Source organism: Triturus cristatus, chromosome 10, assembly GCF_964204655.1.
Source record: "Triturus cristatus chromosome 10, aTriCri1.1, whole genome shotgun sequence".
Classification (NCBI taxonomy): Eukaryota; Metazoa; Chordata; class Amphibia; order Caudata; family Salamandridae; genus Triturus; species Triturus cristatus.
Genome location: NC_140593.1, coordinates 964,947,698 through 965,069,593, shown reverse-complemented (window position 1 = coordinate 965,069,593; position 121,896 = coordinate 964,947,698). Strand labels below are relative to the sequence as shown.

At 44.8% G+C, this 121,896-nt stretch overlaps 1 protein-coding gene across 3 annotated transcripts; it reads right to left on the bottom strand.

The window, feature by feature from the left end:
* Positions 1–2,169: 2,169 nt before the first annotated feature.
* LOC146796333 (xin actin-binding repeat-containing protein 1-like) lies at positions 2,170–97,232 on the bottom strand. 3 transcript variants are annotated; one of them, XM_085628857.1, is made up of 5 exons: positions 96,964–97,232; positions 83,681–83,768; positions 23,389–23,540; positions 18,072–18,125; positions 2,170–11,568 (listed from the first exon to the last, which is right to left on the bottom strand). In XM_085628857.1, the coding sequence occupies exon 5, from the start codon at positions 11,556–11,558 to the stop codon at positions 3,840–3,842; it is 7,719 nt and encodes a 2,572-aa protein (XP_085484983.1). In that variant the 5' UTR covers positions 11,559–11,568; positions 18,072–18,125; positions 23,389–23,540; positions 83,681–83,768; positions 96,964–97,232; the 3' UTR covers positions 2,170–3,839. The 3 variants fall into 3 exon arrangements, with proteins under 3 accessions (XP_085484983.1, XP_085484982.1, XP_085484984.1); XM_085628856.1 differs by lacking the exons at positions 83,681–83,768; positions 96,964–97,232 and adding an exon at positions 65,051–65,641; XM_085628858.1 differs by lacking the exons at positions 83,681–83,768; positions 96,964–97,232 and having other exon boundaries at positions 2,170–11,563; positions 23,389–23,439.
* Positions 97,233–121,896: the final 24,664 nt, after the last annotated feature.

Sequence of the window (121,896 nt, the reverse complement as noted above, 5' to 3'; positions counted from 1 at the left end):
TGTCGACCGGGCGGAAAAGCAGCAGACGGTCTTCCCGTCCGCCGTGGTCCCCCCGCCATACTAATATGGCGGGAGGGAAATGGGTGGCGGGCGGGGAAGGATGTAGGGTGGATCACCATCGCCATGCGGACGGTGGCAATCCACCCTACATCCTAATGATGCCCGAAGAGTGTATGTACCTAGGTTGAAAACTAAATACTGACTATGAACATATGAGGAGCAGGATCAATTAAAGTAATTGGGAATGCTACTACAGAGTATTATTTTGTTCAGGATACCAACAAACAAAATTAAATGTGAAAAAATCTCAGGATGCCAGATTTTGGTGTCCAAAACCCAGGACTGACTGATCACACATGACATAGGGGTCTCTTGCAGCTAGGCATGCACGGTTATACCCTCACAAACATTCAAATCACAAACTGACAGCTCATTGAACATGAAACAGCCTCCCAGCAAACTCAGGCTAGACCACAATACACAGAATACATCCCACCAGATTCACCCAGACCTCAGTTATGAATTCCCCAAAATTGAATGCAGAGGTATTTCTACACCAGAAAAATCTGATTTTTGGCCAACCTAAGGGTTACATATTCATTTAAAAAGACTGTTGCAGTGAAATTCTGGGCCCACCTCTTTACAAGTAAATGGTTCCTGAGTGGATATTGACTTAAGAAGGTCAATGCGGTCTATTTTCAGAGTATGTTCCTAACTGGGAGGGAACACTGGGTTTCATATGTAAATTGCCAGTGTATGAGAGCGCTGGGCACAGCACATACAGTAATACAATCCAATACATAAAAAGAGTTAAAACTCAACTGCCAATACAATGTGATTCTACCTCAGGTAGTTTTTTCCGATTGCTCTTTCTAGAGCATACTTTGGGGGACGGGGCAAATTGGCTACAGGTTTTACTAATCTCAGATGTCTGCTTGATAAGTTGGGGGGATGGTATTTATTTCTAAAATTAAAGAAATACCATCCCAATATCTGCAATTTGTTGCAAACATGGCTTTTGGTGCTTAAAAGTAGATATGGCAGTGAACCTAAACGTGAAAAGTTTTTTAAATCAGTATTCTCTGATTCATCAGGCGTCCTTAGAAAATTTTATAGCAGCTAAAATATTTTGCCCTCTTATGATGCCTGTTTAGTCAGGGGTTTCATGCTTTACTTTACTACTTTAAGGCAGCTGAATAAGGTATTTCTGCAGGTGAAGGTACTCTCAAAAGTCCAATTAGGAAAGAGCTCTTAAAATTTGGATTGAAAGGGATGCTACGAACGAAAGAGATCAAAGATTTATCAAAATGGTGTTCTCTTACAAACGACTACCTTTTGAGTTGGCATAGTTCTAAGCTCCAAATCCTCCAGTGTGTCCCCACCACGTTCGTTTCCAAAGGGGCCACAAACCCCAGAGTGCACAGTCCTAGTCAGGGGTAGACAATTGGACACTGACCTGAACAGCCAGGCTGCCAACCTGGAGTTAGGCCTAGGGCTCCGGTAGCCTAGGTCTAGTTGATGTTGCATAGAAGAGTGTCAATGCCTCTCCCTCAACATTCCAGGAAAGGTTTCATTCTCTGCACTTTGATCTCAATCTTCCCAGTCCACAAGCTACGAATAAGGCAATAAATTATGTTTTTGTGCCTCAGTTAGCTTTCAAGATCCTCTTTGGATCTCACCTCCAGCTGTGGCTGCTGCCGCTGTTTACATTAGAGACAGGAGAATGAAGGGCTTAGCTTGTTTCTGTACCCATATTCCGGGCTTTCATTCTTTACTTCCAATCATAACCCTTCTCTCTTCTGCTCTGCTCTCTAGGTTTATGAGAACCGCTCTCTGCCTTTATTCCCATCTTGGCCCTTCACCCACACACTCGCTAGTATTGTTTTGATCGGGAATGGTGGAAGGATTTTCAATGCACAGGGCAAAATATAATTTTAGTGAGTGCTCTCAATACTATGATTAAATAGAGCATTATTTGAGCCCCTTAAACTTCCAAACGTCGCTTATCGCCCATGCTCCTGTGATCCCTATGTTTTGTCTTGAGTCTTTCTACCTCTTTATGGTCTCAAAGCGCTCTTGGGTAGCTGAAAGGTAAAACTAAAAACAAAAGACCCAATATACAAAAAATTAACCACCTCATGAGGTAAAATCAAACGTCCAAACAATAGATTTTAAAGATAATGTTTTGCTTTTAATGTACAACAATATTTTATTAAAGTTATCATTTTCCAAAACTGTTTAGTCTAGTACGTACAAAACAGTGATATATTAAAACAAAACGTGAATTTACAATGGTCTCAAACACATCCAGAAAAGTAGCACATAAAAAAAACATATAAACTTAAATATCTGAAATGTACTAATATAAAAATTAAAGCTTGAAATAGCCTTGAGTTCAGCCTCACTAAATGGGTGGACTTCTTACTAGAGCAGACAGTGGTAAACAAAACTCTGTTTCATCCAAGGATATGAAAGACATCTTTTTAAGTTAAAACTGTTCTAGTAGAATGTGTAGAATGCAGCATAGATATTCCGAAGGAGCTACAGCAGGATCGAAAGTTATATCCAGTCAATGGGGAAATGTTAAATAGCAGAGCGTTGAGATGAAGAGCGGAGATTGAGGAAATTTGATATGTTTTTATGCTCAAGATAGTGGTAATCTGGATAAAGCAGGAATCAGGCAGTATGTAAGATCAGATAAGAGAACTCATTCAAGATCACAGGACAGATTGTTAAACTATATTAGAACGTATACAAATGCTCTAGTGGTTAACTGTAGGCTGCGGATCATGGAAACCCGAGTTCTAATCCTGGCTTTCCTGGCTGCCCAAATTGAATCATTTTGTCAAAATGCTTCCTCTCCTTGTGTCTTTGATTTCTTATCTGCCCAAAGAAGTAATGCCTATGGTTAAGGTGATCCCAGGATTAAGAATTATATAAATAAAAAGATGAACATTTTCAGACACCTCTGAACATAATAAATTTGCATTTTGGAAAAAACAACTGGGAAAAATAGCTACGTGTTTCCAGTAAAATCGAAAATAACTTTACAACTTGGACAGAAGACAGTTTGTATGATTCCTGTACTCATTTTAATATATATTTTCAAAAATTCTATTTATTTTTACAAGATGGCCAAATAAACTTGCAGTGGTGTGTGATCACCATTTCCTTTGCTACATGAAAATTAATTCCAAAAATTCTAAATCGGCTAGTTCTCAGCTTGTTACTGGTCATACAGAAGCTCTAACTAGGAACAATGTCAACAATAAGGGATTTAAATGCTTTGGGAGCACATTTTTCTTCAATTTTCCCCTTCAGTCACAGTATAACAGGTGTAATCCTCAAAGTTGGAGGTGTTTTCATGTTCAGTAAATTTAGCAAACATAGCAAATTAAATGGAAAGAAGAACTTCATAATTGCTAAGGTTTGTGATGGTGTGTACAAGCTTTTGGTGGAATTATCCCAACTTTTGCTGAATGAGCAGTTATTTCACTGATATAACACTTAGTTAGTTTTCAATTGGTTGTACTGATCATCTGATCAGCGTTAATTACCATTACCATTTATTTTGATTGGGCTAATGAAAAACATTATTATGACCCTGCCATTTTCCATAATTTTGCAAAAATCCAAACTATTTGTTTGAGAACAGTAAGCAAAGTTTGAAAATAATGTTGACAAACATTGGCGTTTAATGTTGGAGATGATATTCAATGCCTATTCATGTACACATTACACTTGTTCGCAAACACTAAACTAATATTCTTTAACTTTTGAAATAAATAAAGACATTACTTTGCTGTGTTATGCTTTACATTGACTACATGTGCAAAACATTACTTTTTTACAGGACTTGAGTTTCCGAAAGTGACAAACACAACACCAGCTTCGTTTGCACTGCCATTGGAGTGATAGTCTTCCCCAATGTTGTGCAAATGTCTCCTTAGAAGGGGGGAAGCAGTTACACTGTACTTCGTTGGAGCAGAGACTGCTTCATAAGTAGAGGTTGATTTAGAATCAGATTTTTTTGTAACAGTTTTTGAGGATTTTGATGTGACTATTTGGTTTCCGAATTGATCATATTCTTCATATTCCTCTGTCACAATCGTTGTCCCAATGACTTTGGGCAACTCAGGAATTGTCTTGAGTTCCAGGACACTTTTCTGGCGCCTTTGATTAAGTGGACTGCTGGGCATATTGGGTTTATATTCACATGAGACATCTCTTTTGTTGTTAGCAGGACAACCCTGTGAAGCATCAGTCGAAGAGCCTGTGCCACATCTGGTAGTGCAGGAGCTGAGTTGTGTTGAAGTTTCAGTCATGCACTGGGTAGCATTCTCTCTTTGTTTCAACTTTGTATATTCTTCATGCTCCCCAACAATGGGAACATACTTGCTCCTGTCACATTCCGCATAATGATATGGCACAACATTTGCATTGTCCTTGTTGTGTTGTTCACTTTTCACAGTCTTTTTCTCAAGATTGAATGGGTATTGGGTAGAGTCTGGTACATCTGCAGGCTTCCTGGCCGCAGATTCAATCGAAATATATGAAGGGGACACTGGCGAATTCCCTCGCTGTGGAACACTGTATACTTCCAACTCTTGTTTCGTTATCTCATGCTTTTCTGTCAACTTCTCACCATCTCCACGTTTACCCTCAGTAACTTGCACTCCTCTCTCTGGTTTTGCTTTGCTAGACACTATGCTGATTTTGCGGATGTTATTGCTGGCTGAGGGATTTGGAGAACACCCAAGAGATTCCTTGAAAAGGCCCGAAAGACCAGCAATGTCAGATTCAGATTTCAAATTTGAGACTGAATAAAGGGCTTTTTTGATTGCCTCCTCAATGTCAAGCAGCCTGGCCAATGTCTGCTCTTTCAAGTGGATAATCTCAGTGCTGGCCTTCTCAAGGTCCCCAAATGCAAGTTCAACAGAGGACAGACTTTCAGCACCATCCTTTGATCTTCCTTCAGAAAGTGTGCCCTTGCCTTGATTTTTGGTATCTGTCTGGCGGACTGTATCCTGGCCACTCACCATCCAATTAGGCACATTTTCAAAGAGACCTTTCAGCGACTTGACATCCACCTTAGAAGTCTCCTCTTCAAATTCCTCCACCTTGGACAAAATTTTCTGTAGCTCTTCCTGTTTTCGCAGATTTTCGTAAATATCCATTGCTGCCTTCACGTTGCCCCTCACAATTTCGTCTTTGTGAACTGACAGTCGCTTACGGCGTTCATCTTCTGACTCCCTACATGGTTTCTGTCTCATTATCACCACCTGCTTTTTAGCCTCTTCCTGACACATATGAACAGTCTCTTGTGTCATAGATTTCTTAACACTGTCCATCAAGCTTTGCTGTCCAAGATTCTGTAGAGTTTGATGGTCACATTCCTGTGACTGCTTTAAACAAGAAACAGAGTCTGTAAACAGCCCATCTTGCTTTTCGTGGTTTGGTGTCTGTGAGGTTTCCTGGGCACCCTTATATTTGGAAGTCTCTGTAACATGCACATTTGCTTTACCAGACATCACATTTGTGCCTGGTGTCATCATGATACCTTTCTTCATTGCACAGACTTGACTGGTTTGAGAAGAGCTTTGACCTTCAAAATGGCTGAAAGTGGCATGCAAATTGTGCTGAACTTCATCCCTCGGAACACTGTCCTCCAGGCCTGACTGTATATTGTCCTTACATTCCTGAGCCGGACAGAGTGCTTTAGGGAAAAATATGTTGTCTTTATCAGAAGCTTTTACTACATTTTCAACTTTTTTTTGATTTTTGTAATTTGTGAGATCCTGTGGCTCTTTCTCTTGGCATAATACTGGCTTGTTCTCTTCCTCTTTTCTTTTTTTATATTTTTCTTCTGCAATTTGGAGTGGTGTCTTATCTTTCTCTCTTTTTGATTCTGTGGCTTGATTTTCTTTGACGTCCAATGGAGAGCAGGAGGAGTTAAGGTTTCTGGACTGCCCTTCCGTTTGCTTGGATTGCAGTGCAGAAACACAAGGTTTTGACTCGCTTAAAGGCATTACTGAGTTGGTATCACTTATGGCTGCTTGCTCAGAAGAGGAAAGAGAGGCAACTGGTGATGACATTTTAACTCTGTTGTCCGCAAATGGTCCCCGCCCTGCATTTCCTGTAAGATGTGCCGGCTTCGGAGGAATCGCAGGCTTTTTGTTTGGCAGTACTCTTGTTGGAGTCGCAAGAGTCTGGTCTGGCCTTCCCAATGTTCCACTTGCCTTTGAAAAACTGGAATTTGGGGTTTGAATAGTCAATGTGGGTGTATTTGGCGAGTATCCTTGAGTTCCTTTTCCGTCGCTTGCTTGCTCAGTACAGTTTTCTCTTGCCTTTGCCTGTTGCAGACTGCATTGATTTTCCATCACAGAAGCTGAAGAAGGAGGAAAGCCATTATCAGACGGTGACATGGGCATTGAAAGCGCCTGTTTTCTAAGTGCCTGATCATTAGAGCTTTGCTTGCAATTTGAATAGGATCTCCCTGCATTTTTGTAAATCATAGCGGCTTTAAAATCTCCCTTGGAAACATTTATGTTTGACTTTTCCAGAGACTGGAGCGCAGCCTGCAAGTTACCCCGAACGACATCCTCTTTTTCTACTTCTTTCTGTTCTGATGTCGCACTCTGCAGTGCTCTAATAGCTGCCTTTACATCTCCTCTTACAACTTCCTCTGGTTCTACCTCTTCAGCCACTGACATCTCATTATAATCAGCTTCAATAAATGGATTATAAAAATTTCTCACAGGTTTGGCTGTATACACACCATCATTAATTCTACTATTTGCGCCAGGCGCTATTTTACTTTCCTGGCAAGCGTCGCATAGCAGTTGCACCTGCTCTGTCTCAAAAGCACTAACCTTTTTTGAGGACATCATCGTCTTCTTCAGACTGGAAGAAGACTTGTGCATTTCTTGGTGGGTGGCCACACTTTTGGTCTGTTGCCTCAAGACTGCACCTCCTTGGTGTGAAGATGGCACGGACATCTTAGAATCCTTCACTTGACTCCCTGTGGCTTGTTTCGTGGAAAGATGTATTTCTTCAGTGCTCTTGTGCAACTTATTTTTGACTTGCTGTTGTATGCTCTCGGCTTCTGCTGTAGCTTGTCTGAGACTCTGAAGTGCTGCTTGTAGTTCACTCCCAACTGGGTCATCTATCACCGGCATTATGTGACTTGCATCCAAAATTTGGCACGGTGGGTTCTTGGATTCGAAACCTTTAGATATTGTGCTTTTGGCAGGTACGGTACCTGTGTACTTATCTTGTATGTTTTCTATATTTCTTGAGGTAATTACTTCTGTGTCCACCTTTGTATTTACTTTTGTTGATATCTGGCATGTCTGCGTCCCTTCTTTCTTTCCACTTGACAAATTATCCTCTTTTGAGTTGACAAGCCCAGGTTGGCCAAGAAATTGTGTAGTACAACTTGAATGGGTGTTGTCAAATATACCTTTACTTGTTGAAGGACATTTTGCTAGCTTGTCAGTTGTGACAAGTCTTTTAATTCCTCTGCTTTCAGTAGTTACCACATCTGGAACTGTGATTTTGGATTGCTCCATGTCATGTTCATTGTGTTTTAAAATTTGTTCCTCATCTCTACAGGTTCTTTCCTGGATTTCATCTTGAGAAAAATCAATCAAATTAATTTCAGACTCCTCCTGTAGACTTTTGAGATACCCCAGGTTCCCTTTTTCAATGCAGGTTGCATAGAGTTGCACATTTCCTTTTTCATTGTCCTCACGCCTAACAGTTGTGGTAAGTTTTTGTTCTTGCGTGGATGCAAGCAAACTTCCTATTGTTGATTTTACATCGCCTTTGACAACTTCTTCTTGAGCAATTGTGTGTGTATGTTGCTGTACGAGAGAGTAGATGGCAATTTTGATCATTCCTAATTCAGTCTCTTGCAATACAATTCCCTTTTTGATAGAGGAATTTTGGTTGAGAAGAATATTGAGAACCCTTGACATGTCGTTCCTTGCCTCCTCCTTCTGTAAGTCAGATTCAGTTTGAGTGAATAGATGTAGGGAACTTACTTGAAGGATTCCGTTCTCGTTCTCTTCAGCTAAGGTTGCCTGGTTCTCCACATTGGACCTGTGAAGTATTTGCTGCATAATCCGCCTTAGAGTTCCCCCCACAATCTCTTCTTTTAGAATTTCTGGAACTTTTTGGTTTTTGAGTTGGTATTTTGCCATTTTGACGTTTTCGATTTCATTCCCTTCAATAATAATCCCATCATATTGAATAGCACTGCAAGCACACAGTGCTTCTAAGGTTTCCTTTACATTTCTTTCTATTATCTCTGTTTCTGTACTGTGTTTAGAGCCAAATTTATCTAGTGGTGTGCTCTCAAATAACCAGGTTGTGCTTTTGACATCAGCTTGAGGCACTAACTCTGGAGCTCCTTGGCTTGGACAACCTTCGCAGTCTTTCAAACTATCTATGGGCTGAGTCTCAAATAACCATGTACATCTCTTCACATCACCCTTTTGGATATCCTCTCTCTGAACTGTTGTTAGGTTAGATGCTTCTTCAGGGTCACCTTTTAGAGAATCGATTGGCTGATTCTCAAACAACCAACTAGAGGTTCTAACATTTCCCTGCTGAACATCGCTCACACTCACCATGCGTACATACTTCTTTTGGCTCACCTGCTCGGATTCAAAGAGGTGCTTATTGGATTGTACATCTCCTTTTTGAACATCCTCAATGGTCCTAGCCACTGGGGTTCCCTTTTCGGAAAGCGAATCAATGGGTTCAGTCTCAAACCTCCAGCGAGCAGCTCTGACATCCCCTTTATGAATATCTTCCTGCGTAACAGCTCTGATCACAAAGACCTCCTCTCCAGTCTTGATGCAATCAAGAGGTTTGGTTTCAAATAGCCACTTGGCACCTCTTACATCACCTTTCATGATTTCCTCTTTCTTGACTGAGGTCACTTCATGATAGTCCCCTTCCTTGTCTTGTATGGCATATAGGGGCATAGTTTCAAATAGCATCGTACTAGATTTAACAGTCCCTTTAATCACTGTCTCTTCATGAATATCCTTACTCTCAGTCTCTTCAGCACCTTCATGGATCTGATCTAAGGAATATGTCTCAAAAACAAACTTTTTACCACTGACATCTCCTGCCTGGACATCTTTATCAGGGAGTACTTCCTGAACACCTTCTGCATTGTTTCCCATGGAATCCATTGGACAGTTCTCAAACAGCCATGTAAATTTGTTCACTGACCCTGCTTGAATGCTTTCCTTGGCAGCTGTGTCCTTCAAAGTGAAATTAGATGCATTACCTGCAGTGCCCAAGGGCTTGGTTTCAAAAATCTCTTTCACCCTGGAGACTTCCCCTGACGGCATTTCTACTCGACTTGAGTATCTGATTATTCTTTTGGATTCTGCAGTGCTCTGGCTGTTGATAAGGGGTTCAGTCTCAAACAGATGCTTGGTGGTTTTCACGTCAACCCCGCAGAAGTCTTCTTGGTTTGCAGCACTAACTTTCAAATACTGATCTTCGCTTTCTTTCAGTGTGTCCAGTGGCTGGGTCTCAAACAGCCAAGTGCATGATTTGACATCAGCTCGAGGTAATTGCTCTTCCTCCTGCTTTGTGTCTGTCTTATCATACAGCATGTCCATTGGCTGTGTCTCAAATAACCACCTGCATTTCTTCACGTCCCCTTTTTCAGAGACCTCCGTTTTCTCTGATGTATCTTTTTCAGTTTTGTTCATTTGGTGATGGATAACATCAATAGGTTGTGTCTCGAAGAGCCATTTTGCTGTTCCCACATTTCCAGCCATGACCTCCTGTTTGGTGATGCCTCTGATGAGGTCCACTTTGGTGGCACTCTCATCAAACTGATCCAAAGGCTTGGTTTCAAACATCCACTTGTAATTTTTTACGTCACCACTCATGATTTGCTCTCGGCTAACAGATGTCACTTTGTGGAAGTTTCCCAGACTATCCTTTATAGCATACAAGGGTGTGGTTTCGAACAAATGCTGGTTGGCCTTAACATTTCCAGCTATTATCTCTTCCTGTTGTATGGATACATCCTTATCAGAAGATGGAATGCTATCCAGTGGAAGGGTTTCAAACAGATGTTTGAAACATTTCACATCACCCTTCACAATATCCTGCATCTCATTGGCTTTGGTGTGATCATCAGAGAAGGTCTTTGCAATATTTGCCAGGGAATAGGTTTCAAAAACGTGTTTTCTTTTCTTCACGTCTCCCTTTTCTTCTTCCAGCGTTTCAACTTTCTGTAAACGTCCCACTTCCAAGTGATTTTTGGCATCCTTTGTAGGCTGGGTTTCAAATAACCAAAGCGTAGACTTGACATCTCCACCAACCACATCTTCTTTGATTGCTGTATCTTCAGTTTCATTTCCTTTTAATGAGTCTAGAGCTTGAGTCTCAAATAGGAGACGATGCTTGGTCACATCAGCCCCCTCTATGCTGTCTGTGGAGGCCTGGAAATCAGCTTCATCTATTTGCTCTTTAATAGTATCCAATGGCTGTGTTTCAAACATCCATTTTGCTGCCTTAACTCCACCTTTTTGGGCCTCTTCTAGAGAAATTCCTCGAATTAGCTGCATTGTGGAAGTGTCCTTACTGATGGTATCAAGGGGTTGAGTTTCAAATAACCAGCGCACACTTTTCACGGCATTGCTCTGTATATCTTCACGGCAAATGGATTTAATTTCATGTATTTTTCCCATTTTGTCTCTAATTGCACAAAGAGGATCTGTCTGGAAGAGCCTGACAGTTTTCTCAACATCCCCTTTGGATTCTTGTATTTCAGATTTGAGCTGAAGGAGGCTCTTTTCCTCAACTGATGTGCATCGGCCAATTTCATCCAAGGAATATGTCTCAAAGAGGACTTTGGTCCCTCCCACATCTCCCCTTGCCACTGGCTCTCTCAGAACTGCTTTTTGCACATCAATATCTTGTTGGTACATTTTATTTAAAGAGTCCAATGGCTGAGTTTCAAACAGCCACAGGGCTGTGTGCACATCTCCCTTGGCTCGGTCCCTGTCGCACTCAGCAGTAGATTGAGATGTCAAGTCTCCAATGGGCGGCTGGTTTTGAAATTGCAGAGATGTGCTTTTGACATTTCCACTGAGAATATTTTCTTCCTCTGTCAGCTTTTTGACACCCTGGTGCTCCCCAATGGAGTCAAGTGACCAGTTTTCAAAAATCCAGCGCATGGATTGAACATCGCCAGGTACCACTGGGTCTGAGTCGACTGATGTTTGCTGGTTCCCATCATCAGGAGTTAGGATTTCAGCAAGGTCGTGGGACACAGCCTCCTCTAAATTCTTCCTCAATTCAGGGTGCATGTGCCGATAAAGTCTCTTCAGTTCGTTAACTTGGCGCTGCTCATAAAACTTTGAAAATGATTCTTTTGGAGGAGGCAAAGGCAAAACACTTGCATCTTGACTTCCAGACAACTCAGCCAAAGGCTGCAAGGAGTCTGGAGGGGGTGGTGGTGGGGGCAGATCCTCCTCTACTCCCTTTCCGGCCACAGAAGAAGACATCTGGATCTCCATCTCTGCTGTCCTTAGAATAAAATTCAAAATGTCAATATCATTCCTTACTGATGCCCCACACAGATGTTAGTAAACACACGATGTGGTGGTGGAGGAATGAGGGCAACTACAGTCAAACCTGATCCTTCTGTATCCAATAAATCAAGTTACATACAATTTGTGGTGATCTTTAGACATGATTTCATGCTCCAGGAGAATTTTAATCCAGGACAACAATTTTGTTTACCAAGACTATCTGTGTCCAAGTCAGACTGTAATTGCACAAAATTAACATAATAACAAGCAAGCTACGGTAAATATTAGTAGGAAGTCCATATATTTACCTTCGATACACAAATCAAACCTTGCATCACTCCACAGCAAAGCATTTTCTGACCAGATGATGTTAAATTGTTAGATCCACACAATGCAGTGTTAAAGAAAGGTCATTAACTCAAGCTGTTCCAAACCTAAAATTCTGAAATAATGCTTTCCATAAAATGATTCCAAAGCATGCTTTCAATGACAAGAATAAGTTTAGGATTTAGAGCACCACACCAATTTTGCAGATTGCCCTTATATCCATCCCGGTTTTCCTGGTTTTATGCCTTGGGATGTGCCCTCAGTGCAGCACTTCCCATATTGCAAAATTACCACTTTTTAACTCTTTCTTCAATACTTAAGGAATTTCTAAAAGTGGACTTCCTAAAAAAGCGGGAGACTGATCTACTGTAAATCACCAATGAATAGCATAAAATAAAGCTGAATCAATCCTCCATAGTCTAGGGTAGCAATTTTATTAGAAATCGTTTTTTGTTGATTTTATGTACACACATTGTTTATAGTGGGATTCTAGTCTTAAGCATTGATTTTGATTTATGTGTATGAAAGAGGTCATGAGCACCTCCATGAACATGAGCATAAGTGGCATTCTTTACAGATGGATATTTAATTTAGAGAGGGAGATAACAGAGAATTAAATTAATAAGAGGACAGAGATAGCTACAGGGTGAAAGAGAGACGGCGAGAGATAGGGGGAAAGAGAAAGAGGCAGAGAGAGTGTGACAGTGAATGAGAGAGAGACAGAGAAAGAAAAAAAGGGAAAGAAGTAGGCATTAAAATCAAGGTATTGAAAACTATGGGCCTGATTACGATTTGGGACTGCTTGCCTACAAGGCAGCAGTCCCACAGTAGGAATTACGATGCGATCGCCACCGAGGCGGTTGTATTGCCAATTTTTTATATTGCAGCATGTGCTGCTGGATGCAGCACACGCTGCAAGACAAAAAGGGCTCACCACACATCTCCCTGCACTACATGGCAGGCACCATGCGGTGCCTGCCACAAGGTGCAGGGACATGTAGGGGGCACCATAGGTGCCTCCGAGTGCCCACAGCTTAGGGCCAGGGGGGAAGAGGGCCCGGCTACAGGCCCCCAATGTCACTATCTGCCAGATTTTCCATGGCGGATGAACCGCCATGGAAAGGCTGGCGGGAAGGGACATCGTAATCTCTACCGCGGTGCCTGCAAGGCACCGCCACCAATGCAGGGATTGCAAGGCCCTCTGCCGTGGAAGCATGGCGGCTAGTGTTTCCGACCACCATCACACTGCCCACCATCCTAATGTGGCGGGCAGTGAAGGTGGTCGCAATGGCGGTGAGACTGCCACCGACAGCCTGTCGGTGGCGGTCTCACCCCCATAGTAATGACCCCCTATGTACCGCAGTACACTGGGAGGCTTCACGTTTACCGGTTTTCTTTGGCCTCTCTGTGAATAGAGCCATGTAACTGAAGTCGCCGAGTTTATTGGGCAGCCATAGCCTTTACAATATAAAACTCATCTGCATTCACATAAATATTCACACATTGACCTGACCTCTGATATTATTCACACACTAATATTATTCACACAATTATTATAAGTAACTGAATGAATATTATTACTGCAAGTCTTAGATCCTCCTTACGAGTTGCGTGTGAATGTGGCAGATTTACCACATGTACCGTACAGTTACAAGTTAAACCCCATGGAAGAGGGAATTGCTGTGCAAAACCAATTTTTCTAGTCGGTAATACCAAACAGAATTTCAAGATCCGTGGGGTTTAATGCATACATTTCCCACCAAGTCTGAGTAGGTGATAAATGTATATGCGGTGACCACTGGGTGGGGTGGAGGGGAAGGGAGCGGGGGATGGAGAGTAGGGGAAGTAAGGGTAGGGTTATTTCTGGCAGGGGGCGCATTCAATGCTCGCCCCTGTCAGTAAAACAATGAAGAATGAGGTTTGGCTACCACTGCATTGAAAACCTTGGGCAAGTTCATCATGTGAAATTGATGTATGGTAAAATCGTGTCTCGTTCTCTCACACCCAGAAAAATACGGAAGTGGGAAAACCAACTCACTTAAAAGCAGGCCGAGCGGAATTCCAGGAGGTAATTTTGCTCCTGCTGGCTCGAAATCCGGGACTAAATACATTTTATATAAAAATGGCACAGCTGCAACAAAACAGTTTTGACTGACTCTCAGGGCCGGACTGGAAACCCAAAGCAGTCCAGGCAATTTTGTTGGACTAGCCCCCCAGGGATTGTAAGTGAGAAGCACTGTTGCTTTTGCAACAAGCATTTTGCAATGCAATAGGACTCGTTTTTTTGAAACTTTGACCTATTGGTATTGTAAATGACAATGCCTTTTATTATTGCAGGTTTTTTAAACCCATACAAGGCATTGTCATTTACAATGCCAATAACTCAAAATCTCGCAATTACGAGACCTATTGCACTGTAAAGCTGAAACAGAGAGAGCGGTGACCCTGAAGTGGGCACCGCGCTCAGCATTAAGGTTTTATTTAAAAGAGCTGAAAGAATGTGCCCGGTGTCCCTGAAGTGGGTGCAGCGCTCAGCATTAAAGTTTTAATAAAAGCTGAAACAGAGAGCGTGGTGCCACTGAAGAGGGTGCTGCGCTCAGCATTAAAGTTTTTTAAAAAGCTGAAACGGCAAGCGCAATGTCCCTGAAGTGGGCGCTGCGATCAGCTTTAAAGTAAAAATAAATAAAACAGAAAGCGCGGTTTCCCTAAAGTGGGCATCGCTCTGAGCATTACAGCAGCAGAGATTTTCCTTTCAGTGTGATCCCACGCCCTATCGACGACATGACAAGGATCGGTTTGTCTATGCAATAAACCTCCGTGCGTTGCATTAATGAGAAACCGCTATGTGCATTAGAGACAGCCCCTCGCCCAAGGGCAGCTTCCCATTGCAGGATTTAAGCACCTCCGCGGTCGGGAGGAGGCGATGATTAAAGAAATAGCGCTCACCGACTTAAAAAGCAGAAAGTGTAATGACACAAGTAAAAGGTCCAGTTGTTATGGGAGGTTACAAATGCAGACAAGGAGGGACTACTAAGCCTATTCACAAATGAAAAGCAACGATTTTGCAAGGACAGTAACAGAAGCCAATTAGAAAGAGGGGCGGGAAATGGGCGGTGCTTCTATTCCGTCCCTCAATACAGCATGCCTCTGAGAGCAGCGCATGCGCTGCCCAGGCTCGACCTAACTAGGGGCTGATATTGTAGCACCGCTGCAAAACCAGCCCCCTCTGCTGCAAAACCGTCCGCCACCCTTCCATCCTCCCGGGGAATAGCTTGATGCCTGCTACTGCCAGTCCAGCCCTTCTGACTCCAATTAAATTCTAAACCCAATCAAATAGAGAGCCCCACATCTGCTATATGTTTCAATATGCTATGAACAATGCCCCATAGCATGAGAACTCACTAAAAGAGTATGTCACAATAATGTCTGAGTGCGTGTATGCATGCACTCACGCAGCGCACACGTACATTCTTCTGACATACTCTTTTAGTGAGTTCTCAAACTCTTGATCGATTATTTTAAATTTGTACTACGCTCATTCCAGACACACAGACAACCAAAGTTAATCAGAGGGAAATGGAACTGCCTACATTTCCACAAACTTAAAAATCTAAAAAAAACTAAAATGTTGAATTTGAATCAGAACACGAGTTGCTGATCAATGTAATGCTATCTGGGGCAATCCGTTTTATTTCTAACACTCGGAGTTCCTAAGTTTAACATTCTCTATGTAAAATGGCAATGAAATAAATCAAACCTTTTGCTTGCCCCTGATCACTTTGCCTGGTATTTATTTAAGAGAATTATTAAACAATAAAGCCGGTCATCTTTCCGTATTCAGTGGCATCATTAAAGGTTAGTTTGTGATTATCAATAATTAAATCCAATTTGGAAATTGCTTGAGATAACCTTGACGATTTCAATAGTCATACCATGTTAAAAAACAACAACTTCGTATCACAGCAAACAAAAAACGCCTATTTTCATTTGTTATCCTATTGATTTTAACTCTGAACAAACGTGTTAGTAAAACAAATTAAATCACACACTTGAAAAAACGCTTGTGAAGAACGTCATGCTTGATGTACTGGGCAGTCTACTGTAGGACGTATTCCCACATATGAATATTAATGCTGTATAACCAAATGACCGTGAGCTTCTGTGGACCCCAGTCCTTTTCCGTTTAAGAAGTCCTGCAGACTCCATTGAGCATTTGAATATATAACTGGTGACACCCTTCGGAGGAATGTGGTATTTGAAAACGCTCACAGGAGTTTCGCTTACATTTGTGCAGAAGGTGCAGTGACACCGGGGCCCAGAGGCCTGAAGGCCCCACTGAGAACTGATTCTTGCTGTATTTTAAAATTCAAAAGGCAGCCGGGGGGGGGGGGGGGGGTTCCTTCCTTGCACTAGGGCCAATTACACACTGAACGCTCGAGCCAGACCTCCGGGTGCCACCCTATTTGGGAGGCGTCACTTCCTGTCTGACATAACAGGGGAATGAGGAGGAGCTGATCAAGCCCCTCACATGAACAACATGAAAGGGCACCAGCAAATCTGCCGCAGCAGAGACCGTGCTGCATCAGAATCAAATTCAATTTAGGATCTCATGGGCAGTTTGTGGCTTGAGGCACCAAGCCTTCCGCTGAGCTTGTAAAAGGGCTTTCTAGAAGACACAGAAGGAAGGAATCCAGATCAAAATAATTCAAATATTTGGGCGGTACCGCCCCATTTAGAGGGTTCTGGTTAACATTATCTTTCGCAAACAGCCACTGTCCGTGCAGGTAACAGCGATGGGGCAGAGTAAGGGGGGATTTCGAGGGACGATGCAGATGGAAAATTAAATAAATCATTAATTTTCCCTTTGCATCGTCCCTCTTAATCCCCCTTTACTCCGCCCCACCGCTGTTACCTGCACGGACCGTGGCTGTTAATCGCAAAGTATAATTCCTTTAATGCAGCTGGAGTTTTCTTTTTTGGGTGTTTGACTTGTCCACAGCTTCTGAGTATCCCAGTTTACCTAAGCTGCATGACTACAAGGCCATCTGCACTGGAGCAGAAACCAAGCAGGAAGAGGTATCCGCTCACACCTGCCACTTGCCCCTTGGAGTAGGGGGGCATGCCCCTCAGAGGGTGCCGCCAGCCCTGCCAGCTTGCTCTGCCGACTTCTCTGGCGTTAGGGGTATTTAACACCTCCTTTACATTCATCAGGATTGTGATGATTGAATCTCGATTTTACAAACAGCACTGCAAGTTGCAGTGAGTAGCTCACATTCAAGTGAATACTTCACTAAATAGGCCATGTAAAAAGGGGAAGAAGCCTCTTTTTAATCACATTTTCGGATCTTAGTCATAACCCTCCTTGTTGTGTAAATAATATTCATCATAGGCTAAGCACAATGCCTTAGGGGTTCACAGCTGCCACGATGGGGCATATTATATCTATTTATTTATTTATTTATTTCTCACATTTTTATAGCGCACTGTTACCCGGAGGTGTCCTGGCGCTGATTGGCAGAAGTGTGTATGGGCAGAGGGATTAGTGTGTGAAGAGCCACGTCTTCAACGCTCTCCTAAAGGAAAGGAGGTCCGGCATTTGTCTGAGGTTCAGCGGCAGCGCGTTCCATGCCTTTGCTGCACCCAGGGGAAAGCTCCTTCCCCCCCCAACGAGCTTTTCTGACTCTGGGGACAACTGCCAGTCCCTGCTCAGCTGACCTCAGCGATCTTGTCGGTCTGTGCCATTGGAAAAATCGGGTCATACGATGGGGCCCTAGGCCATTCAGAGCCTTAAAGGTTACGCATAGAGATTTAAAAGTGATTCTTTTACGAACTGGTAGCCAGTGTAGCTTCACCAGGTCCCATGATACCGAGGCAAATTTAGGTGTACCTGTGATCAAGCGGGCTGCTGCGTTCTGCAGAATTTGGAGCTAAATATTAATCTAAATATTAAAGTAGAGCATCTGAATTGTACAGGTTTTAATACAACATGCTCTATTTCCACCCAAATAAATAAATACGTCTTCTTGTTTTGAATCATAGCTGACAAAGCTATAGTTTCACGCTTGAGTACACTTTCTCAGAAGCCAATCTGCATTTTAAAAAGTGCTCAGTGACACAACAATGAAAATTGTTTAGGTTTACAAAAAAAGATGCATTGGAAACATGTCCTACCTTCTTTAATTGTGAATTATTGTTAGTGGAAGCAGTGTCCTCTGTTGTCCTTTGCTGGAAAACACACAATATACACAATGGGCATCAGTACTTTAAAAACACAATGGTCAGCAATGACTGTTACATAGCAGCAAATGCTTGCAATTTTTTCGAAAACCTGAAGACGCCACGGCGCATGTGCAATTACAATTACTTAGTGTTGGCCACGTTCCAAGAATTTGAGGAAAACGCATAGATGCACTTCTTGAAAAATCCTAAGCCACTGGCAATTCCATTCCACAGTTTTTTACCAATAAGGTCACGTTAGACAGAGACCAGTCCTATGCAAAGCAATCCTGGTCCTGCTCTGTGTTTCCCCAGAATGTGATATAAATGTATACATTGGGAAGGCAAAAGTAGAGAAGGTACATCCTCACCACCTCACCCGCATTACATCGACCTGCCACTACATATCCTCCACTACACTCGCCTGCCATTATGTTGCTCAAGGTAAGTTATGTGTAATAAGTTAAAGGCAAGGGTTATTTAATTAAAATATGATTAGGGTAATTAAAATAATCAAAACGGGTTCTGGTGAACCCTCCCGGGTGTGATGTAATTGTTGCATTGTAGTGAATGTAGTGGTTGAAGTGCATAGAAAAGAATGGGAACTCTGATCTTTGGCGCAACGAGGGCCGGGTCAGCGAGTCCTGGGGTGGGGTCAATGACAAGCTAAAAAAGAACAAAATATTATGTAACTAGTTTGTTGGTTTCACCTTCAGGTAATTGCATTAAAATAATGCATCAAAATATTGCATACACCTTTAATACAAAACAAGTGAACGGTAAACTATTAGGTGGGAAACGCACTCTTTTACATTATTGAATCTCAGTTGGTTAATGCAACAACTGCAGATGTTTGTGTGTTTAACGAGTGAGTCACAGATTTGAAACCTGGTGGCCAAACACTGGAATAGTGAATAGTGAAAACCATGTGTGCCAAACTGACTGTTCACCCCCTCTGCTTAGAGTTGGACGTGCTGTCATGTTTGTGCTGGCGGGGAACCCGCTGGGTTTACTGGAGCAACATTACACTGATGGACTTGGGGTGTCGAAGTAAGTACATCAGACCGTCTGCCTTATTTAAGGGCCCATTATGATGGCGGGCGGACTTGGTCCACCCGCCACCATAGCGGTGTTTGGGGCCGCCCGCCAGACATGTGGGGGTCCCACCACTGGTATTATGATGCGCCCGCCATACTGGCGGGCGCATCCTGGGCCTTTCACATTGCGGGTGGAGCTGCTGGCTGAAAGGTGTGTGCACAGCATTTCCATGCACTACGTGGCAGGCACCACACGGTGCCTGCCACTTGGTGCATGGAAATGAGGGATGGTACCATGGGTACCCCCCAAGTGCACCCCCCATCCCCCAAAACCCTGGCAGCCCGCAACGGGCCCCCAATGCCAAAGACCGCCTGCCTTTCCATGGTGGCATCGCCGGCATGGAAAGGCCTTTTTCCGCATATATCATAATATGGATGGCGGTGCCTGCAAGGCACCGCCACCATATTATCTGCCTTATCTGCCCGGCCGGCAATCCGACTGGCGTAAAAGCGGCGGACGGTCTTTCCGTCCACAGCGGTGCCCCCTGCCATACTAATATGGCAGGGGGTGTCACAAGGAAATTTGGCGATCCGCCCGTGATCATAATAGGCCCCTTAGAGTGGATGTTCTAATGTACTTTCTTTTCTGTTTGGAACCACCTGGGAAAGCCTGATGGTTCCGAAAGGAAAAATAACCTACGCACCCTAGGAGTTTCGGGTCCACACCATAGGAGGAAACTTTCAGTGTGTCAGGTTCATTACTATTTTGTTTTTTTACAAAAATAAACTCTCGCTTTGGGAGTTTCGTTTTGAAGAACAAAAACGTTTGATGAGAAGCTGAATTAAACATGAGGGCTGCTTAGCAAACTTTTAGTTCCTATAGAGAAGCTGCCCTGACATTGGTTCCTTTGAAGGCACGTAGATCTCTGTCAGGCCGACAAAGGGGCATATCAACAAGGGCTTTATCTCTGCTTTTTTGGCTTTAAAAGCCAAAAAAGGAGAGATAAAACTAGCGCCCTATCAACAACAGGGTGCTAACATGCAAATTTGCATGTTAGCACCCTTTTACTCTACGCTTCCCCTTGCATCTCTAATGAGATGCAAAGGGGGCGTTCCAGAGTAAAATAATAGGAGAAATGTCGCTAAGCGACATTTCTCCTATTATCAAGAATGTCGCTAACCCTGTTAGAGACAAAAAAAGCAGCGCTAACCGCGGTTAACGCTGCTTTTTTACGTCTGGTATTTTTCTGACTTAGCCATGATATCCTATGGAAGGAGGATATCATGGCTAAGTTTGCCTGTCCCTATCAACAAGGTAACGTGAGATTATCGCTGGGTTTCCAGCGATAATCTCACGTTAGCCTGTTAGCGTGAGAATTTTTATCGCTATTGAGATAAGCGTTGCTAATAGCACGCTATCTCAGCGATAAAAAATCACGCTAGCCGGCGATAATTATCCTAGCGCTAAGTGCGCTTAGAGATAATTATCGCCGGTTGTTGTTGATATGCTCCTATGATCTTTAAGTATGGCGGGTGGTAGTCCACCACGGTGACAGAGGTAATGACGTCCACTATCCTGATAGATGGTGGGCCACCCACCAATCTCTAAATGAGTCCCTTAGGGGATTAATTGCAAGGCTTGCAACACTTTTATGCTGCGGTTACATCACTTTTTGTGACACAGCGGCAGCATAAATAATGTGCCACATTGCGCCATATTTACACAGAGATGCATCTAAGAAGATGCGTCACTTTTTAAATGCCTGTGCTACAATATGCCTGCATCAGGTATAATGTATGCAGGATGGGCGTTACAATGTGAAAAAGCCTCGTAGAAATGGCGTAGTAAAATCTATCAGATTTCACTGCAGCACTTCTAGGTCACAACCTCACACCTGCCTCACAGCAGGCGTAAGGGTGATGCAGTGCAATGAGAATAGGGCTCCCCATGCATTGCTGGAGCTGCGTCATGCTTGCGACACAACTCCAGCAATGCGTAACTTTTACGCGGGCAGATACAACAGGATTACTGACGTATCTGTCATTCCTTGTGTCATGGAGCACCGTACATTAAATATGGCGCATCTCTTGTGTTGCATGGCGGGCACAGTGAAAACTTTTGCATTGCTGTTTTATAGCAGTGATGTGACAGTTTTCATAAATGCTATCCTTAGTGTTTAAGGGCAAACAGGTGCTTTCAACTTATATATTTTGTAACAAACAATTCCACTGTACCTATGCAAAAATAAATCGAAAGAGTCCATTTTAAGGACGCAGGTCCATTAGAAGGACTCATCTGGTACCACACTTACATTAACTCTCAAAAATAACAGACGTTTGTCATCATGAAGCTTCCAGTAACTTCATAATTAGAGCTTAGGACATCCTTTTTTCGCTGTTAGCCAGAGGCACCTGTCCTGAAGGTGTGCATTAACCTTTCAGAAGGCAGTTGTTCTGCTAACAAAAACTATAGGAATTGTTTTTGTAAAAATGTAAAAAACATAGCCAGGTCGTTCCCCCTAGAGCCAGCCCACTTCGACCTCTGAGAAGAGGTGATGTGGAAGTAGGTGAATGAAGTGAAATTGATGTAATAAAATACAACTGTAAAGAAGGCAGAAATTATAGGAATCAGGGTTTAGAGGGAAAAAGAGTGGCTCATGTGCAATATTATAAAAGATATGGTCACCTCATTGTTTTGTCTAGGTTTCCGTCACAAAGGTAATTTCATGATGGGGCAGATACCAGGTACATTTAACTCCTCACCAGGTTATACTAACGTAAAGGAAGCCTGTGTGAAGGGAAATATTGTTTTTTTGGTTCAGATAATTAAATGTAAGAAATACCTAAAGAATTATCAAACAGTGTGGGTTCACTTGGAACTGTAGTCGTACACTGACATCTATATATAGGGAACTTTTACAGGGGATTGGGAATCGGAAGAGAAGAGAGGTTTTGGAAATTCCCTCCTCTTTTTACTACCTCAATGATGCACCAGTGCCATCTTAACGCATGGGCACATTGGGCAATAGCCCGGGGGCCCCACGAGCATAGGGGCCCATGCAGACTAGAATTTAACACTAATTTTCCGTTAAACATTTTTATTCCTGTGAGTGGTTGTGTAGACAGGGCCCAGTGCACTGCTTTGCCCGAGGGCCTATCATGCTGTTAAGACGGCCCTTTGTTGCACTGGTTCTTTGTGGTCTCATCGGAGTGATATGTCACGTGCAAATAATTTCGTCTATATCTGTGTTTCTATTGATATACTTGAACACGTGCGTGTGTCGCGGCGCAAAATAAGGCGTGCTGGACATAGTGCAGGAGGGAGGGTGAGTGTGTACGTGTCCTCTTGACAATCTGACAGGGTTGATATCACTGTTATGACTGGAATCCTGGTCAGGTCTTGCTCTGGCGCTGTGTATTAGGAGGAGCTCTTCCCCCAAAAGAGCCCTGAGGGGTGACCTAAGGTCCCTGGCCTCCACCCCTCACCTTTGAAGAAGGGGTCTTATTCAGTGACTCCTATCAAATCCTCCCCGCACATTTCTCACCCCAGAAACAGGGTGTAATAGTTAAGGTCCCTTTGAGGGCAATCTTCAACTTGTGGCTTTTATAGGTGGCCGCGAGTTTGGGTCACACTACAAACTCTACTACAGGACAAAAAGCGTGCCACTGCATGCCAAAGGCGCTAATGTACAGACGCCCACCCTACTCTCTAGTGCTCCTCATCTGTTCAATATGTATTTTCAACATTTTGTCGCAGACTTTGCATCGGACCCACCAAAGAAGATGTGGGGAAAAGTGACTCTTTGCTGCAAAAGGGGATTGTACAAACTTACCCTCAACTCCACAGTGTCATAGAAAACGACTGGAGCTTTATTGGTAATTGTGGGTGAAAGATAAGTATGTTTTTCGAATCATAAAAGGAAATGGGCTTCTCCTCCCAATCACCCCCTTTTTACCAGAGGATATAACTGAAGTGATGATGGACAAATGAGAAGTCAATGCTTCACACTGAGCCCTTTGTGATTTCATACACTCTTGTATGTTACAATACTGACATGGTATAACAAAAGAGCTTTGGGACCTATAGGATAGACGAGCCTCAGCCATTGTCAAACCAATCACATGTTCTGCCCTGCCTCAAAGAGACTAATGACTAGAGGACATTTGTGGATGAATGTTCTAGGTGGCTACCAAGGCAATATACGGGGTTGGTGTGCACAGTATGACATTCTTACCGACTCCTTTAGCCTGCCTTTGGAGGTAGCGGCTGCTTTCGACAGGTAGAGAGCTGATCGCTCTTTCACAGATGGGACGGCTCTCGTCAGCCCTTTTAGATGGACTGGTTGAGTTTCTTCTAAGTGTTCTAAATGCGGCAAAGCCTTCCTATCTGAAACAAATGTAGAAAAGCAAAAAGTTTAATTTTTTCAACAAACTTTATTACATTTTTCTGTATCAGCACCCCCTTAGTATGCATCCATATTAAAGAACTGTCACATTGATGCACAGTTAATGTCATCGTCCGTCAATGATATCAGAGATATAATGTTTTGACCCGTCCGTTATACTTTTCATGGAACACCAGGTTTTTTGTCATCCTATTTCTACTTCCCCAACTCTCGCTGGTTGAAATACTCTCATCTTGAATACTTATCCAATTGAGAAATTCCCAGGCGAAAAGACTTAACCATCGTCCCCACACCTACTCTACTTCCTGGAGGTTTCCCCTTCGTGTATAGGTTTAATTGTTTCCACTGCCTTACACCAATCTATGTTAGCATATCATGATTCAATTGACAGAGGTACAGGGCTTCCAGATGTGCACACAATGGCTTTGTGTTCAGCAGTGCACACTACATCATCATATATCCTACCTAGAGATTTTAGCACCATACCAAAATCTTAAAACCACCAAATTCACAAGCAGCTCGGCAAATGCAAGATCTTAGCACGTTAGCCTAAAATGACAGTAGCTTTAAACATACAAAGCAAATGTATATGTGCACCTTCCTGTCCCTAACCTCAGAGGCACTTCTCTGTGGAAACCAATTCAAACATTTTGTCCTGCACCTTGGTGTAGTAAACCCTATGAACACTGGTCAAAAGTCTGATCTCATAACTGCATCCCTTGGATATGTCAGTGCTTTCATCGAATCGTCCTCATCTAGGTGGCCCGCATCAATTCCCCATTTCAGCTTTAATTTGTGAAACGGAGAAGGTGCCTTACACGCCAATGTATCATATATGACGAAATAGAACTTTTGAGTATCCTTCTTGATAATAACAGGAACCACCATAGGGGGGTCTTCAATAGGGTCCCGCATATACCTACGTATTTCCCTATATCAGGCATTTTAAGAGATATTCAAATATTGTGTATTGGACATGGCATCTATTTCTTTCAATTTCTTTCAATTTCTTTCAATTGCTCAGATTGCATCATACAACCATGGACCACATACGCCTTCTGGATCCTTTACTTGTTATAATGGAGCTTTTGGCTCCTATGAAGCCTTTGGCAAGACAGGTCCTTCATGGTTTAACCTTTGCATGATTTTGATTGACAGTGAGCATGAGCTGGGCGTTTTTACGACAATCGTGGCATTTCTATGCGTTTTAGATACCCGGTGTTGCTATTTCCAAATGTAATGGCACTGACCTCGGAAAGATGAAAGGCTAATTGCCTTGCTGCGATTCAGATTTGAGCGCTGTAGGTCATGCATTTACCAGCAGTGAGGGTTCCACTCACTGAGCCATAACCCAGGGATAGGATGCTGCTGAGTGTGGGGCAATGGGGTCATCCCTGTGATGTCATCAGTTTTCAATTAGGACTGGCATTTTGGTGAACTGATGCGTAAGCACCCAAATTCCACCTGTGCGTTGCATACAGGATAGATGATGTGGTATGAAGCACAAGGTTTCTTTATCACCTTGCGCCACATTTGTCGAAATGAGCACACATAGAGTTGAGCTCTAGATGATATCCAAGTATCCGCCCATCCCTCGGTCCACCCACCAATCCAAGCATCAACCCAGCCACCTATCTGCACGCTTAGACCATGTGTGCTTCTGTTCATTCATTCATACGACCTATCCAACTGTTGTCTATCCATCCATCCACAATAATATACCTGGGATAGAAACCACTTGATAAAATAGGAGAACTAAGACACACATAAACATACCTGTAATGCAAAACTACTTGCAAACGCAATCCCGGGCGTACAAAACCCCATGCCTGAGATACACAAAGCTAAAACGAGCAGCCCATAAAGGCAACTGTTCTCAAGTAATGATCAGTATTTTGGGGCCCAACCTATCACATGACAAAATAATCATCACCTACGTCTATTCAATGGCTAATTATGGGCATGCGCCAACCGAAGAAGCAGCAGACAGTTATTCTCGTAAACCGATAACCAGAGCACAAACAGTGGTGTGACATCAACTGAAACCAGTGGACTTATCCTATGCATACCACTGGATTTGTTCCCAGCTATGTCCTATGTTTCACACTGGGTCCATCTGATACATGGCTTAGAAGGAGCTGGTGATCCTGCTCTATTTATGTTATGCGCTTTTATATGGCGCTAAAACAAGACAAGGCAAACCAGTTGCTTGTTGAAGCTGGGTTTAGAGTTTCTGTGTTTTTATAATGTGAAGATTGAGCCTTGAGTTGTTCACTGAAAATTATTAGCAGTGTTTAAACTTTTAAAAAAAACATAAGTGTAGGGACCCAAAGTTTTTCTTAGCAGCCCACTGCCTTCACAGCAGTACCAAGGCTGCTCAGTCTTGATTCCACCTCATGCCTCTTCCTCCCAACACCACCATACACTTCATGTCTCTTTCTCTCACTCTCCCAGGCTCTTTTTCATCCCTGATTCCCCCCTTTGCCACTGTTTTTCTATCTTTCTTTCCCCTTATTTCTCCGCTTCTGTCTTCTCTCTCTTGCTCTGTGTCAAAGTCTCATGATGAATAATACGTTTTGGTCGCAAAGAATAAGTGCTGATGCCCATCACCTGAATCTAGCTGCACTATTTAAGCACTGGTTATTAAAATCATGGATTTCAAGTCAACACAATGTCAGGGACAGCAGCGGTAATATCATGCACCCTTTGACTCTGATAAAATACTAGAGCTGGCCTCTTGTCTCACAGTTAGCGCATTAAACGTCCACTATTTGCTGATGATGATAAGCTGGGAGCATTGACAAAAAGTAAATATGTATTTTTAAGCCCTGCTTATTTTTTGCCCATGTTGCTCTCTTCATGGCTGCTGACATCACCAGCGGCAGAGCCAGTGGAAGGAGAGCCAGAGGACTTGCCACATTAGGATGGGTTGCTTGCAGAGCTCTGGAAAGCAGTGGGGTAGCTAGCCTTCTGGCTGCCCATGGTGGACCCTGCATTTGACTCCCCGCGGCAGCCACAGTGAAGTGCGGAGGGGTTGCTGGTGAGTTTTCTCCGTTTGCTGCCCCATGGCCGTAGCAGAAGCTATTGCCGCCCGAGACGGCAGGTAGGAGCAGGGGGAGGCCACCGCACCCAAAATTCGTGGTTGCCCCCCCCCCCCCCCCAGCTACGCCACTGCTCGAAAGTCCGGTTCAGGTGGGAAGTTAGAAAGAAAGGGCTATTAAGGAGTACTCTGAGCCAATTTGAAGTTGGGTTCAATTCTTTGTATACATTTTTTTTTTTTTTGCAATTGTATATAGCGCAAACTCGACCCGAAGGTATCAGAGAACTTTACATCAACAGCTGCCTGTGCAGGTAAGAGGGTGGGGCCAGGTTGGGGAGGGATTCGACAGAAGTCCAAGAGGGAAAATTAAATAAATAATTAATTTCCCTCGTCGTCTGTCAAAATCCCCCCCCCCCCCTCCACCTGGTGCCACCGCTCTTACCTGCACGGGCCGCTTCTGCTTTACATGAGCACCAGTTCAGGCAGTATCCCAGGTAGAATGCGCTCCTCCGATCACAAGGATTACCGGGTGCGGAAACAGTGGACCCAACTTTACTGGGTGCACACCAGTGGTGCTGGAACACTTTTCAGACTGGAGGTGCTGCCATCGATGGGACAACACTGAAGTCAGAGGGCTTGTGAAAAATCCCAGTGTCACACAAAGAACCGCTGAAGTAAATGAGCCATGCTCATTCGGCAGGAGAATGGTAAGCGTGGTTGCAGCCAGCGGTGCATTTTGGAGCACTGGTGTGGTAGCATACTGTCATTTAGAGACAGCACATTTTCCGTTGAAATGGCCACTAGATTTGCATGGGCATGCGTGTAAAACTATCTAGCGCACAATATGTAGAAATTGGGTTTTAGCGAATATTTATCATTTGTGCACCACCAAGTAAAGTGGCTTGATTTGATCCCATTAAACTTTTTGCTGCTATCACACTCCATAATTACAAAAAAGTGCTTTATTTGTGCTTTCCTAACTGCTGATATATTTGGAAATGTGTGTATAGTTGATTTGCGGGTATTTAAATGTTGTGTGTTGGAAAAAACGGACATCCTACAGCCTTTCATTTCACTTTGTGTACTCCATCACGATTGTCACCTAGCTCACTTTTACAAAATCCTCCCACTTTGCAATCAGAGAAATAAATCTATTCAACAGTTTCTGAATAAGCAGCAATTAGTCAGAAGACATAGCCTGACATTTGAAGTTTGTCTTTGAACACACAGCAATGGCGTCAATTTTTTTTAAGCACATTTCACACTCACAACCCCCCCAAAAAAAATGCTCCGCTGTAATCCAGGCGTCGAAGCACAGCTGGTTTGCACTCGGCAGCCCAGCTGGGAACCCGATGAGGACGCATGTCACCAACTAGGTTAGTGGGTGAGGGTTCTTCTAACAAGTCCATTGGATTCTTGTGCTCTAGTGCATTATACTGAGTCGGAAATATCTAAGGATATAACTACGGGTCCACGTTGTATTAATTACTAATTAGGGAAATAGGACGTACCCCATTTATCCTTCCTCGCTCTCTTTTTAGGTCTCGCCTGACCCAGCGCATGCGCTGGTCTGGCAAGACATTTTGTGAGAGCTCCAAAAAGTGCTACCAGGCCAGCCTAGAGCCACAGTGCATGTGCGCGGGCGCGCGCGTCGCACTTTACCGCGATTACTTTCACTTTCGCTGCCACTTTGATGTTTGATCGCGATCACTTTCGCGGCCGCAGGGCCGCTTTGATGTTCTCCGTTAGGCTTCAATAGATTGCAGCAGTTAAAACAAGCATTGGCATAGCCAATAGGTCTCGCTTTTTGGACCTTATAAGTGTTTAGTTATGCAACTGTTGCATGGCTAAACACTTATAAGGTCCCAAAGGCGAGACCTATTGGCTATGCCAATGCTTGTTTATTCCTTGCAGTCAAAATAAACACAACATTCAAAGGCACAGTTGACAGAATAAACACACAATTTAAAGGCAACGTTATTGCTCATACACTTTCTGAACTCCGGCATGTTTTTTGGGGTGGGGGCTGCCCCCCTGCACACCTACTTTTAGTCATGGCTGGGGTAAAGAAGACAGGAACTTTAGAAGCAAAATATAATGTCTATATCATAGACAACTGTTCAGTATACTTTTAATTCTTCTCTTGCTATTTTCACTGGACTTTTATGGGCTATTAGTTCATTTTTAGAAACAAACTTTGGAATGTAATATTAACATATTTTGTGAACCCCGTAGATTAAAAACGTATAAATGGCATATAGTATGCTTCTATGCTCCAGTCACAGTCTGGGACGATTTCACAACCTACAGCCTGCTTCCTGGAGTGATGTCCCAGACTGATACAGGAGTTGTGGTCCGTGGGAGGGGGTTACAATGTGTCAGGCTGCACGGTTCAACCGGAAATGATGCTGTTGCAGTCACTGTCTGATATCTGGGTCCTCCAGTGATGTCCCAGTCAGATGGTTGGTTGCTAGGCACAAGTAACACTATCATGGCAGTTTCCTAGCATGACATCACAGTGTAGTGTGAAGTGTCTGTGGTGATTTCACAGCCTGGCCTCTGGTTCCTCGAGTGATGTTACACTCAGATGGTTGGTCTCAGCGGAAAGAGCACAGAACGACGCCCTGCTCCTGGGCCGATATCACAATCAGATGTCAAATTTATTAGGATCTCGGCTTCTGGGGTGATGGCACAGTCCAATCTCAATTCCCAGGGGTAATTTCACAACCTGTTCTCTGACTCCTGGAGAAATGCTACAGTATTGTCAGGTTCCTCAGATCTAACAATCAGGTCCTGAAATTGTCACGATTTGGAATCCAGCTCTTCGTGTTGTCAGTGCCTGACGTGGGCGGTGTGGAAGTTTTTTGTGCATTAATAGAAATGTGTGTTATTAAGAATGTGCACTCAAATTCCTTTCTGTACACTAACATGTTATTGCCTTTGAAAAGGATTTGATATGACCTCTTAAAGTGCAATTTCTTGGCTTATGCTAAGGAAGTCTCAGCTAGGCCTCTATGCCGTCTTGTTTAAAGTGGATATTTCATCATGTCACAATCACTGTTTATTATTTCCGCGGCACACCATCAAGCACGTGGTGTGTTTGTTTCCAAATGGCACTGTTCTCGAAATACTCTCTAGTATGGGCTCAGTAATGTATCTTTTCTTCAAGGTTCTTTCGCCTGCACACTGTGTGTATTTCATTCTTTCACAATTGTGCACTGTTGTTTTGTAACTAGTTTGTTCTGACATCTCAGGATGCCATTAGCTCAGAGGGGACTGGATCAATATTTAATTAGCGGGATAGTGTTTAGGTGGTAAGACTGTATGATGCTCTTTAATCTAATGTTCTGATTTGTTGAAACTGTTTGTCTTTTGTTCACACCTTGATGAATCTGCACTTTCCATTTATTCTATGGGACAATTTGCAACAAAAACCCTTAAATTTGGGGTGAGCCAGGTGACTTTCTGATCCTATTAGGGATACTGTCTGTCCCATTTCATATTGATGTTGCTGCTCATTTGGAACTTAGACATTTTTAGGTCTCGCCTGACCCAGCGCATGCGCTGGTCTGGCGAGACTTATTGAGAGGGCTCCAAAAAGTGCTACCAGGCCAGCCTAGAGCTACAGTGCCTGTGCGCGGGCGCGCGCGCCGGGCTTTACCGCAATTACTTTCACTTTCGCGGCCGCACGGCCGCTTTGATGTTTGATCGTGATCGCGATCACTTTCGTGGCCGCACGGCCGCTTGGCATAGCCAATAGGTCTCGCTTTTGGAACCTTATAAGTATTTAGTTATGCAACTGTTGCATGGCTAAACACTTATAAGGTCCCAAAGGCGAGACCTATTGGCTATGCCAATGCTTGTTCTCTTTTTTTTGTATAGTCCTATGGCTGGCAGCCTTCATGGCAATGACTTCAGGGCACCGCCGTGGGAACGTCAAAACAAAAGCCCGCCAGACACGAGTTACACTTGCAAACTGGTGGGCGGCCCGACCACGGCTTTGACAGAGTGGCGGTGGAGCAGACCCGGCGCCACACCGCCAAAGTCGTAATCAGGCCCATCGTTAGTGGTGTAGCCATTGTGTCCTGGGCCCTCGTGCAAGAAAGGGAAAGGGCCCCTGGCCCCTTTCTAAACTGTGAATATAGCAATAATCGGGGTTCACTGGATGCCTCAGGCCTCTGGGCCATGCTGCCACTGCACCTGATGCACCAATGGACGCCGGACCATCGCATACAGTAATCGCCCAAGCCGCTTCTAATAAGGGACGTAGAGTCACTTCGTTAAAGGTAATGAGGATGATGAGTCCAGGTGAAGATGCCAGCACACATTTCAATATGATGCATATATATGAAGCAGCCGGGAGCATTTCCAAATCATAATTTGGAGGAGGACTACTTTAGGGACTGCGTTAAATAAGGGGTTTGACCCGAAATCTCTCAGGTCAGTTGGGAGCAAACACATATGAATGTTATATGTGAAGATCATGTGTCGTGTTTTAAATCACACTCTTTATTATCTTATTACAAGCGCATTCTGACGTGAGCAAATGACTTAAAGACAATACTTTTTACACGCAAGTAGTGGAGTCACAACGCCTGGCCCTACAGGCAGCACTTTCCCTCAGAATCTGTGAGGGTAATGGCTCCAGGCACCGGAACACTCTCTGCACCAGAAGCAGGAACGTAAAACCAAACACCCACCTTCTCCGGAGTTCTGTAGGCCATCTGGCTCGCTGACTCTGCAGGAAGGTATGTGACTGCCCCTTGTTGCAGCCTTACTTAACTGTGCCTGGCATTACACAGGGCGTCACTCCTTTTCTTATGAAAAACCCGAGGCAACAAAACTCACAGCAGGAGCTAAAAGCACGACATTTCAGTGCTCTGGGACAACGAATGATAACAAAAAGCCGTGATCCCCAATAATGGCTGCTGGTGCCCCCCCCCCCCCCCCCATGACACAATTTAAGCACTGCAGCAAATCACTTGATTAACTGGACCTCAATTAATCCTGTCTGAGGCACGTTTCATCTCATTCGTACCCGCTGACCCCCTGAATGCAGCAACCAGCAATTGAAAAATCACCAGTTTATCTTTGGAAACGGTCTGCCACTGCGCGCAACAACATGTGGCGCTTTTTGTTCATTAACTTTTTACCTGTTGAAGTAAAAACAATTGTTTGGGAAATGTTCAAATTACTCCAATTTATATATTATGTGGGACATGCGGCACATTTTTAATTAAGTGGAAGACACTGCGGAAGCAGAATCACATAATAAAAGTGGCCGTGGCAGAGGTAAATACATTCTTCAGGAAAAGCCTTGAGGATAAATGACGCGCGGGGGTTTGGGTGTTCGTCGCTGAGGGCGCGGTGCCAAGTCATAACTGGCCTACACATTGCTCGCCTAGCCTGAAGTGAATGCACCCACCTGTTGGCTCCCACCAGCGCTCCGGAGCGTGCCCTCGTAGACCGCCTCCGACCACCATCAGCGGTCTAGTGACCGGCCGCGCGCCTGTAAAACAGGAGCTGCTAGCTCAGCAGCAGCGCGTGCAGCCGGCGGCCAAGGGCTTGTCATCGGAAGTCACATCCGAAAACACTGTCCGGCCCAACATACAAAGCGGCTAAGCCAGCGACAAGCCCCCTCTCCCCTCTCTGCTCTGCCTGGCAGTACAGATCCTACCACCCAGATGTGGCTTAACGGCCAGAGTTGCCGCCTGCAGAGCTGGGGCAACTCTGAGGCAGTGATTCTGGATAAATCCCTTAATCTCCCCGTGCCTACCAAAAATGAATGTGCCCCGTGTAACATAACTGGTGCTCGTGTAAAGCGCTCAAATACCTTCAGGTCGAGTTTGCGCTATATAAAATGACGAAAAGTTAAAATTATAAAAACACGGGTTTGTCTTCATTGTTTCCCGGTGTGTAAAATTGTAACGCTTCCGGTTCCCTCTACAAGTTCTTCTAAAAGAGAATTGTAGGAAAAGAAACACTCTATGTCTTTATTATCACTGGGTGGGTGTAAAGGATAAGGTCAAAACGTTTTGAAACTAACCATCCATCCACCCACCGTGGTAATGAAGCATGTGTAGTTTCCCCAACACTTGGTGCCATCAGAGCTGGATTACAATAAGCACTGGGAAAGCCAATAGGTCTTGCTTTCATTTTGTGCCCTGATTAAAACTTAAAAAAATGTACTGCGCTAAAGAAAGAAATTCAACAGTGTTTGCTTGCTGTTTAGAATGCATCTATAAGATAAAAAAAGTTAACGCACTGTACTTTCGAGACAGGAAATAGTCCATCAAACCTTGCAAAGCAAGCATTCCACAGGAGGTGGAATGGAAGAGTACCTGCACTTCTCAGCACTGCTGCAATACACGCAGTGGAAGAGTACCTGCACTTCTCAGCACTGCTGCAATACACGCAATGGAAGAGTACCTGCACTTGTCAGCACTGCTGCAATACATGTAACGGAAGAGTACCTGCACTTGTCAGCACTGCTGCAATACATGCGATGGAAGAGTACCTGCACTTCTCAGCACTGCTGCAATACATGTAATGGAAGAGTACCTGCACTTGTCAGCCCTGCTGCAATACATGCAATGGAAGAGTACCTGCACTTGTCAGCACTGCTGCAATACATGTAATGGAAGAGTACCTGCACTTGTCAGCACTGCTGCAATGCATGCGATGGAAGAGTACCTGCACTTGTCAGCACTGCTGCAATGCATGTAATGGAAGAGTACCTGCACTTGTCAGCACTGCTGCAATGCATGTAATGGAAGAGTACCTGCACTTCTCAGCACTGCTGCAATGCATGTAATGGAAGAGTACCTGCACTTGTCAGCACTGCTGCAATGCATGCGATGGAAGAGTACCTGCACTTGTCAGCACTGCTGCAATGCATGCGATGGAAGAGTACCTGCACTTGTCAGCACTGCTGCAATGCATGCGATGGAAGAGTACCTGCACTTGTCAGCACTGCTGCAATGCATGCGATGGAAGAGTACCTGCACTTGTCAGCACTGCTGCAATGCATGCGATGGAAGAGTACCTGCACTTGTCAGCACTGCTGCAATGCATGTAATGGAAGAGTACCTGCACTTGTCAGCACTGCTGCAATGCATGTAATGGAAGAGTACCTGCACTTCTCAGCACTGCTGCAATACATTTAATAGGAGGGTGCCAGCACTTCTCAGGATAGGACAAGTATTCTAATTAGTGAGTACCTGCACTTATTTATTTATTTTTAAAAGCACTGGCTGTACCAAAAAGTTGCGTTTTTCTGCTGGCAGACCGGCAATGGCACCAATGATGCTTTTTCTCTGCTGGCTCTCCTAACACCAGCTTTGGGAAGGACCAATCAGTCTCAAGCTCGGGAGGGATGTCCTTCACTCCGAGTCAGAAAAGTGCCCTGCTGACACCCAAGCATGACTAAGCCTTCTATAGGGTGAGGTCAGATGTCAGTCTGATAGCACCTTATAGTGGTGGGGCCAAATCACAGCACTTAGACAGAAAAAATGCCTTTTGCCTTAGTACAGGGAGCATTCAAGAGGTAAAATACAATTTTACTTGGAGAATTGAACATGGTAACATCATTCCTGTAACGTGTTGGCTGACTGGTAGGGAGGGGCAGTAGGCTCTATGACACAATGGGAGGCTCAGGAATTTTTCTCAGATAAATGTGCACACATTTCCAGGTCTATATGAGGCTCTCCACTTAGTAGAGGTGGTTTGTCACCAGGAACGAGCCATCCCATGGTCGCGTCAGCAGGTTAGTAGAGAGGCTCTCTCAGCTTAGAACCTGGCAGAGGATTTCAAGACTTGGGTGGGTCAGGGAGTTGCTCTTAAACCCACCCATGCAAGTGACTCCTGTGGGCTGGAGGGATGTGAGTGTCCCAAATGATGCCTCCTTGCCGTCCACCATCCTCGTTGCAACGGATGCTAGCTTGTCATCTCTCCTAAACACTTGCCCTGCAATGGGAACCATGGTGTCACGCATTCCATAAAACATACAACACACAGTGGGGTAGTTCGCTTGACCACGGCAGGTGTGATATTATCTCTATTGCTATTAATACCCTAATACGTTGTACTTATTTTTTGGATCTCAGAAGGATGAAATGCTGAGTCAGTCCTGCCGTTATTCAGATCGTTGACCCATGAATTGCATCCGTATTTTTGAATGGAGTCCAATCCACTGAGGGGTTTGCCATTGAAAACTCTCTTCTGAATGCAGGATACCTGAAGAGAAGCGGTGAATGGTTCTGCACCTTTAGCACCGACAGCGTCACTTGCAATCTATATTTACGTTCCTCTGCCTCATGCACCTGTCATTGGGAGTCAACATCAGACGTGGTCGGCCACATCCCAGTCCCTCCCCTATGATGTGACAGCAGGAACATCTCACCCCTAACAAAGAGACCACCGCGCGCTGGCGCCACTCACGCGGCCTGCCCTGTCGCACTCACACGGATGGCTGAGCACGGAGAATAGGTGGCTGAGAAGTCAATGTGCCGGCTAACTCCACCACAGGGGCAAGGGGCTGGTCCCGCGAAGTCAATCAGGGTCGGACTGGGCCACAAAAAAGGCCCTGCAGCAAAATGAAAGGGCTCATTAGTGACTTAGATAGTTAAAAAGCGGCATATGTTTGAAATCGGGTTCGTTTTGAACTTCTAGAGACACCTAAGTGTTTTCCTAAGCTATGGAAGATTGCAAGGGTCGGAGCTTGCTGCAGGCAAAGCTTGTTTTAATATCAGGGAAATCAACAGTAAGACCGGCCAAACAGACCATAAACAGGCACACAAACAGCCAAAAAACCGACTCACTCTGACCTGTTATACTAGCTTGATTGTCCCATATGCAGGGCCACTGGAATTATGTGGCAAGGAAGGGTCAAATTATGAGGCAGCATTGAGTAGATTATGCGGCAAGAAAAGACAAATTATGCGGGCTTTTGCGGCACTTTTTGTGATCTGTTACTTTTTATTTTGTCATTTTTAAACTTCTTATCACTGTTTGGCAATTAGTTGCCACTCATTTGTACCAGTTTAACACCCAAATATAGCAATAAGCTACAAAAAGGTGACCCGACAACCTTTGCAAAGGACCCTTTCATGCGCGTGTAGCTGCGTTTTACTAACCTTTGAACCATTTGAGCTACAAACAAAATACTTTTTTTGTTAAAATCTGCAAATTATGAGGCAGGTGATGGATTATGTGACAAATGCGGCAAATCTACATTTATGCGAAAATCACTGTACAATCGCATATTTCCAGTGGCCTTGCCTATATGCCAATCCAACCTTGAACTCAATGGCAACGAGTCCAAAGCCCACTCAGGGGTCGTACATTCAGTTTGTGTTATGTGTCTGTCCATAACCAAACCACTACCTCACCTCTATTGTCGAAGGGTGGGGGGTAATTAAACCACTGGTTCTATTCACATTTTTGAATTGGTAATTATGTGATGTAGTGTTTCACGGAGATGCAGATCACAATGCAGAGGCAATGCTTGCCTCTGAGGTGTGTAAGGCTCTGTTCAAACATGTTGTTTCTGGACCATTAACAGCAATGAAGTGAAAATACTCTGGCCACTTCTTCGGCGGCCATTTATCAACACTAATTAGTTTATAGAGATGTGATCATCTTGATGTGATTTATTTAGAAGTCACAAATCTTTTAAAAATGTGTAGGATTTCAGCAATCTCAGATTAGTATAAAAAAAAGTCCTTAATTTGTACTTAACTAAATATGGCCTAGTACAAATTTGTTGCTGTCAGTCCAGTTTATCTAATTTAGTTTGACCACCAAACAAATAAAACACCCCAGCAAGCTGTATGGAAATGGGAAACCATTAAACCTTCTATGACTCACTCACACATATAAAAGCAATAGAACCACTTAAAAACCAACCAGAACCGCCAAACACTTCAATGAGTAAACACCGACCAGACACAAAAAATACTTGGCAACATTGATTCATTTAACGGGAGAGCATCCTCAGGTTAGTCAAGGGTACCACAAGGCCTAATAAATATGAATAACGTGCTTTTTATAAGCAAGTCCTAAAATTGTCCAATTTACCGACCTCGGGAGGATGGACGGCTTGTTCTACCTTGCCAACATTCAACCTTGTGAAATTCAGATCACTGCAGAGGTCAGCAGTGAGTGTTACATCACTATTGATATTCCCACCTCTCCATTTCCATTGGAGGGAATGTGAGAAGTTGGCCTGATGTATGATGTCACTAGTTATAGTGTACACCTTATATCAGTCCAAATACCCTTATGGTGATTGGTTGTAAAGTCAACCTTATAGACCAGCTATCCTAGTGGTAGCATGGACAAGAGCAGTCTTAGGCTAAACTCTGAATGGCATGTGAAGCCAGCTGTGATACCATATATAATCCCTTGAATACCAAATGAAAGGACACCACAACAGATATATATATATAAAATAAAGTGTATTTATTCTAAGCAAACCCTCAGCACTCTTTATGAGTTTAGAGGTAAGTACAACACAGTCTTATTAATGCATACAGTAAGTCACACAGGTAAGTAATACAGTTAGGCCCTAGGGGCCACGCAAACCATATACTAAATAAGTGGTATAAGAACCACTGTCACGGAAATAGAATAGGCCTAGGCCTAGGGAATCGCTGGGGCTACACTACACTAGCGTTAGTTAGGGAGTGGGAGGCCCACGGGATTCGTGTGCAGAGTGGAAACACTCACGCGTAATGCGTAAAAGTCAATAGCAATGTTACAGTTTAGAAATAGATAGATTTAGGACACTTCCGGAGTAGCTAGGAAGTTGAGACTTGAAAACTAGACACTAGGATAGTCACTATCCTGATGAGCACCGGAGTACCCAAGTTACCTAGCCCACAGGCTGCGGGTGCATAGGGGTGAAGATGCGTCGTTTTCGTCGTCGACTCCTATGGATGCCTGAAGAAAGATGCTGACAGGCAGTCAGGGGAGAGTGTCCGGTGGATCCCAAGCCTGGGATCAAGAAGAGAAGAAACCTGCAAGCAGAGGGGACAGAGTCAAGGTCACTAGCCAGTGACCACGTGGAACCAGGAAGGAACCAGGCGATGTCGTGAAGAGTTGCAGGGGAAGGTGAAGCTTGTCGCTGGAGCCAGGAGGACCAGGAAGCGTCGAGGACGACCAGGACCAGGAGGCGAGCTGTCCCACGAAGGCTCTTGCTGTCGGCGGCGTCGAAGTTGGACTAGGACTCACCAAGCCTTGGCAAGCGGAACCCACGAAGAACAAGGGACTTGCTTCTGGTGCAGACCAGGAAGGTCTGGGGTGCTTCTTCTTTGCAGAGAAGCGGGAGCCAGTCTGGAGGAGCCAAACCAGCGCAGAAGATTTTAGGGAGCGTCGTCACAAAGGCCACTAGCCAGCGGGCAAGCAACCGGACAGACGCGGCAAGCAGGAAAATGCTGAAGGGCCCCACGCAGGACTCGTGGAGTGTGGGGGGCTGGTCTTCGGTGCAGATGGTGCTTGGGGTTGGGGCTTCTCAATCCCCGGTGCACAACTTCGAGGGTACCTCAGAAGCTGCGCTGTAAGTTACTAGCCACTTTTCCCAGGTAGCCGGTCCCACGTCGCTCGTCGCCTCCACGGATCTCAGCTCTGCTGCAGATGTGGATGAGGGTCGGAGAAGTCTGGAAATCAAGGCTCTGGTCGGGCTCTGCAGTCGGTTCCTCGTCGAACGTTTCACAAAGCAAAGGGTAGTCACTTGATGGTGCCTGTTTGCACAGGGTAGCCACTCCTTGGCTACAAGGGAGATTCTTCAGTCTTCTTCTTTCGTCGAATGTCGAAGGTCCAGAGTTTCTGTTCAGTTTTGCAGGTTCAGGATAATCTAAAGTCTTGAGGCCCAACTCCCACTCTTATACTAATCTGGGGGGCTGGGATACCTGCTAGGTCACGCCTTATGGGTGGGACCTGGGAGGGGGTGGTTACACCCACTTCCCTTTGTCCAGTTTCGCGCCAGAGCTGGGGCTGGAGTGCCCCAGCACCGGTTTGAACTGGACTATGCAAGGAACACCTTGTGTGCCCCAGGCATGTCTCATTCCTTTCAGCCCACCCTGCCCCAATACACTAAAGGCTGTCTGGAGAGGTGCTAGCACCTCCCCAAGCAGGAAACCTATTGTCCAAGCCTCCCTGGCTGGGATCACTCCCAGCTGCAGGAGGTCAGACTTGTGTCGTGGCAGCAGCATCCATTTTGTGATGCTGAGGCTTTGGTCAGAGGCTAACAGCAAAGTAGGATTTTAACATGTCTCTCCCTCTAGAAGGGAGGAATAATATCCTCATCACCAGAAATGGTATGGGGGTATTATTCCAAAGTGTTAGACACCTTACACGACATGTTTTGATACAGCCCAACCATAGTTACCATAACCGTTTAAGATTATAAGGCACTTTAAGAGTATATGGTAGGCTATATCATAGAACAGCTATAAGGACATGGTTCCGAAAGCTGCAGACAGGCTCAGCTCATGCTAGAGCACCATCTCACATGTTACTAAGCACTCTGCCTCCAGGATTGTTAAGGCCTGCCATAGGAGTGACTGATAGGTACACATGTGTCTATATATAAGGTAGGTATAGGAATACTACACCTAAGCAAGGGGTGATTACACGACCTTGCCCCAGCTGAGTGATCAGCCAGTTGTGTCTGATTGGAAGGCCAGACCAGGGGTGGCATAATACATGCTGCAGCCCCTGGGAGGCCTAGGGTACACCTATGCCCTGGGTACCTAGGGTACACTGTACAGGGTCCAATAAGGTGATCCTTACCAATTGGGAATGTACCTAGGGTACATGGAATCCATTTTAAAGAGAGAGCAGACAGCCTGAGACCCTGAATGGCAGGATCTCAGGCCAACTAAGTCGAAAAACCAGCTAGACACTAGGCAAAAAGTTGGGGGTAACCATAGTCAGATATCCACCTTCCTACACAACCCCCCCCCAAACGAAAGGAGATAAGGCTGGCCTTTACAAGGTGAGCCTCTATTGCCTGAGTGGCCATATAAGGAAGAACCAGCACTGGCATGGTTACCCCCTGTCTCATGGTCCACTAAGCAATCCCTCATCCTAAAGATATCATAGGGTCTCCACCATAGGGAATCTCTACCTTTGGTGTGTCTTTGCAAAGAAAAAGGCTGGTGTTGAGATGGAGTACTGAAGTGAGTGTCCTCAAAGTGAGGCCTCAGCTTCCTCCAATCATCCTCCACCATGGATGCCTTTCTTTCTCTAACTGAGTTGCACTGTGCTCTCAGGGTCAGCCTCTGGCTACCTAAAGCTGGAGGCTGGGTCCCTTTTGTGGGCTTACTGGAGGGACAGGTCAGGTTTGGGGCCCTAAGGTCCCAGGTTTGCCTGTGCCCAACAGAATCCCTCTGGGGGAGGTCCCTAACTACCTGTGAAGGGGATCCCTCAGGAATGTTTTTACCCATCACCTGGCTAGGGCAACTAACCAGGCAATCCTCATTCTTTTGAAGGGGGGGTTCTTGTGGACAGGGGCCCTCTTGGGGTCCACTGGCCTCCCTGACCTCTGCAGCCCTGGGCTGACTGAGGCAGGGTAGAGAGAGGCAGGCTACCTGCACCAGACTGGGTCCCACCTTGGAAGGGGCCACTGACATTGGAGGCTCTGCCAGGCCAGGCCTGGCTACCTCTGGGGCAGTTCCTTCACAAGGGGTGAGGTCAGACCCCTGAGGAGGCTGACCTTTTCCTAATGTCTGGGGAGAGGGAGACTTTTCTTCCTCCCCACTACTCTCTGTCTGTGTGGAGTGATCCATTGTTTCAGGCTTCACTACACCTATATCAGTCTGAGTGTGGGCTGAGACCATTACAGCCTTGCCAACCTTTTCAGGAAGGCACTCAGTTTGTGTTTGAGCTGTGACTGTCACAGCTCTGTCAGTCCCTACAGGGAAGTCTGTCTGTGCCTGGGCTGTGGCTACCACTGCCCTTCCAACCTTTTCAGGGAGGAAAGCTACTTGGACAGGGGTTGTGACTGGCACAACCCCACTACCCTTTTTGGAAAGTCCTACCATTTTGGAATGGGTGTCTTGTTCAACTCCAGCCCAAGCTGAGAGTTCTAAGTCATTCCCCAGCAAGCAGTCCACAGGCAAGGTTGGAGACACTGCCACCCTTTTAGGGCCAGTGACCCCTCCCCAGCTGAGACATACTTCTGCCATGGGATGACTATTTTGTTTGCCATCAATGTTAGTTACCTGGTATGAGAAACCAGGCAAAAGCTGCTCAGAGGGAACTAGCCTATGGGCCACCATAGTGATGCTAGCTCCAGTGTCTCTGTAGGCCTCAGCTTTTCTACCATTGATGTAGGGTTCCTGTCTGTACCTACCCAAAGTGTTGGGACAGGCAGTGAAGTTGGCAAACCCCATGCCACCATCACAGACAAGAGTAGCTGCTGCAGGGGAATTGGCTAAGCCAGGATCCCCCTGTGTTCCCCAAGAAAACCCAACCAAATTTTTGGGGGCACTCCCACCACCTGGGGGATTACTGCTGACAGTAATAGGTGGTGTGACAGGAGTAGTTGGAGGAACAGTTTTGTTTTTAGCCTGTGGACAACTGCTATCAGTCTTCCAATGCCCAGGTGTTTTACACACATGGCAGTAAGGCTTTTTAACTGTGGTTGAAGAGGGAGCTTGGGACCCACCACCCTGTGTGGAGTTTTGGGGCCCTGAGGAAGATTTCTCTTTTGCTTTATCCCCACCCTTCTCTTGAGGCTTGGTGGTATCTTTCTTTTGGTCACCACCCTGATTTTTAGGCCTAATCCTGGTCCTGACCCATTTATCTGCCCTCTTTCCCAATTCTTGGGGAGAGGTCAAATCTGAGTCTACCAGGTGTTGATGGAGAAGCTGGTTCTGACAATTACTAAGGATCTGCTCCCTCATAATCAAGTTGTACAATCCTGTATAGTCCTGCACCTTGCTGCCAGTTAACCAACCTTCCAAAGCCTTAGTGGCACAATCCACAAAATCAGACCAGTCCTGTGTCTGTGTCTTCTGGGTGTCTCTGAACAACAACCTATATTGCTCAGTGGTTAAGCCAAACCCATCTATCAGAGCACTCTTCAGGACTTTGTAATTGTTTGCATCCTCATCACTGACTGTGAGGAGCTTGTCTCTACCTTTATCAGAAAAGGAGAGCCACAAGATAGCTGCCCACTGACTTTGGGGTACCTGCTGTACTTTGCAGGCCCTCTCCAAAGCAGTCATCCATTTGTGGATGTCATCCCCATTCTGATATGGGGGGACTATCTTGCTTAGGTTTCTATGGTCATAAGACCTATCCCTATCTCTAGGAATGTTGCTGCCACCAGTGGGTTCTGACCCACACAATTTTTGCTCTCTAGCCAGAGCAAGCTTCTCCTTGGCAAGGGCAATTTCTTCCCTCTGAATCCTCAGATTAGCTTCCCTCATTCTGGCTTCATGCTCCTTTCTCTCAGGTGAAGTCATTCCCCTGTGAGAGGAAGCATTAGAGATGCTTGAAACCTGGGAGTGGATAGATTCCCTTGAAGGGGATCTGTCCCTCCTGCTTCTCTGTGAAAGCCTACTTGTGGGTCTGTATGGGGGGACCCCATGCAAACTCCCATGTAAACTTAGGTTAGCCTGGCTAAGTCTCCTTACTTGGCCCTGGCTGTCTACCTCCCCATCTGAAGGCCCATCTGACTCCTCTGTGGTGGGTAGACCCCCATCTACAGCTATGGCACCATCCCTGGCAGCTCTTTCAGCATCATAGGCCTCCAGAAGCTCCACTAGCTGTCTAAGGGTAGGGTTTGCACCCTGTCTTATTCCTCTGGAGGTACACAATTGTCTCATCTCCTGGAATGTGAATGCATCATACCTAGAGGGAACCTGTCTAGGATTCTCCTCTCCTGAGGGAGCATCAGTGTGATCTCCATCCAGGGGCATGATTCTAGTGAGGGTGTGGTGTGTGCACCTACCTACACTAGTTGTATCTACTAAACCTCTCTAGTAGTTGTAGTCAGGGTGTGTTATTCCCTTCAACCTACAACTACTAAGTCCAGTAGGACTTAAGTATAATAAACTATGTTATATGTACCTAGACAATATCTGTGTGATCTTTCAATTTAGTATCTCAAGATTACAATGGTATTACAACAGCAAGCTCAGATCCCAACCGCTGCTCACCAATGTGAGAAGTTGGCCTGATGTATGATGTCACTAGTTATAGTGTACACCTTATATCAGTCCAAATACCCTTATGGTGATTGGTTGTAAAGTCAACCTTATAGACCAGCTATCCTAGTGGTAGCATGGACAAGAGCAGTCTTAGGCTAAACTCTGAATGGCATGTGAAGCCAGCTGTGATACCATATATAATCCCTTGAATACCAAATGAAAGGACACCACAACAGATATATATATATAAAATAAAGTGTATTTATTCTAAGCAAACCCTCAGCACTCTTTATGAGTTTAGAGGTAAGTACAACACAGTCTTATTAATGCATACAGTAAGTCACACAGGTAAGTAATACAGTTAGGCCCTAGGGGCCACGCAAACCATATACTAAATAAGTGGTATAAGAACCACTGTCACGGAAATAGAATAGGCCTAGGCCTAGGGAATCGCTGGGGCTACACTACACTAGCGTTAGTTAGGGAGTGGGAGGCCCACGGGATTCGTGTGCAGAGTGGAAACACTCACGCGTAATGCGTAAAAGTCAATAGCAATGTTACAGTTTAGAAATAGATAGATTTAGGACACTTCCGGAGTAGCTAGGAAGTTGAGACTTGAAAACTAGACACTAGGATAGTCACTATCCTGATGAGCACCGGAGTACCCAAGTTACCTAGCCCACAGGCTGCGGGTGCATAGGGGTGAAGATGCGTCGTTTTCGTCGTCGACTCCTATGGATGCCTGAAGAAAGATGCTGACAGGCAGTCAGGGGAGAGTGTCCGGTGGATCCCAAGCCTGGGATCAAGAAGAGAAGAAACCTGCAAGCAGAGGGGACAGAGTCAAGGTCACTAGCCAGTGACCACGTGGAACCAGGAAGGAACCAGGCGATGTCGTGAAGAGTTGCAGGGGAAGGTGAAGCTTGTCGCTGGAGCCAGGAGGACCAGGAAGCGTCGAGGACGACCAGGACCAGGAGGCGAGCTGTCCCACGAAGGCTCTTGCTGTCGGCGGCGTCGAAGTTGGACTAGGACTCACCAAGCCTTGGCAAGCGGAACCCACGAAGAACAAGGGACTTGCTTCTGGTGCAGACCAGGAAGGTCTGGGGTGCTTCTTCTTTGCAGAGAAGCGGGAGCCAGTCTGGAGGAGCCAAACCAGCGCAGAAGATTTTAGGGAGCGTCGTCACAAAGGCCACTAGCCAGCGGGCAAGCAACCGGACAGACGCGGCAAGCAGGAAAATGCTGAAGGGCCCCACGCAGGACTCGTGGAGTGTGGGGGGCTGGTCTTCGGTGCAGATGGTGCTTGGGGTTGGGGCTTCTCAATCCCCGGTGCACAACTTCGAGGGTACCTCAGAAGCTGCGCTGTAAGTTACTAGCCACTTTTCCCAGGTAGCCGGTCCCACGTCGCTCGTCGCCTCCACGGATCTCAGCTCTGCTGCAGATGTGGATGAGGGTCGGAGAAGTCTGGAAATCAAGGCTCTGGTCGGGCTCTGCAGTCGGTTCCTCGTCGAACGTTTCACAAAGCAAAGGGTAGTCACTTGATGGTGCCTGTTTGCACAGGGTAGCCACTCCTTGGCTACAAGGGAGATTCTTCAGTCTTCTTCTTTCGTCGAATGTCGAAGGTCCAGAGTTTCTGTTCAGTTTTGCAGGTTCAGGATAATCTAAAGTCTTGAGGCCCAACTCCCACTCTTATACTAATCTGGGGGGCTGGGATACCTGCTAGGTCACGCCTTATGGGTGGGACCTGGGAGGGGGTGGTTACACCCACTTCCCTTTGTCCAGTTTCGCGCCAGAGCTGGGGCTGGAGTGCCCCAGCACCGGTTTGAACTGGACTATGCAAGGAACACCTTGTGTGCCCCAGGCATGTCTCATTCCTTTCAGCCCACCCTGCCCCAATACACTAAAGGCTGTCTGGAGAGGTGCTAGCACCTCCCCAAGCAGGAAACCTATTGTCCAAGCCTCCCTGGCTGGGATCACTCCCAGCTGCAGGAGGTCAGACTTGTGTCGTGGCAGCAGCATCCATTTTGTGATGCTGAGGCTTTGGTCAGAGGCTAACAGCAAAGTAGGATTTTAACATGTCTCTCCCTCTAGAAGGGAGGAATAATATCCTCATCACCAGAAATGGTATGGGGGTATTATTCCAAAGTGTTAGACACCTTACACGACATGTTTTGATACAGCCCAACCATAGTTACCATAACCGTTTAAGATTATAAGGCACTTTAAGAGTATATGGTAGGCTATATCATAGAACAGCTATAAGGACATGGTTCCGAAAGCTGCAGACAGGCTCAGCTCATGCTAGAGCACCATCTCACATGTTACTAAGCACTCTGCCTCCAGGATTGTTAAGGCCTGCCATAGGAGTGACTGATAGGTACACATGTGTCTATATATAAGGTAGGTATAGGAATACTACACCTAAGCAAGGGGTGATTACACGACCTTGCCCCAGCTGAGTGATCAGCCAGTTGTGTCTGATTGGAAGGCCAGACCAGGGGTGGCATAATACATGCTGCAGCCCCTGGGAGGCCTAGGGTACACCTATGCCCTGGGTACCTAGGGTACACTGTACAGGGTCCAATAAGGTGATCCTTACCAATTGGGAATGTACCTAGGGTACATGGAATCCATTTTAAAGAGAGAGCAGACAGCCTGAGACCCTGAATGGCAGGATCTCAGGCCAACTAAGTCGAAAAACCAGCTAGACACTAGGCAAAAAGTTGGGGGTAACCATAGTCAGATATCCACCTTCCTACAGGGAAGAACTAAAAGTCCCTTCCCTCTAGTGGTTTCACTGTCTGGTGGTGCGGGCAGGTTTGAAGGGTATGATGGGAGGGTTGCAGGCGCCGTGGGGTTTGTGCAAGAAGTCTCCGCCCAAGATGGGCTGGTATCTTGTATAGTAAATTCAAAGAACAAGGTCCAACCAGTGCCTCCTACCTGTGACAGTCCTCCCACCATGGTAATACGAATCCCATTTGATACCAGTAAAGTAGCTGACGGCACCATCAAAATCCTTTCGTGGAACGTTGCTGGTATAAAAAGTAAACTATCTAATCCTGATTGGGGCACCTTTATGGCTAATTATGATATTTGTTTGATCCAGGAAACGTGGGCTTTAGAGGAGAACGTTTATCCAGGCTACGCAATATTTCATACTTTGGCTGTATCTGGTGGCAGGGGGCGTCTTCGGGTGGTCTTTCAATTTGGATTGGCACTCATCTGGGCGTTACAGCTATTCAACTACAAACTAACTCCCCTAATATCTCCAATGTGTATTAATGACACCCCCAAATTCACCAAAAATAGCCATAATTAATATCTATTCCAGACCAGTCAGTCGTGGGCTGGAGTCTGAAACTTTTAAAGCTTTAGATTTCTTTTTCCAGACACTTGATCCCTCCGTCATAAAAATTGTTGGCGGGGACTTCAATTGTCAATTCGAGCCCTTGGCCAACCTGGACTGGGATGTGCAGGATGCCGAAGATCTGCTCTGGTGTATCCCGGAACCAAAGATCCCTTCTGTGAACGCTTGGACCCGGTTGGTCCTCCAAATAAAATCATTCTCGCTTGCTACGTCATTGCGGGCGTGCAATGGGAGACTGGACCCTGATCGCCCGGGACTTCCCACATTTAATAGGGTATCACATACTTCCACTATCGACTACATCTTGATGGAAGCAAGATTTTGGGATAAGCTTTTAGAATTTCAAGTGCACCCGAGACATGATAGCGATCACAATGCCCTGGTTTTAACACTTAAACCAGGGTCTTTTGGGCTGATTAACCACGAAGCGGGCATCACACTTAACAAGACCATCCCACTCATAGTCTCGAATAACCGTCGCAAGGTCAATTGGCCCCACTTACAGAATTCACCGACTAAGCTGGGTGAAGTTTATCAGCTTGCGTTACCTTGGATAGCTGCAATGGCTGATTTGTCATCAAATAGCCATGCTGTTACAATCCATAGTCATCTGGTTAATGCCCTGGGGGACGTCCTTTCCCCATCAACTAGGCCCGGTCCGGGTGGGGTCAAGACATATCATTGGTACAACCACTCCTGCAGGAAAGCCAAGAAAGATCTCCTCAACGCAATCAAAGTCCAGGATAGTTTATTAATCAGAGCGTCTCGTCTGCTCTATAAGGCGGCCATTGAGGGTGCAAAGAGGGATTGGGAGGAAGCCCGGTGGGAAGAGATGAGAATAGCGCTGTTGGCAGGGGACGCTAAGTCCTTTTGGGCCATTGTGAGTACGGGTTCTAGGGGAGGCGGACAAGCCATCATTCCAAATATCGCGCCCTCAGTGTGGGAGGCCCACTTTGGGGCTTTATACGCATGCGTGGAGCATGAGGATCCACCTCAGCCAGGTTTAAATCCAATTCTTGGTACTGGCCGGGAGGCACTTGCGATACTCGCACAGCCCCCTGCCCTAGCCCCCCGACATGAGCATCGACTGGCGGGGGCCTTGGGCGGTGGACAGACATTTAGCGCACCTCCCCCAGACCCTCTAGTGAGCATCACCCTGAAGGAGGTAGAATCTGCTATAGGCAACTTGCTCCCAAACAAAGCACTCGGCCTTGAAAAATTGCCTGGGTATCTGTTTAGATCCCAGCCGAAAATATGGGCGCCCTATCTTGTTATTTTATTTAATGCGATTCTAATGGGCTCCGACCCACTTGGCTCGGGCCGAGATTGTCCCCATTTTTAAAAAAGGTTGTCCTCTTTCCCCCTCTAACTATAGGCCCATTAGTTTGTTAGACACAACTCAAAAACTAATGGGCAGAATTATCCTGGACAGGATACAAGCCTGGATGGAGGAACGGGAAATACTGTCCACTCTCCAGGCTGGATTTAGATCTGGAATTTCAACTTTGGACCAGATTTTCCGGCTCCAGGTCCTTTTTTGGAAAACTACCAGGGTTGAGGGTGGCAGCCTCTTTCTTGTCTTTGTGGACCTGTGGGCCGCTTTTGATCTGGTCCCTAGGGAAAAACTGTGGGTGGTTTTGGCAGATTTGGGCCTACCGCCCTATCTGCTTAATATTCTGACCCGTCTGCATGTTGGAAACTATGCCCAGGTCAGGTGTGGGAGATATGGGGCCCTTTCGGATCGCTTTCTTGTTGCTAGAGGCGTTCGGCAGGGGTGCGTCTTGGCCCCTACCCTCTTTAGCCTCTTTATAAATGGTCTTATCGAAACCTTAAACGAAGTTAAGGACAATGATGCTCCCTGGTTGGCCTCTGGACGTGTACCTGCGTTAATGTTCGCTGACGACACCCTGTTGTTGTCGCGAACATCTTCGGGCATTCAGCGTGTCTTGGACGGTTTTGTGGGCTTCTGTGCTGCGCGGGGACTGGAGATCAACTTGGCAAAAACCAAGTTTATGATCTTCAGTCCCCCGAGGTGCACGCGCCCGAACCCTCTTTTGAATGGAGTTCCGTTGGAACGAGTCAAAACCTTTGTATATCTTGGGATAACGCTGACGGAGGATTTTGGCTGGGGTCACTAGACCGCCAATTCTGCCCTGAAACTCTCGCAAATAGCTGGGGGCATTGGTAAATTCCAGAGAGCTTCGACATCTAGATTGGTTGCGCCGGCCCTCGAGATTTAAAGACTACAGGCTCGGACTGCATCTCTGTACGGGGCAGAACTTTGGGGTCATAAAAATGTGTCAAGCCTCTCGAGGGTTGAACAGGCATTTTTGAGAAACTTGGTGGGATTACCGATAAGTACACCCCTTATCCCTTTGCAAATGGATATGGCAATGGAACCTATTGAGGACTTGGCAGATGTGCGACCCCTACTCTATTGGAGGAGGCTCTGGTCAACACCCGAGCTGGCTTCCTTCAGAGCTGAATTTCGGGAGGTCTGGGAACAGCTAAAAAATAAAAATATTCCCTGGCTCTCTCACATTAAGGTCCTCTCTCTAAAAATAGGCCTGCCTCAATTATGGGGGTCTCCTGAGGTGAGCTGTCCGAGGATACCCAGGGCCCAGCTCTTAAACTTGATGAGACAGTATAATCTATGCGTTCTACATAGCTCTACCACTCAATATGTAATTATAAGAGAGAAGATCTTATCCATGTCTTATTTTTCTGTCCTGCATACAGTAACCTTCGCAAAGCTTGGCTTATCCCACTATGTAAAGACTTGGGCTTTCGATACTGTGTGCAGGCATGCAGAGTCCTTAAGTATGATACATCTCCGCATATTGTATTTGCTGTCTCCCGATTTCTTTATGGCATGTGGCGTTGTAGGTCTAGTTTTAAATCATTTTAAATTACTGTAACCGTCTTTGATAACTCACCTGTTTAATCTCACTTTTAACAAAATGTTATATTTTTATTTTCTTATTGGATATGCTATGTATTTATCTATTTTACCTGCACTTTTATGGTCCTTGACCGAAATAAAGTTATCTAAAGTAAAGAGTGTTAACTCGCTGAACCATGTTGCCAGCTACAGAAATGTTTATGACATGAATGACGACAATAAACATAATGCACTGAGGTATAAGTATTTGGGCTTTTGAACCCTGCAGGCTTGCAGGGACTTCTGCGGGTCTAGTGGAAGCTTTCTAACACTATTTGTTTTTTAAAACTTCGTATTAGAGGTTCATAAATGTTGCAAAGGTTTTTTTTTTATCAGAAAGTTGCAGAAGACAAATCCTACTTTCGTGTGGGATATTCACGTATTTCGGCCCACTTTATGAGTCATATTGGAGAAGCTTCAGTGGTGTCATTCTGTCTCTTGCGCTGGGCCAAAATCTGATGGTGAAAAATAAGTGCAAGTCCCCCAAAATGAGTGACTGTGCCCACCACCTGCAAGGCTATGCTTCACTTTAGCCTGCAATATTGAAAATCTCTGAAAATGGGTAAGATACTACTATGTTTGATGGCAGTAGCCAGACGAATAGTCATTTTTTACTGAGTGCTGGAAGCAATAACAAGGTCTGGATAAAGATATCACATCAACAAAAACGCAGGACTGGATCACTGTGTCCTTAGTGAGATGGTGTGATGTAGTTACCTTTTACATACACCAACATGTATAAAAAAGATCTGTGTATCATGCAGTTTAGAAAGTAGCCAGATAACTACAAGACGACAGGACACCTTCCTAGGGCAGGGCTTCCGCTTCCATTCTCCAGGTACAGAACCTTCCTGGAACGTAAAATAAGGCACTAAAGCCCCTATGGCGGAGATCTCAAGTTTCTCAGTTTCATGTGTGTGTGGCTCATCAAGTTCAGTTCTTTTCTTTGCATCCTGGGATTTGTGGCCCTTTTGATCACATTTATAAAGTCAGAACTACAATTCCCAGAATGCAAAGGAATAACCTGACCCGGATGAGCTACTGGTTCCTGAACCTGTAAAATTTGAGAACCTTGTTCACCATATTTCGCAGGTGGGGAGGTCATTATAGGTTATGCCTTTGGCAGTCGTGGACCAACACACCTTCAAACACACCTTCAAACAATGATATCTAAAAGAACCCCACACGACTCTTAAAGTGGCGCTGGAGTGAGTTGCAGGGATTTGTTTGCATAGCTGCCTAGCATCTCCATGGTAATCCCACTTTTAGCCAACAGCATGCTGCATTCTGGGACTTGTAGTTTCTTATGTAGAGTTGTAAAATAAGCTAGTAAATCCAAGTAGTGTGGGTTAAAACGTAAGAAGGCACCTCACAATTCATGCTGCCACTTGGTATGCAAAAGGTGTACTCTGATTTTATTCAAATCAAGCCTTTACATGTTACACGTCACATATGAGCCTATTTTAAGTAGCTCGTGGATACATAGGCCATGTAGAAAAAAATCGTACATATTGGCTCTAGTAATTCGACCACCCACTTCCCATAAACTAAAAATGACTGGGGGTATATTTAGACCCTGCACTTTGTGGAATAGCTGTGCCCACTTCGTATACCATAATTAAAAGCCCACAGGCATTCCAGGCATCCCGCAGAAAGACAAAACACAACTGCAATGCCAAACTGGCGATTGCAGCAGAGGCGTAGCGCTTTATTTTGGTCGCATGCCGGATTGCATCGAGTGGAATGCGAGGCGCTATTCCTGGTGAGAAATGTGAAGAGGTCTCAGACGGAGGCAGCTGCCGGGCCCAAATCTGGGAGTGATAAGAAGCGGGCAGCTGGGGAGAAGAGCTCGGCCCTTGAGGACTTTTTCTGATTCCGCCCTGCGGGAACATGCTCGTGTCAGCGCGGCCTGGCAGCTCACTTTAGGTCAGGAAAGTCACTTTCAGACTCAGCCAGCATCTGGAACTGCAGCTTCACTTCAAGTCCCATCATGCCTCACGCTCTTGATTAAAATACCTAGGATTGCGAAAGTTGATAGGCATGCCACATGATTTACAATCGATATATTCAACGAATCCACAGTTCCGTTGATGGTCTTAAAACCAGGGTCACTAGGAGTATATTTCACTGAAGGATCAAGTTATGAGTAAGTGATTTTTAAAATATACTGCTAGTAAAGGCAAATTATGTGGCGAGATGCGGCGCACTCTTCCGCAACCTTATCTCCGTATAGTGTCATTTTAACACACATTAAGCACTGAGGACGACTCATCTGACGAACGTGTCAGAGTTTATGTGAATGAATTGGTTGCTGCTCGCACTATGAGCCAAATGCTTTGTCAGAAACTACCATAGCATCTACTGTAATTGATCAACACTGGGGGTAATTTCAGTAGCGAGGCCAAGAATCGAATGAGTGTTGTATTTAAGCCGCCTTCTCGCTCATCTGAAAAGGTGAGATCGACGTCAGAAGGCAGCACATAGGGGCAGATTTATGAGCCCCTTGCGCCACTTTTGCGTCACTTTTCCCATGTTAAAAGTGACGCAAAAGTGGCGCAAGGGGCTCATAAATCTGCCCCATGGAACCTTGCACAGTTCAACGGCGCTGTTGTTAGTGCTCTGTTCGCCCTGACATTTTCACGAGAGCTAAACTTACACCGACATACAAAATACACTTCATAAAGGTGCACTTCATAAACTCCCAGCCCTGCCCCTCCCTACCTTTGCGGGAAGTGTCTTTTTGTCAGGCCATCAGCAATAAAAATATAGGGGCATATCAACAAGGGCTTTATCTCTGCTTTTTTGGCTTTAAAAGCCAAAAAAGGAGAGATAAAACTAGCGCCCTATCAACAACAGGGTGCTAACATGCAAATTTGCATGTTAGCACCCTTTTACTCTACGCTTCCCCTTGCATCTCTAATGAGATGCAAAGGTGGCGTTCCAGAGTAAAATAATAGGAGAAATGTCGCTAAGCGACATTTCTCCTATTATCAAGAATGTCGCTAACCCTGTTAGAGACAAAAAAAGCAGCGCTAACCGCGGTTAACGCTGCTTTTTTACATCTGGTATTTTTCTGACTTAGCCATGATATCCTATGGAAGGAGGATATCATGGCTAAGTTTGCCTGTCCCTATCAACAAGGTAACGTGAGATTATCGCTGGGTTTCCAGCGATAATCTCACGTTAGCCTGTTAGCGTGAGGATTTGTATCGCTATTGAGATAAGCGTTGCTAATAGCACGCTATCTCAGCGATAAAAATTCACGCTAGCCGGCGATAATTATCCTAGCGCTAAGTGCGCTTAGAGATAATTATCGCCGGTTGTTGTTGATATGCCCCATAGTCCTACAAAATACCGACTCGAGTATTGACTACGAAAATATTATCAATTACATTCAGGTAAGTTCAGGTTTACTAGGGTTAACATCACGTCCGCGCACCTTGAAAATATATATATACATGTATGTGTGTGGAGGGAGGGAGAGAGAGAGAGAAAGAAAGAAAGAGAGAGAGAGAGAGTTTATTTTTGTGTGTGCACGTGTGTGTGTATGTTTCCGATGAAATTATTTAACCGAAAACATACACACACACTCTCTCTATATATACATATGATTTGTGCCATGGAAGTCTCTTCTTTAAAAAATATTTAACTTACATATGTTTTTAAAGAAATACATACGAGAGACTCCCATGGCACATATCATATGTACAGATGTGCAGAATCGAATAAGCTGGTTATTGGCATTGTTGAGGGAGGGATATGATGTACCACTCAAGACTTCTCATCCACCAAGCCATGCCCCCCCCACACACTAAACAATGGTAACAAATAACCTAGTGCACTCTGTATATCTGCACATAACTGGAAGAAAATAATCCACTCATTAGCACAACTTTGTTAGTTCGGTGTAAATTCATTAGTTAGGCGCAAGGTGGGCTTGAAAGGGTTAACACTTTTGTAAATCTTGGGCATTTTAGTCCATGGGCAGTATGTGGACCCAGTACACGGTCTGTTCGCCAACCTAAATTGATAAAAAGACGGGTCTCCCATCGGACGAGGGACCTTTCTGCTCGCATTGTCCATTTTGGGTCTGCGGTCTCAGAACTGGGGAATGAAAATAGTGAACTCAATTTTTTGAGGCAATGAGTCTGCAGTTTTTATCACAAATATGCAGATTTGTGACATGGATCACCATGGTTAGGCCTTCCTTTGTAGATCTTGGACTGTTTGTTGAGTCCACAAATATACACAACATATCATTGGCTGAGAGCTCAGATACCTTTTCCTTGGCAACAGGAAGCTTGTCTACCATTTGAAAAACAGTAGGGGACCTGCACCGGTGATGGTGCTCCTCACAGCTCCGGTTAGTAGCAACTTGACTCAATGACCTGAAGGAGAGATCCCTGGACCGTCCTCTGCTGTACTACAGGAGATGGAAGAAGAAGTCCAGAGCCTCGGGAAAGTAAATAGATAGGGAACGACTCAGACGTTTGGGAGGTGTTCAAGGCATCCATCGGGGGTAGAAGCTCCATGAATGCTCTCTAACCTGCAACTCACCTGACCAGAAGCTCAGCAGGGGGCTGAGAGGACACTTTCAAAATATTTACCATGTGCTGACACTTAAAATCACCTGAGGTGAGAGAGGAACATTATTAAAAAAAATTCAGGTTGATGAGTGGCGTTTGACTCAAAAGTTAAAAAAGACACAAAAAAACAACAAAATACTAAAACAAAAAACAAAAACTAAAAAAGCACAGTTCTTTTGAATAATACCCTAAAATATAGCTTGCCTATAAATATGTCTACACACTATTAGTGGGTTGGCTGGAGAGCCCAACAACTTTGGCTAGGCCACATGGCACACCCTGCTGAGCATGGCCGAAGAGCATGTGAGCATGTGTAGAATGGGTTGGCCAGGCTGCTAAATTGCAAAGCCTGCAGCCAACTCCCATTACACTCGGCCAAAGGCCTTGTGCAGCACCGAACGACTACGTGGCAGGAGAATGAAGCACACCATAAAAAAAAACTAAGAAATTCAATGAAAAAGCACTGGTAAAAGTTGCTTGGTTTGGCGAATACAAACTCAGAAAATCCCTGAAAATCACCAGTGTTGGTGTGCAACACACAGTATAACTCGTGACACCTGACATGCTCAATACACCACTTTGCAAGTGGTACAGGGGAAAAAAGATAACTACCAAGAGTAAAATATGGCAGGCGGCAGGAGTTATTGTGGGTTGCATACTGTAGCTGATGAATTTCTGGGGTTTCGGTGTTTGCATTCGCAGAACCATAACTAACCTTTTACACCCTCTCCCCTCTCCTTCTGTCTCTTTACTGGGGAGTGGACACATCCCTTGTAGGTGTTTCACCTTCACACTGCGCAAATTTAAAATATAGGTATGCACCTATTTACAGCCATATGGAAGGATGCTAATGGCCTATGGTCCACGTGGTCGTAGGTCCCAGTTCAAAGAAGAACGGTGTACCAGAAACTTTCCAAAAGTGTCTATATTTGGAAAGGAAACATCAAATCCATTCACTGATAAAATGTTTGTCCTAACCCAGTGAATTCGTCTGTGCACATGCTCTCTATAAAGAAGGTCCCAACCCCAGAAGCGATACGTTTGGCTTGCATTTTGAGTGCTGACCAAGACATTTAAAAAGCCTACAGAGACGGAAACCAAAACAAAAAAACGATTGCTTTCTGATTATAAAGCTTCCAGGAGACACAGCATTTATTGTGTGATGGTTCAGAGCACTTTTGGGATGTTAAAGAGTCCTTAGTGTGCAGCAATGCAGCACTTTATAGGGAAGTTGAATGATAAACCAAATAGCCAGTAGCATGTAGTTGAAGAGTAATACCTTTCTGGGTAGAGACCCAACAGATTTTTTGTGTATATTTTCAAGAATCAGTAACAATAGCCAATTAGACTTAGCAGGCTGCTGCGTTGCTGAACCAGACTTATAAATAAAAATGTCAGTGGGGGTCCTCTCACCAACCTTACAGTCTGTTAATGATGTTATTTTTTCACTCTGTTTATGAGTCTTTTGCTTGCCTACCATGGTGGTTTCAGTTATCTGGCAAGTGAATGCTGACTGATAAGCCTTGCATGTTATCACATTTCTAGCAGTGGCCAACAGATAGGTGTGAATGGGGCCCTATTGTAAATTCGATAAGGCTAATGTGTCTCTTTTTGTTGTGAATCGTGCGAGCCGCTGTGATATGATGCTCGGTGTCTATTTGTGGAAATGTCAGATGAGAGTGGCGAGAGCCTTGTCTACTCTGCTCGCAAAGAATGTCACTGACATCATGCCTCACTCAGTTAAATGTGAGCAGGCCAGCACATTCATCGAGGAAGCCACGCCAAAGACTGTCCAGGCTTGTGTCGAATCAGGATCCGAGCCATCACAAGATGTGGCATATGGGCTCGGCCGGCCCCCCTCGGAGGAGAAACGGGGTGCGGCTGAGCTGTTTGCTAGGGCCGGTTTTGGCCGATTTAGTTACAGGGGGCCGAAATTGCCAGCCCCCGGTTACCAAAACGGCCCCCCAGGGGCTCAAAACTGGCCGCCACCCTAGCGGCCCACCGGGGACATGCCCAGTGCCTGCTACGGCCAGTCAGGCCTCGCATATCTCTGTATCCATCAGGGCTAACCCAACTCAGCCACAGTTTAGGAAAAAAAAGCTGAAGGCACACCTCTTTAAAGAACACATTACAATGTTGTAATTGTCCACTCTCGCTCCTAGAAATCAGTGTCGCTTCCAATCACCTTGACTGTTTCTTTGCCTCCGCCTTTTGGCCAGGTTTGCCTTATAGATACGCAACATACAAAAACACATGCGAAAATATGGTAGACACTTTAAAATTCTTTAAAATAAAAATAAAAATCAGCTTTTATGTTTCAATTCAATACTTTAGATTTTATGACTGCTTTGAAAGACATCTATTGAAAGTAATAGTAATAGTTTCCAATCAAAACTGCATTAGAGAGGGGGGTGGGCATAGTCTGCGGTTCTTCACCACTAGTACTGCCAGTACCATAGAACTAGAGTTGACCCGGAGTCAGGAATCTGGGCTGAGCCTGGCTCGAGACCTGCACGGCTTGTTCTTTGCCCACCTTTAAGGTATAACAGATACTCTTGTAGATTGCATTTTTTTGCTAAGAGAGGCTTTCTTGGCTCTGGAAAGATCACAGATACAGTTATTTACTGTTACCAAGTCAATGGGACTGTTTCATTGACCTCAGAAGGATAAAGGCTGAGAGCATGACACATTTTAAAAAGCAGAGTTATGGTGGCCACACCCTTATAAGAATAAGAAAGTAAAAGTGTGGCATGGTGGGGTACCCCATACAAAAACCAGTAACGCAAAGTGGGATGATTCACGGTAATCAGGTTCCCTCCATGACATGGTCTGCCCTTGCAAGCCATCCAGGATGCTGCTCTTCAAGCAATACATGGAAGAGGAGCAATCAAAAAAAGCAAATAGAATAGGTGACACAGGAAACTGCGAGAGGTGGGCTCCTGACACAATGGAGATTTCACCGCTGGAGGGTCACCGGTTCATAGGGTGCGTTGGAGACTTTCCTGTGGTGGAAAGTCCTAAACCCTACAAAACTTTTAGAACTACAAGATTCAACGTGTCTTCCTCCTTCTCAGAACACATAACAACACAATATACAACAAAAATGATGCATGTGCCAATTGATAAAGTTATGTGGTAAAGGCTAGTGGGATGGGTAGGGGCGCCGTCTGGGATTTGAATAGCTCATGGTAGATTCAATGAGAAAGACACAATTTTCTTCACAGAAATTTCAAAGATACCAACCCTTGGGGGTGCCCTTTCACTTTCTTCATGCAACCTTCCAATCCTCACATTTCAGCATGGGCAGCAGGTCACTGCCTCTTGGGCCTGACCTCTAAAGGGATACCATCTCCAAATTAGGTAACAGATTAAGACTAGGTTATTTCCAGCTCTATAAGTAACCGTGGAGATGTAACGACACCACATTGTCACAGCTGTAGTCGATTACCATAATTCAGCCGTCTTCAGTTTGTGGTGATGGTTGCGCTTGGGAAGACCCTTTTATTTACTATTTGCTTTTGCAGCTGGGCACACCTAGTCCCTTTGCACAAAGCTTCAAACCCACTATGTCTGCTTAAGACACAGGCCTGGAACATTTTGCTCCACATTTCGTATATACTTGACCGGGGCTCCATTTTACAGATCAAGTGCATCGTCATGCCTGCATCAGGATGCACCTAAAATGAGGTTTGCTGGGTGCACACCACATCGGTGCACTCTGTTACAATGAATGATCTGCCCCAAGTGCTGCTGCAAACATAAACCTGCACTGGGGGCTGTGCAATAATGAAAAGCAGACCAGATGCGTGAAGCGACCTGCCTGTAAAACGCACATGGGAAAATGCCTCCCCTCATTTCCCTGGTCCCACAACCCCATGCAAATGACAAAAGTCACCCTTTGCATTGGGCAGATGTTAACTTTGCACCAATTTACAGTGTATTTTAGAAGCGTCTGCCTACTCTTTGGAGATAGTAAAACAGTTAAAGTAATCTGTCTTTTGGCTTAATCATTCAAACATTCATCTGCACATTGAGGTTTCCTACTCTGAAGTTAATTCATTAAAAAGGCACAGACATTTTACATACAAAGGTGTTAGCAGTGGTAAAACGTGGCCTTGGTTGGGGAGCAAGACATTTGATGATGTCATTATCAGTGAGACAAACCCCTACTTGGGGAGTCGATCATACAATGAAGTCATTAGCGTAACATATGGCCTGGATCAGGACAAGATGATGTCATTATCAATGAGATGAGCTTGGTGATGATGACGTCACCAGCACTGATACAAGTTCTAGTTTGGAATGCTGGACACCCTAAGATATCAACAGCTGTGTAAATCGAGAGCGAGGCATCCAGCATGTTATTAGCATTGAGACATGGTCGAGGTGGTGAAAACAATAAATACAGATTGATTTGTGGAGTCGGAAACATGATTATTCTATCTGCTCCAAACATGATTATGCTATCTGCTCCAAGTAATAGCCTGATTTTGGGAATAAGAAACACAATAAAGTCATCATGACTTGATTTGGAGAGCTGGTCTCAAGATGTGATTAACCATGGAACAAGCTCCTATTTGGGGAGTCAAGCACAAAATGATGTCATCAGCGGTTATTCGTGGCCTGGTTTGTGGAGATAGAACCATGAGGTAAACATCGTTTACCACAAATCCTCTTCCCTGCAGGCTATTACAATGCGATCGTTACAGCGACCGCGTTGTAACAACGCATACCATTACTCCGCAAGTCGGAGCAACGACTTGCGGAGGGGGCAGAAGGTGTTGGATTTAAAATCCAACACCTTCCCTACTGTTGCACATACTGGAGTTGGAATAGTAAATTATACTATTCCAACATACAGTGCCCCCACTGGAGCAAGTTGTTGTTACGACTTGCGGGGTAATGGTATGCGTTGCTACAACGCAATCATTGTAACGGCCGCGTTGTAATTGCATGCGGGGGAAAAGCGTGCGGAATAAAGTGGCATATTCGAACCATGACAATGTCATCAAGAGTGAGACCAGTTCTGATTTCAGGACTCGTACACACGTTCATGTCATTGGCTAAGAGACTTGTTGTGGATGTGTTTGTCATTGGTTGTGAAACAGTTTCTATTAAAATAATCTGGTTTAAGTTTAGAAATACTTTTGAAAGTATGAAATGTACAAATACAAAGAAATGGAGGCCATGAAAGCAGACTGATAGCCATGAACCTGCAGCACTTAGGTTTGGTGGATGAAGTAAAGCAAAAGTCACCAGTCAAGTAATCTCCAGCCGACAATGAGATGACACAGCCCTCACTCATGGATGTCGTATAGGGGTCGCCAGGGGTTGCAACTGCGACCCCAAGACTGCAGCTTGCGACCCCTGGCAGGCTGCTTGCGACCCTAGAGAGAGAGGGACCTTGTTTGGGTGTCTCACTCAAAATGCCGCCCTGCCAAGCGTCAAGGGTTAACGTAATGCATTTGCACAATATATGTGCCGTACCGCAAGCTCCAAATATCGTTACGCAGTTAAACTGATTACACTGAACTGCATGTATCAGTGCGCTTCAGTGCAGGCTCTGCATTTATTTCACCATGTAGTGACACACAGTAGTGCCCCCGGAGCCTTCATCGAGATTACAGGCGGTATACTGATTACTGGCGAGCTACCCTCATTGCAAAATGTGTGTTTTTCTCCACACTTAGAGGCCAACTAGTCTGGACTTTGGGAGCCTCCCTCTGATTGGTTTAATGTTGAGGTAAAGTACACAGCCCGCCCACCAGGAATCTTAGAGTCTGACACTGCTCTTGTGAGGGAAAAGGCTGCCCGGACTGGCCAGGAGTAGAGCCCAATCCGAATGTCCCTATCAGAGGGCAGCAATGAAGTTACTAATTAAAGCCCTGAGTCCTGAGTTAGTTTTGTGCCACTCAAATGAACAGTGCTACCACCATAGGAGATTCCGTATGCTCTTAAGAAATAAGAGAAAACGCCTCTACCATCTTCAGTGGTGAATTCAGTGCTGAATTTCAGTGGCGGCTGTCAGGGAACGGGGGTGGCGGGAGGTTGAAATAAGAAAAAGAGAAAGAAAAACACTTACCTCTTCACGCCGTCGTCTCTCCTCCGTCATTGCTTCTCTTCCTTACAAGTCCAGGAAGCACACAGGCTCTCCTAAGCCAATCTTGATGGTACTGTCACAATGACAGCAGCATTGTGATTGGTCTGAGCGCCGTGGTTCGGCGCTCAGATGGGGACTGGAAGCCTGTGCATGTTCTCCACCGAGGCGGTGTATTACAGCCCGGTGGAGAACATGCTAAGTGCGCTTGACTGGCCGGCCCAAGACAGCCGGCCAAACAGTCAAGCGCACTTAGGTGCATGAACCACACCTCCCCTCTGACACCAGAATACCCTAACAAAGGCCTTTAGCTACGAAAAATAAAATGATAATAACGATGTTATTATCATTTTATTTTTCTGCTCTCAGACAGTGCTTAATTTGAGCCGGAGCTTTCCGGTGCTGAGCACCGGCACTTAATTGGTTTCCGGTACTCGGCACCTAATTGTCAACACCACACTTAGGGCAGTCTGCCACAAGGTGGCGCTGCTCATGTAATTTAGAGATGAGCAGTGAAACACAGGTTTAGGAAAACAATATACATTAAAAAAAATACTAATACCTGCCTCCCCAGCCATTCCTTTAGCTTTAGGGGCCTTGAATAATCTGAACTGTCGCATTTACTGCTGCACTGAGGTCAAGAGATGTTTAGTAGTTGTTTTGGCAGCGATGACAGGGGCGATGGGTGGTGCAAGCTGCAGTAGCCTTCTGGTCAGAGCCCTGGTACTTAATATTTTACAAATTAAGCACTGCTCTCAGAGCAGTGGGGCGACGCTCCTCCACCTTAGCAGAGAAGCAGCCCCTGCTGAATTTAAAGAATGAGTTTAAAGTGACGAAAAGCATACTTCAACACGCAGACCTGGCTACCCACAGCAGCCAGCAGCAGTGACCAACATGGCACCAGCGCTGCTCAGCACTGACATGGCATGCGAGCACCTGTGACACACAGATTAACTCTGCCATGCAGGGATAACAATCTGTCAAATATTAGAGGCCCATTTATGTGCTTAATAGAGGCCAAGCAGGCAGTCAGCAACTGCTGCTGCAAGGGAAACACTCATGTCAAGATCTTGCAAGAAAAAGTGAAAGGAAATCATGCAGGAGGATTTCCTAGTTGGATCTTAATGGCATAAGTACATGGTTTATGTTATGAAATTATAAGTCTGTTCGGCAAGGTGCTTATAACTGCTTGTTCGTTCGGAAGTATGGAAAGGCAGACAATCTACTTCACAAGCTCCTTTTCTTTGTGCCGGTCGGAAAAGTTGAGTTTTCAGAACCCGAGGGGCTAGAATTCAATAGCTTGTGATATAGTGTCACTCAAAGTGTCATACACGAAGTATGCAAATGTCACACATAGGTATACTGCAAACATAGAAATGTCACACATATATTCATTCTGAAATCTTGGCAGCTCTGAAGGTGGCAAAGCTGTCAAACCGTGAGCGTGTAACTGGGTGATTTTGTAATGTGTGCTTTGCTGCATGTGTTGATTGTACCTATGTTGGAATGTATTTGTGTGTGTGTGTATGTGTTTTAGGAATGTGTGCCAGGTGTATGCATTAAGAATATGTTAGGCAAGCATATCTAACATTGTCACAGTCATTGACACATTGTTGAGATACACAACCTGGCACACATTCCTAAAACACAAACATTATTTAACATAGGTAGAACCAACACACATTCCTTAAACACGCACCAAAGCACACATTCAAAAACACTCATTTACACCCCCAGTATTAGACAGATATGCCATTAGGTGTGAGACACAAAAACAAGGTCACTCTGTCCAGAGGAGTCGCAAGCCGCCTTCTGCCAGCCGCCGCACGCGCCAGTCTAGGGGCTATTGAATAGGTGTAAAATGGGAGTGGGGGTGAATGCCGAAAGTTGAGGAAGGGTTGTAGGGCACAGATTAGAGGGTGCTTTGTACCTACCTATTAATGAGCTCTAGGTGCATAATTGTGACTGGAGACCTGTGTGCCTGCGTGTGAGGGGGGCTAGGTACACCTTGTTGTGGGCTTTGTATGCAAACTGACGAGGGAGTACATGCTGGAGTGGTAGGTGCAAATTGGTCAGAGAAACATTGGTCCATATAAGTTATAAAGCTATATGCACACATATAAGAATGGTTAAAAGCCCACTTATGAGAGGGGGTTATGTATATAAGGCGAACATGATTCATGTATGTAATGGATGTACAAAGCAGATCCAGGAAGGCCCACACTGTGACTGTTTTTTATTATGCACATAAAATAAAGTGGTTATCCTGAAAATATCAACTAATAAAAAAAAATGTAGGATTCAAAGGTAAGGATATTCTACACAAATGATTACGCAAAAAAAAACGTATCCCGCAATAGGCACACAGATTTCCCGTGCACGCAGTCAGATATGACTGGAAAAAAACAAAGGATTCGAAATTATGCGTGAACAGAGTGACTGCTTTTGTTTTGGTGAGTATATTTGCTCTTTAGTCTCAGCAGACGCATTCTGTGTGCGGATTGGCTCCTATAAGGGAAGCTTACACATATGTACCAACCAGGGTCTGCCTGTGATTAACGGCTATGGTATTATGAGTCAGCGCAGGCACATTGGTTCTGCCTGGGCTTTTGAGGCTGTGTTTTGGTCTTTAAGTACATGTCTAGGCTTGTTATGGCATGCCTAGGTAAATTATGGTTGATTTATGAACGCAGAGGTCAGGGTATGAGCCTGTGTCTGAGCATGTGAAGATGTTGTCAAGAGAATGGTGGTTGTACCTGGTTTATGACGCCTCTTCTCTTGGTCTATTATGGTTGTTCTCCTGGCCTATGATAGCTGTTCTCCTAGTCTGTGCTGCTGGCTTTTTGCCAGAGAGCCCCCAGAACATCATCACAACAGCCTTGCACATTTTGCTGATAACTAAAGCACAATTTTATCTACTTCAATATACTTTTGTTGTTTTTCAATATCACATATTGTAGGTTTTATTTGTATCTATTTCTGTGATGTCACTTTTGTTAATGACACCAGGGCAAATGATTGAGTAGCGTCACTTTTTGTGAAATTGCCAAGGTCAAAGGTCAAGTGATGGTACTTTCTGCGAGGTCACAAGGGTGGAAGGGCATTTGATGTCACTTGTGCTACCCCTGGCATTTTGGTGAATCAACGTCCATGCCGACACCATGCTTAATTTTTTACAAAAACTATAAATGGAGTGGGCCAAACTTTTTCTTAGGGCTCACTACCAGTGGTGCCGAATGCCAGAGTCAGGGCTGGACTGGAGAACCAAAAGCAGTGCTAGCAAACATTTTCAAAACAGTCCCACTCCTTTCTATCAATTCTCCCTCTCGCTCTCTCTTCTCACTCTCTGATCACTTTATCTCTACCTCTACCCTCCCCGCCTCATACTTTCTTGAAGCTTCTCCTGCCATCCACAATTATTCTTGGAGGAAAGTGAGAGAGGCACCAGGAGCTGCCCAGAGCTTTCCAACCAGCCTCCAAGATTTCCAACCCACCGGGGACATGCCAGTGTAATAAAGGCCCTGTCCAGTCCTGGCCAGAGCCACTTTATAACAAGTCTGTCTAGTCTTGATTCCATTACACGCCTTTTCCTCCCACCACCTACACTCCCTGTCTCTTTATCTCAATCTTGCAGATTCTTTTTCATCCCTGCTTTCTCAGTTTTTATAATCTCCTCCTCCTTTCTCCCTTTTCCGCCTTCTCTCTCTTGCTCTGTGTCAATTTCTGATGATGAAAAGTAAGTTGCAGTCTCCAAAGATTAGCACTGGTGCCCGCCAACTGCAAGCATTGACACAATTTAGCACTGCCCAGCCCCCACTCTCCACAAACGTCAATGGCTGGTTCAGATGGCAGCATACACACTGCAAACAATCTTCACTCAAGTAAAGGCCTGTGCTCGAAACAGGCCCATCTGGTCAACTGGATGCTGTCATTACTGGATGGTGATTCTGCCACTAGAGATGGGTGGCACAGAGAGGGGCGAGATGGCAAGAGCCATCAGGAGATTTCCTGCGTATCCATTTTCTAGAAGGCCTGTGGCGCTGGAAGTCTGAGAGTTTCCAACAGATTTGTGCGGAAAATGTCCTGATGGGCGAAGCCGGACTCGCGCTGCGCCTTTACAGCGCCGGCAACAGAACAAATGTGTCTTTACCACGCATTTGTTCTGCACCACGTGCTTTTGGGGGGGTTGCAATGGTGGAGTGGTGTTGGAATTGAAGTCCAGCACCTTCCCTACTGTTATGCAGACTGGAGTTGGTATAGTAAATTAAACTATTCCAATATTCAGCACCCCCCTAAGGCAAGTCGTTAAAACGACTTGCGTGCAGAACAAATGCGTGCTAAAGACGCATTCGTCCCTAAGGCATGCATGAAAAATGCATGCGGAATTCCGACATTTGGTCTGTGCTTCTGAATTGCCAGTGTGGCTGGAGTAGAGTCTATCCCAAGTCAAGCTCACTTGCCACGTGTGTGTCCATGCCGCACGTGCACCCTCCTTTGAAAGCCGCCGGCCTGTTCAACAGACCAGTCAGTTTTTTGGTCAGACTTTCTGGTTTGGAATGTCGAATTTAAGACATATCTCTAACAAAATCCTATTTCCTCAGTCCTTCAAGGCTGGTCTCCTCTCAGCATTCCTGTAACTTAAGCTACAGCTGCCTCTGTATCTACCACAAACTGCTATTTTTAGATTTAAAGGGCTCTAGCACGTGCTCAAGGTAACACAGGGTCAAAATGACAACCAAATAAAGGGTGGGCATAATTAAGAATGTATCGATTAATATATTTCATTAATTAATTTCACTGCCCTATGGTTTTAATATTCTTTTTTGTTTGCTGGTGAAAGCCATTAGAACGAGAAAAAAATCCGATTATAATCCGGAGAAGACACTGCTCATCCAGTGTCTTATTTAAAAGACTAAAAGTCACCTAAGGTTGGGGGAGCATAATCGTCTGGTGTAAGGGATTATCGAAAAAAACTGCACACTGGACACTGTCGGCCGGCCTGCAAAGTTAATGTAAAAGTTTCACAAATAACACAAGAATACTGCAAAAAAAAAACACACGTCGATTCTAATCACTGCTACAAAAGCCAGACTGCACTACACTGCACATAAAGTTGTTCACATTTCACAAGTCTTTGTTTTAGATTTTGTTATAGGATTATGGGCACTAAGCATTTGATGGGTTTCATTCAAGAGAAAATTCTTCAAAACCCTCAGGCTACAATGAATTTATTATATTCTATCACGCGCATGAGTTTCTAGTACATTGTTGCTCACACATCACACACATCAAACGCTTTTACTTACAGAAGAAGCTGTCTGGGAAGCCGGTGCTTTCTCCTCGGGTCTAGGTGGGGTCTCCCTTGGTTTGCTGCTTTCAGTATTGGTGAGGGTTCTTAGAGTGAGACCTCCGTCCCAGTTCTGCCCTCCTTGGGTTGGGAGCTCTGCCTCTCTCTCAGTACCCTGGAGTGATGGGGCCTATCCTGCTCTGTTGTCCGTGATTTAGGATTACTGCCCCGCGACTGCCCCGGTGTGAGTTCCGCAGTCTAGGAGCCCTGTCCTCTTCTGCCCTTGCGGTGTAGGAGGCCTGTCCCGCTCTGTCCTACGCAGTGTAGGAGCCTGGGCCTGTCCTGTGGTTGGCAGTTGAGGAGACCGTGCCGCTCTGTCCTCCGCAGTCTAGGGACCCTGTCCTCTTCTGTCCTCGAGGTATGGTCAACCTGCCGCTCTGTCCTCCGCAGTGTAGGAGTCTGACCCTGTCCCGTTGCTGGCAGTTGAGGAGCCCTGCCCGCTCTGTCCTCTGCAGTGAAGCCTCCCGTTCAGGCCCGTGCCCTCTGTCTGTCCCTGGTCTCTCTCTGGCCACCGACAGCTGACTGTCGCTGAGAGCTGCCGCGCTGTGTCAGGAGCCCCCGGCCAGCGCTCTATTTATAGGGCCCCTTGGAATGGCAATTCCAGCAGGCTGAGTCAACGGCCATGTTTTAGACACACTGGCGGGAGGTGACACTGGGGTATCTTAAAAGAGTCTGGAATGGTGAGCAGGGGCCTTGCCACTTCCGTGAGGTCAATGTTTCTTTTAAGCACGTTAGGTGATGGGGCGGGAACTTTGTCCTGAGTCACTGTCATGAAGGCTTCAGATGTGAGGTCACAGACGTGGGCTCCGAGACCGTGCTGGAGAAAATACCGACCGATGGCTGAGAAACGTGAATAATCTGAAATATATCCATTGACACTAATCGTTATTAAGCAGATGACCCTCTTACACCCCCCTCTCCTTTGCATTGATGTATTTCTGCTTACCTTCACCTTTTTGCGCAAGTTGATATCTTGCTGTGGATATTGCTGCAGGTGAATTTTGAGATTGAGTATTATATATTTTGACAACCTCAAGTTATGCGGTGCAAAGGGACTTTAACTTCATAGAGGTAAAAACCAAGGCCACATGTTAATATTTCAAACATACCGTGAATTTCGAGGCCGACTTCCCACTGGGTATTTTTGACTGTTACCGCCTTATGGGATATTTTGCTTTTATTGAGAAAGTGCAAGAAGTGATACCAAAAGTGATGACACCTTTTTGGTATCTATATCTGGAAATAAATGCATATAAACTACAAGCCCACTCCTTTCACAATGCCTCCCTGAGAGTGGGAGCACAAACATCCCACAGATCCTCAGGACCATGGCTGGAGGAAGATCCTTCTCCTACCTCGCCGCTAAGACCTGGAACTCCCTGCCTCAACATCTCAGGCAATCACCGTCTCTGCCTCAATTCAGGAAGGACCTCAAGACCTGGCTCTTTGAATGAACCGCAGAGCTACCCTGCCCCCCCCCACACCAGATCCTTAAGACCCTAACAGGTGAATAGTGGCGCTTTACAAGAACCCTGATTGAATGTTTGATTGATTGCACGGGGGAAACATCCTTTTCCACGCATGCGTTACTCCGCATGCCATTACCTCGCATTCCCTAAAATCTTTTACAATGCAGGGCTTTACACCGCAAACTATTACAACGTATTCCCCAAAGTAACACCCCAGTGGAGTTAGAATAGTAAATTGTATTGTAATGGGGAATGCGTTGTAATGGATTGCGTTGTAAATCCCCGCGTTGTAAAAGATTTTGTGGTGTAAAAACTGGGGGGTAATGGCATGCAAGGTAAATGTGGGCGGGTAAATTGTCCTATTCGTTGCACGGGTGGCTGAATCCAAAGTGCATCAGTGTCTGGCTGGATCTGGAAAGCTCATCGACAAGCCCTTCTGCTAGGCCCGGAGTATTAAACTGTTTCTGAACGGTGGGGAAGCAGTGGGTCATTGATCACTGCTGCAGATTTACACCTGCTAGTTGAATTGCTCAACTTCAACTAACAATCACTAAAGTTAATCCTTAATTGATTCCGAACATATATTCAACTCAGTCTCTATTAGTCCTCAATCGCCACGCAGCTCCACATTCAAAACAAGCATTTACAAACGCGATAGATTTAGTCTTGCCCATACCCTCTCTAGCAAAGATGTATCTAGCCTAGGTTTTAGAGAGAGGGTTGGCTAAGCATGCACAGTAGTGTATACACTTGCATACGTTACACGTTTATTTTGTCTATTCTTCAAGTCTGCTCAGAGAAGACTCTGAGAAGAGAAAATATTATGCCAAGGAGGTACACCACTGTACAATGGATGCCACCAATATACCAACAAAATGACCAACATACTTCCAAGACAACAATTATGCCATGGGTCTGCATCACTGTACAATGAATGGATAAAGTATATCAAAAATGATAACCAGTCTCTCAGAACCAGCACTGTGCCAGAGAGAGGCTGCACCTTGATTTAACTGCCTTACGCCAGGGCCCACATTATGTCTGAAGTTCACATCGTCATAACAGGGATGCCCACAATATGCCGCAAATTACCACCATTCTCCTAGAACAAAATGGGTACCCTCACATTGCCTTGAAATACCTTTATTATGTAAGGATTCTACCAGGGGTGGGCATGACTACAACTTTGCCAAGAATTACCACCATTATGGCAGGGCCAGCTTCATATCAGTTGTGGGCATCATGCTATGGATGCCCACACACTGCTAAGAAATTACACCATTTTGCGAGGGCCATCCTTTTAGCCAGAATAGACAATAAGCATTATCCCTTGGTTGTCCATAAATTGCGTAAATTATGGTATTATATGAGAGTCAGCATTTTTCAAGTGATTGATAATGGGCATCATCACATGGATGTGTGCAAGTGCCACTAATTACCACCATTGTGCCAAGGACAGCATTTTTCCAGGGTAGGCAGTGGGCAGCAAAACTCACAAACATGCCTCATGACTGAGTGCACACACACGTGCTCAAAACAATAACACATTGCTTTATTTATAGGTTTTGTAGAGCGCCTGAATCACCTCAGAAGGGGTATCTCTGCTTTGCCTCCAGCTGCAGCTCCCCGGCTCCATTAAGGTGAAAGGCAGTTATGTAAATTATATATTCAGGCCCAGCTGTGGAAACTGACGCTTATTGGAGCATTTTTTAAAACAACATTGAACGCTAAGGGGTAAACAAGTTTGACCGTTTCAGTGGGATTACGATGTTCAACTCGCTTTGAATAAATGGATAGTGAGCGCTTTCTTAACACATTTGGAGAGAATATCTATGGAGACCTGAGAGCACAATATTCTGAAGATGTCATTCCCTGCTTATCTGGCCTGGTTATGACCAACAGTTGACCAATCAAACTGCATTTTACATTCTCATGACTTTATATTCTATTTTAGTAGTTCGAAAGAGCAACCTAGTGGCTGGTTTTGGAATAATTCATCATCACTAAATCTGCCTCCACCCTCTAAACTGCCATGCCACAGGACCAAATTGGCTTCGAAAAGTATCGTTTTTCTTCACTCCAAAGTAAATAACAATATTTTAATAATCATTTAGAGTTGAATTAGGATCAGTAACGACAGGCAATTTTGAATATTAAACAATGCCCAATCAGCCGAGTGACTGAATCACCTAGAGCTAGCATTGCATTAACCCGACACATACTGAGGACTGTTTCTATGGACATCAGGACTAATGAGGCCCAGCACTAGATATTGACTGAAATGGCGATTTTCCATATGCATGCCACAGGCTTCTTGTTTCAGAGGGATTCTTCACTTGTTTGTGGTAATTTCATCTATCAATCAAGCTACATCAATTTACAAATAAATGTACATTTTTCTAGCAAAAATCTGGAGACTGGGGGGGGGGGGCACGTTAACATAAAAGGCTTTTAAGGTTATTAAGTCTGTGTTCTCGCATGGTTACCGTGGAGCGGGTTTTATGCCTGTTCCTATTTTTTTCATGATAACTTAAACTGGGCCAACCTCAACAATGTCCTTCCTCAGGGAGGTGACCTAAACCACAACCATTATTGGGCTATCAAGAATAAAGGGAAGGCATTAATATTTTAATTTCATCAAGAGTGCTCTACAACCTAACTTGTTTCTTGGTTCCTTATTATTTGGTTTTACTTTTACCTACTTCTTTGGTACTCATTTTATCGACTTAAGAAGAAAGTACAGCTGATGTGGGTTCACCGGGATTTGAAACTGTGACCTGCAGAAAGTGCACAACACACCGGAAAATTAGGGTACTTTACCGCACTATTTCACATAAATGTGGGGACAAGAGAGTTCTGAAGGGGGAGTTATGAAATATTTCAATTTTTTCAAGGTGTGCCACGTGGTGCTGAGCCTCCCATGGAGCGATGGGCCATGCTCAGACTGCCAGCCCATGAGAGTACAGGCGGTGCTATTTCCTCTGTCGCTCTGATGGTCTGCAACCAAGCTGCAGAGGTGTCAACGAATATGACTCATTACAACAGCTACTAATACCACGCGTGCCATTACAACGCGGGTATTACTACGCGTTGTCAATTACAACAACCTACCATTACATCGCGTGCTTTTACCACGAATATGCCTTTACTATGCATGCCATTACAATGCAAAGCCATGCGTGGTAAAGGTATACTCATGGTAAAAGTATGAAAGGTAAGTTACACTACTCTGCCCTACCCTAAATCAAAATTTTGTACCCCTGCACGATCCTCCCCCAACCCCATTCCCTCCCTACCATAAAACACTACCCTGCACGACCCCCCCAACACTACCCTAAACCCTAAAACACTACCTTCAGCATGACCCTCCCCCGACACCCAGTCCCCTCCCTACACTTAAACACTGCCCTGCATGACCCTCGACACTACACTAAACCCTAACACACTACCCAGCACGACCCTCCCCGACCACCAGTCCTCTCCCTACACTTAAACACTACCCTGAATAACCCCCGAAACTACCCTAAACCCTAAAACACTACCTCCAGCACAACCCTCCCCCGACCCCAGTCCTCTCCCCATACTAAAACACTATCCTGCATGACCCTCAACACTACCCTAAACCCTAAAACACAACCCCCTGCATGACCCTCCCCGGCCTCCACTCCTCTCCCTACACTTAAACACTACCTTGCACGAACCCACCCAACACTACCCTAAACCCTAAAACACTACCCTGCACTACACACACACCCCATTCCAACCCTCTTTTACCCTGAAAAAGTAACCCCCACCCAGGCCCAATCCCCCTTACCTCACTCTCCTCGTGGTTCCTCTCTCCTCCTAGTTCCTGCTTCACGTCGGCTCTGAGGGGTGATCCACGTAGTGAAGAAATGGAAGAGCCTCTGTTTCCTCACAACGAAGTCGATCGCCATTTTTTAAATATCGCATGCGTTGTAAAAGCGCATGGTCAACTAACTTACCTCTCCAGGATCTTGTGCAGGGCTTGCTCTAGATCTGGTGGTGCACAGTGTGACAATCTATGTTGGCGACCCACCACCCCCCCAAAAAAAAACCCTCTTCCATGAAGTCCCTCACTCCTACGCTCCTCCAATGTCCCTCATTTCTCCATAGGCCCTCTCTCACATGCATTTCATGTGTTTGATATCGCTACTCATACCAGTGGAGGGTGTCAGCACTACGTGTGTAGAAATATGCCTGGAAAGATGTGCCAGGCACAGGCTTCCGGGCCTACTTCTAGGAATGTTATGTGACATTTTCTAAGGTTTCTATTCCCCTGTGTGGAGTTTTCCATGAAGGAGAACTTCACACAGGAGGGGTCGAGGGGGCTGTGGAAATGTTAATTAAAAAATATCCATGGAAAAAATATTTTCCCCATAGAGAAAGCCCGTTCCCATATTTTCAAGCAAATCTGGGGATAATTAATTATCCTCTGCTATCCTAGAAGGGAGTTACTTTAGCCCTTAGCTGGAGTAAAGGTCTGACCATTTCGATGGTGCTAACGGGGTTAGGGAGGAGTTTCAGAATGCTCACAAATGTTTGAGTGTTCCCAAACGTCCAAGGTAAACTGCAGCTTGGACCACCCACTTCCTACCCTTTGAGTGGGATTTACTATTGAGGCTTTCTCTGCATTCATGGAGCAGAAATATGTGTAGGAAAGTGGGTTTCTGTTGAAGTTCCCTCCCCCCCACACTTTTTTCCAGATTTCCGAAGCACTTTGACTGAGTGTGCACTGGGTCCCTGCCAATCAGGTTCCCAGTGCCTGTGTTCTTTCCGAAAACTGTACCTTTGTTTTCACAAATGCCTCACCTCTGTCCCACATGTACGTCCCTTGTAAAAGGTACCACTGGTACCAAGGAACCTGTGACCAGAGAGGGTCTCCAAGGGCTGCAGCACGTATTGTGCCACCCTCAGAGACACCTCACCAAACACCAAACCCATGCCCACTGCCATTGCAGACTGTGTGTTTTGGCGCAGACAAAACTTGAGTCGACATGGCACCCACACCTGGGTGCCATGCCCACAAACCACTGCCTGTGGCATAGGTAAGTCACCTCTCTAGCAGACCTCACAGCCCTATGACAGGGGGCACTATACCACAGGTGAGGGTATAGCTGCATGAGCAATGTGCCCCAACAGTGTCTGTTCCCATTCACAGCCATGTAAGTGCAGTGGAGCCATATTAACCTCTTCGCCGCGGGGGGGGGGACGGGGTTTGGGGGCACTGCGGTGGCGCCGTACTCATGACGGAACCACTCCGTCATGAGTCACGGTTGAGCTGTGCTCATGACGGAGTGGTTCCGTCATGACTCCGCCCACGGCGTTAATCGCCCGCACAGGCGGGGAATTAGCGCCGCGTGGGCGGAGCGGCCGCCAACGGCCGCAGCGTGACGGAACCACTCCGTCATGAGCACACGGCAACCGTGGCTCATGACGGAGTGGTTCCGTCATGAGCACGGAACGGGTTAAGTAAATGAGCTTGGAGTTTGTCATTACGAACTCTACAGCTCCATGATAGCTTTCCTGTATGCTAAAGAGTTTGATATCAAACTCCTCAGCATAATAAATCCACACTGATACCAGTTTTGGATTTATTGCAAAATGCACTCAGAGGGCATCTTAGAGATGCCCCCTGAAAAACTACCAACTTTCTAGTGTGCAGCTGACTGGTCTGCACCAGTCTGCCACCCACAGACATGTTTCTGACCCCCTGAGGTGGGAGCCCTTGTGCTCTCGTGGGTCAGGGACAAAGGCTGCTTGGGATGGAGGTGCTTCTCACCTACACCCAAGCAGGAACAGCATTCAGGGCAGTGAGCCTCAAAGGCGTCCGGCCCTTTGCTATGCTGACCAGGGCCTCTCCAGCTAGTGGAGATGCCCGCACCCCTGACCAAGCCCAACTTTTGGAGGCAAGGCCGGTGGGAAAATTAGTTGTCAGGAGAGGTATGTCTACTCTCTGCCCTCCAAGGTGACCCCCCTCCTTAGGAAATCCTCCATCTTGAATGAAAGAATTCTACCCAATCAGGTTAGGGGATCCCCCCTTCCCAAAGGGAGGGGGACACACAAAGGGTGTAGTCCCCCTAAAGGCTAAGTACCCCATTGGCTACTACCTGCCAATACCTGTAACAGCCCTAAATTCAGTATTTAGGGGCACCCCTGAATCTTGATACTCAGATTCCTGCACCATACAAAGAAGAAGGACAAAGAAGACGCTGTGCTGCAAAGCTTGAAGATGGTGACTGATTTGGCCCCAGCCCTACCGGCCTGTCTCCAGCTTGAAGAGCCTGCAAAGAAGACGATGCATGTCCTGTGGCCAGCAACTTCTAAGAACCCCAGGAAGACTGCCACTCCTCAACAAAGACCGTATCTCCCGAGGACAGCGGCCCTGTCCAGAAAACTCTAACTCGAAGGACTCCGGATCCAGGCGGATCCGCAACCTCTGCCCACTCTGCACCTGACTCCGCCGGCCTGAGTCTGAGTGGTCTACCTGTCCAGTGACTTCTCCCCGGCAATCTAGACCTCAATTCCATCAGTGGCTAACCTCGCCTGGACCCCTCAAAGTCACCTGCAGCCTCAACACAAAGGGTCCCCTTGACCTAAACTGGCTCCAGTAATGAAAATGTGACACCAAAAGGCACCCCTGCACCCTCAGCCCGCCGACCTTGGGGAGCCCAGCCGGCAGTGGGCGCTCAACGCTGATTTGCACCCTGCACCAGGCTGCCCCTGTGCCGCTGGTGGTGTAGCTTTGGTACTTCCTTGTGCCCCCCCCCCCCACCCCTGTGCTTCCCTTAATCCCCACGCCTTTGCCCTGAAACCGCTGGTGCCTACCTGCAATCCGCACCTTGTTCGGTGCCCCCCGTCTCCATTGATTAACATTTGGCTCAGTGACCTCTGCACCCGGCCACCACAGTGCTGCTGGTGGTGCAGTACCTACCTTAAACTGAACCTTGCCCAGTGTTGGTCTAACCCCCAAAGACTGGAAGAGAAAGTTGTGTACCTACCTGCTAATGCATATACCAGTTTTCCTTCCATAGGATTGCATTGCATTTTCTCCTATTGCATTTTAAAGTCTATCTTTTACAACTGCTAAGTTCTACTGTTTCTGGTTGACAATACAAAAGTATTTCTATTACTGTAAAGCATTCTTACTGCCTTGCAAAACAATTCCTACTGCATCTTGAAAAGTATTACTGCTGGTCTTGAAACTGTTACTTACCTGCAACTGAGTTTCTCTTGGTTCTAAAAGAAAATAGCAAAGTAATAACTTTTTATAAAAAACAATTGATCTTGGATTCAGTCTTTGAGTGTGTGTAATCATTTCTTGCCTTAGTGTGTATAAAACAGCCTTCTGATAAGCAAAACTGCTCTACCACCCTACCACAAATAGACCTTTTAGTATTATCTACTTAAGCCTCTGGGGTTCCACTGAACTCTGTGCACACTATATCTTTCTTTGGTATAGTATATACAGAGTCAGCCTCCTACAATATGTACCAGAAATGCACTTGAGCCTGTAAGAAATTGTTCTGTGAATTCCTCAGCAGTCATAAAAGAAGGTAAATTTGGTTAATAAAAGTACGCATACAGACAAATGTTTCGCTGTGAATAGGGCCCTGAGATTTTGTCTTGCGTGGAAGCACAGGTACACCATTTTATTGACACCATCCTATCTAACTGCCTGAGAAAAATTGTTTATATCAAATATACTGCGTTGCACTCAACAGAATATAAGCAAGCAGTGTACACTTTTTATATTAAAGAAGTGCCTCTTTTATTCTGATCAACCAGTTATGTATCATCAGTGTTCTTTAATTTTGGGGTTACTCTGTGTTCACATGATAAAGATGCGAGATTATCTTAATCAAAAGATTTGTTTTTAGAGCCCTGGGCAAAAACAAACGCTAGGTCTCAATATGGGAGATTTAAAAATAAGAAGGTGCAAGATTAACATGCATTTGAATGATAAAAGTGGGATTAGAGATCCTAGAATACTAGCAAGACAGGATAAGTGTAACCTTTTCAGGGAGCAATTAAAACTTTTTTCCCAAAATGTTTGGAGTAAATTCTTAGCCAGTCTCATGAAACATGATGACATATTTTGACGACTAGCTGAGTTTAACAATTTTTAGTTATGTTTTATAGTGTTATGCAATTTTAGCATTATATTGTCCTGTGTTGGATTTAACAAACGCTGCTTTCCTGCATGATACAAAATGGAAAATAATGTTAACGGTAATATCTATGCTAATGATTCTTATACGAGTTTATTTTATTGTTCCTTTATTCTCTACGACACTGTCTTTCAGTTGAGAGATTAGTTGTAAACCCCGATTCTGCTATTGCATTTTTCACTTCTATCAGAAAGACACACACAAACAATTAAAAAGATAGTGTAGTCAAAAACAGAAAATGAATTCTAAAAGCGTCAATGGTGTAAGTGGTAAATCAAGAGACCTTGGCCCTTATTATGACCGTGGGGTAAATCCCAGTCCCTGTGCCAGCGGGAGTTTCTGTATAGATCTGAATTCTGAGTAATATGCTCGTTACTACAACCCCACAAATTTTCCACAGCAAATTTTGGAAGCTCTGCCCTACCAAATGTTATCAGGTAAATTCCAATACATTCTGAATTTGGTGCAGAAAACTGATTCCACTTGTAATTTCCTCATTTCGTAGAGGAAAACTCGAATAATGATGTATTTCCCTGAGTCCGCGGTACTGGTATTTACCAAAGGTGGGTGAATACCACACACTTTTTTGGACCACTCAGAATCATAGCCCATTGTAGCCCAGTCTTTCAAAAGTACACACGAAAAGGTGAATACTGCAAATTGGTGCCCTACCACCCACACCCACTTTATTGGTCGTCATGTAAAAGGTTTCTATGGTGTGTTTGGGCTTCCAGAATCATAAATATTGCAGGGAAATCTACGAGCAAATGAAGCCACTTCTGTATGTCTCAGTATGACCAGATCTTCAGCTTTCATGGTGTCCTCCTCACGGGCACGTGTGTCTTACTCACTGTAGACCTAGTGTGCGTCATTTTGTGAACAAGATATGACTGGAACCAAGCCAAGAAAACTGGCCTCGCCAGCGTCCCAGAACAAACTGCCGTTTCTGACCAGGTGAGTGACTGGAAGCCATACAGTTCTCATCTTGAAAACAGTCCAAACACGCAGCCTAAATGTGGCCACGCGGACTCTGGCTATTTATAAACATGAGATGACTGTCATGGTGAAAGAGGCCTGGTTCATCATGCTTCCCTTTCCTTTGGCCCACGTTATAAGTCAAGCGTGCATGACACAACACAAGCGTGCATGACACAGCACAAGCGTGCATGACCAGGCACTCGCTCAATATCTTTTTATTTATGAATTTTTTAATTAGGTTTTCATATACAAAAAAAATATCTAGGATGAACACAGATACACGCGCATTGTCAGACTAGGACAGAAAAAAAGGCCAGCCACTAAAACAAAATTGGCCCCATTAGTATATGAGACAGCAAAAAAAAGCTGTCCATGTGTGCTATTTGGGGCAGTTTTAAACTTGTAAAGACACGCTGTGTAAAAGTTTTAGCAAAGTGTGGAAGACTGAAAGGATTTGAGCTTTCTGCAGGCAATGTATGTTTTAATATCAGGAAAATTAGCAGTAAAAACAAAGCCCAGCAGACCATAAAGATTCCCCACAAATAGCCACAAGAAATGCATAATAAGTTGTCACTTCTAAACTATACAAGCCTGTAGTTTCATAAATAGTAGAAGGTCACAAAAACAGGAAAAAGACAAAAAGAGGAAAAAAATACAAAGGGACGTAGTATGGCTCAGAAAAATATACTAATTATTTGTAAAAATTTAAATAAAATGATTATGACATTTCTTCACATTGTCCAGCACTACCGTCCAACCCCACTCCCCCCGCTTCTGTACACTCTCTCAATATTAACGCCAATGATTTCTCTTATCCTAATGTAGGCTTGGCTGAACTTGCAACTCTAACTAGATGGCCACCTGTGGTGGTACTACTAGGGGGCCCCACTGTGACACAAGCAACACGTTTGGTATTCATTTGTGTGTGTGATTTGTGTCTACTGTCCTTAATACTCCAGAAAGACTACAAGAATAGCCTCAGCTTAAGAGAGACGTTCTGTGAGCCTACGCTCTTAATGCTGAAACAAAGGTGCCATGTACACATGAATATTGGTGCAGTCAAGCCATATGAGTAGCTTCATAGAGGCACAAGTGGATGTGTCATATTGGAATACCACAGCTCGAGAGCCTGCCGCCTCAATATACAACCCTACAAAGACCGCACACCATCATACCACCGAACTCTGTACCCAACAAACCTTACATTTATTCCCTTGCAGACGATCCAGGTCTATATACATTTTCATGGCTGTAAGGACAGTGTAACATTCAGGAAATGCTGCAGCATCGTTTTTGCACAGGAGAAGCGAAAGCTTTTAAGGAGAATGTGTGACACATGGAAAGGTTACAGCCTTTGTCCTTATAGTCAGGCTGGCACCAATCCCAGTGGGGGGGGGGGGGGCTACACCAGAGCCAGTCTTGAGTGATCACAGAGCAGGGGACGGGTCCTTACCCTGGCAACATTCCTGGGTGGGCACAGAGGCTTTCACAAGGTGAGAAGGGTTTACCCAGCATGGATTTTGAGAGTTCGGTGCACTGTGGAATTGTTTGCAGTAGGGCAAACAGAAACTGCTGAATAAGTGACTAGGCTTTTCCCCTGGGAACTTTTACCCCATTGGTTGGTGAGAGCCCTGGAGTCACCTCCACCCACTTGCTGGTGACAGGCATAAATGTGGCACCCAAAGGCACCTCCTTAGAGCACCTAATGTACCTGTGGAAGATCGGAGGAGGGCTGGACTTGAAGTCTGTGACCCGAGAGGACCTTTGACGGACTGGACCTACTCACTTTTGTACCCAAGACAAAGAAGTGGACTCCAAGGGTAAGATGGCTGACCTTCTGTGTGTCTACAGGAACACAACAAGCTGCAAGAGGCAAGTCTTTTTCCTGAAATGCCCATCTGACCAGTGGCTACTGGACCTGGACTGGACTTTGTTGTTGGCCTCTACCCAACAACCTGAGAGTCTCTAGGTTACTCTAGGTTACTTCCTCTAAGGTCCTGGGGGCCTTAGAAGTGTACTCTTGTGGTTGTTTGGAAACCAGAAGAAAGTATGGAAACTTTTGAAAAGTTTTTCTCCAAAGCTCCAGCAGTACCTAGAGGAAAAAGTATCTGACAAGCAGTTCCATGGCTGAAGACTACGAGCAACTGTGAAAAAATTACTAAGTGACCCATTCTGCAGTGGGACTTACAAAATATTCAGCAAGAATTCTGCAAAGCTCCAGCAGGACGAACTTGCTTCAAGTATCCAGCCTTTGCTTCCACCACAGCAGCTACAGTTTCAGTGTTGGCCCGCCCAGGGAGGATATTTCTTCTAAAAAAGTGATAAAGTCCCTTTCTGCATTGGGACTTTGACAAAATGTCAATTCTTTTTTTTTAAGTGACAAAGTTTCTTTTTGAAATGGGGCTTAGAAACGTTTTGCTTTCCATACTTTCACTTGGACAAATCCAGTTGGTGTATCCAACACAGGTTCCATCGCAGTGAGCTTCAAATTGGGCCTAGGCTCTCGTCTACCATGACCATTGACTACCATTGGTGTTTTGCTTTTTATGGCACAACTTTCACTTAAACCTTTAAAAATTCATATATCCGGTTCCCCTTATTAGATTTTTACTGTAGTGGATCTTTGACCTACATTCTGGGTTACTTTATTACGCTTAATAAGTCCTCACATCAGATTAGGAGGAGGAAGAGATATGATGTTCACACTTAAATGAAATGTAATTAAGAAATAATCTTTAATGGTAAAGTCAGATTTTAGCTTATTGTTTTGAAAATTGCAGTTTTAGAAAGTTGACATTTTCCTGTCAAAGGTTTCCGATACATTTCTAGGAGTTTCAAGCTGCCTGAGCCATATCATAATGGTTCCTCCATTAAAAATGTGTATAAGTTCCAGTGAGTGGAAAATGAGACCTGGGTATAGCGGGGAGAGGGTCTTCCTGGCAGGATGGCTGGGGAGAAGCTGCACCCTGTCCTGATTGCATTTCAAAGGACCTTGCCCACAGTACACACAAAGGAACCTGAAACCAGGCCTGCCCTTGCCTTCCCCCCACTAGACAGTTTAGAGCCAGAACCAGTTTTGAGGATAGGTCAGAGAATTCCCCCACACAAACACTACCACCTGATATAAAAATACGACCATCAGAACACTCCTGGATCTGTGGCTGCTTGAAGTACCCCAGTGCTTTCTGAAGAAGGAAAATTGGACCTGATTGTCTTGATCCCAGGTTACCCAGAGTGACTCCAAGGGTCAATTGTCTGACCACCTGTGTGTGCCACAGTGACACAACAAATCTCCAGAGGCCTCCTGCTACAGTCCAGCTGACCAGCACCAACTCGAAATTCCTGGACCTGCCTGAGGCCTGATGCTGGCCTCTGCTGGAGTGCGTCTTGGCCCCAAGAGGTGCCTCTCAGGTCCTAGAGCCATGCTTGGTATCAGTGAGAATTCCTCCACAAGAAGAAGGTGAAAATCCTGGAGTTCGGGCTCTTCTCAACAGTGAACGGACCCGTTAGCTCCGAAGCTCTGCCACACGCAACAACCAGCAATGCAAGACCTGCACTTCTCGCTACAGCAACAACAGCGTGCAGCGACCACTGACGCGAAGTTCCGGGATGACTGGCTCTTCACACTACAGCAACTACTCTCTGGGATGCTCCACCTGCTTTTAGCACCAGAAACGTCCTCTTTGTGGCATCCTCCAATGCGAACGGAACCCTTTGCGCTGGACTTGAGAAGGTGGCGCTTCTGTGGGACTAACCTGGTCCCTGTCACTGACTTGCACTCCATCGCAATAGTCCTGAACCTGTGACCTTCCGCTTGTGCAGTGCGACCAGATAACCACGAGTGGCGCTTTCTACTTCCTAGTGCTATTTTCACTAACAACTTTAAAATGCAATATCTCTATTTCTACAGATTAGAGTTCCATAGCAAAGCTATTGTACTTCACCCATTTTAATTGACTCCCATTTTCTATGAACATATGTCACAGTAAAGTAACAGGAAAAGAATCATGAGAAACCTAGCCCCAAGGAGGGCCCCATAAATGCGGGCACACATAAGCATACATGCGCACGTTAAAGAATCAGATTACATAGCCCTGTCGACAAGCACACACACGAGAGGCGTAGCTACCACTGGTGTACCGGGTGAAGTTGCACCAGAGCTCTGAGGTTCCCAATGAACCCTGAGGATTACTGTATTATTCTACCCCAGTAGTCAAATGGGTACTTTGTATGTTGAGCCTTTGAGACCTGTGTCTATACACTTTGTGGGCTTCAATCCTGCCCATTGCTTTTTATTCATCCCTTGTTGTGTCCTTTCAAAATGCTTGCTTGCTGGTGGTGAATCGTTCATCTTTGTCCCTCCTTTTTGTCTTTTGTTTCCTCCCACAGAGCACTGCCCAAGTACTGTACGTTTACGCTTTGGTTCTTTATGTGCTCGTTATGTGGGACTATTTTTTTCCCTTTGTTTTCTGCTCGTGTTTCAGTGGGTGGTGTTCAATTTTGGCGCCCACAGCTGCTTGCATGTTATTGTAGCATTCGTCCCTCCCACCTCCTTCCATGTCTCGGACATTCTTTTGCATTCATCCTGCCATTGTCCTGTTGTCATTCTCTCCCTGCGGCTCCTTGGACATCTGCTTTCCCTTGATAAAAATCCTTTATTTGCAATTATTGCATTTCTCTACAGTCTGCGTGATAAAGCAAGGAGTAATCTTTTATAGGCCTGAAGCAAATGCAACTATTCAACAGAAAACTTTTGACGGAGAAGGTTCTGAGACAGCTAAAACTAACCTTTAATTTTAATCCCTCTGTCAAAGTATAACATGGAATTCACTGATGTGGGTATTATTAGAGAGAACACGGCTTCTTAGACTGGCTCTTAAAGTGCGCACACACATGTGTGTAGTGTGCATCAGTCGAGTAGCAAAGATATATATCATAGGCCCTGCCCAGGTGCAAACAAGAAAAATGTCCCATTTGACTGATGTTGGGGTAGTAAAATACAGCAATCATCAGGGTGCATTGGGCACCATAGCGCTCTAGTGCCACTGCACCTGCTGCATCAGTGGTAGATACGCCCCTGGTGTGCGTGCACACACGTGTTTAAGTTTGCTCTTGTTAATGGGGCCATTCGTAGGGCTAGGTCCCTTACGATTCTTTTCCTGTTCCGTCACTGTGACAAATGTTCAAAGAAAATGGGATTCAATCAAAACAGGGTGAAGTGTTATCTTAATCAGCACACCAGCTTTGTTATGGATCATTAAGCCAAACAAACACTGACCGATTCTCCTTTTTGCTTACACAGTTTAGAAGCTGAGGATATTTAATTCTGACTACTGCGATCGAAAACATGCTCTTTGGTAGTAGATCCATTTTATTTCTTTGCATCCATAGTTGCCATATGCAGCAATTTTGAGACAACTTGCACTAAATACACTTAATTTGATTGAATGTTTAGCGTGAGAGCTAAAATGGCAAAAAGCTATCATAATGGGCGACACTCTGCCTTGACCTTCCAGGCTCTGCCTTTTTGTTGATAGATAATTAGTTTCTAAACACAGACTTTAAATTGAAGTGTGGGCACACACATATGATTGAGGTGATATATTTGTTTCTGTAAGAACATTAAAGGCTGGAGTCCAATAATGGCTCTTTTTTTAACCAAAAGGGGGTAGGAAGATAATGTACTAAGTACAAGTGATATTGAAAACATGCAAGTTAGCTGTAAGGATAATTTTGGGATGGAAGTTGATTGCCTGCAGGGCCTATTTTGTCAAAAACGTAAGTTTTTCAATACAGGATTTAATCCAGTGTGTCTACAGTGCGACATTCAGTTCTGTGATTATACTGAATAAGCAGCTACCTATGTCATTATAAATTGAAATCTTGTTGTTTACATCATAACTACAATTTCATAAATCTTTATTAACCTTCTTGCTTTCTCAAATGTGCTTGAACATGCACCATTTGCCCAATCTTTTATCAAAAATTTCCTAGGGGGAGAACCCCCCCAAAACACCCCTAATGTTGGTTGGGCTCACTCTGTATTCTTGCTCGCCACAGGGCACTCATCGTGAACTTTTATGCCTCACCACTTATAAATGTCACCAGCCGCCTCTGCTGGCATTGTTGCAAAGCCTACCAGTCTCAGAGGGATGCTTGGCTCAGCAAGTAATAAACATATGCACCAAGTAACAACTCAGCCCGCCGGGAAAACTGGGCTGCTGCTGTCTATGGAGGATGTTAAGTTGCGCAGCCCGTCAATGCCAAGGGTTCGCTTAGGACAGCTGTATACAATGCTAGGTTTTATTACCACTGCGGCCAGGTGGGATGCCCGTTTGAATCCCATCAGTGACAGCTTCACACAAAGCTACCTAGACACTGAGGGTCACGTGACGTAGACCAGGATTCAGCCGCATGCTTCAGACACCCTCGTCAAAAGTCTGGCTGACGACTCACTAAGAGACAGCTGAGTCCTCCAATGGGCATCCTAGCTGGCTGGGGTGCCGAATCGCACAACAGTGAGGGAGCTGTAGGGGCAGGGCTACTCCAGGGGTCTCCAAGAAGAATGCACTGAATGAATGACTGTCATTTACAGAGCGCAATAGCAGCTTCCTAAGAAGCGTCCCGACAAAACCAACCAGTAAGTGACTCGATCGCAGCCAGAGATTGACAGCTCACTTAGTCTATAGATTGGTTCAGCCAGTCTGGGTTTGGCACATGGTTCAAAAGAACCCACCTGTCTAAAAACCCCTGAGGACATGTAGTGAGTGGAGCTCAGCTGATTAAAGGACAAATCTCCAGCCCTGCGGTGATGCAGGCATTTCAGTATACTGTGTTAGTCTAGCATGAGCTGTGTATCACTTTGAACATGTATATGTTTACCATTTTAGGTTCAATTCTCATAGCATTCAAACTCCATGGCAATAGTCAATTTAATAAAAAAATAGATTTATTTGATTTTTGCAAGAAAATCATTAAACCACATGATATCACACAACATTGTAAACAATACAACTTTAAAAATCATAAAAAATACTGTCAGTAACATAAGTTAAAAAGTTAAAAACCCAACTGTAAATACCATTTTACAGAAAATTGATATAAGAATTAATGTTCCTGTATTCAATTACAATTTTTAATAATAAAGCTATTGACCTTGTATAATATTCATTCTTTAAAAATTGTAATACTAAAAATCAGGATAACATTGTCTGTGGCGAAGTATTCTTAAATTTGGTAGAATCCACCTCTTTCTTGGTACTGAATAAAATTTACAGAATAAAAGAACACGCATTGTTGTTTGCAAAGATTTATCATCACATGGGCACATACTCGTGGTTCTAGACCTATCATTCACAATGGGGAAACTGGTTAACCTGTGAAAATTCCCCAGTCTAAAGCGTGTCAACACCATTCTATCATAGCCACCTAAGATGTTTTAAAGATACGTCTGAATACTGTAAGTAGTTAACATCATTTGATTCGCCAGTACCGTTGGCTTTAATATTTCAGTTGAGAATCTGTTTGTCTCAGGAAACATCAAACAATTTCTTTTTTTTAAATTATTTCTAGGGACTGGAAATATGGTACAAGGGTTGTCGTAGTATTCTGGGTGCCCGCGGTCTTTCATAAAGTCTTTCACATATTTTAACCGTGGGATGCTAGATACCCGCTGTAATTTTAGACTATCGTTTAGAATATCCCGCAATAGTCAATTGTGGCCGTATGATTACAATCAAACCTCTCTAGGATCTGTTGTGTATTAGGAACTGGAGGGAGTAGATTTGTTTAAAACTGTATTTACCGACCTCTCAAAGTCTTGCATATCGGTTAAACGCAAAAAAATGCATTTCTGTACAAATAATCAGATTCACAGAAATCAGTGCTTGTACCATAATCTGTGATAACGCGGTAGTAAAATGCCCAATATACAACTAATTGTAAGAGACTTACAGTGCTTTCGATTCGTCGACCCATTTAATGCTTCTGGAAGAGCCTGAACTCTTGTTTCGGAAACCTTTCTGCCGGCAGATTCATTTTCCTAAAAAAACAAAGTACACAGATCAAATTGCACACAAAGCAATACAATAACAATAATTTAATTTTCTTTTGAATTTGCAGGAAAGACGTCAACAGCTGTAATGTATATTCTGAAATTAAAGGCCCTAAATGGAGTCGATTGTCACAGCACAGAAAGAAGGTGGGAACCAGATAATGATTTACTAAAGAAAGATAAAACCAGCTTTTTGTCAATGGACTCGAATCTCAAAGAACAATCATTTTCAGTGCAATAAGTCTCGCATTTGTGAGCGTTTAAGCTATTGGCATTGTAAATGACAATGTATTTTATTTATCTGTTTTTTAAAGCAGTACATATATAAAAGGCATTGTCATTTTTAATGGCAATAGCTCAAACTCTTGCAAATGCGAGACTACTCTAATGGTGGCCGCGCCCCCATTTCTTTAGACGCTGCTCGCTGTATGCAGGTTACAGCGAGCAGCGTCTAAAGAAAGGGGCGTGGGCAACATTAAAGTGAAAGCGTGTATGGTGCACTTTCACCCAAAGCATTTTTTTTAAAAATCAATTTAAAAGGTTCTGTAGCGCGCCCACTAAAGTGAAAGGGGCCTGCGCTGTTAATTGAATAAATAAATAAGCGCGGCTGCCACAGTGAAAGCGGCCCGTACTGTAAATTAAATAATGAAATAAGTGTGGCTGCTAAACTGAAAGCGACCTTCGCTGTAAATTAAATAATTACATAAGCACGGCCTCTATAGTTAGAGCAGACCGCACTGTAATTTAAGTACAAATAATATAAAAGCTGGTAACCTGCTGCGATGTTGTGGGTGGAATAGGGGAAGATCATTAAAGAAAATAGTGCTCACCGACTTATAAAGCAGATTGTGTAACAACACAAGTAAAAAGTCCAGTCATTATGGGAGGTTACAAATGCAGACAAGGTGGTACCAAGGAGGAACTACTAAGTCTATTCACAAATGAAAAGTAACGATTTTGCAAGGACAGTAACAGGAGCCAATTGAAAAGATAGGCGGGAAATGAGCAGAGGTTCTATGCCGTACCTCCAAACAACATGCCTCACAGAGCAGAACATGCGCTGCCCAGGATCGACCTAAAAATTAGTCCAAACACGCTAGGACTGTGATCTCGCATGGTTGTAGATTTAAGTCCTCATTTTCACGTTATTGCTCAAGAACATATTCAAGAGTTTTCTGCCATCTGCCTGGAATGACCTAATCCTGTGCTAACGAAAGCCCTAGAGAAGGATAATGGAATACTAGGGCCTTTTTTTTTTAGAAACATTCACAGTGGGGTCCCTACTTATTTGTGCCATTCACAAAGGTGTGCAAGAAAATGCATGTAAACCTGCAAAAGTGACAGGCTTCCAGACATGATGCTGTAAGACGTTTGTGTCTTCCACTTTTGCCTGCGTTAATACACATTTATATTTGCTTGTGAAAAAATCAAGCCAAACAAATGTAGTTTGTGCAAATTGCTAACGTGTTTAGTTTTCTTCCCCAAAGAGATAATATTTTTACCCCTTGGCAAAGACCTTTTTCCTACTCCCCACTCACTCTGGGGTTTTTCCCTTTCCATCTCGTAAAGATATTTTATCTTCCACACTCAATGGACTTTACATGGGCCGTTTTAGAACACTGTACTGGTCCAAAGGAAAATACAGAAATGCCTGTACTGGTCTAGTGTCTTCTAAGAGTGACTGTACCGGAGACAATTAAACATTTCCATTGCTACAGAGAGACATACAAATTCAGCAAACAATCCAGTGACCCCTTCCTCACTGGGCCAGTCACAAACAGCAGTGAAAGGATACAGTACAATAAAGTACACTTGTAAAGTGCACAGCTGCCTCCGAAGAGGCGTCCCGGTGCTAGCGACAAGCTCCAGAAAAAGAAAAACCTAATAACACGGCCTTGGATGCCCACTCCACAGGAGTCAGAAAGCAGAGTTTTGAGATTCTTGCTGAAAGCAGATTCAGAGGGACTGTACCGCAAGCTAAGAGGCAGAGCATTCCATAACCTGGAAGCCAGGTAAACGAAAGATCTACTGATTCTTCTATCCTTAGGAATGCAGGGTACTTGAAATAATTGAAGTTATTAGATCTCAGGGTTCTGGCTTGGCAGTAGAGCAAACTCTTCTCCTAAGGTAGAGAGACTCTTTATGAAAAAAGGCCCTAAAGGCAAAGATGAGCGCTTTCAATGAGATCTTGTTGGCTGGGAGCTAGTGAGGATGACAACGTTGATGGGACACTGGAGTACGTGGAGGAATCTTTAAGATTAGGCTTGAGGTGGAGTTCTAGACTGTTTGTAACCATTGAATTAGGTAAGCTGGTTGATCCAAATACAGACTGGTGGCATAGTTCAATCTGGATGTTACCCAGCCATGGACAATCGTTTTACAAAAGGTCTCCAGAATAAGATGAAGCATCCTTCGAAGTGACCTAAGAGTAGCAAAACAAGTAGCGGAGATAGACTTGATTTGCGGATCAAAAGTAAGATTCAAATTGAATTTTACATCTAGGTTTCTAACTGAAGGCCCAGGGGGAGGAGCACCCAGTTCAGACACCCCCCTGATACTAGAATCCGGAGAATGCTTGGTGCCAAAGAAGAGAATCACAGTTTGTCCTGAATTAAGCTTAAGGAATCTTACATTCATCCATTCCACCACTGCCTTCAAACAAAGCTTAAAAGAACTCCAGGTTGCTGGCGCATTTCCATTAAAAGCCAGAAAGAGTTGGGTGTCATCTGCACAGGAGGCCATCCGCACCCCCAAAGCCTCCACTGCTTCAGCCGGTGGCTCAAGGTAAATATGAAATAGCGTGGGGAGGAGCGCCGAACCCTGAGGCATGCAACACTCAAGTGGTTTGGATGAGGAGGCAAAAGGTGGGAGGAAGACTGCTTGAGAGCGATACTTAATGAAAGATTTCAGCCTGATCTCTGATTTCAGTCCTCTCGAGTCTATCTGTCAAAATTGCATGGGAAACAGTATCGAGCGCCGAAGACAAATCCAGTAGCATAACAGGAGAGCTCAGGTCAAGATTTTCCTTTATGAATTCTGATACCTCAAGTAGGGCAGACTCAGTACTGTAGCCTGCACGAAAGTCCCATTGGGAGTCATGCAAAAGGAGTTTATACTCTAGGAAATGGGATAGCTGCCTGTTGACAATTGTTTCCAAAAGTTTAGCAACTGTGGGAAAAAGAGAAATTGGTCTAAAGTTGCTTAAGACCTTTGGTTCAGCAGATGTGTTTTTTAACAGAGGAAACAATAAAGCTTGCTTCCAACTATTAGGAACCAGTGTCAATTACAGAGTCATTCATCAGCTTATTAAGGACTGGGTTAACCACAGAAGTGGCAACATTTAAATTAGTGGGAGGGCAAGGGTCAAGAGGGGAACCAGATTTCCAATTTACAAGTTCCACCGCTGAGTCCTCTAAAGAAATAGGGTCAAACGTAGTAAGTAGAGTAAAAAATAAAGCCCCATGACCAGGAGGGACCTGCACAGGAAGTTGCTGGTAAATGGTTAGAATTTTCTTAAAAAAGAAATCAGACAGATCTTCACATAACTCCGTTGAGGGAGAAAGAACACTTTTTGTGTTGGGAGAGAGAAAAGAATTCACAGTTGAAGTACCTGAAACTAGGGAGAAGATTTACTAAAAGTCACACAAAAAAGCCAGACATCTTGTTGTGCTGCGTTGCATGACAGGGCAAGAGCAGGAATATGCCATGTCTATTAAGATTTGACTCATTCCTGCTCTGCCCTTGCACTGGCATACTCTACGCAGCCTAGTGCCAATTCAGGCGCCCTTGCATCATGGTGCAAGGTGCCTGCGTTACAGGCAAGATTGTTTTTGTTCCTTGTTACTTCCTCTTTCTATGTGTGCTGCCATTCTGCAGGATACATAGAAAGATGAATATGCCTCTCAGGATTGTTTTGTGCCCCTTCCTGCACAAAAACAATCCTGCATGCAACCGAGGCACCCTTGCACCATGGTGCAAGGCAGGGTCGGACTGGCCGTAGCAGGCACTGGGCGTTTTCCCAGTGGGCTGAAAGGGTGGGGGCCGGTTTTGGAGCTGTAGGAGCCACTTTTGTTACAGGGAGCTGGTTTTGCAGCAGTGCTGCAATATCGGCCCCCTGGAACAAAAGCGTCAGCAGTGCATTGCACTAACGCCACCCCCATCCCCCCCTCGGGTCGGTGCTTCTCACTAGCTGATTGCCAGGGTTGGTTTGAGTTCTCAGCACGGCCTTGGTGCAAGGGTGCCTGTATTGGCGCTAGGCTGCCAAAAGGGTGCCAGGACTGGGAAAAAGCCAGGAATCTGCCTTATTGACTTAAATATGGCGCATTCCTGCCCTTTCCCTGTCACGCAGTGCAGAGCAGAAAGGTGACTTGCTGCGCTGCGCTGCACTGCATGACAAGTTAGTAAATAGGCCCCTTTATTTGGAGGCAGTCATGCAAAAAGTAAAACCTTTGGGTCCACAACCTGGATAATCAAGGAGCAAAGACAAACTGGCCAAAAAAGGTAGGAGCTCTGCCACAGTATTTTGAATGGCTGATCCGCCACGTGGTCTGGAAAAATAAGCTCTGTAAAACACTGTGACATAAAAGAGGGTGGACTTTGAGGAAGCATTAAATATTCTGCTTCTAACATTCTAGGAAACACGACGCAGCATATTAGTGAAAATATATATTAGGGCCAGTCCTCGTTAAAAAGTGGTTTTAATGACTCCATTCAAAAATAAATAAATATCTAAAGTTTCATGACACAGCTGTTGAGCAAGAGGCATGGGGCCAACCGGTCGGATGTGGGATCAATAGGGCTGAGAATCACATGTGTGGTTTGCACTTTGAACCGGGCGAATACATGTTGCACTCTACAGGTTGTGCTTTGCACTTTAATTGAGTACACTGGTAATAGATTTCTGTGAATCAGAAACTGAAGAACACCAGCTCTTCTGTGCCAAAATGTCCACGAGGAGCCTTCCCCATTTGCAGAAACTAAATTCAAATGCACGTGCCAAATTACAAAACATAGGGGCTCATTTATGAGCCCCTGCGTCACTTTTGCGCCACCGGTGCGTCACTTTTTGTGACACACCAGTGGCGTAAAACATGCGCCATGATGCGCCATATTTACAAAGTGACGCATCTACCTAGATGCGTCACTTTGTAAACCCCTGCGCTACATTATACCTGCGTCAGGTATAATGTATGCAGGGTGGGCGTTCCCACGTAAGTAAGCATCATAGAAGTGACGCAGTGAAATCTACGAGATTTCACTGCGCCACTTCTAGGGTGCAAATGCATCAATATCTTGCGCCTGCCTCACAGCAGGCGTAAGACTGACGCAGGCCCTTTCACATGGGGCTTGCCCCATGTGAAAGGACACATTGCTGGAGTTGCGTCACTTTCGTGACACACTCCAGCAATGCGTCACTTTTGCGCCTACAGATACGTCAGAAATACTGACGTATCTGTGACTCCTTGCGACATGATGCGTCATACTGTAAATATGACGCATCATTGGAGTCGCAGGGAGGGCGCAGTGAAAAGTGACACTTCACTGTTTTCACGCAGTGATGCGTCACTTTTCATAAATGAGGCCCATAGTTCCACCGTAGTGCACATGTGTGCCAACATTTTCTTCAATAGGCCGTATCAAGTACATTTGCATTGACTGACTATTGCTTAAACAATTTGTACTTTTCCATTGGTCGTTTGGCTCACATGTCGTTTTTTGGTATTAGTGCAAGTACATGTAAACTGGCTTCACATTCCACAGATTGGTTACCCATTACCAGCAGTTGTGTGCTAAACGAAGCGTGTCCTGTAGAGTGTCGTTATAACAAACCACCTGGCCTATGAAGACTGGACAGACTGTTACCGCCCACCAGACTCAATTAACTGTGTGATTTTGAGGCACACCATTCACTAACGTGGTGCAACTCAAGCGCCTCAGACTCTACATCGAGGGCCAGGGCCGTCTTTAGGGCTGGTGGTGCCCGGCGCGACAATCTGTTTTGCCCCCCCCCCCTTCTCCCCTCCAATAAGCTGTTTCTTGTTTCTCAGATTCCCTTACTACCACCCTGCAAAAGTGCCCCTCATCCCTCCATAGCCCCTCTCTCATATACATTTTAAAGCGCTGGTAAATGTTGGCTTTACTAATGCACTCAGCTAGCCACATAAATACAGATCTGTTCTTTGCAGCAGCATATTAACCATCTGCGCTACTTTATTGCAAGTCAAAACTGCCACTAGACAAAACTCGTATCTCTCTCTAGCAGAAACATTAATCACAAGAGTTATCTTGACATTTCTATTGCTGCCTGAAAGCTGGACCCACAAGCAACTCTGAGGCAGATGGTTTGAAATCGTAAGTTATTGATAAATACAGTGCTCCCCCTGGGGTCAGTGCCCCCTCTCCAGTTCAGAGCCCAGTGCCCTGGTTCATCTAAGGACCGCGTACCGCCAGCAGGCGGTTTACTAAGAAACTCCTCAGCGCAGCCGGTGGCAATTTAGAGGTGGTGGGCCTTTCAGCGAGTCGGGCTCATTTCAGCAGCCAGGCACCAGTAAATATTTCCAGCAGGGCCCAAAACTTAAATTACAGCCTTAGAGACTTTTCAAGAATAATCAAACTGCCTTAGCAAGCTGAAAACATTCCCTCTATAATTGCACATTCCTCCCAAGAACCTTCCAGGGCCGGACTGGCCATAACGGGAATCAGGCGTTTTACCGGGAGGCTGGAAGGGTGTGGAGCATTTGTTCAGTGGTGGGAGCTGGTTTTGTTTCTAAGTTCCGGTTTTGTAGCGCTGCAGCAATATTAGCCCAGAGTAACCAAAGCAGCATTGCACACTTGCGCACCCCCGGGGGCTGGTCTGATAAAATTGACAGGGCTTCTTTTGGTTCACAGTTCGGCCCTGGTCACTTCCAGTTTAGGCAACCACATCTCTCACTCAGCTTCAGGTGTTTGCTACCATGTCTTCATAAGTCAATATTGCGATACCTTTTGTCACCAGTCTTTTTAATCTGTCTTTGAAGCCCACTCTGAAGCTATTTATTTATCTACACAAGATTAGAAAAGAGAAAACAGTATGGAACACCACACTCCAAAAACACTTGTGGAAGAGGAGGTAAAAGGACTGAAGTAGTGGTTAATTTGTAAAAAAATAAGTGCGGGGCTCTCGTCAGGAGGCAGCTTGCACCAGCACATTTCTACTGTAATGCAGCCTAAAACAGAGCCAACTACTAACCAGGAAGTTGGGAGAGGATGTGGCCTAATGGCCAGAGCTGTCGAATTCGGAGCTAGGGAGCCAGGTTCGAGTCTCGGAATCGGCTCAACACTCTGTGAATCAGGGAAATCACTTTATCTCTGTGCCTACCAAAAATGAGTATGAAATATAGAGCCGGTGTTGATGAGCACCGGAAACCACCAGCTCAAATTAAGCACTGGACTGAAGACAGATAATCTTTTTTTTCACCAAAACGGTGGGCGGCGAAATGGTTTCCTATTGGTCAATTTAGAATTACCCATGCACAAACTACTGTATCTTAGTACTGTAATAGTTATGGTTTATACCGTATGTCCTAAGGAACACCACAAAGGGTCGACAGGCCCATGTCCATCATTATAAATGGAGACAAAATTATTTAGAACTGACCAGTACCAACTGGAGATCTGATTGCCTACACCCTTGCCATTAATCACTGACAACATCCATAGAGAGACTGAAGCAAATGATGCTGGTGGTTTCCCTACATCTACTTCTGATGATCTATAGATATCAGATCAGAAATGGCAGATAAAGTTAACCAAAGAATGGTTTCAGTAGGTCAAGCTAGAATAACATAGCTTAGATAAAAAACGAGTTTAAGAGTCCTCCTAATTGATTGTGGATCATTTGGAGCTCTTTACGAAGATTTTTCCAAAACAAGGGTGCTTGTACAAAGACGTTTCTGTCACAAGTTGGCTTTGCAGAATCGTGGGATGCAGAGATTGAGAGTAGTGTAGGAGCGTAGGGTCCTCTTAGGAAAATGTCTCTGTCCATGTCATTACAGAAAGATGAAGGTTAGGGGATCAATTTTTCCAATATAAAAATGAACAAAGGCCAAAGTCGACCCTGCGTGCCATGGAGATGGCAGAGCAGATTCACCATCTAAAAATGCTATTGCCACTGTTACCCCAGGAAGAGATGCCAATTGAGACCCCGACATAAGTTGTAGGGAGTTTTACAAACTAATCAGTAGGTACAGGTTGAGGTCTAGCTTGAATTAAGCCAGTCAGTTAGAGGAATGATGGAACAAAATTTGTAAATTTGTACTCAATTAGGGGTAGTGATTGCAATTTGGTGTGATATGTATGCAGTCGCCACTGGGTAGCTATAGTTAAGATAATTTTTCCATAGGAAATGCTTTTTCTGTGTTGATAACTTTGGCACAGTCTGATGAATCTCGACAAAACCTTCCAAAAAAGTGCTACTTTTTGACATTAGACACAGCTACAGTCCAAACCTCTGAATGTATTTACAACAAATTTGGCAGAAATCTAGATCTTGCCCCGGAAAGATGACAGTCCCTGGAGCCATAAACGGCCGTTGGAGGGGAACTGGGTGGCCCCCCTCACTTATTACTGGCCTGCCCCGGGGAGGTGGTGGTCCCGGGTGGAAACTAGCCCTGGGAAAGGAAGCCGCATGCATCTCACTTCCATTATAATTATTATATTATGCCCCCGGGTGGGCCACCCGGGGGCGGGGGTTGAAACAAGCATGGGAGACCACACTTGTTTTTTTAAAAACAATTTTCCGAAATTCACAGATCCACCGTGAATATCGCTGGAACATGTTTTGAAAAAAAGCTTTTTGTCCCTGGTGGGGTCCCTGGGGGACCCCACCACTAGGCCTTGGGAGACAGGGTATTCCTACCCTGCTCTCTTCTCTTTTTTAAACATTTTTATTGGGACTCAGCTGAGTTCGAGTCTTCAATTGTCTGCCAACACTTCCTGGTTGAAGTGTTGGCAGCCAACCAGATCTCAGCATGAGATCTGTCGGATCGGCAGAGGGTTCACGACCCTAGATGTCTATATTTCTTTTTGTTTTATAACTCCAAAAGTTCTGAAAGGATTTACACAAATCGCAAAAATTGCTCTTTCTGGACCAAGAGATAGCTGTCTGCCAAATTTGGTATAACTCAGTTCAGCGGTTCGGGCTGTAGTTGTGTCTAAAATCCCTACGGGAATTGCACAGGGAAAATGCGTTTTGGGACCCCCTCTTTTTATTGGCGCCTGCTTGACGATTCACTCTGAAACTTTCCACACAGCAGCTCAACTCAGGTGCGTGCTAGTTTAGAAAATCTTGTGACGATTCGTCAAACAGTACCAACGCTATTAGCAAAACAAAACACGCTTTTCCTATGGAAACTTGATCCTGACTACAACTACCTACTGGCGACTGCTAGTAGGAGATAGATAGACAGACAGACAGACAGACAGACAGACAGACAGACAGACAGACAGACAGACAGACAGACAGATAGATAGATAGATAGATAGATAGATAGATAGATAGATAGATAGATAGATAGATAGATAGATAGATAGATAGATAGATAGATAGATAGATAGATAGATAGATAGATAGATAGATAGATAGATAGATAACAGCTGAGGTCAGGCGCGCAACACCCATTGGACTCAAATGGCTTCAGCCCCCCCTCCCCGCGTCGTGTGTGGCAGCCCGGGATGAGACAGCTTCCCGGGCATACACACAGCCGCACCGGAGCACTTCACAGGTCTTTAAAAGACCATTTGCATGTTAATAAGGCCTTGCTGTTTGTTCACCCCTTCTAAGAGCCCCTGCAGCTCCACTCTGCCTATTGCTTAAAGATTCAGCCCCCCGCCCCCGAAATCAGCTCCAGTCGGCCTATTGCTTAAAGATTCAGCCCCCCCCCGAAATTTTTCCTTAGCCGCCCCCCCCCCCCCCGAAATTTGGCTCTAGTTGCGCCTCTGGCTGAGGTAGTTACTAGTGTACAATTGTGGGACAAGTAGGACATCTCAGTGACTGATATAGCAGTGGCTGTAGACCACGGGCAACATAGACTTAGTGTGAAATCTTGAGGAGGCCGTAGTAACACATTATAGGCCAGAAAACTGCACTTCATACTGAGCCCCAGTTCATTTTGTTCTCAATAATGCACTCTGATTTGTCTGGGGTGTAGCGTGCCACAGAAGAGTAAAAAGTAAATACATAGAAAAATACATTATATTTACTCTATGAAGCTCCAACATGTACGTGCATTCATGTAACAGTTTTGACACTGTATATGGTGTGGTGGAATTTGAGAAGAAAAATATATTTCAGCATTAGGAGATAGGAAGTGGAAATTGAAAGGTATCTGTCATTTTAATTTTGAAAATATTATGGACAACGCAGTAAGCGGCGTTTACAATTATTTTCTCATTGCTGCTAATTGTGTGTGAACACTTTCGAGTTAATTGTTTGCTTTTTATGTTTAAAAGGAGCGATATGGTGGGAGGAAAAGCCAGATATGCATCTAAAATCATGTAGAAAAACAATCTAGTATTCACATCCCTTGTTCGGTTTCTATTTCCTCTGTGCGCTGCAGCTACTGTGAGTACCTGTAAGGGCTGTGAGTCCCAGGAAATGTTTGTTTGACGCATCACACAACATAACTTAAGGTAACGTATCAAAATAAAGCATAATGCAACATAAGAGAACCTCATTCCTTTTGTCATGCATATTTTTCAAAATATATTTCAAGTCCCTTTAAAAAGATGGAAGTGGAGACATTCTACCCTTGGGACCAAAGTTGTAGTTGACTCATTACCATCATTTTACCTCTTAGCAGTTTCATGCACTTGTGTTTATATTGCTGATAGGCTGAAAGCGCTCTTTTTCAACATGAGAGAGCTGGAGAGCCCATACCAACACCAGAAGTAAATAAAGGGAACGACCATTGATAGAAAAAGTAAACAGGTCTGTGAAACCGCACGTGCCCAGCAGGTAACCCGTTTTTTTGCCTCGTTACATTAAATACCCCTGGGAGCACCACCAAAGGATCAAAATTCACATGAAAGACTCACTCGACATACAGATGAATGACGCTTGAACAGTGAACAGTGAAATTGACAAGAGAGCTTACATCAGACACCTGCAGATAAAAACTTTGTGCTGCTCATTTTCATTAGTTCTATGAGAAATGCTGTATGAGATCATATTTTAGTGCATTATTAACAATGAGCCGAATGCATTTTCACACTTGATGATACCTGTAGTGCTGTAGCATTTGAATCGAAGTTTCCTTAAAGTATAGAAGTGTGTTGTTTTCCTGATGTATGACATTAAGGCCTCAGTTTAAATACAAAAGCCATCTTTTACATGATGGAAGCCGCCCCCATCATCCATGTTTCTCCCCCCCCCCTGCCCACCTTCTCTGCTCGTAAACTCTGCAGCACACAGTCAAGCTGAGATATACTGGTTTATTTCCATTATTATTGGGGTCCTGCTCTCCACGAGCTTTCAGTCACAACTTGAAACATTCCAATGTTCTTCTGTTGGCTCACTATAGTCGATTAATTTACAAAACATAATATTGTTCATGTATCTAGTTATATTCTACCAGCTCCTGGCTGTATTAGCATAGAGAGTGTTGAATAACTATTATTGTAGTGGGACAGTCCTTAGGCGTTAAGGCAATGTGACGTTCATTTTTTATATGCTCTGATTTGCTAAAGAAATGCTGCATTTGCTCACAGCACAGTAAGTCTGCAGGTTTTGTAGATTATTATGCAAAAATGATGTATAATAACCCTCGATTTTGGGCGTGAGCCAGAAGACTTTCCTGTTGTACCAGGAATCTGTGCCGCTTCTGTCCCAATATTTCTAGCCATTTGGGACTTGAAATTATTTCAGATTTCTGCATTCTCTGTGTAACTCTGTATTAAGTGCCTTTATTCGTTGACTCTGTACCGCTTTATTTTTAAAATCTGAAACAAAACCCTTTAACAACTTTTCATTGATCTAGAACTGAGCTATTGTGTGGGCCCATTCAATACCTCTAATCTACCTAATGAATTGTATTTCTGAATTTTGATGCTTCTGGAGGTGCTTAAACGCGGGGGCACGGTGCCTCATGAAAATATTTAAATTTTGGGCTACCTTTTTGCTCCCACAAATCTCCAAACTTTCCTACCAAGCCCAAAGATGTAGTTTTGAGGAGCGTGCGCCAGCTGAGTATCATTGTCACCATCGGGAACGTCAAACTATGGTCACTACTGCAACTAATTCAGAACCACAGATGACAGATGCCTCTTTTAATCCCACAGCAGCAGCGGGGAATGGAGTTATAAAGTCACTCAAATTACATCTAATCATCATTAATAAAGCATCTTTCAGGAGGTCGCCACTTTGCGGGAGGAACTCCACAATGATAGTAAGCCTACCCTAACCTCTGTCTTAGGGGCTTCTTAAGAGTCTGACGGTCCACAGACCACCAGACTCATGGGACCACGGTGGTGGCGGTCTTCCAACCGTCCTATTAGAACCAGGGTGGTCGGGCCGCCCTGGGACGACTGCAATAGCCGGTGGTGCGTCGGTCTTGAGGCCACAATACTTGGCAGGCCGCAATATGCACTACATGGCCCCCTGGTGCCACACACCATGTGGATGCACACAGGGGTGGGGACACCATGTGACCCCCTGTGTGCATGCACCCCAGTACCTGCACGTCAGGGACTGCTGCAGTCCATGTCGTGCAGGTACTGCCTTTGACGTACCAATTGCGGTGCCTATTTCATAGGTCTTACCCTTCGAACACCAAAGAACCGCCCGCCTGACCAGGAGAAAACTCCTGATCTGGCAGGCGGTTCCTACATGGGTTTGGCGGTCCGCGCCACCACCTCATAATAAGCCCCTTAGCTCCCTTGTAGCTAGTTTGAAATCCGTTCATTTTCAAAGTTCCACATAGAAACAGAATAAGGTCACAGTAGAAAATATTAAGACATTTAACAAGTATTCTGAAAAGCAGAATACTTTGTTTGCTCTATGTCATCATGTTCGTGCTCGGTTGTCATATTCAGGTGATTATTGTGTCATACAAACTAGATCGGTTCATTTTATATTTCGTATCATTTCATTTAAAATCCATCAAAGTAATTATTTAAAACATTTTTACAATGGTATCTGGGAACCAACCTTTTTGATTCTATGTTCTTCTTTGGAAATTGTGTGTCTCTCTTTCAAAACAATGTCTTTTGTTGATGTTGTTGGCTCTATCCGGTATTTACAATCAAGGGCTTCATATCTCTTGGTGATTGACGTTTTGTGCTGGGCTTCACTCAGTTTAGTGCCACTGAAGAGTTGGGTCTTCTCTGTTTGATCAGAACCTGTTTTATGTTGTACCCTGCCATTGATTTGTGTTGTGCCTGACGTCACATACAGATTCCTGTTAATAATGATAGTTCTATTTTTCTGTGAATTATCTCTCTCGCCATATTTGCTTCTTGTAAAGTCCTTACTTTGGACATGGCAATCTTCAGACTTATTTTTCAGCAGATCCATTTTTGCTGTCTTTTTCTGCGCACTTCCGTCTTGTACCTGGGAATAATAGCATTGTAATGTAAAGAATATAAAAATTAAACACATGTTATTTTCTAACTAAAAGAAATGTCAGTGGCTATAAAAAAAACTAAGGGCCCGATTTAGAGTTTGGCAGGCAGGCTACTCTGTCACAAACGTGACAGAGTAGGTTTTAAGCAATAGCCTGCGTGGCTATTTCAAGCAGATGGCCTGCAGTCCCTTTTTTAGGTCTCGCCTTCGCAGCGCGCATGCGCTGTGTAGGAGGGCCTTTAGCCGTTGCTCTGCTAATTTTCAAGCACACACTCGTGCTTGTGGTGGCATCCACCTTGCGGGAGCGAGCAGCGGCGTGCCAAAAGCACAAGTGCAGTGCTTGAAAATTAGCAGACTACTCTCCCAAGCGCACACACACCACTCGCGGGCTCACCTCCTGCTCCCCCTTTCTCTCACGTGCGCACCACTTGTACTTGTGTTCTTTTGAATGGGCCGTCGGTGCCCTGGTGAAAGATCAGGGCTTCTCCAAGAGGTTTGATTGCAACACATGTTTTGTTTGCACGCTGTACTTTAAAGACATGACTGGTGTTAATGCAAGCCTGCATTATTCAGTCGTAGATAATGTCGGACTCTTCGCGTGTGTAAGAGGATGATTGCTATCGCCTTTGATGTACCATGGTAATCAGAAGCATGACATATTACTGAATAAGCAACTCCAAAATGTACGTGCTTTATTCACAAACTAGGCCTTCTGCAGGTAGAACGCCCCTCCCCACTTGCCTTGCTTGGAATAAATGCAGCAGCCGGACCCTTTATCAGGCGCGGAGTGACGAGCTCTCCCTTTATCTGCGCCAGAATGCAGTCTGCAGTGTGTATGATGTCATCCACGATGGCCTCACTGGGAATCATTTGTGCTTTACTTACATATTGCTGAGTTCGACGAAAGGAACTTTGTTTGAGCAGCGTACAACTGTATGCGAGAGGCCAGGGTTCTAATTTGTCATTTGCTCCCGCTGTGGGGGCATTTCCATGAGGATGTGTGACGTGAAAGAGGATAGCTGGGGCGTGGACCGTCTTCCCATCCGCCGGGGTCACCCCCGCCATCATAATGTGGCGGGGGGGAAGTCATGCGGGCGGAGGAGTTTAGCGGGCGGATCGCCACCGCCATACGGGCGGTGGCGATCCGCACGCTATCATAATGACCCCCTCAGTTTGGTTTAGCATAAGCATTAAGATGAGGTTTAGGGTGAGGGATGTAGGGATACATTTAGAGATACCATAAAAGTTAGATTAAGGTTTAAATTAAATTTGAAGTTTATATTAAGTTCAAATAAAAAGTAGCACGATTTACTTTAGGATTAAGGTTAAAATTAGAAGCAGTATGGTTGAGGAATATGGCAAGGATTAGAGTATTTTAATGTGTATGGAAAGGGTTACAGATATGGTAGGTTTAGAAATAACATTTTAGCAAGTTTTAGTGATGTTTATTAAAAACTGTTTTTGTTGCAGATGAGTTCACTGTAGTAGATTCGTTACGGCAGAAAAGACAGTTTAATATAAAAATAGATTGTAAGTAGATCAGTTGGGGTTATTCTCTGTAATAGTCGCTTTTGAACTGATATGTCTCCAACCAAAGACAAGAATTGGCTTTTTAGTTTGTGTTTGGAGGTGTTTTGGCAATTTTGTATGTTTCAGAACTTCAATAAAAATACATAAATCAAAAAAAGCAACTTGAATGTGATGGCATACATGCATAGGGAAAACGTGCATTTCGGTCAATAAACAGCAGTTGAACTAACTCAAAAGTCATACAAAATGATTTGTGCCTCTGCAATTTTTCGGTGAATTATTTGGCAGGGAACTTAAAGGAAACTGACATAATTGGAATCCCAGTTTTAGGTGGCTCCAAAGACCATTACAAAAAATCAAAATTAGAATGATGTCCAGCCTTACCTTTTCTTCCTTTTGGGCTGTGTGAATATCCATCACATTCTGATATCTATGGTAAAGAAACACATGTGACTTAATTGTATTCTCAAAACTAGGTAGTTCTTTTTTTAAAAGCCATCACCTACAGACTTCAGGCATGTTCAAAGCATCCCATTGTATGGGGTGTCTGCAGTTCTCTGGGCAGTGCCACTAGTTTTCAGGAAAAGCAATTCATTTTTATTGATTCTTAAGGGTATTGGAAAAAAGAACATTTTTGAGGTGCATCCCTCATAAACTGTGAGCACATGTAAAGGAACTTGAAGTGTTAGTCTACACAGCACACAAGGAAAATTATGTCGCATGATACCTAAAGATGTGACAGTCTAGTACTTAATTACATTTTCTTCAATATTATGTGTGATTGAAATTTAGTCAGTAAGAAAAAACAAGCCAGATTCATTTAAGCTGCATGGCAAATACCACAAAAGTGCTTTTTGATATATATACTTGCTGTGAGAATCTGGGTGTATTATATTATATGACTGTAGGGCCTAATCGTGGAATAATATTATTATTCTGACACGGGCCGAAGCAGATCACTCGCGTTTGAGTGTTGCTGCAGGTCAGTGGTGCTCTTGCTTTCTCCTACCACAAAAATCACTCGTTTTCAAACTACTTTTAATTCCTGATTTTAATTGTGTTGTGACTGTATTTTACTGTGGGGGGGGGGGGGGGGGTCAGAGCTGTGTTCAATGCTCTAATCATTCCGGGGACAGTTTGTACAGCAGCACTTCCGCTTTCTAGCAGCGCCGGGTCAGCAGTCTAGTTGCTGGACCCGGTGCAGCGCAAGCCCTATTTAGCTCACATGGTGAGGCGACCGCACGCAGCGGACGCGCCCATTGTGCTTGCCACTGGCGCGCCAAAGGCGCGCCTGAGGCAAGCCCGTCTGCGCCCAGGGGCCAGGACCCCTGCCCCTTCCATCTCAGCCCACCTCTCCTATTCCAGCGCTCATCTTAGGACTCTCGATGGCTCCCTAGGAAGCAAGTGTGACCAGGTGTTTCACCCCGATAAACTCCCCTCCCACTGCCCTACTTGCACGCATAGGCTGACCACACACAGGCCAGATCACACCCCCCATAAGGAAGAATTCAGAATGCTACTCCTTAACTGCAGATCCCTACCCAAACATACGGCAGAGATCTGGATGCTTCTTAGCAACCACGGTCCGGATGTACTGTTTCTCACAGAGACCTGGCTCACAACCAGTTCAGAACCAGACATTGTGCAAGCCCTCCCCCCCCCGGCTTTGTGCTCCAAAGATGCGACCGCCCCACAGGCAGAGGCGGCGGGCTAGCCATAGTACATAAGGAGCAGCTTACCTGCCGTCTCCTAGGTAACCCTCTGGAAGATTGCGAGAATGCGCACTTTTCTATCGAATTTTCTCCACTTCTTGCGCTCACAGTGATCCTGGTTTATCGCCCCCCGGGGCCAATAGGGACTTTTAACAAATCCCTCCTTGAAACAACCATAAATTTAGCGAGTACGGCGGGCAATTTTACGATACTTGGTGACTTTAATCTCCACTTTGATGACCCGCAAGCTCTCAAGGCGTGTGATCTAGCCAGAGATCTCGCTTCACTCCAAATCACTCAAAAAGTAAGCCAAAAAACCCATGTCAAAGGACACCTCCTGGATCAGGTATTCTCGAGTCTTCCCGAACTTAAGGGAGATGACCCGACTCCACTACCGTGGACAGACCATTTTCTGATAAACCTGCTCTGGTCACCTCAGACCATCAGTCCCAGGACACAACCCTTGTGGACATTTGGTCGACCCTGGAATAAGCTCCCCCTAGACAAATGGATGCAGGAGCTGGAAAAGACCAAACCTGGGCTCCACTCTTGCCTAACTAAAGCTAATGAGGAGGTCCTCGATTGGATTGAAAAATCCCTTAATACTGTTCTCCCTAAAACCAAGATTAAAAAAACGACGGGACCCCATAACGCTAAATGGTTCTCGCCAGAACTACGCTCCTTAAAACAGCAGTGTAAAGTAAAAGAAAGACTGTGGAGAAGAGATTTCCTCCCCGCAAATAAATTAGACTATAGGATAGCCATTTGCGCCTATAAAGCTGAACTAAGGAAAGCCCAAGCCTCCTACTTTGAGAGCAGAATCCTAGAAGCTTCCAATTCCCCCAAGGAAACCTTCGCCATTATAAAAAAAACTACTTAAAGCTCCAACCACGAGCACAGCCCCAGAAATCTCTGGCAAACGATGTAACAAACTGGCGGAGTTTTTTAGTACCAAAGTACAACCCATCCTGGAATCCCTTCCACCCATTGTGGAAGAAGAGAAAATCCCCCACCCTCAGACGGACGCCCTCTTGGATTCTCCCGAACACACTAACGTCGTCTTCCCTCCGATGTCCCAGGAAATCTTCATCTCTCTGTGGGATGCATTGAAAAGCGGTTCCCCCACTGACCCAGCACCATTAAATATTCTGAAGCAGGTCACCCCTACAATAGCCCCCAATATAATACACCTGATCAACGCCTCACTGGCCTCTGGAATAGTTCCCACTAGATGGAAAGGGGCAAGAGTTAAAGCACTACTTAAAAAACCCACCCTGGACCGGACTGATCTAGGTAACTACCGCCCTATATCCCTTTTACCGGCCATTCGACACGGTAAATCACACAATTCTGATCCGGCGACTCAGGCACATAGGAGTGGATGGCACGGCGCTGCGCTGGCTCTCCTCCTTTTTAAAGGGGAGAACCTTTCAGGTATTTGAGGAAAACACTGTATCTGCTCCCACCAGTTTGCCGAGTGGTGTGCCTCAGGGCTCATCTCTCGGCCCGACCCTCATTAATGTTTATATGTCCCCCTTAGCTGCCATAATCGCCCCCTATGGAATCCGGATCATCACATACGCCAATGACAGACAATTGGTGGTTGGGCTCAACCAAACAGAACCAACCACGCATGCCCCCTACTCCTGCTGAAATGACATCGCAGCCTGGATGGACGCCTCCCAGCTTAAGCTTAATGGAGGGAAAACTGAGATTATGATTCTGGGCAATACTCTCAGTTTTAACACCAGCCAGATGTGGCCCCCTAGTATGGGCCCACCCCCAGTGCCGAAGGAAGAAATTAAGAGCCTCGGCATATGGCTGGACCAGAATCTGAGCCTCATGGCCCAAGCCAGGAAAACAGCTGCTCTTTGCTTTGGCCTTCTTAGAATGGCCCTGAAGGTACTACCCCTCCTTCCCTTTGAGGCCAGGAAAGTATTGGTGCAATCACTAATACTCTCGAGACTCAACTACGGGAATGCTCTATATCTGGGTGCCCCCGTTGCCACCACACAAAGCTCCAAACAGTACAAAATAGTGCAGCAAGACTCTTGATGGGAACCTCCAACCGACTCTCAGCCAAACCAGCCCTCCGTTCCCTACACTGGCTGCCGGTTCAGGAGCGAGTCAGATTCAAAGCCTTGTGCATAGTGCACAGGGCAAGACTTGGACTTGGTCCTCCTGTAATTCGTACCATGATTAAGCCGTACAAAGCCAACCGGAACCTTCGCTCCAACGATCTGTACCTGACCGAGATCCCTAGGATCAAGAAATCTAGGAGTGGTGGGAGGCTTTTCTCCTATAATGCCTCCAAACTGTGGAACTCCCTGCATCTACATCTCCGCAAAATCCCTGATCTTCTGACTTTCCGAAGGCAGCTCAAGACCTTGCTGTTTCCTTAAGCCACCGCAGCTCCTTCCCCCCGTGTCAATTACCAGCGCTGGGATGCTTCCGGGTAGCCATGCGCTCTATAAATGTTTTCTATTCTATTCTGTTCTATTCTATTATTTATTATTATTTAAACTAGCTATCACTCCCAGAGGAGCATCTCGGCACTGGGCACAGCAGGTTGGTATGAGTAGTCACCAGAGATTTTGAGAGAAACATAAAATTGCCATGCTTTAATAGCTTTTTGAATTTAGCATGGTCCTCACATAGCTGATTAGACAGGGGAAGTTTATTCCAGTAAGATGGTGCCAGATAGGAGAATGATCTATCGTCAAATTCGGCCATGCGGATGCAAGGTATTTTTAGATACGATAAGACTTGTTAGAAGATCTTAAGGCCCAAGAGGGCTGATACAGGCAAAGCTTCTAATGCAAATGAGTGGGCAAGCCTTAATTAAGTATTTCTGTCTCAAGCAACATATCTTGAAGAATATACGTTTTTTTATGGGAAGCCAATGCATGTCCCTTAAAATGGGGGCTATGGAAGTATGGCGAGGCAAGTAAAAAATTAGCCGGGCGGCAGTATTCTGCGCCACTTGGAGTTTTGATACCAAGGTGTCATTAGCCGCTCCTGCAAGTGAATTGCCATAGCCCAGGCGGCTGGTGATAAGTGCATGGACTAGAAACTTTCTGTATCTGAGGGGGGAACCATGGAAAATTCTTCCTTAAAAGACGCATGGTGGCATAGCAGGTACCACAGGTAGAGTTCACCTGGGATTTCATTGATAAAGATTGATCAAATACACTCACTAAACCTTTATTGGGTCCAGTCAAGCTAGTCTGAACAACCTTAAGCTCAACCCTGGGTAGCTATGGCTTTCGAACAGCAAGGCATGAACAAAGGAACTTAGTTGAAAGCATTTAACAGTACCAAATAAATGAAATAAGAAAGCCACACAACACGAAAGGCACAAGAAACCAATTTATAAACGCAGAGTGTTTTTATGAATGTTTAGAGTGCAAGATGAGCAAAATCAACCTGAGGGTTCCGGAGATATGGTTTTTCAAAGATGTTATCTCTTTTAATTCGAGCCGCAAACAAGCATTGGCCAACAAAAAGTTTGTAAACGTTTCAAAAGTATGTGAAAGTTTATGCGGCTATACTCCAGTCCGGCTTGGGCAACCAAATCCAACAGGATGGAGGCCTAGGGGGCTAGTGAGTTGATGTGGACAGTTACTGGCAACTAGAGTGTTGTTCAGTCCAGTTCCTGCCTGTACAGCATTACCGTCATAGACTATAATGGAATAGTCCTGATGCTGGGGATGCAGGATGAAAAGATGCTTAAAAATGCTCCAGTTGTGATGTGATCAACAGGGATGCCTTTGTCCACGGGTGATGCAGAACAACTTTGGCCGCAGAGGTCGGGGTCCAATGAAGTCCTCTTTCCGGAGGTCAGCAGCAGCTGGGCTTCTGGTTTCCAGCTACCATGGTTGAAGCAAAATACTTTAGTGCGGGCTAGTGTTCCTCTGGAGCCACTGGTCCAGACTTTGATGGCACTACTGGGTCCAGTGGACTAAGGTGCAACGTTTGGCTGTTAAAGATTGATTTCTCAAGACTTTTAGCAGCAGCTAGCAGTGATTCTTCTCTAGTGGCTAGTAACTTGCTGGTCTGGGCTACTTCCGCTCCTGTTCCCTGAAGCTGGCTCCAGAAGATCAGCAGACTGCTCCTTTGAATCAGTGTTTTGGTCTGGGGCTGTGGATCAACTTTTCCCCAAGCTACGAACCACAGGCGCAGCCATACTTTGCTAGCAAAAAGTGCAGCAGGTGCAGTCCAGAAGAGGGTGCAGCCTGTGCGACTCCAAGGGCAGCAGGGCAGTCCTTTTTTGGTCATCTTCCAAAATCCAGCATGATATAAGAGTCCAGGGTGCTAGGGGTACCCTTTTTATCCCGTAAAAGTGCCCTGAGGGGAGCGTGCAGTCAGTAGCCAATAGGCTACCAGGTCCCCTCCCTTTGGATAATGACTTTCCAGCGATGCGTAGTATCTGGCAATCCCAGAGTACATTATTCTGGCCACTCGAAAAATGTGGGGACCCTTTGTTGGATGTAAGGTGCTGAGCTCCTTGGATGCAAGGAGTGCGGTAGTCCACCCCAGAGCTGTGGCTACCTGGTATCTGCATGCCCACAGGAAAACCGGTTTGGGCAATGGTCTTCCCTCTCTGTTCCTTTCTCCAGCTTGTCTACCTAAGCAATGGGCAGCCACTCTGGTGCGTTATTGCCATTTGCCCATCAAAATCGGCTTTCCCTTTGAAGCTCGCCTTTTGGGCCTGAGTGGCTTCCTACAAAGAGGAGGTTGACACCTCTCCTAGCGGCAAGCAGTGTTTGACCCTTTCCTGGAAGTTGTAAACACCACTCTCCAGGCGGGGCAGAAACCAGTCTGTGGGTCCCAGCACATGTGAGGCTACTGGACCACTGGGGCACAGAGTGGCAACTTTCTAGAAGTTACTTAGCTAAAATAGTAACAATAAATCAGATTTGGGAATCAGGTCAGGTTTAATGTCACGATTAATTTGATACCTTACAGTACCCAATTAAGTAGTCCCATTCAGTAGTTAGTAAGGCTGGGTTGCCAGCCAGTAACCCTGTGTTAGCCAATGGGGCTACTAACCTTTCCCCAGCAAAACAACACATTTGGAGGTTTTTCTGTTAAGACATATATAAATATATATGCTCTACTTAATAATATGCAGATTCCTGCCATAGGGCTTCATAGGCCATCCTTAGGGAAGACTTGCATATATGTTTAAGGGAAGTGGTGGTTTTACCATTTTAATGGCAAAGTCGAACTAGCAGTGCGACACTGCCCTTCAAGTCTGCAGTGGCAGGCTGGGAGCCATTTTGTACATTTTGTACCTTCGACACACTCAGGGTAGCACAAACAGTGCTGCAGCTCTGGGTGGTCACTCTGCCTTACATGCCCCCGGTACCACATACTAGGGACTTAAGTAAGTCAGTCCTTGACAATTGGGGGTAGCCAATTCGACATACACTTTGTCATCGGTAAGAACACTGGCACTGAGATCCTGTGAGCAGGCCTCAGTGCACTCTCAGAGTCGAAAACCCAGCAGCATCAGTCCAAAAAGAGGGGGTGAACATGCATAAAGAGGCATTTCCTTACACTTATACAGCCTGCTCACGTCCATATTTGTTGAGAATATTTCTACAAAACAATAGACCCTTTGGGTGTCAACGTGATTCACAGATAGGCAAAAAAAACAATAGTTTTAAGTATTACAAATGAAAGACTTAGGCCCTGATTTCAAGAATGGGCTAAAATTCAGTTCTCTCCTGAGGAGTCATCCGCATGTCGTGAATAGTGAGTGCAAGAAATATCACTCCACTACAATTTTCCAGACGTTAATTTTGGAAGGACTCTATGACAGATCTGGTAAACACCTCAACCCCATTTGAGGCACCCAGTATCAGGGACCGTTAAAGAGTTGTAGTAGGCCAGTCAGGGGGCTTCATTTTCCAGATGGGAGCAAATATTTGGACTGTAATTGACCTACAACAGAGTCCGATTCATATCATAATTTTTACAAATAAAAAACCTTATTTTAATTGTGCTTTCAGAGTGCACATTTAAAAAGTCAGGGGCATTTATGCCCACCATGCAAACCTCCACACATCCACCACATGACCACAGTACGACAGGAACATCAAGAGAGTAAGTGTGGGTTGAGGGTCTATGTAAGGTGTGGATTATGCTATGGGAATGGATTACGTAGTCAAGAACACAACTCTGTGAAATAGTGGTGGTGCTGCCAGGTACCCTATCGGGAAGCCTGAAGTGATTATGATGTGTAAAGAGTTTTGTTACTAAAGGAATGTGCCTGATATCAGGATTCACTAATCCTGAGTGAGAGTTACAAATCCCTGGAAGTTCTATAACTTTTATCAGACATTTTGAGGTGCTAACTATAAATCGAGCCGTACCCAATCTGCCATGCCCATTGCTCAGTGAGCAAGTTGGAAAGCAGTTGGGTTCCTGAGATTTCCATTGCCGGCAGCATTTGTGAGACAGCTACTGATCATCAGGGACTGTGCATTTAGATGCTGAGGCTTTCTTGATCATTCTGGTAGGGCATATGTTTGTCTTTTGCATTTTCTTTGTATTCAAATGTCAAACCAAGTTAGGGAGATCTGCCATGAACAACTGGGGATAGTTTTGTTAGACCTTGTATCTGTGAGGAATCTAGTACTGCACAGATTTTGTGCATAAGAGGGTAATAGTGATAGTAGTGGTGTTGAGGTGAAAGGTGGGTGGGTGGGTGGTGGGATTTTGCAGGAGTGGTGAAGGGGGAGGTAAGTGATGTACTGTGGTTGGTTCTGGGTAAGGTTTGTAAGGCTTGGGGAGCACTTGGGTTAATACAGCTGAAAGCAGGAGGAATGGTACGGGTGGCAGTAGGGTTGAACCATCATCCTGTGCATAGGATATAGACAATACTAGTTGCGGTCGCAACCAGGGGTTACAGATCCTTAGTCAGAATAGTAACGATATGCGCTCAAGTGCTAAAGTCAGATATGTGAGGGAAGAACTCTGTACACTTAACGCTCATCTTGTTTGCATTCAGGAGCCCCATCTTACCATTGGGGAACTATCTAAGCTTAGTGCTTTAGGCTACAATTCCCTTACTGCATCTGGGATCGATGCCCCGAAGAGGGGGGGTAGCTTTACTTTCTAAAGGGAGAGGATGGTCTGCCTGCCGGGTTAAACTTGACAGGTCCGGGAGACGGATGATTGCACGTATAGGCAATGGTAGTATATTACTAACTGTCTGTGTGGTTTATGCTTCGAACACGGATGATCCCTCTCTGTTTAACCGGCAATTAGGTCATCTAAGCATATGGCCCAATCCAATTGGTATGTGTATGTATTTCAATCTGGTTATGGAGCCAGGGGTGGATTCAGCAACTTCTCTGTTAGCTGCACAGGGGGATGGCCAAGGCTCAGGCAGCTATTTAGCAAATTAGCACTACACAAGCCTTGTGTGATGTTTGACGTGCCTGTCGGGGCATGAGGTGAGATTTACATTTCATTCTATCCCGAATCGCACATCTTACCAGTGGATATGTTGGGATATTAATTGGGGGTACAGCCTGTTCAACTATGGTCTGGGGAGCCTTAAAGGCTTTTATTCGGGTCAGATTATCAGCTATATTATTCATAAAGGCAAGGAGGAGAGGGCTACAGAAAAGGCTTCTCCAACTTGAGTTGGACTATTCTTCTTGTCAAAGGCTCTCCAATTGTTCAGTGGGCACTTAAAATGCATTATAGTATTTGATCATGCTCCAGAGGCAGCTAAAAAATGGATCTGGGATAGGCCCTGCCATAAATATTGAGTAAAGCCTTTACTAAGCTTCAAAAATATTGAAGAGATAGGGCAGGTATTGGCCATTCAATTGAAGGAAAAGAATAACAACAATCTGATTTGGTCATAAGTGTTCCTGAGATATTAGCGATTTTCCATCAGTTTAATTCTGCCTTACATGAGGAAGAATGCACCGCTACTCAGGCTGCAATTGTCTCTTACATGCAGATCTCAGGACTGAACCAGCTTATAGAGGTGCAAAAAGTCGTGCTGCACGGCATAATCACTAGGGAAGAGATTGAGATGGCTATTATGTAACTGACGAGTGGTAAAGCTGCGGGGCAAGACTCTATTCCGACTGAGATTTATAAGCAGTTTAAGGATATCCTGACTCCTCTTTTCATGGAGTTAGTAAACTCATCAGATTTTCCAACATCAATTCTGCCATCCTGGGGACAAATATATATTTCGATATTTGTAAAAAAGAATAAAGACCATCTAAATTGTGGCTCATATAACTCTATTTCTCTGATGAAATTATGACTCTAAAATCTACACTCAGGTTCTGTCCAATCGACACTCAGCTGTAATCACCTCATTAATAGATTCAATGCAGCATGGATATTTTCCTTCGTGAGACACCACCGGCCATATTATCTTGTCACCTCGGCTCAGGCTGGGGCGAGGGAACTAAACGGATGACTCTGTTGAATGCTGAAAAAGCATTCAACAAGGTCTTCTGGTGGTACCTGTGACTGTTATGGCAGAGATGGGACTGGAGCCGGGTTTTGTAAATAGGAGCAGGTAATTATATTTATTTTTGACAGCCAGAGGATCACACATGGGAATGTTCTCTGAGTCCATTCAGATAAGTCAGGGAACCAGGCAAGGATTTACCAACACTGGAATATCTGGGAATGCATCAGAATTGTACACCTCCCGACCAGAGGCGCAACGAGGAGAAATATCTTGATTTCTCCTTGTTGCTTTCTCTTTCTACATGTGCTACACTGTGCAGCACACGTAGAAAGAGGAAAATGCCTCTAAGGATTGTTTTTGTACAGGAAGGTTCCCCTTCCTGCACAAAAACAATCCTGCCTACAACATGGAGCAAGGGTTTCAGCATCAGTGCTAGGCTGCAGCCTATTCACCAGTGCAGGCAGAGAGCAGGAAGGTGCAGTATGTTTAATATGGCACACTCCTGCCCTCTCCCTTTCACGCAGCGCAGCAAGGAGACTTGCTGCGTTGCGTGAGTATTTGTTTAATTTGCCCCTTCATCTTTAGGCAGTTCTCGCCCTTTTTGGGAACCTTCTCCCAACTGCCACAAGAGTCCTGCTGCATCTCTACTTTTAACAACTTGTCACCAAAATGCTGTAGTTGGAAGGCAAGGTCTTCATACAAGATCCTGGAAGAGATCAGGTAGCGGGAAAGTTATTCATTTCATGTAAGAATGTATTTACAGCCACAGACTGATAGGTCCTTTTAGGGTTCCATTCTCCCTCCGTATGTAACCAACTCCCAGGCTTCACCAAGCACACAGACCCCAATAGTTCATGCTAAATCACATTCTCACAGAATCCACACTCAATATTCTAAAGCATAACCACACTGTTTATGTATACAAAGACACATCACGGCCCTACATCACCTTTCCCTAAACACAGGACAAACCAGACATGGCACTTCACTACACAGAGACTGTCCTGCGTCCCTTTCAATCTCATAAAGAGTGGAGGCGCAGTTGTTTTTCTTATTTTCCTAAGAAATGGACAAGCTGAGAAGATTCCACCATTCTAAAAGACACAGGGCCTTATTTATGAGGCCTTGTGACAGTTTTCCGCCTCCATTGCGTCACTTTTGTGACGCATCGGCAGTGTAAAACATGCCTCCTGGTGCGCCCTATTTACAAAGTGACGCATCTAAGCAGATGCGTCACTTTGTAATTCCATGCGCTACATTGTACCTGCGTCAGGTATAATGTATGCAGGGTGGGCGTTCCCACGTAAGTAAGCCTCGTAGAAGTGACGCAGTGAAATCTATGAGATTTCACTACGCCACTTCTCTGGTGCAAATGCATCAATATCTTACGCATGCCTCACAGCAGGCGTAAGACTGACGAGGGCACATTTCACTTGGTGCTTGCCCCATGTAAAAGGACACACTGCTGGAGTTGTATCACTTTTGTGACACACTCCAGCAATGCAGCACTTATGTGCCTACAGATATGTCAGAAATACTGACGTATCTGTAACTCCTTGCGACATGATGCGTCATACAGTAAATATGACGCATCCATCATGTCGCAAGGAGGGCGCACTAAGGAGTGACGCATCGCTGCTTTCATGCAGCGATGCATCACTTCTCATAAATGAGGCTGACAATTCCCAGAGTGTGGATACCTAGCTACTGTAGTACATTGTTAGACATGGGTATCTGCATGAGATGGCTCCTCCAGTATGCTGCTGTGGGCTCCTAAATAAAGTGGCTTTTGCTTTTTCAAGTTCTTGTTCTGCTTGGGGACAAGGATGGGATTTCAATTTTGAGCAACATCGGCAAAAATGATCTACTTACCGGGCAACCAATTCTGACACAGACTTTCTCCTGACTGCACCTCCATGGTGTTGTCTGCTTCCTTTTCTGTCATCAGAAGGATCCTTGTTAGTGTTACTGAGAGACTGTGCTCTTCTCCGTGTGGCTTTATTCTCCATTACTTACTGCCTCTCAGCCAATAACACCAAGCTGAAATTACACGATAAATCAAAATCAGACCTCAATCAAAGGATCACCGCAGAACAAACAGATGTACCGTTCTTTCGATTAACATATATATGTATACAGTGCGGTACAACACATGTGATGTAGTGTATACATTATTGTTGTAGGTTGGTATTATTGACCTCAATATAGTGCCATACAACAGTTTTAGGTCATTTGCGTAGTTCTTCAGAGAAATAACATTTTGCAAACAAACTCAAACTTAAGTTCAACGTAGAAGACCAGCCAGTACTAGTAGGCCACGTGTCCTCTGCACAAGCAACTCAAGACATGCTTCTTATTCATTGGGCTTCACCAGTGTGGTGTAGAAATGTCTCTAGGCACAGAGAGCAAGAGAGAGGTCTTTCTTTGGGTGAATGTCGATCATCTCTGAACATCGGCTGCTAAAAGGTACTGAATACAATCTCCTGACAACGCGTCAACTTTAACATGCTTACTTACACATTTTGTCTACTTACATTTTTATCTCACTGCACTTATTAACCTCTCCTCATACTCAGATTTTACTTTCTACTAGTCATTCAGCAGCCTTGTTATCTTGTATCAATCTTAAAAATAAAAATATTTTCTGATATTAGGCACTGTCCATAAATTTGATTAAGATTCACAGTTAAACCGATCCTGTTGGTAAACATGTGAACTAATGTGATGATTTTTATCGAGCTTCAGTAGGAGGGATAAATGGTATGGAATGGTATTAATGGCTCAGACCTAGATCTCCTGTCAAAACCAGGCTTCCCGACACAAAGAGAGATGGCTGGCTTCTTCGTGTGTCGTGGTTCACTATTCTGGTAGATGACCAAACACTCCAATCCATATGTGATGGACGGCTGGCAGCACATTTAAATAAACAACATTAATATAACAATTAAAAAATCGATAAAACATCTGACATATATTTTTTCATAGCAAGAATGCTAACAGTAATTAAAAGTAAGCAATCAAAGTGAAAAACAATAAAAAAGCAACTGACACTTTAATAAGTCAGTGGTGATAAAGCATTAAGATAATGTGGTACAAGAATCAGGAAAGACTGAAAAGTGAGTAACAAAGGTCAGTTTACTTTCATTGTAAGCCAAAATGTGGACTGGGGCCATACTCCAAGCCAATCGTGCCTAAAATTTACCTTCAGGGGGTCGAGAGATGTCTTGGGTTCACCTATCTAGAAACCTCCAGAGGGAATATAGGACCTGATTTAGAGTTGCCTCAGCATGAAAAATTGTCTGAAAATTCTCTGGAGGAGAATCCACCAGCCACATTTTGGAAAACAAAATCTCCATCATATCATTTTTATGATGGAGAAAACTGTACTTGTGTATTGACCTCCTTGAGTTGAATTTCCTCCATAAACCAGAAGCTTTCTTAACTCATTGGTCTCGTGAACAGGGGTTGCCCTATGGCTAGGCACACTATACTCACTTTTAAGTCAAAGGATGTGGTAAAAGGGCAGATGTGGGAAGATGACTGCCAGCAGGTGAGGTGAGCAACACCTCTGTCTGTGAGCTCACATACACTAGACTTTACGAGATGGCGATTTGATGACAAAAGACTCTGATGCTGCCACAGCAGAACGTTTGAGAATCCCCAATGATTCCCTTTCTGGATAAGATAAAATAGCAGCTTTTTTGGGAGAACCTGTTTAAAAGAACTGCTAACATTCAGATGCACAGGCGATCTCCTAAGCCATGCTCACCTACAGATACACGGTGAGGATGTGGGCTGCAGAGCTTAGTAAGCCAAAACCAGGCACTGTGACTAAAATCATCATGGAGGAAAAGGAGGAAATCTTCTATGCCAAGGACGACTGGTGGAAAGGACTGAAACCGCGCAGTGGGGAGTGGCTTCCAGGCCAAGCAAGGATGAAAGGAGAGAAAGCAAAGGCGGAAAAGCATGAAATAATGAGTACCTCTGATATATTGTTGCCAATTACATCTAGTCCTCTGTTAATGCTGCTCCCTCTCGATACTCAAAAAGATGCTCAAGTAGAGCAATTGTTTATTAAGGAACTTTCGATAACTCTGTGCAAATAATTAAATGGAAACATTCTCAACCACCAAAATTGGCTCAAGAAGGAGCAATGCAATGCCTGGCGCGCAAACCAACTTTAAACTCATAGGATAAACAGACCCAAGAGAACAGAAAGGGGCTGCTCAAAGGTAACTGCCCCAACTAAAGTGCAAAGGAAAATCTACGTACACCTATGAGTAGAAAACAAGATGTATCACTCTTTCTGAGCTAAAACAACCTTAACCATGGCCAACGAGTGAAGGGGAAAAATCAGGAGAACTAACCCCAGCAAATTATAGAAATGTAAAAATTACTGACGAGCAGAAAAGGTTCTATTAAAAGAGCGAAACAAAATGGAAGCGATTGAAAGTGTCACTCTTCTAGATAATGTAGGTTCCAGATTGCAGTGAGAAAAGTAATTCCTATGCCTCAATTCAGAGACAATCACTACAGTCGAAGATCACCTCTGTCTAAAAACAACTGAACATGTGGTTTCACCACAGTTACCAGATCTACAGCCAGAGCGAGAAAACAAAGAGGAGGAGGAGCTGAATAAACTTGTGTCAAACCAGAATCCCCAATGGAAAATACATGGGAAGTTTAGAATTCCAACCCCCTAAGTATCAGCCATAGGAATCAATATGTCCAGTACAAAATTGTTGAATAGGAGGAGACGTTATCCATCAATGATTCGGGAAAATTACCATAAACCCCTTCAAGAACAAAAAGGAAATATACAGTGAAAAATATATGTATTTGAGATTTAAGAAGGTCTCATGGAACAGTTCTGTGAGGCTTAGATAACATACATCTAGCGAAGTGTATTTCAGTAAAACTTAAGAAAATGACAGCATTACTTAATAAGCATGGGAGAAGATCGATTCCATATCAAATCCCTCTCACAATCCTGCTCACAAATCAATTACATACTCTAATTGAAGAACACGGCCATTAAGCTTTGAGAAGCTGTAAAGACCAAACAAAATAAGATTCATAAACAGGTTTCCTCTCCAAAGACCCACTCGTTAGAGAAATGTCTATTGAAAGTTTAGTCACACTATAGCACAGATTCCACAAGTATGATAGAAATAGGTACAGAATTGGACTTCTACTGAGAAACAGCCACAAACAATGAGTCCAAAAATTAGGGAAAAGTGGAGAAAATGTTGAAGAGAAGAAATACTTTAACCAAAACATTGTCAGACATTTTGAGATCTTCGCAAAGCACACTCATCACTTAATCTGCAATGAGTGGACATCAAATTCAACAGAGTACAATTAGAGACTGTAAGTGCAAAACTTGAAAGTCTCTCAGAAAGACTTCAGTAAACACATGCAACACTTTATCTGGCTGTGAAGAGGTAAGAGTGGCAATGGACCAATGAGATGGAGATAAGGAAGCTACAATGGAAACAGGAAGATTTGAAAAACCGACCTTTCTGCCAGAACCTTAGGTTCATAGGTGTACGAGAAGAGATTGAAGGAAACTGAGTGATAGCAAATTTCATGGAAAGTTTAAGCAAAAAATCTGATTTGTCAACATTAGAAAATAAATTTGAAGGGAATGCATCTTAAGATTTCTAAAGCTCACTGAAGCCCATTTAAAAAATCTAAAATTGGAGCTCCTCTGCACAATACTGCTATTTTTTCAAGAATATAGATTTAAGTAGCAAATCTTACAAGACTGCAAACATTTTTGAAGCTTAACTTCTTAGGTGGTGTGTGGCACAGGTATTCAGGGTTTTTAAGAGCTCTTTTATGGGTCCATTTAAACCTATTTAGCCCAAAAAGGAGACCTATTTTAGCAGAAGTACAGTGAGCTTACCTGGGCCTCATTACACATAAGGCTCATTTTCACTGTATGCCCCGGGCGTACCTTTAAAAAGGTGTGCCGGGTGCAAATAGTGAAAATGCACTCTATTACAATGAATGGGCTGCCCGCAGGGAAGCCGCAAACTCGCGCTGCCCCATGGGCATCGCATTCAGGTGAAAAACGTATCGGTTGCTTTACTTTGCTTTACTTTACCTTACTTCACTGCACAGTGACCCTTTCTATAGCAGAGCGCAATGGGACCTTCACTGGGGGGATGTGGGGGGGGGGATGACGAAACCAACTTGCTGAAGTGTGCATACTTTATTAACCTGTGATTAACCTGGTGGTGTGCGAATCACCGCTAAGGACTCATGGACATCGCTGCTTACCAGAAAGATGGCTTTGAAAATGGCCCTGGATGAATGCTGAAGAAACAGCTGCTTCCGTGTAGGTCTAGTCTTTTGCAGCCAACTTGGATAATACAGCCTAAGAAACGCAGAGAGTTCCAGGTGTTGTAGCTGCCTCACAATTGCTCAGTTGAGCTCCAACACCTTGAATCCCCAAATCTCTATATCTCTTTCACTACTTCATGTTGCCTATCGCCCTCTTCCCTGTGTACTCCGCTTCCCAATGTAGCCAGCCTCATTTTTAGGTCGAGGACTACCGGTCTGCCGAAAGGCAGAACCGGAAGTCGGAGATTTAATGACTTGGAGAAGAGGGGCTTTATCCAGCCCCTCTTCTCCCCTGTTCTCCATTGGCTGGCCTCGTAAATACTGGCCAGCCGCTGGAGAAGAGGTCAGTCACTCCGATCAGGCCCCGTCCTTTTCGGATCGGGGGGCGTGGTTTTTGCGAAAAGTCTCAGGGAGGAGACAACAGCAAAACACGCCCCCGAATCCGAAAACGACGCTGCCTTTTCGGTGGTGTGTGCTTGCTCTTGTTTCTGTTCTCCTCGCTGCTCCCCCTTACATACCCCCACTTCCCATTGTCCCTTTCCTTCTCCCACGAGGGCTCCACTTCGTTTTCTGCCAGCTGTCCCTGTGCGACTGCCCCCCCCCACCTACCTCGTGACTCCCCTTCTCTGACCCCGTAATTCATGGTATACACGCTGTGCATTGATGCCGCCCCCCACCAAAAGAACCCACGTTCTGAGGATGCCACATATGCCTCCCCTTTGTTCTGTTCGAATCCTCCTCGCTTCCTGGTGCGCCTCTGTGCCCTCCCCCTCACTCCTGGGCTCGGGCTTCTTGGTTTACGAGTCAGACGCTGGATGGTTTGTGGAGGACGGACTGCGGGACTTGTGTAGTCTCTTTTCTTGTTTCTGCTGCACTCTGTTAGCTGTCTTTTGCGCGCTATATACGGCCAAGGATGTTACTGTAGATGTAACATTAGAGTTGTTTGCATTTGTGCATTGCACACCCCGACCTGATGAATTTCAAGATGCTCTCATGTCAGTATGAAGATATAAAAAAAGTAATTGCTCGGGTTCACACAATGCAGTGAAATCGAAGCCGGGATTGAGGCAGTGTTTTCTTTCTGGTTTCACGTTGAGCAGTTTCTCAACAACATAGTTCTATCCTTCTCTGTTCCATTTTAGATCAAAGCCTAATGCTTTGCATTAAAATCTTTGCGGTGCTAAATCAGTGCGCTGTGTTACATACATCAGGGCGCTGTGTTACATACATCAGGGCAGAGGCGCAACTAGAGCCAAATTTCGGGGGGGGGGCTGTGCAAATATTTCGGGGGGGAGCTGAACTTTAAACAATAGGCAGAGTGGAGCTGCAGGGGCTCTTAGAGGGGGTGAAACAACAGCGAGGCCTCATTCACATGCAAATGGTCGTTTAAAGACCTGTGAAGTCCTCGGGTGCGGCTGCTTTTTTGCCCGGAAAGGTGTCTCATCCCGGGCTGCCGCACACGACGGGGGGGGGGGGGGGGGGCTGAAGCCCTTTGAGTCCAATGGGTGTTGCGAGCCTGTATCAGGGCACCGGATGTTTCACAAGGATTGGCAGTGGTAGTGTTGGGCAACATTCGAGAATGACATTTTAGTGCCGAACCTAAGATGAAAACCAGCGCACCTCCCTTTGGGCAGTGCATTGAGACCATTTGCTCCTCATAGCCAAAATTCTTTATTCATTGTGATCGATTCTTGAAATATTTCATCCACCCACTCCTCACCATTCAACTATCCAATCATTCATTCAGCCATGCAGCCCTGTCTCTCGTCTCCATCCAGTAATTCAATGATTGGGCGCCGTTTTATAATCGAGAATTGTTGTAAAACGAAGCACGATTGCAACTTTCATGTTTTTCTTGGGGGAGAAGAAGTCGCCCTTGCAGTGGTCAGGCTCGCTCGCTGTATGCAGTGTGTGTGTGTGGGGGGGGGGGGGGTGGGGTGGGGGCTGGTCTGACAACGTTTGCTTCTTTTGGCTCCCAGTGTGGCCATGCCATAGAGAATATGAATACTAGAGAACTCGTGAGAGGGAAGGCGTTGGAATACGCATCATTGTTTACCTCATACGCAGAATAAACTCCAACTGGATTTCCGACGGTAAACACGCACATTTAACGGTCAAATCGTTCCACTTGACATGCCCAGCAAAAAAAATCCTTTATTATATTAACACAAACAGTGGTTTACAAGTGCATATCTCCCAAAATCATTAGGCAGGTAATGAAGCATTTGCACAAATGTAATTGCATACAGCAATCCTGACAGGTCAGACCGCTGCATTAATAATCACCACAATTAGTCCCGATGATGGAAGCTATTTAGAACGCTCACGTTTATGCAATGCAATGGTCTCGGCATTGGTAAAGTTAGAGCTATTGGCATTGCTCATGACATTATTTTTGTTTATGTTTTTGTTTTTAAAACATTTAAAGAAACGGCATTGTCATGAGCAATGCCAATAGCTCTAACTTTAATAATGCCGAGACCGTTGCATTGTAAATGCTTGTTGTTTTATTTGAGCGGAATGAATAGTCATTGATGGGGATTATTTCACAATGCTGCTACTCTCGTGCACAGAATTGCCACCGCCACCCAACACCCTCAATAAAAAATCGAAATCCGACCTGTCTTCACAAGCCAAAACACGTCACACACAGTGATAGCTTCTCTGCTGCAGACATCGTGGGCAGCTGATGCGGATTATGCAAAGGTGAATTGTTTACAAAGATAAACCTTGACAAGCATGGAACAGCTGATGTTCTACGATCAACGTCACACTGAATACTGATATTAGGGTATACTTTTCACCTTATACACATTTTTGTTGAAAGGAAATGGGATGGTAAGACTATTGGCTTTAGCGCTGCTTGGTACCTTCTTGTTATCCCGCACTTGACATTGCTTTTCTATCCTTCAACAGTGCTTTCTCATGCATATAATTTTTTATTTGTTTTTATGTCAATGACACCCACTCTGTCACAGAGTAATTTGACTTTGCTTTTGTTCTTTTTCTATCAGGTGAGTGGATGGGAAGCTTTTCAGCAGATTAACATTGCCGTTTCTGAATGAGAGAGCCTTACTACATCAAGTATCACGTATCTCAGTACCAACCTCCTATTTGTCGAGTGGTAACAACAGATGATTTAGTAGATGTCAGAATAAATAAAATAAAAATATAGTCTGGCATAACTAGTGTGGCCTAAATATTGTTTACGAAAATATTGTTCCAACAGATGTAGAATTTTTGTTATTGACTCCGATATGGCAATATTTTTGTAAACCATATTTCGAACACGCTATTATTGTCAGACGATGCTGAAGTCACAATTTTGTGGAGGTTTGTGAACATTTTATAACATTTTAGCATTGTCAATAACATGCAGAATAATGGTTTACACTCGAATTTATGTGTGTACACTGCCACTGTGCTATTGCTTTTCAAACGATTTTCATATGACCTGTTAACGTGCATTTTCTTGCCCTTTGCTAACTAGGCCACAGCTACTTCTCAACGCCATCTTGTTCAAAATGGATGTCACATTCATTGTTTATTATTTCTGCTGCACACAGTGAAGCAAAGTCATGCTCGTTTATCTACTATTTACACTGTTCTCAAATAAGGCTCTCTAGCATGGGCTCAGTATTGTAGCTTTCTCCAAGATCCTTCCTATGCTGCACCCAATGGCAGGAGGAAACATCTTACTAAATAAAGCATATTTATATATGAATGGTTATAGGTACTATATACATATTACTGTTAACGGCACCCTTCCACGCTTTTCATGCCATCTATGCGTTCCTCTTTTCTCATTGCTGCCTCTTTCTCCTTTCAATGCAACTCACAAACCACTCTCCTGTTTCGACCCCTTGTCATCTTATGCACACATCTCCTGTCACTGGCTGCTTTGCAGCGGAGACCTCTGTGCAGTGTCCCGCTTTCGAGGGCTGCACTCAGACACTTATTAGCCTTCATTACTGCACCACTTACACCATTCTCCCTGCACTCCTGAACTGCTCTCACACATCCTATTAGTATCCCATAATGGAAACCTAATGCATTTAGTAATGCTTGTCTATATTTGGTAGATGTCATTATAGTTCCTCTGTATCCATGGAAGCTGCCAATTTGAAGTCCTCTCTCCCTCTCTCTCTCACTCTCTCTCACTCTTTATCTGTCTCTAACATCTGAGCTGATTTTTGCTTTTGAAAACAGTGCATCCCAAGTCTCAGTGTGTTAGTGGTTCACAGTGCCCCAGAGAACGCCCCGCCACATTGAAGAGAGATGCTGGCGCTTGGCACATTCCGCTTCTGCACAGGTAGCATACTCGGATGCTGCACACTTTCTTTGTTGCTATCCACCACAGGCTGACATCGAGGATGCGGGTCATACTGCTGGGACCCTGAGGTTGGAGTGCAGTTAGCTCAGACTCCCATCAGCACAATGTCATATTTCCCTCATCCTCAGCGCAGATAGGATGAAGGAGTGAAACAGCAGCCATCTGGCACTGGGTCTTGCACTGCTCCGGCCTCTCCTGCAGAGGCTGTATGGCTTCTCACGCTCCTGATCAGGTTCCTACCAGCCTGGAAGGGACCAAAAGTATGCCCATCCCTATGCATAATCGTATACCTCCTACTCCAATGAAATCGCTGTATGCTGTTGAAGTGCTTTCATGACAGTTACAGTCAGCCAATGGTTTATGAAGGTGGGTTGATCAGTATTTGAATGACCCAACATAAGGGACCTGGCCTGTTACCCCTCTGTGTGTGTGTGATCTTGTCAGACTGAAAGTGCTTGCCATTTGTGAAAAAGTGTTTGACAGTTTCATTAAAAAAAGCTGGGTAGCTTTGCGCGACATCATAAATCTTTATGCGAGCCCTGCGTCACGCATCCACTTTACGTGGTGCAAAAGTAACACAGGGATCTCTTAAATAAGCCGCCACATTCCTAAAATAAAATGTGCTGCTCCCAGTGCAGGTGCAAACTCTTGCTGGCACTGGGCAGAGCAGCACTGAATGGTAAAGCTGCAGTTTGAAAGTACTAGTCTTTCTTTTTAATGCAAGGGGATTAATCTGTGTTAGTAGAGGGGGCAGGTATCTGCCCACAGGAAGGTGCAGTGTGCACCTACATCTGCCTGTGCGGGGAATGGCTGGAGGCGAGTCCCTGTAACCCTCTCCCATGTGGTGTCCTCAGGGGCACACTGACGGTGCTATTTCATAAGAAGCAACAATCAGTACATCACCCAATGGCCTGTTTGCCTCAGTGACTGCAACTGTAATATGGAGCAGCCACACAGGCAAAGATGCACCCTCATCGCCTTTGGGCCAGACCCCCATGAAAATGAGGGAATGCCTCTTTGCAACAACACATGCCTAAACTGTGTGCCTGCACGGTCCATCTTGAAGATGGGCCGCACAAGCACTAGTGGCACCTTATTTAATTCCTGAATCAAAGCCATAATTGGGGAAGACAGTGCAGCCACAAGAGGCCAAGAACTTGGTGAAAGTCGCACTACAAAAACACTTCTGTGACATAATATGTGCGGTCATGATATCAGACTGACAGGCTCAGTAGAAAAAGCTCATAGTATGAAGCTGGTAGTTCAGGAGGATCTGGAGTTGGTGTTTTCGATATGAATTTGAAAGAAAGCTCCTGAGTGAGAGAGGGTGGTTGGGTGAAGTGTATCAGTAACAATACAACACTGCTCCTATTCGAGGCTCAGGAGTAAACCATCTCAGTAAGAGACTGGCGGGGTGGGGTAAGGAGTAAGAGATTACAAAAGGAGGCTTTTGGCACATTTTGTTTAGGATAAGAGGTCTCCATATGAGCCTGGAGGGATCAGCTCAAGAGCGGATGTGTGTAAAGGAGGTGAGGATAAGGAACTGGTGGCGCAGAGGTTCAGGAGGAAGGTCTTGGTATCGGATTCAAGGGCTGGGCTCAGGAGTAAGAGGTCTTAATAACAGATTGAAGGGTGCGGAGCAGGAGTAGAGGGTTACGCTTTCAGAAATCATGGAACATGAGGCTCAGGTGTAAGAGGACGCAATATGAAATTGAGGCAGGTGGGCTCAGGAGTAAGAGGTTAAGATATTTACCTGAAGTACTGGGCTCAGAAATAAGAGGCCAGTATAGGAGACTGGTGGTGCAGGAGCCTCAAGCACAAAAGGTCTCAATATGAAAGTAGAGTGGAGGCCCTGGAGGTCATATGATGATACTGCAATGGTATTTATAAATCGATGAGGTGACAAAGTGCTTTTCGGCAAGCAGCACGCTACTCTGGAACCCAAAAAGGATTAGCGGTGGGTTAGTATAGTAAAATTTGAGTTAATTTGAGCGGTGGACATGTGAGTCTGTTAGTTGGTTTACAAAGGATAATGGGTAGATAGAAGAGGAAAGAGTCCAGAAAGTGGTTATTGGGAGATTCTAGTAGTAAGATGAGGTTTGGAATGAGTATAATGGGAGATGGAGGCGGGAAGAATCTCT

What these genes read in the sequence shown, in the direction of transcription:
- LOC146796333 (XM_085628857.1), bottom strand. Translation starts at nt 11,558, where the DNA reads ATGGAGATCCAGATGTCTTCTTCTGTGGCCGGAAAGGGAGTAGAGGAG.